At 57.5% G+C, this 111,068-nt stretch overlaps 2 protein-coding genes across 24 annotated transcripts; one reads left to right on the plus strand and one right to left on the minus strand.

Moving 5' to 3' along the window:
• The first annotated feature begins 3,316 nt into the window (after window positions 1-3,316).
• YKT6 (YKT6 v-SNARE homolog) lies at window positions 3,317-14,740 on the plus strand. Its single transcript, XM_001495859.6, has 7 exons — window positions 3,317-3,643; window positions 6,127-6,209; window positions 7,996-8,096; window positions 9,357-9,461; window positions 9,770-9,835; window positions 11,901-12,002; window positions 12,888-14,740. The coding sequence occupies exons 1-7, from the start codon at window positions 3,540-3,542 to the stop codon at window positions 12,921-12,923; spliced, it is 597 nt and encodes a 198-aa protein (XP_001495909.1). The 5' UTR covers window positions 3,317-3,539; the 3' UTR covers window positions 12,924-14,740.
• A 2,439-nt stretch (window positions 14,741-17,179) lies between these two features.
• On the minus strand, window positions 17,180-110,847 carry CAMK2B (calcium/calmodulin dependent protein kinase II beta). Of its 23 annotated transcripts, none has more exons than XM_023638996.2 (24): window positions 110,237-110,507; window positions 77,583-77,677; window positions 61,823-61,882; window positions 54,266-54,320; window positions 50,070-50,135; window positions 44,277-44,349; window positions 40,622-40,724; window positions 40,453-40,536; window positions 39,602-39,696; window positions 39,329-39,451; window positions 38,809-38,892; window positions 37,912-37,954; window positions 36,870-36,944; window positions 31,827-31,864; window positions 31,613-31,684; window positions 30,131-30,175; window positions 28,472-28,520; window positions 26,867-26,980; window positions 26,437-26,517; window positions 25,408-25,521; window positions 20,045-20,120; window positions 19,771-19,865; window positions 19,267-19,501; window positions 17,180-19,024 (listed from the first exon to the last, which is right to left on the minus strand). In XM_023638996.2, exons 1-23 carry the CDS (start codon window positions 110,299-110,301, stop codon window positions 19,269-19,271), a joined length of 1,938 nt encoding a protein of 645 aa, XP_023494764.1. In that variant the 5' UTR covers window positions 110,302-110,507; the 3' UTR covers window positions 17,180-19,024; window positions 19,267-19,268. The 23 variants fall into 23 exon arrangements, with proteins under 23 accessions (XP_023494764.1, XP_023494763.1, XP_023494766.1 ...); XM_023638995.2 differs by having other exon boundaries at window positions 31,827-31,867; window positions 110,237-110,488; XM_023638998.2 differs by lacking the exon at window positions 36,870-36,944 and having other exon boundaries at window positions 110,237-110,542.
• Window positions 110,848-111,068: the final 221 nt, after the last annotated feature.

Raw genomic sequence — 111,068 nt, forward strand, 5'->3', positions numbered from 1 at the left:
CTCCTCTGCCCTCTTTGGGTCTCTAGCTGGGCCTATGAATTAAACTGACATTAAAAGAAGAAAAGGATGCAAGTTTGATTAAAATTTTTACATGTACATAGAAGCCTTCACAAGAGAATGAAGACCCCAAGAAGTGACCAGAGCAGAAAGCTTTTAGACAAAGAAACAAATTTGTGAAGAATTGACAAGACAAAGGGGTTTGGGTTAGGGAGAGTAAATTGCTAAGAAGGGACTAGAAGATGAGGGTTGGTTTAACGAGGTTTATTTGTACCCATTCTTCTTGGCCTCCATTCATCTCTGGTGATGAGAAGTTTTCCTTCCTCCTGGTAGAGAGAGGGTACCCTTCACATGGGAGTTTAATCTCCTGCTTTCAGGAATAAAATGGAGGATCAGAGTTCCCTCTTGCACCTACTGTTTCTCAATTGCTTTAACTCAAAATAATCAATACATCAAAGAGACGTATTTAGGGGTGACATGCTTTGAACGCCTTTGGAGACCTGACCACATCACTGGCCCCTTTCCTGTGTCATCTGTGGAGACTCATGTTGCATTTACAGTGAAAACAGCCCTGCTGCCCTGGCCTTAGCTGACTGGACAAGGGGGCGTGAGGGGGAGGCTCCTGCGTGGCAAGGATGCCTCTGGGCTGGGCCTCCTCGGATATGCCCCTTGGCCAGCTTTTACTCAGCTTCCTGTGGGGTTCCGCTGTCCAGCCAAACCGACACCTCATGTGAGCTGAACATGGCCTCGAGGGTGGGTAGGCGCATGCGCAGGAGGGGTGAGCTTACAGGGCCTAGGCCTTTTCTCACGGGCCACGTTGCTCCAGTTCCATCAGCAGAAGAGCTTTTCTTCTTGGGCCCAACACACAAAGGGAAGCCTGGACTCCCAGAGCTGCACCCCCCACACTCCTGTGGATGCTGCCTGCGTAACATCGGTGCCTCTTCCCTGCAGCCTTTTCTATCCCCAAAATTTCGGACTGACAGAATAGTTCCAAGAACAGTACAAAGAACTCCTGGATACACTTCATCCTGACTCCTTAAATCTAGTTGCCATATTTGCTTTATCCTTCATCTATCTATAGATGTAGAGATAGAGAGATAAAGAGAAGTCTGAGCATTTAAGAGTAAGTTGCAGACGTGATGTCCCTTTACCCCTAAATACTTGTGTGTATTTCCTAAAAACAAAGAATTCTCTTCCATAACCACAAGGCAATGATCAAAATCCGGAAATTAAAACAGATACAATACGGTTCTCTAATCTGTAGACCTTATTCAGATTTCAGCCTACAGTCTGCAGAACGCCTTTAACCCACTACGATCTCCCTCCCTTTTTGTCACGAATGATAGCAATATACATAATCATCATTGTTGTTACTTATTAAACATCTCCTGTGACTAGAACTTGGAATAAAATGCCTTATCATTCCCAGCAATATGCCTATGGAAAGGGTCTTTTCTAGTTTTACAGAAGAGAGAGACTCAGAGAAGTTAACAGTTTGTTCGCTTTTGTGGTTTTGTGGTTTGTGGCAGTGCTGGGACTGAATCCAAGTTGGGTGGCAGCTGGGGTGATGGAGTGGAAGGTGGGTCTTGCTTTTCAGTAAGACGGATGGATGAGCTTGGGGAATTCGCAACCACATAGACCGAGCGTGGCTTCCTGGGGCAATGGAGACTGAGCAAGGCCAGAGAGGGGGAGAGCTGCCAGGAGTGGAGCTGGGCTGTGAGCGAGTTTGTTACGCGTTTTAGTGTGGACATGTGTACCTTATTAGTGATTTCCTTAACCTGAATCTCAGTTTCTATGTCCGTAAGGCGGTAATAATGTCTTCCTGTTTTTGTGAGGATTAAATGACGTAACACATGGAAAGTGCTTGGTGCAAGGGAAACTTCAGGACAACTACTATTATGTGTCAAGTGAATACATTTAAGTCTGTTCCAACTAGCACTGTCCTCCCCGTCCTTTTGTTACAACTTTCCAGTGACAAAGGAAAAGGACTCCTGGGATTTTCTTCAGAAACCGCTCTCGCCTGCCCCCTATAGGGCAACTGTGTCAGTGCAACCGAGACTGAGCTGCACTGACCGCTCCCAGGCATCTTGTGACACTGCCTGGCACACTAGTGTGCCCACATAGCTGGCCTGACATTGGCCAATGACTGTTCTTGAGGTTTAGTTCCAAAAAGGAGTGGATGTGGAAAAGCCCTTTCCACCGTCTGTGCTCAGATATACCCAGGGAAGAGAGTTGGTGAGGAAGGCGCTGAGTGAAAGGGCGGGTGGTGGGAACTTCCTTCAGCCACAGTAATACTTAGAGCGATGGTTCTCTAAACCGCTGCTCCCCAGGGCATATTGGCAATGACCAGAGATTTTTGGTTGGGTAGGGTGTTACTGACATCTAGTGGGTACAAGGCCTGAGATGCCGCCTACAATGCATGGTTAGCCCCCAGCAACAAAGAATTATCCCACCCAAAACATCAATAGTGCTGAGGTAGAGAAATTCTGATTTAGAGTAATATTTAGAGTGATCCTGTTGGTTTTTCAAATACACCATCCCTTTCCCATCATCTCAGATCTGTCTGCTTCTAGCGTGATAGTGTAACTTTACCGCCAACTTCCAAAGACAGAGGTCCTTATATGTGTGCGTCCTGCAAGATCCTGATTACGTGATGCCATTTAATAAACAAGAAACAAGCACGATGTGGTACCTGTAGAGAACCGTGCCTCATCCATCCCTATCCATTGATCAAGCATTATTTCAATCTCAAGCAAAATGAGGTTTTCCAAGTCACTGTGCATCAAGCTGCTCCCTCAGTGTGGAGCTGAAATTCTGCCCCTTCTGAGGTGAAGCGCCTCTGCTGCCACTCTGGGAGGTCAGCAGCTGGCCTCCTAAATCAGTGCTTAGACAGTTGGTTTCACAGGGTGGGCAGGCCCGAGCCTTCACCCCTGTCGGCTTGTGCTGAGGGGTCCTGTGTGACCAGGAATTCGCTCCCACAGGGCAGGAGGAAGGCCTGAGACATCGATCATCCGAAAATGAGAGGCATGCCTTCACATCCCAAAGGAGCCTCTAGAAGAATAGGTCCCTGCCCTTCACTCAAAAGATCTGATTTACAAAACACTCGCCAAGAAGGCAGTTCGCCCATAAATCAAAGCCCCTCGTGTCGGGTTTTCAAAGCACTGGAGTGAGGGTGCTATTTGCGTCTCACTGCACGGAGCGAGGCCCCGGGAAAGAGCGGGACACCTCCACACGCCCCAGTAACCCTGGAGGATTCCCGACGGCCCAGAGGGGCGGGGCCGAGAGCACGCTCACGCTCAGCGCCCCGCCCCTCGCCTGCGTGTTTCCAGCCCCTCCTTTCTGCATCCGGGGCACGAAAACCCTCTGTTAAGCTCTCAGGAGGCGGCCCTGGCCGGAACCGGAAGTAGACCCCGAGCCGGGAGGAGGGAGCCGGGAGGAGGAAGCCGGCGTCCGACCCGTCAGCAGCCGGCGGCGGTCCGAGGGGCGGCGGCCGCGCTGCTCCTTGCGAGCCGGTCCGGCGGCCGGCCCGAAGGCGCGGCGCCATGAAGCTCTACAGCCTGAGCGTCCTCTACAAAGGCGAGCCGAAGGCGGTGCTGCTCAAAGCCGCGTACGACGTGTCCTCCTTCAGCTTCTTCCAGAGGTCCAGGTGAGTGGGCCCGGGCAAGCGGCGCCGTGGCGCCCGGGCGCGGAGGCCTCAGGGTCAGGATCCTGTCGGGTCGGGTCGGGTCGGTCGGGTCGGGGGAGGCCCGGGATCAGAGGAGAGTCCAGTTCGAGGGGGGCCCGGGATCACAGGAGGGTCGGGGTTGGGTCCGGGGAGGCCCGGGCTCGGCCTCCACCCTGGCGGTGGCCTCGTCCTCGGTGTGCGCGCGGTACCTCTGAGGAATTATTCTCCTTTCGCTCGAAAAAAGGTTTACACCATTCTAGAACATACTCCCGTACTCACCGTTTTTCAAATTTATGTGGTATAAAAATTATAAGAGGACTTGGAAAAAGTGCACATTTCGCAGGTTCACGCCCGTAAGTTCTAAACTAGTAGGTTAAGGCCCGGAAGTCTTTGTTTTAAACCAACGCCTCCCACCTAGTGATTCTGCCCCAGGCAGCTTAGGTGCAACACCTCGAGAGCCCTGTATGTATTATCTGGTCGGGCTTTCCAGCAATTCGGTGTGAGAGATGTGGATAGACTCTCCGTTTGATGGATGAAGTCACTGAGGCCCCCCAAAATTATGCTACAACTAGCCAGGACTCGAACCCAAATTGTGTGCTTTTTATGTTTGGGCTCTAGTGATACAAAAGAATTCTATCCTGAAGATTTAGAAGGAAGCATGGGATTTGCAGGGCTTACGTGCTTTTAAACATTTCTGGGGCACTATAATTTCAGGAAAGTGTGTGTTAGAAGTACCACAGATGCTTCCAGCCCATTCGTGGGGGTCTGGGGGCCAGGGTGGCTCAGGCACAAAGAAGGACCCTACAGAGTCAGTGTCTGGTCACCCAGTCTCCAGGTCTGGGGTGATCTGGATTCTGTTCATTGCTTCAATGCAGTGATTTTGTTCTTGATGAACAAAACAAAGTGGTTTGCTGGCAGGATCTAAAAGAATTCCTGTTGTTATTTTGTTGAAATTTTCTGCTTCTTTTGGGTCTTTTTTGATACTTAGCATTCTTTACCATCGCCTCTAGTTTCTGCTCTGTGTTGCTGCTTTCCTGTGATGGAACTTTTGGTGCCACCTTGGCTGACTCTGATTCTTTTCTTTTTCACTGCCCATGTATACCAAAGATCCCCAGAGATTTCACTGTCGGACTTGCACCTCCCTAGTTTGGGACACTCATGCCAGTTTCTGATGATTAACACGACTGCAATACTATAGGGAAATCTCTACTTGCCTCTCTTAAAACAATGTGTCTTCCAGCTGAGCTTATTGTTTTCCTCATAAGGCCTCCTCACTTCCAACCTTCCTGCCTCGTGATTACAAGACCCCGAGCTTGAAACCTTCGAATGGTTTCCCAGCTTTTCTGGCCCTTGTTTGCAGCCTCTCACATGAATCGATCTTTCCTTTGTCTAATTACAGTCCTACTCTAAGCTCTGTTTCTTTTTCGTTTTACTACATGGGTTTCCTTATTCGGAGTCTTTTTCTCTAAGGGATTATTCTGACCATAATCACACTATCAAGATAATGGTAGCTAGTAATACTGTGCACCGGGCATGTGCTAAGTGCTTTACACAAAGTAAGTCATTTAACCATCACAAGGAATCTTGGTTTAAAAGAGGAGGCCCAGTGCAGTAAGGAACTTGCCTGAGTCACACATCTCTTAAGTGGTGGAGCTAGGATCCTAGCCGGGGGCAGTCCACTCCAGAGTCGGGTCTTCACTCGTCTTCTCTGGCTCTCAGCGCAGTGTCAGAAGTTTACAGATCTGCAGGACCCCAGCTCTGGACTCCGAGTCAGGATCCTGCCCTGATGGCTCTGTGGCATTCCCAGTCGGAAGCTTCTTTGTCAGCCCCTGGCTGAACCGGTGTCACCTGTGACTATTCCTTCTGGCCAGGTCTCTCTGTTGAGCCCATGAATCTCTTCCTCCCTCTCAGTCTTTGTACAAGCCGTCCGCCATTTCCTTGTCTTGGCTGAGCTGTTGCCCTCCATTCCTTCCCGAGTGCCCTGGGCGCGTACCATGGAAGAGGCCCAGCATTCACTGCGAATTTGTGTCGCATTGCAGTGTTCAGCCTGTGGCTCAGCCATCACTGGCTGTTCATCTGCCCCTTGTGTTTTTCCAGTGTAGTTTTTATTTGCCCTGCATCTTGGACTTTGAGAACAGGAGCTGGCTTCTACTTTTCCATTGTGTCCCAAATCATAGTCTGACCAAAATGTTAAGTTGACTGTAGCTGTAGAAAACTCCCCAGAAGTCTGGAAGTGGGCCGTGGGTGAGCTAGGTAGCAAACAGATGTGGTTGGAATGGTCGTGGTGATTTGTAATTGTCTGTATTTGTGTTCATTTGCAAAGCGTTTCTTATTTGTTACTAAGGTTGGGAGGGAAAGGAATGAAGCCAGTAAGCAATTTCTCCTTAGTGTATAAGCTCAGAGGTCATTTTGCATTGTTTGGGGACAAGGTGACGGGAACAGGTAATGTGTGTTGTGTTTCTTAGTGTTCAGGAATTCATGACCTTCACAAGTCAACTGATTGTGGAGCGCTCAGCGAAAGGCAGCAGAGCTTCTGTCAAAGAACAAGGTAAGTGGACCTGCCAACTTGGGAGTTGTGTCCTGGCCCTGCTGCCACACCTCAGGCAGCTGGCAGCTTTCTCAACTCGGGCTGTCGCCTGTGATGGAAAGGGCTCCCAGGACTCCACTCCTGTGCTCCCTTGTTCTCTCCTCCCTCCGCCTCCTCCTCTTTATGCAAAATTCTGTGCCCCGTGCGCTCTAAGCTGCCTACTGAAGATGGCCCCCGCAGCTTGGACTCACTTAAGATTACGGTCTGACTCTCCTGGAGCGATGAGCAGCCTCTCTTCTGTCCCTCTCTTCCTCTCCAGAGCTGTAGACATCTCAGAAAAGGATTTCCAGCTGGCCCTGCTGAGGCAACACTGCATTCTGTGCTACTTTGATTTTTGACTAGGAATCTAAAAGCTCATTTTTTACTCTTGAGCATTATTTTTTCTTCATAATTCAGCTTTCCTGTCAGAATTTTTAGGCATTTATTTTATAGAGGCCGGTGTTACACAGACAGATCAGGGAAGGTGCATGTGAGCTTCTTCAGGCAGAAAGAAGGACCGTCACACGTGGCGCTGACATTGGGTCGCGCAGTGTGGGGGTACCGTGTCGATGGTGCAGGCAGGATCCAGTGTATGTGTTCTGGGTGGGATCCCTGTGTTGTTCACATCCGGAAGTCAGATTGGATTGTGAACATTTCAGTATTTTCAGTTCTCAGGTTGTGTCTGCCTTCCCAACTTTGTTACTTAAAAGACGTTTCCTCAGACACTGACCGCTTCTCAGGTTGTGTACAGTGTGTACTTTGACTCCATGTTTGAATCTTATTTGGGAACGTAGACAAAGTGGAGGGTGTCAGTGATGATCCCCCGTCCCTCTCCTCGTCCCTGCTCTCATTTATCTCTGCCCTTTTCTGATTTCAGGGGCTCACGGTCTCTCTCCGCTTTAATTTGTTTTTCCTTGTTTAGCGTTGGAATCTTCTGGGTGAGAGTCTTAAGGATAAGAAGGTTCTTATTCGTCAGCTGTAGTCCTTACATTCCGTTTACCTCAGGGATATGGTTAGCGACATCATTTCTGAATGCTTTCAGAGTGATGAAAACTAACCCCATGGATTGTGACTGTTTTGCAGAAGCCCTTGTACAGTGTGTACCTTTTGATAGTTTGATGGCTCCAGCATAGTAATACTGGAGACCTCAGCCAGCAGTGGCTAATTTTTTTCTAGATGGGCCTTCTCTCTCCTCCCCGCCGACCCCCATGGCACCCCACAGAACGCAGCAGGCCAGGCAGGTTTGCTGTAATAAGGAAGCCTGAGGCCCAGAGAAGTAATTTCCTCACTTGGGGCCACGCTTGCGGGTTTTTTAAGAAAGTGGAGGCTGCTTGGCTTGTCCAGGGTTCCCTCAGTCTGGGAATAGAGCAGAGCTTCAGAGGGCTGCCGAGACTGTCCCTGAGCCACAGTTAAGCCTCACCTGGAGCTCAAGGATATGACTTGGAAAGGCACCTGGGGCTTGTTTCCTGGGAGGTGTTCTGCACCACAGGCGGCTCCTCTAGACCCTGGCTTGCACACTGGGCCTCTGGGTGTGTACCCGTCCTGGAGCAGGTGTTGGGCATGTTGACGGCAAAGCTCCCATGGCCACTGTCCTCTGTGAGTTCCGTTGAGCTGTGCTGCAGAGCCCCTCCACAAACCTTGCTCAGGCTGGCTTCGTTGACCCAAAAGACAGGAGCCCAGCATTGGGATGCTTTGACTGAGCTGGGGAGTGAAAAAGTCTTAAAGTCCTCATGTCACTGTCCGTGTGTCTGACCTCTTATCTCCTTAGAATATCTGTGCCATGTTTACGTGCGAAACGACAGTCTTGCAGGAGTGGTCATTGCTGACAGTGAATATCCATCCCGGGTGGCTTTTACCTTGCTGGAGAAGGTGAGTTTGCAGTTTGTCTGGACCAGACTTGGGTGGATGAGTGTGGACTGGGGCCAGGGATGGTGACAGTGCCTGAGGTATCAGGGATGGAATAGTGTGTCCAAAATCAACTCGTTTTCAGCTCTTCTCCTTATCCTACCAAGAGACAGTCTGGCATTCCTCCCAGGTTCCCTCCCTGATGCTGATTTCTGCCCCTTGTCCCACCTGTGTCCAGGCTAGTGTCCCTGATGCCACCTTGACTCTCCCCGTCTGCCACAGAATCACAGCATCTCTCCTCCTGGGATAGGGCCCTCAGGTCAGCTCTGGCTGTGTTGCTGCCCCAGGGCTCCCCTCCAGCTGCCTCTCTTCCTGCCTCCACCCTCAATAGCCATGACTTTCGGTTCCTTCTCAGCCACACCAGACTCCATGTTCTGCCCTGTGACCCACCTCCCCTCCGCAAGGCCATCTCTGCAGACACTTCTGTGCTTCTGCTCACAGAGTCCGCTTCCTGACCCATCCGTTGGTTGTAGTAGCTCCCTCCCCTGATGGAGCTGGCACCACCACAGGGCTTAGCACCTCTACCTCCATGTTCTTCAGGTTCTTTGAGAGGTGCTAATTACAAATTCCTGGAAGACATTGGCTTCATCTTGTCCCCCAAAACACTAACATACTTATAAGCACATGAAATCTGTTGGTTGCTTAAATTTGAAGGACCTAATTCTTCCCTACCTTTTTTTTTTTTTTTTTTTTGGTAAGGAAGATTGTCACTGAGCTGTGCCAGTGTGTCACAACATCTATGCCAGTATTCCTCTATTTTGTGTGTGGTACACTGCCACACCATGGCTTGATGAGCTGTGTATAGGTCTGTGCCTAGGATCCAAACCAATGAACCCCAGGCCACTGAAGCAGAGCACATGAATTTAACCACTGACCACCAGGCAAGGGCCTAATTCCCTTTCTGAAGAATTGTTTTGGAAAATTAGAGGGCCAGTACTCTTTTTCCTGGAAATTCATAACCTGATAAAGGTGGAAATCTAGTTTATAATCCTAATACTTTTATCATTAGCCAGATGAGGTTCATCTCAGGCTGGGCATACTTCATGTTTAAATCCCAGAATATTTAGGAAGGAGGAACTTGAGCCTAGATTTTCCCCTTGCCATTAGCCTCCGTCCTCTTCCCTCCTCCCTGGGCCCCTCTTTTGGGTAAGGCCTTGGGTCACACCCTGTTGCAGTGGGCGCCAGTGAGGGCGATGGCAGGTATTGAGCTCCCTTGTCTTGCAGGTTCTGGACGAATTCTCCAAGCAGGTCGACAAGGTAGAGTGGCCAGTTGGATCCCCTGCTACTATCCACTATGCAGCCCTGGATGGTCACCTCAGTAGATACCAGGTAGGGAGCCTTGTGTACAGACCACGTGGCCCAGAACCGTGTGAAATGGAAAAGCCAGTAGTTGTGGTAGTTGTGGTTCTGGGTGACTTCCTGACAGCCTTGAGGTCAACATGCGTTTGGAAAATACAGGGACCCACATTAAGGCCAGGAACCTGAGCTCCTAGGCAGGCTTTCGTTTCTCTGGTGCATGTTTGAACAGCCCATAGTTTTTAACTTGGAAAGGTGTGTTTGGCTCACTCAGGTTTGAGCTTTGTTTCTAGGTGGTCACTCTAGTCTTGACATTGTTCTTATTTTTGGCTTTTTCCTAGAACCCCCGAGAAGCTGACCCCATGAGTAAAGTACAGGCTGAACTGGATGAGACCAAGATCATTCTGGTAAGCAAGAAGGTGGGAGGGCAAGGCCGCAAGCTGAGGGCAGAAAGATTGGCCAGCGATCACGCACGCAGTCCATACTTGTTTTAATCATAGCTGAAACACTTTGCTGAAAGTGGTAGTTGCCCACCCCTCCCCATGCATCAGAGGCTTCAAAGCCAGACTCACTGAGACAGCTCCCTGTCTGTCCTGCACCGCATCTTGGGTAATGGCCCCCATTCTACTAGGGGCTCAGCTGGGAACCAGCGTGGCCCTTGTTCCCCACTCCACTCCCTGTCTGGGCAGTTCCTCGGTTCAGACGGTCTGAGCTCTGGTACTGCCTCCTCACCACCAGCGCCTGCCTTAGCTTGTCTCAGAGCCCAGTAGGTGCCTCACTTGCAGGGTCTGGGTCACAGCGGGCGGACTGAAACGCAGGCCCCTTCTGGAAGAGCGAGACCCGTGCATTTTTGTCTGAGATCTCCTGGTTTGTAACTGCTACTTCAACTTTTTTTTTTAACTAAGCTACCTTTGGCACCCGAGCAGCATCTGTTTTCACCTCAGGTTTGGCCTCTGCCTAACTTCTGCCCACTCCAGTCTGTCCACCAGACAGTAGCCATTGATCCGTTACTCTTCTGCTTCAGGTCTTTCAGCAGCTCTCACATGAGGTTCAAGATCAAGAGCAGACTCCCTGACAGTCTCAGGACTGGGCCCTGTCCCTGCCCAGACCTGCCCAGCTCCCACGCTAGCATCCCCCGCTCAGGCCTCCCACGTACTTGGAGGCTACACCAGGCCCTTTCTGAATGTCACTGTATTGTCACTACTTGTTTGTCTGTCTTCCTGACACGTTTATATGAGCTCCCAGGACTGGGAGCTTGTCTTATCTCTACATCCCTGCTCACAGTACAACAGCTAGCTTATACCACTGCCCAGCGATTAATGGGCCCTATGTGAGAGCATATAAAGCCCAGAAAAGATGCCCAGAAAAAAACCCTGCCCCAAATATGAAACTCTTGTCAACACTGGCTCAGTTTTCACGCACATTGGTGTCTCCTGGAGTTGAACTCTGGTCTGGGGCGGGACCCAGGAGGCTGTGTCTATAAAGAGCATCCCAGGGGCTCCAGACATAGGTCTTCTGGCCCATGCTTTGAGTACTGTGGTGTTGGGGCTTTGGGATGACAGTCAGCTGTCGAAGTCTCAGGTGTCTCTCTGTCTCTCACGTTTCCCCACGCTTTCTAACCAAGCCCCATCTCTTCCTCTGCTGTGTCAGCATCTGAGGCTGTGAGCACACAGTGGGGGGACCCCCATGCGCTATCCTAGCTTCTCTTTCCACTGCAGAGAGCAGACGGGTCACGTCCCCCAGCCCTGTTCTGGCTGCATCTGGATTACTGGTCACACTACTTCTCATCCCATCTTAATCCAGTTAACTTTTATGGTGGAAATCTGAGTTGCTCTGCTGTGTGTGGAGATAAAGGAGACTCTTGTTCATTGCTCATTCTGTGCCATCTCAGGCGCACATTTAGGTTCATGCTCCTTGCTCTGAAGAAGCCTCTGGGGGCCCTGCAGCTTCTGCAGCAGTGGCCGTCTAGGGTGGAAGCCAGCCAGCCACTTCCTGATGACCTTGGCAGTGGGGCCGCGGGGTCTTCTGAGGGCTTCCATCCCGTCTCACCCCTTCACAAGGGTCTGCGTGCATGCTCCTCCTCTCTAAGCACATAGATGCTCCTGCAGGTTTGGTAGTGACGGCGTTTCAGCTCAGTGCCCCGTTTCAGCTCTAGGGATGGGGAGAGGTTCTGGCCGATGGGAATATATGTGTACAAACGCAGATAGAAGTATTCTCTTCTAGAACGTGGTTATCTACGCCTGTGCAGTGGAGAAGTCTTTGGGAAGTGCTCTGTCCCAGTTAGAACCTTCTAGATTCCACAGGAAGGTCACTAGGTCCTGTTGCATCCACAAGTCTGGGACACTGTGTCTTGATGCTCACGTATGGGGGAGGAGCCCAAAGGAAGTGCTGTCTGTGATTGAACTTCGCAAGGGGCTCATGTCAGCTCACTTTGTGAACAAAGCGTTCTTTTTCCTTTTACCTTTTCCCCAGCACAACACCATGGAGTCTTTGTTAGAGCGAGGCGAGAAGCTAGATGACCTGGTGTCCAAATCGGAAGTGCTGGGAACACAGTCTAAAGCCTTCTATAAAACGGTGAGTACCGGCCGGCTGCTCCGGGCACCCCTCCAGAGAGCTGTAGAGCCTGCTCGTCCCCTGTGCCCTCTCCACTGAACAGTCTGCGAACCGTCGGTGACAAGCGGTGAGAGCAGAAGAGGGGGCTCGGGCCCTGCTGGAGGGAAAGCAAGCAGAGGCTTTGTGCCCCCTGCTGCTAGGCTCCCCCCAGGGGACAGAAGCTTGGTTCAGGTTCTGGTCCCTGGGACTTCACCTCATTCCTGCCGTCTGCTCAGAAAGATTCCTAGAGAGGTTCTTGTGCCTCTGGTTCATTTCCCTGTGACAGAAGCATTGTGCCTTTTGGACAGTGGTGGGCTGAGTTTACTTGGTCTGTCCACACGTTTGCTTTCCTGTGGGCCTTGGAGGGAGATGGCCAGTGGGGTTAGGGGTATCTGAACAGGTAGTGAGAGAGAAGGTAATGGGCCCCACGAGCCAAGTGGGAACCTCTCTGTTCTCTAAAGACATACTCAATAAGAAACACCCACCCTGGGGTCAGCATCATGGGGAGACAAGGGCAGAGCAAAGTCAGGCACTCAGCCAGTCCGCCTTACACTGCATTCTCTTTGTACCTGGCTTAACAGCGGCGATTTTACTCGCTCTTGACAGTGTTAATGGGGTATGGACAAAATGATCTTGGGGGTGTGAACTGATTCAAGACAGCTTCCCTCGAGGCGTTGAGGACAAGTGAGTTGTTTCTCTGTCTCTCCTTCATGGTTCCAGTTCTTCTGTCCAACTCAGTGGTCTGGTTCCTGAAGACCCTAGTAAAGCCACCCCCGTTCCCGTGGAGCGCCCTCTGCTGTGCGTGCTGAGGTTGGGGCTGCTGGCCTTCTCAGCCTCTCTCTTCAGCTTCTCTTTGTTTCTTTCAAGGCCCGGAAACAAAACTCGTGCTGTGCAATCATGTGAGGGCAACCATCGGAGGCCCCTGCCCTGGAACGTCACCGTCATTCACATCAGAACTGCAGCCCCTGGAGACAGAGCTGCCATGGAAAGATCCTCAGTGGGGACAGACTCTCATTTTTCACTTTGGAGCTCCTGGGAGGAGCCGAGGGGTGGTGGAAGGGACCTGGGGGTGGGGAACGTTCAAATTCACATGTCTGGTAATTTTTGAAAAGATAATTTGAGGCCCCCAAAGGTGTATTTTTGGGCCAAATGAAATCATAAACTCTCAGTGACTCCTGTAGATGCTGAAGGGCTCGTCTCGAACACCCTGGGAAGGCCCTGGGCCCCTGACTTTGTGCGAGGACCCCGGGGAGGTCAGAGCCAGCTCTCTGTTGATCCCTCAGTATGCCTTTGGGTTTTATTTGTACATTAACTGTATTAACACTCCAGTAAGTGGGTGTGCACCCTGATAACACACCTGGGACAGCACAGAGCTTGGGCGTGGCTCTCGGGAAAGAGCTGGGGGCTGAGCAGGGCATGGGCCAGTGCTTCAGGGCCAAGGACTTGACCGAGGAGGAGACAGTCATCGGGCTTCACAAATTCTGAGCTGTCGTTTGCATTTCTGCTGAGATTGGCTTCTTCTTGAGGGCAGAGCTCATCTGGCAAGTTCCACAAAGATGTCTGGTGGGTGTTTGAAGGGGGAGGCGGGGAGGCACCTGCCCTGACTTGGAGTTCGGCTTTCAACATCTGGATCACAGCAGTGTGTGCTGCAGTCTCACGATCAGTTTTCATTTGTCTCTGGTGACAAGACTGTCTTGGCAACCACTTGGGGCCTGCGTGTCTTAGCAAGTGGCCACCGTTACTGGGCACCAAGAGAAGGTGCCAGCTGGCCCGAGGACTCCCAACACCATGCTTGTGGTCTGAACCAGCAGCCCCCCAGCCCAACTCCAGTAGGAGCACTGCTGAGCCCCCCAAGCAGCACGAGGCCTATGGCTCTGAGGCCCAGCCCTGGAAACAGGCACGCAGAGCAACCCAGGTGTTGGCCCAGGAGGTTCCGGGCCCCTCTCTGTCTGCCCGGTCCCTCAGGTCTTCCTGCCATGTTCCACAGTGCCTCCTCGTGCCCTGCTGTGCATTCTGAGGACACAAGCTCAAGATGTGCCCTTGGGACCCTGTCCCCACAGAAGCTCCTGCTAGGCTGGCGTCAACTAGTGCAGTCTTGTCCTTGGGGAGCCTTCCTTGAGCATGCTGGTTCTTGCCCTACCCAGGAGGTCCCACTGCCCCAACAGAAGTGCCAGCAGCCCTGAATTCCCTTGCTGGAGCCTGAAGGTGAGATCTGTGTGGCTTCTCAGGATCCCACATCTAACAGGTTTACCTGCCCACTGCCCTTGTGTTCTGGGCACTGCTGGTCAGGATTTGGCCACCCCTAAAGTAGCCTGCCATGTGATTCTTCTACTGCCGTAGAAGCCCCTGGGAGGCACAGAGCTGGCCTGCCCATGGGTGCCTGAGATGGCTGTGGCCTCCCCAACCTCCCCTTGGGAGTGATTGGGCTGCCTCCGACCATCTGACTCTCTTGCCTTGGAGGACGCAAGGGAAGGGGTGGATGTGTGGACTGCGGGGAGGAGGAAGCAGGACCTCAGCACAGTGCGTGTCTGGCTGCCCTTCCAGCTGGGCGGCGAGGGTGGGCCTGGCTCACGCCGTCTGCCTGGCATTTTCCCTCTCCTGTTGTATTCAGATGTTAAATCATTTGGCAAAGAGTGTATTTTAATAACTGCTGCCTAACTTTTCTCTGTGTTCTGTTTGAGAGGTTTCTGTCTGGATAAAGTTGTTTGAAATTCCAGAAATGGTTCTGTGCTTTGTTTCAGCCTCAGGGCCCATTTCATCGGGATCCCTGCCCCTCCCTGCTGTGTACCTGCAGTGCAGGCTCCACGGCACCCTGGGGCAATTCTTGTCCAGGGGAGGCAGCATCTACCTTTTCCCTGTAGGTCCAAACTGGAACCTTCTTTCTTTCAGACCTTTCTAGCAGGATCCAGATGAGGGAGCCCCTGAGTAGAGAGAAGCCCTGCCTGTCCCTGAGTCCTGGGCCCTGGTTCTCACTACAGCCGGGAAACCTGCCTGGGAAGCTGCCTTGCAGCCACAGAGCTGGGCCACACAGATGGAAGCTCCTCAGGAGCCGGGGCCAGGCTCTGCAGGTGTGTGGGAGCATCCTGTGGTCCTCTGGATCCTTGCAGACCGGGGAGGCTCAAGTCTGGTCCTAGTTTAGGAATGACCTCGGTGGCTGGTCAGTAGAAGCTCTGTGAAGACCTCACAGCCTGTTTCATTGCTGGCCCCAGGCCTTGCTTTGAGCTTCCTTGTGACCAGTGAAATCAGAAGCAGCCTTGGGATTTCTGGCTGGACCAAGTGCACCAGGTCACAGGTACCTGAGGCCCAGGGATGTTTGTCAGAGCAGTTGCTATTTCAAAGTGACGAATGAATTAAAAGTCACTGACCTCCCTCTGTCTGTAGCCCTGCATGCTGTCCCACCCCACATGCACCAGGATGGTAATGGCAACATCTCACTGCTGGGCTCAGGATCTGCAGTGGCATGGGGTGGGGTAGCTGTGTCTGCCCAGAGGGAGGCCTGGCCTGGAATGGCTCCTCAGATTACAACCCCAGATACCAGGCAGGACAGACTCCGCACTGGCAGACTGTCCTAGATTCTCTGCCTCAGCTCTGGGATCCGCCGTGGTGCACCCTGGGTCTGGCCCTCCCTCCCACTTGCTGGTCTGAGAGCACATGCCAGGTGCAGCCCATGGACTGAGAAGCTGACGTCAAGGTCCTCCTGGCCTGTGCAGAGGTGTCTGCAACCAGATGCTGAGGCTGGAGGAGGAAGCTGCCCTGTCCTAGTGGACAAGACAGAAGGCCCGAGGTGGCCCCCGGGGAACCATCTTACCTGACGTCATTTGGACCCATGGGGTGGGCGTGTTCGGTGTCTAGGATTGTCTTGAAGCCCAAGTTTCTGTCCTAGCAAAGCACCAGGCATAATGTCCACACAGGCAGTGGCAGGGCCTGGAGGTCAGGCCTGGAGGGGAGGCCATCCATCTCCACATGAGGTTGCATCCAGTGTCCCAGCAGGGCCGCCCAGGCTCTGGGAGGGAGAAGGGCCAAGAGGCCTACAAAAGGGCCAGCGGAGCACAGGTAGGCCCCAGCAGCCCTTGCCCAGCTGGGCCTGAGTGTCTGCGGCCGTGCAGTCAGGCGGCCTTAGGGCCAGACAGCCGTGCAGCCATGTCGGTCAAGTGATCAGGTAGGTCAGATGGCCATGTGGTCAGGGGGCCATGCAGATACGTGGTCATGCAGCCACGCAGTCATCGCTAATAGATTGAGGGTGGGTGTTCCCGCGGGAGGCCTCCGCAGGCTTTGTGTCCCCATGGTATAGGGGTACAGTGGGCACCTGGTTGATGCATCCCTCCTGAGGGACAGGCCAGGGGCACGGAGGGTGGGGCAGAGCCTGAGGACCCTGGGCCGGGGGGGTGGGGGTCACAGGGCAAAGGTTTGCTCCCGTGCTGGGGCTGAGCTGACCCTGGGCCTTGAGCCCTCCCTTCCTTTAGTCCTAGCCATTGCGGGGCCTTTGTACCTGGTGTCCCTCTGTCTCCCAGATCTCTGCTCTGGGCTCCTGTTTGGGCCTCCTTGGGGAGCCTCTTTGGGCCCCTGTTGTCATTGCCTGCCACATCATCTTTGCATCCCAGCAGCCACCACTCTGCTGTGCCTGACGTCAGTGTCTGACATCCGTGCTGGCTTGTGTGCTGTCTGTCTGTACAACCTAGAGTGTGGGCCCATGGAGCAGTCCTGGTGGCCAAGGGTACTGCATGCCACAAGAATCTGTGGCCACATGGTGAGCACAACACTCACATGGAATGGATGGGTGGAGGGAGAGACTCAACAGGACGTGGAGGCTCAGTCCTGGGGCTCTTCCCACCTAGAACTGCCCACCTGGCTTTGTCTTTAGAGGCCACGTGGGTAGCTGGAGAGCTGGCGGTGTTGGGGCTCAGGGGCTGGTTTCACTTCCAGCATTCAGTGCCAACAGAGGACTTGAGGGGACCAGAGGTGGGGGTGGGGGCGGCTGGTGGAGTTGTGGCCTGGGAGCAGTCAGGCCCTACCTGGGCATGCTGTTCACCACAGCCAAGCTCAGGAAGGTCTGGTCTGGGGCTTCTGCAGCCCAGGCTGGCTCAGGGCCCACGTGGTGGAGGAAGTCCAGGTTGTGGGGTTGGCAGGGTCCTGGCATAAAGTACCAGCTGCATCTGAAGCCGTTTGTCCTGGTTTTCTTTTATTTGCAGTTTCCCGAGACAGAACAAAATAATTTTTGTACACTTACAAGGCTCAGAAAGAAAAGACAATGAAACTCAGCAAAAAGAGAGAAGAGGAAAGGCCGGCCAGCACCGCGGGCAGCCGACCCTGCAGGGCGGGCCGCCGCCGCCGCCACACGCGGACATCTAGCTAGAAGAGCGGGTGTGGCTTGCGTGTGAGGGGTCATGCAAAAGAACTATCCCCCAGAAAAAAATCCCCAAATTATCCCAGACAGGCAGCTTCGTGGAGATACCAGGTGGGGGAGAGGAGGGGAGGAGGCCCCAGGAGGGGAGGGTGGCCAGGCCACACGCTGTCCACGGTGAGCCCTGCCGCTGCCCAAGGCCCAGGGAGCCTGGCGGATGTTTACCCTGTGTCCATGGGTGGGGACAGCTGTCCTGAGCACAGCTGTGAACGGGCAGGTGAGTGTCTGTCGAGGAACAGTCCCCTTGGAGATCAGCATCCTGTGTCCTGCTCCCCACTCTGTGCCCTCCCTTGGCTTGATTTGTGGGAGAAGATAAAGAAAATCCTTGTTGAAAACAATATGAATTGAAGAGGGACAGGTGTTGGGAGAGGGCCCCCACATTGTGGTTGCAGTCCCTGGCAACCCCCAACCATAACGCAGCAGGCCAGGCCAGACCCACCCCACCCCGGCCGATGGCCCTCGGCTCTCTCTGCCACCATCTGACCATGCAGCCTGTCCCCGAGCGTGGCCATCGTGTCCACCACCAGCACGCAGGGGGACCCCGAGGTGAGCCCAGCCCGCCGTCTCCACATCTCGGGGTCGCCGTCACACACTGCAGCCTCCTCGAGCCCAGTGCGGCCCTCCTTCCCTTCTGCTCCAGGCCCAGACTCTGAAAGCAAACACCTGCCTGGACCCCCACCTCAGCCGGGAGCCAGGGAGCCACCTGTCCGCCTTCTGCCTCCTCTCTCCTTTCTGCGTCATGACCAAGCCCAGAGCCCTGGGGACTCGAGGCCCAGGCCGCTCTGTGGCCTCACAGGCGGGGGGAAGGCGGGCAGAGAGGGAGAGGCACCCTGAACGGGAGGGAGGCCAGCCCAGGGTCCCCTCCCCACGGGCTGCAGCCAAAGGTGTCTCCTCAGCACGTCTCTTGCCAGGTGTGAGGTCTGAGAGGATGTGTCCTCTCTGCACCTCCCTGACCCCGGAAGGACCAGAGCTGGAGCCCTGGGCCCACGGAGGCTTCTCGGAGGGCTCGCCGTCCTCCTCACACTGCTCCTCCATGCTGGGGGCGCCAGAACCCCAGCGCCAGAGGAACGCACGCCTCCGCCCTCCTGGAGGAAAGGAAGGGAAGCAGGGGAGACGACAGCGACTCAGGCCCCCTGCGGCCCCACAGCCTCCCCAGAGGACACCTGACGCTGCTGACAGCGAGCCACGCACGCAGGGCAGGGAGGATGCGATGCCTCGGGGGCAACGCCACCAACAAACAGTGTTCCACGGGCGACAGGCCGCTGTGGACAAGTTCACTGCCCCGGCCAGTCCCGGGGCCAGGAGCAGGCAGACACGCGGAGCTTGGGCAGGGAGCGGCCGGTCGGTTTGAAGCCCCACAAATGCCAGTGATTTTTACACCTTTTTCCTTTGTTTTTTTTTCTGTTTCATCCAACATCAATTTTTTGTGTGTGGTTGTCGTTGTCGTCTTGTTTTTAAAAAGAAATCACATCTGGTCTTGGTTTTCTGCAGACACAGGCACCAGGGGAGGAACGAGGCAGACACAAACATGCGACAGGCAGGCCGTGCGCCCGAGGGCAGCTGGGCTCCAAACATCGAGTCTGTCCCGCGAAACCGGCAGCAGCTGTGAAACGGGGCGGGCACAAGCGTGGAATCAGCTGCCCGTGCAGCTGCTCCCTCAGACCCCAGGTTTGTCATCTGCAAGGTGGGCCCCCGGGCAGCTGGGAGAGGGGCCTGGTCCTGCAATGCTGCCACAAGAGGCCTCCCTTTCTGCTCAGGAGCCAGCGCTGCCACAGTCCCCACCGCTCCCCGCTGCTTCCCAGGTGCAGCTGCCCAGGCCGCGGGGCCCCTCCCGTGGGTGCTCACCTTCACTGCAGCGGGGCCACGGGTGCACCCGAGCAGTGGAAGTGCACGTTCTGCCACTTGCCGTCGCGGCGGTGCCACACGCGGGTCTCCTCGGACTGGCTGGTGCGGGGCCGGCCCTGCCCGTCGATGTACTGCGTGAGGCGGATGTAGGCGATGCACGCGGCGTCCTCGCCGATGACGTGCACGTGCGGGTTTAGGATGGTCGTGTGGATTGGCTTGCTGTTCTTGGCGAGCACTGCAGGCGAGCAGGCACTCGGCATTGGGCATCACAGCAGCTCCCACGCCCCACCCTGGCCAGCCTGGCCCCCTCCGCGAGCCCAGCACCCCCTCCAGGAGGCCGGTTCCATGGCTGGTATGGCCTGGGGACCTCTGCCACAGGAGGTGGAGCCGGGCTGGCCAACCCTGCGCACGGGTGAGACAGGGCTTCCCTGAGCCTCTGACTGAGAGGCCCGGGGGCTCTCTGGGGGGTGCCGCCCTCCTCCCCACCCCAGCTCCCTCACTCACAGTTCTCGAAGTAGAATCTGTGGAAGTCCATGCCTTCCACCAGGTTGCCCAGAGCTTCAGGCTCAAACGAGGTCAGGCCTGGGTCGCAGATTTTCCTGGGGGGCAGACCCAGGTGAGGAGGGGCCCCTCAGAACCCGCCTGGAGTGGGCCCCCGCCATGTGCAGCCCCTTCCATTCACCCCCTCCCTGTGGGGAAGCCGGCAACACAGCCAAGGGGAGGTCCCCACAGCCCACCCCGGGCTGCCCAAGGACCCAGCCCAGGGGCCCCGACTCACGCGTAGGCCTCGAAGTCACCGTTGTTGACAGCCTCAATGAGCTGCTCCGTGATCTTGATGATCTCCTGCTTCCGCGCTGCAAGGAGACACAGCCGCCCAGTGACCCACAGGCCACCCCCAGCAGCCCTGGTGAGGGGCCTGGGGCAGAGAGCCCCAAGCCCCTCGCCCTCCTGCCTCTCCTCTCCAGGAGACCCTGGGGCCCTGGCCCCGGCACCCAGACTGTCCAGCTCAGAATGCTCCCTCCAAGGCCACCAACAGCTCCCACAGGTCCAAGTCCAACAAGCTTCTGTCTTATCAGTCTTAAATAACACGTCTTTACATGATAGAAATACTCCATCCACAGTACAAAATGTCTGGAAAACACAGAAAGAGGAGGCAAAGCCTGCCACAACCCACCTGCGCCCCCAAGTCCTGGGGCCGTGTCCCAGGCCCTCTACAGCTGCGACACTGTGACAAGCCTCCCTGGCACCTGTGCACCTGGCTCTGCTCCCGTAGCCTTCGCACACCCAACAGCTCTCCAGGGAGAGGGCTACTAAGGGCTGCTCTCAAAGCAGAGGGGGATCAGGGCTGCAGGTGCGGCCTCTGCGCGAGGGCCGAGGGCCGGGGAGCAGGGAGTGCAACAGTCTTGAGCCTCACCCCTCTCTCCCTGGACGCCCGCAGCCTGCTGGCCTCCCGCTCCCTCTGGTCTCCACCTGTCTGCAGTCCTGGCCCCCATGCTGGCCCTCCAGCATCACTGCCCATCCCGCACCCTCCGCCCCAGCCTCCTCTGGGCTCCTGCCGACTTGGCCTCTGCGCCTAGACAGGCTGGCCCCAGGGTGTTTGCCCGGGGGCCCCCTCTGTCTCTTTAACTACAATTTATTTTCACGCGAAATATCTGAAACCTATGGAAGAAGTAGAGAGAATAATACAGCCCACACCCTGCTGGTGGAAATCGGTATGATTTTCATCTTTGCTGTAGATGTTTTTCAAAGAAATAAAAGCTCACTTATAGTTGCAGATGCGTGTCCCCCTAAATCTGTTCTCATTTACTCTCCCCAGAGAAGGGCTGTCCTGAGTTACGTGCTTAACTGCTTCCGTGCAGAAATATACACACCCGAGCGCGCACACACACACATATCACGGTGATTTCTTAAAGCAATAATGTGCCTGTGGCAAAACTGAGACCCAAGAAATACACTGAAAGCAGGAGCCCAGTGCAGCTGGGGCCCTGGGGGTTACTGTAGACACTGGAGAAGAACTTTTGACCTTGTTCCCAGCACAGACATAGAGGAATCTTGTCAATTTGCTGTTTTCTTATTTAACTTGAGGGGTGATTCCGGTCTGAGGATTTGTGAGTTTGTTTTGCAGAAGAAAGAGAAAGAGAATGCCGGGGAGGCTGGATTCGGACTGCCCAGGGGCTTGTGGGAGTGACCCTTTGTTTCTCTGAAGCTCCTCCTGCCAAGCCCCTTAGCTCTATGAAACCCCCTGATTTTTGCTCTGGTTAAGGCGCACTTGAGTGAATCCATGCTCCCACCTTCTCGTCTCGGCCAACTTGAATGGGGCCTTTCTCCAACTCCAAGCACCCATGTCTCAGTGTTTGGCTTGCTGTGCATCAGGCACATGAACTTGAGATTAAGAGGTTCAGTACTGCCAGGAGCTGTCCCCCACAGGTTCCTGCCCCGGTCACAGCTACACCAGCTGTGCATGCCTGTGCCCACGGGCGTTAATCCATGGGCTAAATTCCAAGCGCTCGGATTGCTGGCTCTAACGGATACACTTAGCCTTCTGCGACCTGTGCCCGCAGCCCCGGGGGTGGGGGTGGTGCACCCACTCGCCCGCCACCACCTCCTGTAGCTGTCTGGGTGCTTCCTCTCCCTGGGATGGGGACCGAATCCACAGCAGAAGATGCTGTGTGCTCTCGCGTGAGCCCAGGCGTGCGCGTGCGTGTGCTGGGAGCCTGGGCTGTGCTGCACGGGCTCTGGACTCTGGACAGTGATGGCAGGTGGAACGCCATGACACCCGAGGAGTTGAGTGCAAGCATGCGTGTGTGTGCACATTGGGGCACTTGTGTGCTTGTGTCACGTGGGAGTGTGGGTACACGTGCACACATGTGCATTCTGTGTGTGCATGTGCGCTGACTGACCTGAAAGTGGGAGCGGGTTTCTCTATCTTGAGAAGGCCCTCTCTGACCCAGCTGCACTTCTGCTACCGTCCTGTTTCTGTTTCTCACTCAACTTTGTGTCTGGACCACTCAGGCTCTGCATCTGCAGAAACGTGGGCCCCACTGCCTGGCGGGCCCTGGAAGCTGCGAGCTCCCGTTCCCCTAAGGCCTCACGTCCCCCTGCAGAGCTTGGGCCAGCACCAGAGCTCTGTCCCCACACACGGTGCCATTCTTGTCCTCACCCTCTGAGTCCCACCTCCTCCTGCACCACCCAGGCACAGTGTGCCTCCCCTCTCAGTGGCTTTCCCCGCAGCCCACCCACCTCTCCGCGCTCTGCCTGGGTGTTTCCCACTTAGCAGTGTCTCTCTCTCTCCTCCGGGACCTTATCCACCCCCTCCCCAGTTCACTTGTCACCTTCGTGGAGGTGGTCTCAAGCTTCAGGCTCTGCTCTCCTCCCACTGCAGCCCAGCTTCCCCAACCAGATGCCTCCACCCCGGGGCCAGGCCCCACTGGGCTTGTCGAGGGACCCTGGGCGCCTGCCCCACCCTGCCACTTCCCTGCCAATCTCATCAAGGGGAAGTCTGAGCCATGTCTACACATCCTGACCCCTGACTCTTGTTGATCTCCCTCCTCCAGAGACAGCGAGCGCTGCCCCGCCCAGCAGTGCAACTGGAGTTGAGGGACATCTTCCTGTTTTGCTTCCAGTGCTCTTAGATTTTGCAGTCACCCTATACTATGGTAAGTGAAACCAATCTTTCACTTAATGAAGTAACATGAGTGTTTTTAAAGGAACTGAAATTTTAAATGGGCCTCAGTGTAAAGAGAAAGTATGTAAAGAGAAGAGATCTGCCGTCACAGCACAAATCTTGAAGCCTGACGTCTGGGAAAAGATGTTGTGCCCACTCTGCAGATAGGGAAACTGAGGCCACACAGCCCCCGTCACAGCCCAGGAGTGGGCCGGACGCTCCTGACCTGCAGAAGGCTGCTGCCCAGACCCAGCCCTGCCCTGCCGTGCCATCCTGCCTCCCCAAGTTTGACAGAGCGAGGGGACTCCCGGGTGATGAAGTCTGTTAGCTGAGGGCAAGCTGCCCCCCACCAGGCAACTTGGGGGAAAGAGCTGAGGTGTGTGGGCTTAGGAAGGGTCCCAGAGGTGAACTGGGGCCCCCATGCTCCCTCTGGCTCTCTCGGGGTGAGTTAACAGCACAGAAGCCCAGCCCCTGGCAAAGGGTCCAGGGGACCCCAGGGACCCCAGGCTGGCCCCAAGCCACTTCCCTCAGTTGTTGAAGGGGCAACGGGAGCCCCCCAACCACCCCATTCAGACAGCTGCAGAGGATCAGCCTGGATTGTGCGTAATCCCTGATTATGGAGAACACAGCCTGGGCCAGTGGGCACCGACCCCATTTACACACTAAGACAGCTGGCGGGCGCATTCCCGAGAAAGGAGGGGACCCACAACCCTCTCCAGGGATGGCCCTCTGCAGCTGGAGGCCTCACTGCTGGGAGAGAGGGACCCTGGTCCCAGAATTGGTGGGGGGCACCCTGGCTCTGGCACTCACCCACTCAGACCAGTTAAGAGTGATCTCAACCCTGGATGGCCCTTCGGAAGTCCCTTCTCCAGCTGACGCTACCCCATCCTTTCACCGCAGACCCCCCAACACTCAAACAGCTGGGACACTGGCTATTTGGGGGCACACCCAGGAGTGAGGACCCTGCTCCCTGAGGGAGCCGGGTGGGGCCGCCCCCTGCTGTTGGTCCCCCCAGTGCTCCAAGTCTGCCCTCGGCCACCTCCAGGTGCCCCCATCCCCACAGGCCCAGCCACACCTGCCAGCTCCAGGCCCCCATCCCCCTCCATTCGATCCTGCTCACAGTCCCTTCTGTGGTCCTCACCTCCCCTACCCAACCTCGGCGCAGACCCCTAAAGGGGCAGGCCTGTGTCACGGCCCCCCAAGGTCAGCCTGGGGTGCTCAGCGCCCACGGCAGGCCTGTTCTCAGAGGCCCCTACCCAGGCTGCTGTGCCGCTTGGGCACACTCCTCCATGTCTCCACACCTCAGCAGCCTCACCTGTGAGACCAGGGGCCATGATAAGATGCGGCACAAATTGGGGGTTCTGACCACTCCCACAGGCTCCCCTGTGTGCCCACCACAGTGTCCTCCCATCTCCATCACCAGCAAGACTCTAGTCTCTCACCTCTGACTCGCCTCCAATCCCCTCAGCCAGGCCCGGGGGGCCCAGCGGTCCCCACGCTCGCCCTTGCCCCTTGTCCCTCCTTGTCCCTCGTCTCTCATCCCTGAGGCCAAGCACAACACTCCTGACGGGTCACTGCTCACCCAGAGGCTGCCCCATGCCCATGCCGCCAGCCACCAAGGAGAATTCAGGGCGCCTTTAGCTGGCCGGCTTCAGTCCCCCTCCACCCACCACCACTCCCACGGCTTCCATCCCCTCCTGGCCCCCAGCCCGGGCCTGCCAGGGGTGGGCAGGGGTCGGCACCCTCCCTGGCCCCAAGCACTCACCCAGCCACTCCCCAGCCATGCCGGGCCCCCGGCCCCGGAGCCTCTCCTCTGAGAGCGTCAGCACCACCCCCAGCCGGGTGTCTCCCCAGAGGTGGGGGTGGCTGCAGCCCTGGGGTGTCATCCATCCCTGTAAGCGATACTGGCCAGCAGTCGGCAGACGGGCTGGAGCGCTGGCTCCTCCCTGCCGGGCCCAGCGCCTGCTCCACGTCCCTGCCCCCCGCCCACCCCCCGCCCGCCAGACGACTCCACGCAGCAGCGGAGACTGCGCCTCTCCTCCTTGCCCTCCCGCCAGCATCACTGTCCAAGAAACTGCCCTCCCACCCTCGACCCCAGCCAGGGCATGACCCCAGACATGACCCCACGGCCCACGACAGTGTCCGCTGTCCCGCAGCTCGGGTCCTCTCAGCTTGCTTGTGCCTCATCGTCGCTGTAGAAGAAACCTGCAGAGCGCAGGAGTGTGAGGCTCTGGCTCGCCCAAACCCGGATTCTGGGTCCTTTCCTACAACAGGCCTTCACACATGCATGTCTTGAGCCATGAACTCTGTTTTCTGAGACTAAACGGCGCCTTCACATGAAATGCCCTGTGCCCTCCTTTCTGCCCGCACAAGCTGGCCCGTTCCCAGAGCAAAGGGCAGCACACCACAGCCAGGGGTTGCGACACCCCTGTGAGCCCCCAGGAGCAGCCAGCAGGGCCACTCAAGGTGCTACTTACACGGGGTGGGTGGGGGGCCAGGGAGAGCCGGAGACAGGCAGGGCTGGGGGCCCTCAGCTTCTGGGGTCCCCGAGCCCCTCCTCACTGTGTTCAGGATGTCAGAGATCCTGGGGGCTGGGGCGGAACAGATGAGACGTGAACACAAGGTAGGAAGTGGGGGGGGGCAGCACACAGGAGAGAAAACCTATGGGCTACTGAGCCAAGCCAGAGAGAGTGAGGGCACTTGGGGAGAAGTGGGAGGACAGAGGGGAACAGAAGGGGTCATGGGGGGACGTGGGGGAACAGAGGAGTATGTGGAGGATGAAGGGAGGCTCCAAGAATGTTGGTGCATCTGCACCTGTCCGTTCAGGTAGGGGCAAGGAAAGCTGCTGTGGGCAGAGGGTGCCTCCAAGGAGAGGCAGCCTGGCCCACTTGAGGACAGAGGATGATGCCCAGCGTGTGACAGGACCTTGTAAGCATGTGACAGGTGCAGAAAGGAATGAGTGGGTGAAGGAGCGTCCAGAGGACCATGCCAGCCCCGCTGCGGGGAACCCAGTTCGGCAGGAAGGCCAGGCCCTTTCTTCTCCCTCTAAGCCACAGGCCTGTGGCCAGAAGGGATTTCCATAAGAACTCCTGTCCTGGGCTCCCTGGGGCCCCGGCTGGGCGCTCAGGGCAGGGAGCACCATGAAGCCAGCGTGACTGGAAAGGTCACAGCAGACAGCCTGAGGGAGGCAGGCAGCATGAGTGGGCGGCCTCAGAGGGGCCCTGCAGCTGCCCTGGGCCTGCGAGACCACCTTGGGGAGAGGCCTGGGGCTGGACAGCAGCACAGGTGGGAGGTGGGGGGAGCTATGGGGGGAGCTGGGCCTGCAGGGAGCGAGGGAAAGGCGGAGCTGCCCCGCGGAGTTAGCGCACGTGCCTGCCCAGACGCCCAGCCAGGCCAGATGGTTAGTCAGGCCTCAGGCTGCCCGGCCTGGGGGCAGTGAGGCCGTGCATGGCAGGACGCAAGGAGCCGCTCAGCAGCAGAGGCAGCAGGCCTGGGGCACTACTTACACGGGGCGGGCAGGGGGCCCTCGGCTTCCGGGGTCCCCGAGCCCCTCCTCACGGAGCTCAGGATATCAGAGATCCTGGGGGCTGGGATGGACAGGAGGCAGACATAAGAGGAGGCAACGAGGCAGAGGCCAGAGAAGAGGAAGCAGTTGCGCCCCTCCGCCCGCCCCACCAGTGCCCCCTCTGCAGAAAGAAGCTCCCAGTCCCGAGACTGGAACAAGGCCCGTGTCTGTGGCTTGCAGAAGATGGTTGCCAGTCGGCCCCCACAGGCCAATGGAGAAGACCCACAGGGGGAGCGCCAGGGACAGAGGCAGCCAGAGAACCTCAACAGGGGGCTCTGGAGGGCCGGCCCCTGGCTCTCGAGCAGCCTCTCAGAGAGGGGCTGCAAGCCCTTCAAGGAGACCCCCACAGCAGCAGGGGCCCAGCTACTTACATGGGGTGGGCAGGGGGCTAATGGGAGCTGGAGACAGGCAGGGCGGGGGGCCCTCGGCTTCTGGGGTCCCTGAACCCCTTCTCACGGAGCTCAGGATGTCAGGGACCCTGGGGACTGGGGTGGACAGACAAGACGTGAGCAGGAGGCAGGCAGGGGTGTGCCGGAGAGAAGAGAACAGGGGATGGACGAGGGTGTTAAGCTGGAGAACCTCAGCTCATGGCCACCCCAAGACCAAACAGTGGGGTCCAGGGCTCCCAGGGACAGCATCAACCCCGTACATGCCCAGGGCTGTGGATCACAGCAGGTGTGTGAGGCAGACACAGGACCACGTGCAGGGCTGAACACAGGGCCTTCCTGGGCTGGCCACTGAGGCGGGAAGGCTGCAGGCAGCACCGGCTGGAGCCAGTAGAGGCCAGGCCTGGGCCCACCAGGGCTTCTCTGCATCTGATGGACAATGCAGCTGAGGCAAGAAGCCCGGGGCCTGCCCTCCAGCGCATGGGCTGTCTGCTCTGCCTTGAGAGGCCATTCGGTATCTTCCCACCCGCTCCAGCCAGAGAAGGGGTGGCGTCATGGTCAGTGTCGGGACGAGGCTAGCCAAGCCACTCTTCTCCCCCACCATCCTGCAGAGTCCGACCATCTCAGGCCCCCACATGGCCAGGGTCGGGGCAGAACCTCGAGAACAGGGCATTAGGAGGTCTGGGCGGCCTCCATGCTGATGGCTCGGGGCCTGTTTCAGTCTGTTTGGAGACCATGTGGAGGTCCACTCTGGCGTGCCGGGGCCAAAGCCCTGTGCTCACCTCTGCTCTGGGATGCGGGGGACACTCAGGACAGAGTTGCCACATCCCCCAAACTGGCAGAGTGGCCAGCTACTGGGCCCAGGGCAGCAATGAGGGCGCTTGGGCCTTATCCTGCGAGTGTGTGGCCAAGACGTCAGGAGGCCCCACATAGGGGCAGATGGCCTGGGCTGGGTGGAGCGGGGCACCAGATCCCCTCCCTGGGGGGCTGAGAAAGCCGAGAGCAGAACGGGGGTGCCTGGGGTCTTCGGGGCCACAGGCAAGCCCACTGGCCAGCTCAGCGTGGGAGTCCTGAGTGTGGAGCGAATGTGATTGTCTGAACCTGCCCTCCCCAACAAGCCCACGGACACGCCCAGAACCCAGGAAACAACTGCCTTGCTGCGGGTCCACTTAACAACTGCCAGCCAGGCAGAGTCACAAGTTTAAGGAACTTGGAGCGAAGAAACTGAGCATTCAATCACGAACTCCTTCCTCCATGGGAACCGGGCACCTGGCCCTGGAGTGAATAGGGGGACCGTGCGGAGAACCGGCCCAACGCAGGGCGGCGGGTCCTCACTGGTCAGGGCACACGGCCCAGCCAGGCTCCACTTAGACACTGTGCCTGAGCCTGCTCAGCACTTGTCTGTCCGCACACACTGTGCAGGCCCAGCGCCCGGGCTCGGTGGGACCGCAGCCGTGGAGCAGGGTTAGCTCCAGAAGACACGCCCAAGTCACAGAGCCCCAGCCTCCTCCCGTCCCAGCTCCTGGACACAGGACCCCGCCCGCTGACGGCCCATCTGCCGCCCGCTGCAGGTGGGGAGCACCGAGGTACCTTTTGTGTCCTCGTCCTCTATGGTGGTGTGGGTGCTGTCAGATGACTCCTGGGGAGACATGGGAAGACAGCGGATCAGGAAGTGGCCTCTGCCCCGAGCCTGCTCCGACGGGCTGCTGGAGGTCTCCTCCCGAGGCCACAGGGTCCCAGCCTCAGAAACCCCAGTGATCACCCATCCCCAGGGCTTGGCCGCCCATGTCCCCAGCAGCAGAGGGCGAGAGCTTCACCTTCTCCCAACTAGACCTGCCCAGGGTAAAGACTCCGTATGTGCAGACAACTCTCTTTAACAAGAGAGGAACAGTTTTTGAAATTCCAAGACTCTGGGTGAAGCGAAAGGCACCCACTTTCCATTTCTGCAGACAGGGCAGGAAGTGTCCAGTAGGTCCCCAGAACCTCGGCCAGGCACCGGCAGAGGACAGCTGCACCCACTCCTCCTTCCCTAGAAGGGGGCCATCTGCCCTCCCAGGCCTGGACCATCCAGCCTGGACCATCCAGCCAGGCCCAGCTTCACCTCTCAGGGCTGGCCTGAGACGGGTAAGAGGCGGTACCAGCACCTGCAGCCCCATGCTTGGCTTGCCTTTCAGATAAAAAAAACCAGGTGCCATCCACCTGTCATAGAGTTCTCAGGAGGCTTGCTTGCTCCTCAGAAGGTATACCTTAACAGGGTCCCCGAGGGACCCCCTCCAGCCCCCTGAATGGACACACTGCTCTGGGCCCTGGGCCAGAGATGGGGGCTCTGCACGTTATCAGGGCTCACACCACGGCCCCGGAAGATTGTGCAGAGGCCCCTCACAGGGAAAACAGGACCCTCACTCCAGACACAGGATCTAAGGAACACCCATCCCTGGCCACAAGGTGGAGGGGATGCCCAGGCCCTTCCTTGCACCTTGAGTCTGGGTGGACTGAGAGGCACTGGCCGGCGGTGCCCCTGGTTCCAGCCCATGGCTAGGTTGTGTGAGGTCCAGGCCCAGGTGGGAGTCTGGCTGCAGGCCTGGGAGTGGGTGGGGCGGTGCTGGTCCTAGAAACACAGCTTGGTCCCTGCCTCTCCCCTCCAAACTTTCAGAGAGCCAGCCCCTTCCCTGGCCCCAGGGTGAAGATGCCAATGTGATGGGAGCTGACGCCAGAGCAGAGAAGAGCAGCAGAGGAGCAGGAAGCGCTGGGGGCCGGGTGGCTGGCAGAGGTGAGCAACAGATGAGGTCACGAGGTCTGTGCTGCTCCCCTCCTCCCCGCCCACACTCAGGGGTGTGCTGGGCAGCCCATACCAGCCCTTCACCCCTGGGACCCTCTGAAGTGGGCCCTGCACTCAGCTACTCCTGGCTATCCTGGGCCTGGCCAATGCCAGGGCATGATGGAGAGGGCAGAGGACAACTAGGAGGGTCCTGAGAAGTGGACCCTGCTCCAGACATCAAGGAGCCCCAGCTTCCGTGTCCCACAGTGGACTTGGTACAACCATGCTTCCGAGGGCAGCGCCTGGGGCCTTTCCCTAAGGGAGCAGCCCCTGGACCTGTGGGGCCCTGCCCTGCCTTGGGAGAGGTCACTGCCCCCCACTCTTGGCACAAATGCTTCCCAAGGGTCTACGTCCCAGACCCTCCCCAGGCCGGGGGTCTGCCTTCTGCCTGAGCAGAAGCTCCCGGGAGGGGGATGAGGAGAGGGCAGTACCTTTATCCCGTCCACTGGGTTATGAATGACGGTGCTTTGAGGCTCCTACAGAAGAAGGAAGCAGAGGACGAAAGAGGGAAGTGAGAAGAGCAGAGCAGAGGCCCCTCAGCAGGAGCCAGGGAGAGGGAAGAGGGTGGGAGCAGAGCGGGATGCAGGGAGCAGATGACCAGCAGGGAGCAGAGCAGCTGGGACAGCAACCTGGGTAGGGACCATGTGGTTGGAACAAGCAGATCTGCCCAGGCCGCGGGCACCTGCCAAGAAAGGGTGATGGAGAGCCCAGGGCCAAGGGCGGCTGTGAGAAGCAGCACGCCGGGAGCCCTGCCTCGTGCTCTCCCCACCCACGGCTGCCTGGACCCTCTGCCCCAGCACGGTGGGGGCACAGGATTGAAGATGTCATGGGAGTGGGGTGGCACATGGGATGGATGGGGTCCAAGACAGGGCTGGCTGCAGGCCGGCATGTGGGACCCTCCCATCCTGGGGCAAGGCTGCCCCCACGTGCTGGATGGCCATTTGGCAAGGCCAGCCTCCCCATGGACAGTCTGGGACTGGTTCCAGAAGTGGGGCCTGGGGCCCATGGAGACACCAAACACGCCTCCAGCAAACTCAGAACCTATGGACCAGCAAACCCCAACCTCTGGGGATGGCTTGCTCTACATGGGCCACCCTGGGCACACAGCAACCCGGGCAGGAGGACCTGTGCCCACCAGCCACAACTCTGAACCAGCAGCTGTGGGATTCCCCTGGACAGGACCCCTCAAGCAAGGGTCAGAGCCAGCGGGTCTCTCTGAACTCGAGTCTGCCCACCCCACCCCAGTGGGAACCCCTGAGCCCCTCCCTCTGGGCACCACAGGCCAGCACAGCCATGGAGGTGCATCTTCCCACACCCGCCTCGGGGCCTGCAGGACATGGACTCTGACAGGAAACCGCCCTGGCTGCTGCTGAGCAGTCACCAGGGAAACCAACAAGGAGCCTCTGCCTCCCTTCAGATCACTGGGTGGGCTCAGAAGCTAAGCCCAGGCCCTGGGGAGAAACGAAAGCCCCCACCTCCAGAGGGCGTGTCCCTGCAGCACCCAGGAGGGGCTCCCCCAGCCTGCTCCCCCTGCACTGCCGGCCTGGCCTGGGCTCTGCGTCTGCCTGCTGAGGGTGGAGGAGCTGAGGGTGGCGCCCTGGGTCCTGGGTCTTGGCCTCACGGGCCCCATGAAGGCCTCTCACTGCTGGCCCACAAGTCAGCATGGGCAGGGTGGGGGTGGTGGGCCTGTCCCCTGCACCCAGGGGCTCCCCGGTGCAGCCCCACACCTGCCTGAACAGGGGTCGGCCCTCACCCCACACCTGAGGGGCAGAGGGACTGGAGGGGCCAAGCATCATCCATCAAAGACAGGCTTGGGGCCGGACCCCACCTTCACCCCAGGCCTCGAGACAGGCGGCCCCCCCACAGCCAGGGTGCAGGAGGGCCAGGAAGCAGGGCACTGAGGGGCTCAGTACCAGGGCGGCCGGGGGAAGCGTCCCCTTTGGGCTGGTGGCAGCTGCACTGTTTTTGGTGCTATTCGTCTGGGGCTGCGGAGAGAAGAAGGGGAGCCATTAGGAGGAGAATGGGGGGACTACACCCCTTCCTGGGCCCCAGTGTTGGGGAGGGGCCAGCAGGAGCTCGGGGATGGGGCAAAGCTGCAGGCTCCAGACCCCAGGCCCCCAGCCTCACCTTGACTCCGTCTGCTTTCTTGTTGAGTAGACTCTTGGCTGCTGCAGTGGGAGGAAACAGGCATTATGAGTGAGGGGCTCTGGCCGCTGCAGCCCATGCCCCTAGGCATGAGGCAGCCCGAGCTTCAAGGCGCTGGGGCTGTGACCTCTATCCCAAGAGCGAGCCAGCAGGCAGCCCAAGGTCCTGAGGCAGAGGTGGCTCTTCTGCCTAGCAGGGGACAGAGTGAGTCTGTGCCCAGTTCTGAGCAGGGCCATCCTGGGAGAAGCCTGTGGGGGAGGCCCAGCCAGGGCTACCCGAGGACCCTTGTTCCCAGGACAGGCCCTTTCCCCAACCGTCCTCCACGACTCCGGAGGACACTAAGATTTCTCCTCCCACCTGGGACCCTTGGCTTCCGGGAAGCATGCAAGCTCTGCTAAGAGGAAAGCAGGGCACTGCCCCACCCTCCATGGGAACACAGGACAGATGGGGCACCAGGTTGGGTGGTGGGCAGCCCTCCATAATTCTCCATGTGCTCAGGCAAGGGTGGGTGGGCCGCAGCTGGCCACCAATATAGGGAGGAGCTTGTCCCAGTCTCAGGTGCCTGCTCTTGGCCTCCTAGTCCCCTTCCTTGGCCAACAGGACTCAGAGCTCTGCCCCCATGGCCAAGCCCTGGGCTGTGCCTCTTGACTCAGAGCACCCAAGGGGCAGCCTCTCTCTCCCTCCTGAACCGCCAGGCAGCCCTGGCCTTCAGGTCACTTCTTGGCCTTGCTCTGGCATGCTGGCTGGGGCCAACACAGGCCTCTGCCCACAAGCCCCAGAGGACCCTGGGCTCTGAGTATAGTCAGCAGAATGACACATGTGAGGGAGGGTACAAAGGGTCACCCACATCCGAGCCTCCCATCGTCCCTCCGCCCAGGCCCAGCAGACACCCGTCTCACCCCAGCACTCCCTGCATGAGGTCAGGGTGGGCCTGGCTCTGCCTCCCCCTCGACTGCCAACCTGCCTGCCTTTCCGTTGGAGGCCCTGACCTGCCACCCCCCCAGAGTCCCTCGGCACCCCAGAACCTGTGCCCTCCATAGCAGTTAGATTTAATCACAGAACTGCAAAAAGAAAAAAAGAAAGAAAGAAAGAAAAACGAAGTCAGCTTACCTTACAGAAAAGGAAAGGTGAGGAGGGGAGGAGAGAGAGTGAGGAAGGAAGAGAGAGAAAACAAGATTTGTGTGGGTTCAGGCAGCTCCAGTCTGCAGCCCAGGACTCACAGCCAGTCCTGCCTGGCGGCCCGCCCGCACCCTTGAGCCAAGCAGTGCCCCAGGGGGCCTGGTACAGTTAGAGAAGCAGGGAGGGGTGGGGTCCCTCACCCCAGGCCCAAGGCCGGGAAGGCTCGGGGCACAGCCCCGACTGCTGGCTCCAAAGGCTCCCACTGGCCAGCCCTGAAGCCGAGTCCGCCTGCTCGGAGAGACCAAGCTGGGACCCTTTCCTGCCAGGAACATCCCCGGAGGCTGCTGACTCGGGCCGGCACAGGGGCCAGACAGCACACTTAGACCCAGCAAGACCCAGTGGTTCTCAAAGTGGGGTCCCCCATCAGCAGCATCAGCATCAGCCGGCCCGCCCCAGACCTCCTGAGGAAGAAACTTGGGGGTGGCCTTGGCATTTGTTCACCAAGCCCTCCAGGGGATCCCAACGCTGCTTCAGTTTGAGAACCACTGGTGAGAGTCCCCAGTGCAGGACCAAGCTGGGTCCCAGGCTGCTGGGCGGCTGCCTGCTGCCCACCTTCCACCGTGCCCTCCAGCTTCTGCGTGGGGACATGGGTGGCTGCACTCAGCATAGGGCCCTGCGGGGCTGTCCAAGCGCTGCCACACTGGGCTTGGTTTCGGTTCCCAGCCTTCCTTCCACACAGACCCATCAATTCTCTCAAAAGTTTCCCTCCCAGGTTCCACGGGGCAGAGTTCAACCAGAAGCCTGACTCCCGGCCCATCCCTCTCGACCAGTGGGCCTCACCCCATGAGAAGCATCTAGGATCCCAGCGAGCGTAGGCCATCCCTTCCCTCGCTCCCCAGGCCTGCCCCCCCTGCATTTCATCCTCCCAAGGGCGAGGCCCCGCCTGGTGAGGCCGGACACAGGACCATGCCCTGACGCCCTGGCAGCCCTCCCGCAAGGGTATCCCAGGACCAGAAATGCCATCTTCTTGTCCCAGTTCTCACTGCAGAGTCTGTGAAAAATCTCCCCTGGTGGCAGCTACATTGTCCTTCCCTGTAACTCACCACAGAGGGACAGGCCAACCTGCAGCCTCGCTCCTGATCAGCAGGGCCCCTCACCTCTTGGCTCCTGTCCCCACCTCTGGCACACAGGGAGAGCCCCACCTCCCCCACAGTGGGAGTTGTGCTGAGTGAGGTCTCTAGGGACCCTGCCAGTGCTGGCCGGCCAGCTGGCGACACAGCCAGGAGACGGGTTCCGCCCAGGGGCCTGGAGAAAAGAAGGATCCAGCCCATCTTGAAGGCGCTTGAGCAGGAGCTGAGTAGGCAGCACACTGACCCCCATCCCCCAATTTAGGACTGGCGGTTTGGGGAGAGTCAACCCCACAGCCCTGCAGCCTTGGCCAGCACTGCCCTCAGCTGGCCCTGAGGCAGAACCAACGCAAGCCAGTGCTGGTCTGAAGGGTCTGGCCGGGGCCGCCCGGCACCCTCAGCGGAGATGCAGTCGGCTCTGCCCAGTCTTCCGCTGGGTCAGGCCCTGGGCGGAGGCGGACGGAGACCCAGGGACAGTCCTGGGTCTTAAGAAGGTCCCCTTCAGTCCCTGAGTCTACCAAAACTGCATTCCAGACCGTGCTACTTGAAGCAGGAACAGTTCTGCTCGCTGACAAAGGTCCCTCTGGGGACTCAGATGGCCACCACGGTGGCTCAGGCTCCAGGCAGCCCTGCTGCAGACACTTGTCCTTTTAGTCAATTCCCAAACACTCCTCCTCAGGAACCTCTTTTAACCAAACCCTGCGCATGTCTGGGCGCAGCACGGACGCATGGCCAGACCCCTCCTGAGCACAGCTCCTGGCTGCCGCGTTTCCTGGAAATTCCCATCTCTGTCCTGGACCAACTCCAGAATCCCGTCCATACTGGGGAGCCTCCTTTGGGTTTTCTTAAGTGAAACGTATTAATACACAGCAGGAGCCAAGGTGGACCGAGTAGGCACAGGTGCCCCAGACCCTTGGGAGACAAGCAGAGACCCTCTGCCCCCGCTTCACCAGGCATCATCAGGGCCCGGCCATCGTTGCTACCCAACAGCTCGCCCTGAGTCTCCTCTCGATGAAGGCCAAGTGGGACCTGATCAGGGTGCTTTGGTGAACTGCAACATCTCTACAAGGACCCCCGGTCTTCTGCTAGCTGAGGGGTGCTCACCCCAGAGGCCGTCATCCATGGAGCAGTGATGGCCTTGGAACTGAGACCCCCATCTGCTATGCCTGTTGGGTCTGGCGCGGCCAGCTGAGGTGGGCTCACCTAGCAGGGGGGTCCCTCAGCCCATAGGGCCCAGCCTTTGCCTCATCCCCTAGCTGGTCACCCAGGGACAGCCATGCTGGGCTCTGTCCACATGCACTGACCACCCCCCAGAACAGAGTGGCTCTTGGCTCCCAGGGCGGAGCCGCACATGCACGTGGCCTCATGCACCGTCGCCCCACATCCACTTGCAGGCAGGCGGGCATTGCAGGCAGGAGCCCCGGGCAGAGAGCGGCTCAGAGGTGCCTGCCTCACTCACTGTCCCTGGGCAAGAGGGTTCGCCAGGAGCCCCTAGTCTCACCATTCCCTGACCCCCTGCCCCTCCTTGCCCTCAGGTGCTCCAGAAAGCCCTGGAATGTGAAGCTGATTCAGGACGACCCTTGGGGTCTGCCTGCTGGACATGTCCACTGGACTCACAGGAGGGGCACAGACCCTCCTCCCTGAGGACGGTCCTGCCCTGACACCCCAGGAGGAGGAGGCCAGGAACGCTGAGGTTCTCTGGTTGGGTGGGCAGAGCTGTGCACCCTGTGCGGTCTACGGTGGACGTGCAGGAAAAAAAGGGTCTGGGCTTGGGAGGGTCTGGGCCGTGCCCTGTCCCAAGCTGATGCTTGAGGCACCAGCAGGAAATGCAGGGTTTCGCTGAGGCCCTGCAGCTCTGGGGAGCACCAGGGTCGGCCCTCAGCTGCGGCTGGCTCTGCCCACCTAAAGTTGCATTGCCCTTGGCTCAAGCTGGGGCCTTGGGCCCACTAGGAGGTCTTGGGGTCTGCTAGCCGTCACGGGGTCTGACCGAGGTCAGAGGTGGGAGTGAGGGAGCTGGCCTGGGCCTCCGGGGAGGTCTGCCCCTCACCGCCCACAGGAGCAGGTTGGCAGAACCAGCCTCTCCACTCACAGGTTTAGGATGAGGTGAAGGGGGCCTTGTCAAAGAACCAAGAGGAGGCCTTAAGTCATTCTCAGGGCGGCTGAGGCCCCGGTCCTGTGGCTCGCAGGGTAGACATGCACGTGTGGGACTCAGCACAGACCACTGGCTCTGTGCCAGCGACGGGGAGCACCAAGCGGGTCCCTGGGGTGGGTGTGGGCCAGGCCACGAGTGGATGGGGGTGGCGAGTAGGCTCTCTCGGTGCAGAGTCTCTGCCTCCATGCCCTTCTCCCCAGGATCCCCCACTCAGGATTGGGACCCCAGAAGCAGCTCCAAAGCTTCCTATGAGTGGTCAAGGTCATTGTAAACAGGGGTCATGATGGACAAGTGGGGAGAAAGCCTCAGAGAGCAAAGGACTCTGACCAGAGGGGTCTCCTGATCCCAGACTCAGGGACTAGGAATGGAGGGGTTCAGTCAAACGCATGTGGGCAAGGTGCAGCTTAGGGGTCACCTACCCAGCCCCTCCTTTACTAGGTGGGGCCTGAGGCCAATAGTACAGTGGGGGCTGCCTCCCTGCCCTTGGGGTGGGCCCTGCGGGGCACGTCCTCGGCGGGAGCGGGGGCTCCCGGGGCCTCTAGGGCAGCTCTCGAGGCCCGGCCGGCGGCCACGTGCAGCGAGGGGAGCCGCATGCCGACAGGCGGGACCTTGGTCAACAACAGCTACCTTGTTCCACCAGCCCCATGGTGGTGCCGGAGGCCGCGGCGGACACTGTGGCCGGAGCGGTGGTCTGTCTGCCCACTGTTAGCACCGGGTTAGAGACGAGGGAGGGGCGGACACAGACGCGGGGTGGGCGAGGTAAGGGAAGAGAAGAGACAAAGGAAGCAGAAGAAGATTAGAGTCAAGGTTTAGGTGACGGATGGTTCCAGAACCCCTTTCACAGGAGAGTGAAAACAAGATGGAGACCGATTGACAATTGAAAGCATTCGCCTCCTTTCTCCTTAGAAAACCCCAGCGGGGCTTCTCAGCGCCCAGCCAGGCGTGCAGACAGGACAGGTCCTATTAGCATTGGTGTGACAGCATGCCCCCTATCCCGGCAGCACAGTATCACAGCAAGAGTAACAGGATGGGGGTGCCGGATGCAAACGAACAAGAGGATGGACCACAGACGCTCCCGCACCAGTGTCGCAGGCGACAGACAAGCCACAGGACAGCAAGTGGGCGGCCAGCCCCACTCGGGTGACGCTGTCCCCGGTAGGCCTGCCAGGGCTGCTGGCTTCGGGGCTGCTGACAGACCCCCCTGGAGCGGCCGCAAGCCCCCAGCCCTGCCCACCCTCAGTGACGGGGCGGGCGGCCGCCAGCATGTCCGGAGCGCAGCAGAGAGGTCCTGGGGCCTCGCACCTCCACACAAAGTGGGGGCTCAGAGGATTCAGGACAACGGGGCCACAGAGGTGCTGACCACACCTGACAGACACACGGAGCAGGGGCCGGGCGGGCAGCACGGACACTGGGGCATCAGGCGAGGACACAGAGATCCAACACGCAGGGACAGGGGCTAGTGCCGGGGGCCCTCCCGGAGCCAGTGGGGGCGGACTCTGGGTGTTGCCCTCAGAGGGGGCCCGGCCAGGTAGCCCAGGCCTTCTCTGTGGCCCAGGGTCTCGGAGGGCAGGAGAGGGGCCAGGGGGTGAGAAAGGGCGGGCGCTGGCGGCAGGTTCTTCGGGAGCCTTTCCGCCGCAGGCCTGCTCTTCCTGGAGAAGGCTGTTCTCACCTGAGAAATTTCGCGTGGCCAGCATGGTGGTGAGGATGGCGCCCTGGGGAGAAAACGCACAGCTGAGGCCAGGACCATCGGCCAGCCAGGAGACCCACCCGGCCCTCAGCTTGTGGGCGCCTGGCACAGCTCAGGTCACGGCCTTGCAGAGAGGTGAGAATTCTGCAAACTCACGAGCTGCACGAGACAAGCCACTACTTCCAGAATTAAAACAGTGACACGTCCTGGGCTCTAAAGTGCCAACCAACCACGCCAGTCCCCATGGCTCCTTAGGGGGTCTGCCTCTCCCCACGGCCCCTCCTCTCCTTGACCAGGACGTCCACTTGAGCCCTTGGCCCAGAGCACTGAGGGGGCCTGCACCACGGATGCACTTTGGGGAGACCAGCAGGGGGCCCCGGGCCAGGCCTGGGCACTTGCCCTCAGCTCAGACCAGCCTTTAGGGAAAATGGGCCTGGCGCCAGATGGCTTCTGTCGGGTGCGCCTCCCTGACCAGGGCCCACCTCCCTCCCACAGTCCCTCTGCCCACCTCCCTCGCACTAAGGCTGCTGTCCTTACCAAACCTGCCCAGCTCAGAAGCTTCCCAACTCGCTCACACTAAAGAGAGCGTGACCAACCAGAGGGCGCCCCAGGTATGGAGTCCCGGGCATGGGTAGCTGAGGAGGGGCCCGCTCTGCACCTGGAGACCAGGCCCATGTCTGGGGCCCCGTTGGTGGTGTTCCCAAGCTGGGGCTAAGTCCACCTGACTTGTCTGGTCTGGGATGGTGCCTGGTTCCCCTACAGCCTCCGGTCCCCAGGCCTGCCGGACCCCTCCAGCCGCTCGCAGGGAGGGGCCCTCCAGGGGACAGGCAGCTCGGTGCGCTGTGAGGCCCAAGGGGCTGGGCGCCGGGGGCATCTCACCTTGAGCTTCCTCCGGGCGTTGAACTTTTTCAGGCACTCCACAGTCTCCTGTCTGTGCATCATGGAGGCCACTGTGGAGCGTTGCTGTGGGGAGAGGGGCTGTCACTCGCTGTGAGGAGCCCGAGAGGCGTCAGCTTTGACCCCGAGGGGCTCGAGAGAGAGGGTCAAGGGGAGGCTCAGGAAGCAGGGCTCAGGCAGCCGGGGCCCTCATGTCAAGAGCCACCCGCCACCCACTGCAGGGTGAGGCCACTTGTCCCCTGTGCCTGCCTGTCCCCCAAGCCTTCCACCCCCGTCCTTCCCCCCACCACTCATGCTCCCTGCCCGCCTGTCCCTTCACACACAGGACTGGGTGTCCTCTACCCAAGGAGCGCCTCTCCTCCCAGGGACTGAACCTTGCAAACCCACCAGCGTGTCCCAAGCCACAGCCCAAGCAGCACCCAGGAAACCAGGGGACCAGTTGGGAGCGAGGACAAGACCCCAGGATCAACCCGCGGGGTGGTCCACGGCCGAGGCAACTTACGCAGACCCACGGGTGCTTCAGCGCCTCGTGCGCTGTGATGCGCTTGGCAGGGTTGATGGTCAACATCTGGTTGATGAGGTTTTTGGCTTCAGGAGTGACCGTGTCCCACTCAGGGGATGGGAACTAGAAGAGGAAACAACACACAGCAGAGCCTGAAGCCCCCTCCTCAGGCAGGAGCCGGACTTCCCAAGGGGTCTCATCCCAGCCAGACTCTGAGACGCAGGTGGTGTCACCCATTCCCTGTCTCAGGGTCAGGAGGGGTCCCTCACTCACGTCGTAGGCGCCGGCCTTGATCTGCTGGTACAGCTTGTGCTGGTCCTCGTCCCAGAAGGGCGGGTAGCCCACAAGCAGGATGTACAGGATCACCCCTGGGGAGGGCCAAGGGCATGGGCTCATGTTGCCACCCCCATCCCACAGCCTGTGCCCAGGCCGCCACTCCCTGCACTGCCCCCACCCCACAGCCCCCGCAGCCCAGCCCAAGCCAGTCCCTGCGTCCCATGGATCGCACAAGCACAGCCACACATCAGTGGGTGGACACTGCCACATGATGTCAACTGTGTGATCCCAGGGGGTCAGCTGCCTCACTCTGGCACTTAATAGCTATGGGACCCTCAGCCAGTTCCTTGGCCTCGGCTAAGATGGGGGTTCCTCCTGAAGCCAGTGAACCCCACGAGGACACTGGGGTCCTCAAGCGTCCCCTTGCAGCCAGCGTCAATGTGTCAATATTTGGACACCCTCATGTTAGCAGAATGGCATAAACAATGCCCTCATCTCTGCCACACCCTCACCCCACTTCACAGGGGAGGCCCGAAGCCAGCACCCGCCACTGCGAAAGCCCCCTGCCAAAGGAAGCAGCCCTGCCAGGGTGGTCTGCGTGGCCCCCACCCCTCCATCTGGGCACCTGCTGCTCCTTCTGGCCCAGACCTCTCTGCTGAGCACAGGGCGGGCACTGGGGTGGTGGGCATCTCAGCAACAGCCAGGGACAGGTTAGCAATTCTAGTCTGGGCTGGGAGGGGGCTCCTGGCTGGGGGGCAGCCCAGGGGTGGGTCTGACACAGGGCAAGTGCAGTGGGGCTCCCTCCACCGCTCCCCTCGGCGTCCCCCTGCCCTGCACACTGTCCTCACCACATGCCCAGATGTCCACCGGCTTGCCATATGCCTCCTTACGCAGGACCTCTGGGGACAGGTAGCCCGGTGTGCCAGCGAACCCTAGTGAGAGGAAAAAGGGGGGTATGAGGGGCGGGGGGGGGGGCGCGGCTGACACCTCCCACCGTCCTGCCAGTCAGACACTCACCAAACCAGGCCTGCTGGTCCCCCTGCACCTCGATAGCCAGGCCGAAGTCTGCCAGCTTCACCGCGGCCCCTTTGCACTTGCTGGCCAGGAGCAGGTTCTCGGGCTGCAGGTAAGGCAACCGGCTGAGGGCGAGTGGTTTACATCCAGGGGTGTCACGGGAGGGAGGGGGGCAAAACTGAGGCTCATAGATCTGAGCTCCCACCACGTGGGTGTTCCTCCAGCACGCCAACACCCTGTGGGCCCCCTCGTCTTTGGCACACCCTAGAGTCCTGGGACCCTGGGCCTGCACCCCACAGCCCATCCCCCCTCCTAGGGCAAGGACAGGAGCCCTAGCCTTGAAGAGGGAAGCTGGCTCTCAAAGTGCAAGCTCGGATCCCTCACACCCATCAATAATGAACCTGGGGGCGTTGGGACCCAAACTGAGCGCACCCTACAAGCCCTGGCAGGCCACGCAGGAGGGAAGGAGAGGAGGGAAGCCCCCCACCTCCCCCTGTCTGGTTGCTCAGAGACATGGTGGAGGGGCTGCCTGCTGGGGGGCTCAGACATTTCCTGCTGAATGGCAACCCCTAAAGGGCAAAGAGGGACGACCAAGGGCCCCCACAGCATGGGCATTGCAGGACACCCACCTACCAAGTCCCAAGAGCTGGGTGCAAGGCGCCTGCTCTGACCACACACCCGTCCAGCACCCACAGCTGGGAAAGGGGCCCCCCCCACGCCTCCCTACCTTAGGGAGCAGTGCCCTTGCTCAAGTTGGAAGGACATTCGCCCCCTGTCCTGCTGGAGCACCAAGAAGGCTGCTGTCCCCTGACTGGAGACATTTGGCCCTGAGGGCCTATGGGTACAGTCCCTGTACACTGGGCCCCTACCATCCCAGCCTGTCCCACCGGCCTCATCACCTCCCAGCGGTCAGCACTCAGAGCTCGCAGGTGCTGGACTTCCTCGTCCCTGACTGCCAGGGGACTCCCCCCACCCTCGGCTCCCTCACCAGGCTGCCCTCTTGACAGGCAGGCTGGCTAAGACCACACTGCCACTTTAGTGCCACCAGGAAAGACAAACGCCACCAGCAAACCGTGTTAACACTGCTGGCAAACCTGCGGTGCCAGAATGCAGCGAGCGGCCCTTAGAGGCGATGAAGTATGCCAGGCCCACGTGGCAGAAACCAGAGATGCTCCCAGCCCACACCACTGGCCGATGAGGCCCCGCCCCCCAGGTGACGCACGCTGGGGACGCGACCCTGCCCACCCAGCATGGCCTGGAGGGCCCTGAACATCTTGATTTTGCCAAAGTGAGTGGGACGGGGGACCCCAACCTCCCCGGTGCACCCCACATCACCAAGTCTGACATGGTATGGGCGGGGACAGCAACTGGGGGCAGGACCTGATCTCTGCAGACCAGAGGCCCCGCCCCAGAGGAGACGAGCCCTTACTCCAGCCCCAGAGGAGGAGCTCAGGAGCAGTGGGGAGCTGGGTGGGAGGGCTGGGCTCCACCCTGGGATGGCGCCACCCCCCCAACCTTGGCCGACAGCAAACCCACCACGGGACGCTCCCAGGGGCTGTCTCAGTCATGACGATGGGTCCTTTCTAGAGTGCGGCCCCCCACACCGTTGGGGTGGGGGCGGGGGGGGGGAGGGAGGACAGACTCCTTTTTTCTTTTTGTCTTTTTCAACTAGGATTCTGACCCCCCTCATCATACTTATGAATCTTGGGGTCCAGGAACAAGGTGGAGACATGTACCCATTCCTCTGTGGCCCCTCCTCCCAAAGGCCCCTGAGTGAAGCCATTCAGACAAGACACGGTGACATAGGGCAGGACCTATGGGACAGGTGGACAGAGGAGGCAGGCCTGGCTGGCAGGTAAAAGGACAAGGACCACACAGGATGTGCAGAGAAAGCGGGAACACGTGAAGGACACAGGAGAGGGTTCTGTGTGATACCATCCCAGAGCAGCCCCACAAAGATCAGCTCACACACACCCCTCCATGGCCCAGGGAAGGCGTGACCCCACTCAGCATGAGCACCCATGGGAAGAAATGGTCTCAAAGGCCACCAAAGGATCTCGCAGCAGGGATGAAAGGCCCAGGGTTCCCTCTCCAGAGAAGAAACTGACCCAAACCCAGCCTTGGAGAAAGCTGGCATCAAAGAAAGGAGGAGATTAGGAGGAAGGAAAGAAGGAGAGAGGGGGAGAGAGAGAAGGAGAGAGGAGGAGGGGGAGAAGGGGGAGGAGAAGAGGGGAGGAGGAAGAGGAGGAGGGGAGGAGGAGGGAAGGGGAGGAGGAGGAGATGGTGGAGGGAGGAGGGAAGGGGAGGAGGAGGAGATGAAGGAGGGAGGAGGGAAGGGGAGGAGGAGGAGGTGGTGGAGGGAGGAGGGAAGGGGAGCAGGAGGAGATGAAGGAGGGAGGAGGGAAGGGGAGGAGGAGGAGATGAAGGAGGGAGGAGGGAAGGGGAGGAGGAGGAGGTGGTGGAGGGAGGAGGGAAGGGGAGCAGGAGGAGATGAAGGAGGGAGGAGGGAAGGGGAGGAGGAGGAGGTGGTGGAGGGAGGAGGGAAGGGGAGGAGGAGGAGATGAAGGAGGGAGGAGGGAAGGGGAGGAGGAGGAGGTGGTGGAGGGAGGAGGGAAGGGGAGCAGGAGGAGATGAAGGAGGGAGGAGGGAAGGGGAGGAGGAGGAGGTGGTGGAGGGAGGAGGGAAGGGGAGGAGGAGGAGATGAAGGAGGGAGGAGGGAAGGGGAGGAGGAGGAGGTGGTGGAGGGAGGAGGGAAGGGGAGGAGGAGGAGGTGGTGGAGGGAGGAGGGAAGGGGAGGAGGAGGAGGTGGTGGAGGGAGGAGGGAAGGGGAGGAGGAGGAGGTGGTGGAGGGAGGAGGGAAGGGGAGGAGGAGGAGATGAAGGAGGGAGGAGGGAAGGGGAGGAGGAGGAGGTGGTGGAGGGAGGAGGGAAGGGGAGGAGGAGGAGATGAAGGAGGGAGGAGGGAAGGGGAGGAGGAGGAGGTGGTGGAGGGAGGAGGGAAGGGGAGGAGGAGGAGATGAAGGAGGGAGGAGGGAAGGGGAGGAGGAGGTGGTGGAGGGAGGAGGAGTGAGCGTTGCTGCTCCTCCTGAGGGCCCTCCCTCCACACTGCGCCCTAGGGGTGACAAAGCTTCTTTTGAATAGTCTGCAGCCACTTTACCCAGAGCAGAGCCAAGGGCCACAGAGACTTGGAGAAAGGGCTGGAAGTTTTCAAAAGCCACTGAGCCTGGCCCCTCTCCCCCTGTTCCCAAGGCATCAGCCCCACCTACACACACATCACCTGTGTCCCGCCTGCCAGGTCTGCATCTCAACCAGAGCCCAGAAAGTGAGACCACAAGTGGACATGTGCTAATAGGCTAATTTTTGACAACTGCCCCCTCTCAGCCGTGGAGCCTAGAGGCGTTGGGAGGATGCGCGCACACACACATCCATGCGTGCACGCACGCACACACACACACACACACACACAGGCTTTCATGTGCACACACGTGCAGGCTCTCACACGTGCTCACACATGCATGCACACACATACACACATGCACATGTCCCCCCATGTATACAGCATCTCCTGGTGCTTGCACTGCCCCCCTCAGGGCCCCCTTTTACATGACATGCAGGTACAGACAACAGAGACCTGGCACAGAGCAGGGTAGGGGACTCACCTTGAGGTCCCTGTGGACGACCCCCATTTGGTGGCAATGGAGAACCGCCTCCAGGATCTGCTGGATGCAGTGACTGCGGCAAACAGCAGGCGCATTAGTGCGAGTGGCCCTGAGGAGTGGGCGGAGGTGCAGGAGTGGGGTGCTATGTGGTACTGGGGTGGGGTCCCCAGCCTGGCAGGGGCCACAGAGAAGCAGGGAATCAAGGTGCTGCCTGTCACCCCAGAGAGGAGATGCTGGCCAGAGGGGCACCTCTGGGGCCCCTTTCTCACCCCCACAGGTCAGCACAAGGCACGGCCAGGCCCCTCTGCACCCCCAGCCCCACCCACCCCTCTGGTCAGGCCCGTGGAAGTGACACTCAGAAGAAACATCCCTGTTCTGGTGCGTCCCTCCCCAGGCTCATGCTGGTCAAGCCTGACCCTAAGCCAGGTGCCCTGGGAGGGAGGCCAGGGCTGAGCTCAAACCCTGCAAGGCTGGCTGGGAAGAGGGGGCAGGCAGGGAAAGGATAGAGGTGAAATGGCAAGGGGGAGAGGGCAGTCGGGTGCTGCGGTGTGGGGGTGATGCCCCGGGCACTGGGGCCTTGCTCTGTTCTGGGGCATTGCTGATGCTTCAGCCACCAGTCCCTTCTGACTGGAGCATGTGTTATTTAATTCTAACAAACTTAAACGTCCACACTGGCTGCTGGCTGCAACGCTGGACAGCTCAGCTCCATAGCACCCTGGGGGCCCGGGAGCTCTCCTGGCGAGCGGGCAACCTGGCACTGCCTAGGACCCGGAGCCAGAGGCTTCTTTGCAGGTCAAGAAGTCCCAGGTCTTCCAGGGTATGACTTACTGGAGGGAAGGTCCGGGCTGCCCCCAGGCACCTCCAACCCCTCTGCTTCAGCAAGGTCCCCTGCACATCAGACCCAGATGCCCCTAGTCCCGGCGCACATGAGACCTTGTGGCCCCAGGTGTCCAGTTTCCAGCTGTCCCCAGAGCCAGGCACAGGCCCCTTGGGATCCTACACCACCCCTGCAGCCGTGGCAGCTGCAGGAGACCAGAGGCCACAGGCCACCTGGAGCCCACCACCTAGGATCTTGGTCACGGCCCTTCTGGGCTGGGGCGAGGGAGAGACAGGCAGGTTCCTTCAGATCTCCTGCCACAGCTGGACCCTGTGGGGTGACTGAGGGTCAGCTGGAGGGGGCCCCTGCTTTCCTAATGGTAAACTCAGAGAGGGGGTGATGAACCAGCCCTCTTCCTTAAATAGCTCTGGCCACGTCTGGAGACCATCACCCACTGCAACAACAGTAAACTAAGCATACCCTGCGGACCTAGACCTCAGCACATCCTAACAATCTTGGATTCCCAAGGTCTGCGGGGGTCAGAGGAGCCTGGCCCAATCCTTCGTGAGATAGCCCCTCCCAGTCCCTCCCCTCCCATGCCACCAAGGGCTGGAACCACAGCCCTCACGACGAGCTGGGCTCTCCTGTCCCCTGTCCTGGGCTTTCCTGTCCTGTGCCCTGGGCTCTTCTGCCTGACCCGCTCCAGGCGCCTCCCTCCCTACCTCTGCCCCTCCCATAACACCCTCATCTTTCTGGAACCATCCTTCTTGATCCTCATCCCTGCCCCAACCCCACGTCCAGCCACTGCCAGCCCCCGTTCCTGCAGACACGGGCTCAGTCCCCACCACGGGCTGACCCACCAGAAGCAGCTCGTCTAGGGGCCTTATACCAGTGGGCAGAGCTCAGCTGTGGGGTCTGGGAAGCTCTCGAGGGCCCCTCTTCTGAGGTGAGGACAGCTGGGCAGAGGCGGAGGCCACACATTAGGGATGTTGGTCTCCCATCTCCACTCACAGACCCAGAGCCCTGGAGAGGAGTGCTGGATCTGTCAGCGCTCACTCATGCAGTGATGCCCGCACACAACAGCACCCTACATGGGGGCCTGCCTGACCCTCCAGCGGACCAGCCCCTGCATGCACTGCTGCAGCCAGACCCTGATTCTGCCCTGGGGGTCTGCGTCCATGTGCCCAACTGGGGGCTCTGCCACCCCCACGGAACCCCTGCCCCTTGCCCAGGGCATCAGCGGCCTTAACAGCCCACAAGCTGGCATTTCCTGTGCCTCCAGCTGCTCTTGGCCAGCCCCAGAGTGACCTGGCTCCAACCTTGACCTGCTGAGACTGCTGCCAATCTGGGTTGAGCTTAGGGTCAAGCCCGACTTCTATCTTCCCCTGGAGGACGCCTTCTGGAGTCTGTGTTGGGCATGCCCAGTGGCCACATCCTCCATGTGGGTGTGTGGGCAGCTTCCGTCTCTGCACTGGACTGTGGCCTCTGTGACCACAGGCACATGTCAGTTCTTTCCTCTCCATGTGTCCTCAACCCTTGCCATGCAGGGAGATGTTCCCCAAACGTTTGGTGGACCCACAAATCCATCTGCCGTGGCACCGATGGATCCATCGGCTTGGATGGGGGTGGGCTGCGCCCCCTGCCCTCCTCCATGTCCCCTCCTGGGGCTGCAGGGCCCAATCAGCACCAGAGATGCAGCGACTGCACCTGCGGAGTCAGCAGCTGGCCTACATCTCTCCACAGCATCTTGGGACTTGGCCTGCATGGCTGAAACGAAGCTCTACAACTCTGCAGACAGACCCTGTCCCCTCGTCCCACAGGCCCTGCTCAAGGCACTCATGGTCACCCAGATGGAGAAGTGTGTTGGCAGGACACAGACTTTTGCTGGCTCTGCCCCCAGTGCTCACAAACGAGCTGCCAAGCAAACCAGTTTCCCCAGTAGAAAAGTGCTGGTCTGTTTCTCGGCCCCATTCTTCACAGCGTCGCAGGTCGACATGGGAGTGGCCTCTGCAGGCTGCAGACCAGGTGGACGCGACACCCTGTCTGGAAAGCAGCCCATCGGGGACCTCTGGAGACCCCTCCCAGGCCCTTCCTGGTCTCCATCTGAGACCTCGGCCTGGAGGACATGAGGCCAGGTCCTGCCTGCCCTTTGCCCTCTGTTCGCATGGTACCATTCTCCTTGTGAGGCTTTTTTTCATGCTCTCAACAATTTAGAAAGTCACTTTTGTGGTCAGAATTGCTCCCAAGGGGCATTCCAGTTGCAGGCCGGCTCTTGCACGTTATTCTCACGGTCTGGGCTCTGACGCCACCTCAGGTGTGCTCCTCCCCTCCTCCGCCACCTCCGCCCTGGCACGCCAGCATTCTTACGGGCCCCTTTAACCATCTCTCATGAACCATATTGCTCTTTAGGATTTTGAAAAATGGATTCTAAGTATTTTGAACTTTGCTTTCCCAGGTTTGAAAAAAGACCCCTCAGTTTCCCCACAAACTCTAAAATAAAGATCCCACTCCCTCTGAAGAGGAATCTCAGCCTTCTCGGTTAGAAAGGAATTCGGAAAAGCAACCCCCGCCTGGCTTCCTCTTGCTCCAGAGACACAGTTCGCCAGACTCCCAGCTCTGAGCAGTGCGGCCCCGGGCAGCCCCGGGAACGGTCGCTGATGCACTTGGCGAGGGCGGCGCCCACCTCCCTGGGTCTAGCCGATGGTCTTGGGCTCCTGCCTCAGCACCGCTGACCCCTGCCAGCAGGGGTCCCCCCGCAGAAACGTGGTTGACTCCACTGCTCTCCCAGGAGGGGCTTTCTTGCCCCTGCCTTCACCTGGTCCGCCACAGTTCCAGACGATGCCAGTGGGTGACCGCCCACGTGGGCATCCACATGGGACTCAGGCTCTCTTGCCCAAAGATGAAGCACCAGCACAACGGTCAAATACAAGATGTCTCCAACTCCATCCAGGGACCAGGACTCCGGGGAAAAGAGGCAGCCTGGGGCACGGGTTTTACCAGTGGGGCCAGGTAGAGGGGGCTCCCCAAGACCGCCCCTCATTCCCTCTCTCCTCCTCACAGTCTATGAGCAAGGCAGAGTTTGTGAGTGGATCTAGACGTTTGTGGGTAGGGCCCCGGCTCAGAGTCCCCATCTCTTCTGGGCCAGTTCCAAGGGGCCCCAAACTCCAGGGGAGCCCTCCTCAACAGGTCTCCAGGAGGGGGTCAGGACGCCTGCCGTCCGAGGAGGGCAGGAGGGATCCCCAGGAGTGGAGAGGTGGGGCCAGGGGCAGGAGGAAGCGTCGGAGAAGAGGAGGCCAGGAGGCAGGCAGGAGGGGCAGGTGGGCAAGGCAGGAGCTCCAAGGCCGCAGGAGTTGGGGGCTGTGGTTGGATGTGGGCACACAGGCACAGCAGAAAGGCACTGTGGGGAGGCAGAGGGGCCCAGGGGCTCCAAGCCAAGGGGGAGCTGCTGAGGACCAAGGAGCCTGGGCAGGATGTTCCAGGCAGGGAAACAGAGAACAGTGAACGCAAAGAACCTCCCTGGGGTGCCCAGGTGGTGCTGGAGGCAGGTATGGAAGGCAGCCCTTCACGTCCTGAGCGAGAGTCCAGTCCAGGCGCTGTCCTGACTGTGGGCCATGGGCTTGGATCTGGGGCAGCCCCCCAGGACCCTTCCCTCCTGGCCTGGCTTGCATCTGTGAGCCCCAGAGTGCCCCCTGCCCTGGCAGGTGCCATGACGCTTGGCCTTCCCAGCAGGCAGGCACCACGCTCAGGACACTCCCACCAGAGCACTGCAGAGCGGAAGGGGTGGCTGCCTTTCACTTTCTACTTTCCTTGTAAGTGAAATTAAAAGGGCATCTTCCCGCTTGTGAAGGGGACAGGCCACTCCCAGTTTGTTGTGCAAAATCAGTCCTTCCTCAAGGACCCTCAGAAAATCAGCTGTGGCCCTGCGCCATCCCGTGATCTCCAGAGGGGCAGCCACGGCCCCGCCCCCCTCCAGCCCACCCAGCTCGAAGGCCAGGCCCCACCCCGCCTCCAGCTGCCCCACCCTGGGGGGGGGTCCAGGTGGCACCAGGACCCACTCACACCTTTTCACAGGGACTCAGGCAGTCACTGACAGGTAAGGTTGCCTGTGGGTGCAGAAGCAAGTCACAAAAAGCTACTTTAAAAAGTAATATTCATTTTCCTTGATTAGAAAAGTAATACATATTCATTAAAGGAAAGTTTAAAAATAGACAAAGAAGATAAAAAAGTTAAAAGGCATCTAAGACTCCACCGCCTAGAGAGGGCCACTGTCAGTCTTTCTCTTTTTCAAATGTGTGTCTCCTTGTGCTGGGCGGGCAGGGAGTCACCACCCTCAGCGCTCTCCGAGCTGAGATGTACTGTCAGGGGTGACATTCCTGTCACGGATCAGGGTGGCATCTGGTCTACGAGCATGGACCACAGCAGGCCATGGGTGGCCTACCTTTCCAGGGAGGGGGCCTCTGCCATCTCCCAGCAGCCACGAAGCAGAGGGCATTTCTGAGGCCATTGGTCCCCTTCATCCCCCAGCGAGGACTGACCCCAGCAGGAAGGGCTGCCCAGGGGTGCCCATTGTGGGCTATAGTCAGTCATCCAAGGGAGGGGCAGGAAGAGGCCCACGACCACACTCTGCTCTCCCTACCAGCCATGCAAGGAGAGCACCCCTCCGTGGGCCAGTTCCCACTCCAGGGGAGACCGAGCAGGCCTGGCCCCTCCCTGACCTGGGCCACACCTCCGTGCTGTGCTAGTTAAGGACAAAAAATTGCCTCCTGCTCCTTCGATCTGCTCAGAGAGCTCCCAGCAGGGCTGGGTGGGGCCGGAGGCTGGGCTGACACCTCCACCCAGCTGACCATCTGCCCGGGCCACTTTAAGGACAATGCACACAGGAGCAGACGTGGGCCAGAGGGGCAGGAGTGGGGCTGAGTGAGGGAAGGGTGGGCAGGAGAAGTTGGGGCAGGATGGCATGAGGGCTCCACACCCACCTGGCATCCGCTTCACTGTAGTACTCTCTCGCCACAATGTCCTCAAAGAGTTCCCCACCAGTGACCCTGTGGGAAAAGCACACAGAGTTCATGGATTCTGGAGACCGCTGTCACCTCCATCTCCACCACCGCCATCACCCCCGTCTCCACCACCTCCTGCATGTCATCACCATCACCACCATCTGCACCTCCACAACCATCAACACCACCACCACCATCACCATTTCAACAACCATCCCCACCACCACCATCTCCATCTTAATCACCTCCTGCTTGTCATCACCATCACTTCCACCATTTCCACCTCCACAACCATCAACACTACCATCTCCATCTCTGCCACCTCCTACATATCACCGCCACCTCCATCTCCACCACCACCACCTCTGCCCTATCGCCATTGTCACCTAGGACCGACAGCTTACCAAGTGCTTACTCACATATGGCAGCATTCAACATTTTAGTCCACACCCGCTCCGTGATGTTGGCACTCTTATGCTCATAAAACTGAGCTGCAATGATCTCAGTGACCTGCCCAGAGTGGGCAGCACAAGACTTTGACCCAGGCCTCAGCAGTGTTACCCAGGCCTGTGCCTCTAATTCTAGGCCTGAGAAGATCTGGTTTCCCCTCCTCAAATCTGCCAGGACCAGAGATGCGGCACCCACACAGAGTAGAGGGGACAGAAGAGATGATGCCCGGATCTGGCCTTCCTGGTGGGTGATATTGCGAAGTGTCGGAACTCCCATTTCCAGGAGAAAAGTGGGATCTCTGTCTACACACTGTCTTGCCAGGTCTTCCTGCCCAGTGAGTGGCCTTCGGGCCCTACGGTCAGGATAGACCCTCAGGGCAGGAGCCACTGCCTGGAGGGCCTCTGGGAACCCAGAAAGGATTGGGGCTGCCCAGGGTTCCCCGGCTGGGAAATGTGGATGTGGACAAGAAGATGAAGGAAACAGGGTGAGGGGCAGATGCACAGGGCAGCAGGGAGGTGCCCCACTTCACACGCTCTGGGTCCGCTGGAAGCCTCCATCTAGAGCTTTCCCACCCCTGCTGTGGTCCAGAGTCTCCTCATGTCTTGGGGGACCACATCTCCTTTCAGCACCCTAGCCCCATGTGCGGTGGTCTCTCCATTTGCATTTCAGTTCCCATTAGCTCTCGAAGGTGGGGCTTAGGTTGGCCTCATTTTTGTGCCCAGAACCCAGGGCTGAGCTGGCACATGGCAGGGGTGACCAAAGGCATGGGCACTGCTCAACTGGTGGCCCTGGTGTAGGCAGGCTCTCTCTTAGTGTTGGAGAAAAACAAAAACGAGGAAGTGTTTTGTGTTAACACACCCCACACTCCAGGGTAGATGCTTGCCATGCCACTGGACCTTCCAACAACTCCAGAAGTGAGGAGCTTTTAGGGTCCCACTTTGCCATGAGAGGAGGCTGAGGCTCACAGTAGGTGACTGCCCAAGGGAGGCAGTGGCTCATGTGCATGTGTGCACATGTGTGCCTGTGTATGCACACATGCCTATGTGCACACCTGTGTGTGTGTGTGTGTGTGTGTAGCATGATGAAATTCTAGGTGCCTATGTGCACATCTGTGCATGTGTGTGTGTGTGTGTGTAGCATGATGAAATTCTAGGTGCCTATGTGCACATCTGTGCGTGTGTGTGTGTGTGTGTGTGTGTAGCAGGATGAAATTCTAGGTGCCTATGTGCACATCTGTGCGTGTGTGTGTGTGTGCGTGTGCGTGTGTGTGTGTGTTTGCGCGCGTGTGCGTAGCAGGAGGATGGAGTTCTAGGTCCAGCCCAGGAAAGGGGGACTCACTGTTTATCTCGGCACACACAGCTCACAGGTCAGGTTCTGCAGACCCCGAGTGCAGGCACAGGGCAGAGGCAAAAAGGCTGCCAGGTCTTGGCCAGGGCCACAGCAGGAATGCAGGGAGCCCCCCAGGAGGCCTTGCTTGGGGCTGGGGACAGACCCTCTGGGTCCTGTATCCACAGGAGGCTCCAGTCTGTGCTGATGGCGTCTGGGGCCACTTGGTCCAGAGCTGCAGGGTGGGGAATTGGTAGCTGGGGAGTTTGGTGCTGGCCACGAAGCGCCTGGTCAGGAGACCAGCATCTGCCCCCGTCTCCCTCTCCTCAGGCCCCGGCCAGACAATATGGCTGATTCTGGGCTGGCGCCACGGCCCACGGGGGAGCGCCTTCCTCTGTTCCCTGGGCTGGTCCCCAAGTCCCTGTGATTCCCAGGTGTGGGGAGTGGGGAAACCTGTCAACCCTCGAATCCACAGAGTCTGCAAACTGCCAAGGGGACCTGGGGCCTCGTAAAGGCGATGTCAACCCCGGCCAGAAACAGTTTCCCCAATTCCGGGGCCACAGAGTTGCAGAGGCCTCCACCCTTCCCCTCTCCCTCCACAGCCCCCTTGCAGGCCCTCCCCTCACCCCAAAACCTGCCTGAGGCCCAGGGGTGTCCTGGATCTCCCAGAGTGGGGGCCTCTGCAGGGTTGGGGCCACTGAAGGCTTGGGGCCCACAGAGGTCTGGGGGAACAATGTGCAGGGCCCAGGCCCTCCCCTCCAGAAACACAAGCCAATTTCCTCTTGCCAGCCCCTCAGAGCCTCTCCCCACACCCACTGTCATGTGGACCAGGAGGGAGAAGAACCTCTCACACGCGTGCACACACGTGCACACGCACACACATGCACACCCCTCCCAATTCTCTCCCCGCTTGTCTGCACCTGTTGGCCCCAGGGGCCCCAGGCACAGCCACCCTCCAGCCCAGTGGCCTCTACATTTCCTGGGAAAGAGGCTGGTGGAGCTTGGTGGGTCTGGGGGCACACAAGGGTGGCAGCAAGCCTGCCACTTCCACAGGGGTCATGAGACAGACATTTCCGGCCACAGCCTAGGCCCAGCGGTGGCAGTGGTGTCCCAGGTCAGCCTTGGCCACCCGGCTGGTGACTTGAAGTAGTGTTTTATGCGACAACAAGAGGTGGCCAAGCCCCTGCAGGGACAATCCCAGCCTCTCTTGACCAGAGGACCTAAGTGGGCTGAGGGCTCCTCAGGCCTCTGCACCCCATTGCCCAGGCACCTCTCACTTGAGGGAGGAAGAGCTCCCACTTGTGGGCAGGCTTCTCTCATCACCGTGGCAACAGCATCCTGGCTGGGCTTCCCTGGCCACGCAGCTGCCCAGAGGCCAAATGGGGCCGCCCAAAGCCTACAGCCCCTGCCCACTCCAAGGTCCTGAGCGGCAGACACAGGGACAGCCAAATGTAGCACTGCTGAGCAGGGCTGTCAGGAGCACGGGCACGAGCTTGCCACTTCCACAGCCAGCAGGAAGGGACAGGCAGCCCAGGCCTCACGCCTCCTCACTCAGCCGCTGCACATGTGTACACACACACACACGGACACACCCCCAAATCACACACGTACACACATGCATGTGCACACATGCATACCCCCCAAATCACCCACGTGTGTATACACATGCACGCACCTCACAAATCACAAATATGCGCACACATATGCACACCCACCCACAAATCACACACATGCACACCCACCCACAGATCACACGTGCACACACGTGCACACCCACCCACAGATCACACATTCATGCAATCACACACACATGCACATACTCCCTCACACATGCTGAAACCCACACATGCATGCTCATAAACACACACAAATGCTCAGTCATATGCACACATGTATACACCCCCACAAATCATACATGCACATTCGTGCAATCACACTCAAACTCTCATATGCTGACACCTACATATGCATGCTCATCAACATACACAGATGCACACACACAATCACACACACATGCACTCTTACACACGCACGCACACACACACTCATGCCAGCCAGTGGTGCCCCCGTTCAGCTGTGAGGAGGACCCCAAGGGAAGGAAGGTGAAGGAAGGCCACTGACTCTCCCTCTGGGGGTCTGCCCCTTCCTCTCTCGCCTCAGCCCCTGCCAGCCTCCAGCGGGCCCTGTTCTGCGTGGAGAGGGCCCAGCAGGGCAGGCCCATCCCTGTGGGTCTCCATACCCCAGTGCAAAGCAAACGAGGAGAGGCCAGGGAGGCTGGGCCCGGCACAGCTGGGAGCCAGGTGACCCGGGGGTGGACGGACTGTCCGCCAGGGCCTAGGGAGGCGGTGGGCCCGATGCTGGGGGCAGACGAGGGCGAGGCCCTGCGCCCCGGCACTTACAGATCGAAGACCAGGTAGTGGAACCCTTCCTCGGAGATGCTGTCGTGGAGGCGCACTGTGGGGACAGGAGAGGCTGTGAGGGGCTGGCAGCAGCCCGGGACCCACCCGCACCAGGAAGGCTGCCTCCACACCTGTCCAGGTCCCCAGCCACTGTGTAAACTCTCCAAAGAGGGAACCCACCCCCTGCCAAGGGCCAGCCCGGGGCTTCCCACAGCACGGGCCTCCGAAGGGTCCAGCCAGGCCGGCGGCAGGGCAGAGCTGAGGGGAGAGCTGTGGGCCCTGCAGGCCGGCCAGCCCCAGGCGAGCATCCAGGGAGCCTCTGACTGTCTGGTCTCTCCTTTCCTCTGCCAGAGGGAGACCCAGGACTCTCTCAGCCTCCAGCTGGGGCGTCCACTGCTCCTAAACACTACAGAGAGGGGCAGGAGGGGCGGGGGCCGTGGGATACAAGGGCTCACACACTAGGCCCTAAAAGGAGCCACTGAGGGGCTTCACAGGAGAGGAGCACAGCGAGGCTCCACTGCCAGCCTCTTGCGACAGGCTGAGGCAGGGACGCCCGGGCAGAGGACCACTCGCCTAGTGAGGCATCACTTCCAAAGGTTCAGACCTGACCTCCGATTCCAGAACCAGCGGGGCTGATGGCACCACAGCCACGTCCTCCCGCATCATGGTTTAGTCTGTTTACTTTGTGCCCCTCAGCCTGGAACAAGGCCAGCACAGAGTCGGTGCTGGTTAGGATTTGATGAACGAATGAATGAGTGAGTGAGTGAACATCAAAGTGGATTTCAGCACAAAGAACACAACCCCACTGCCTCCTTTCCCTTGAGCTGGAGATGCACGTGGCACTAAACCGCAAACAGTTCTAGCAACAGCTCATTTTGGACGCTCACCCCATATGCTGGATTCTGCCCTTTGCATCAGGAGCTGCCGATGCAGACACAGCTCTAAGCGCTTTGTGTGCTCATCCATAACAGTCCCAACCATCCCAAGAGGCAGCAGATGAGGAAGCTGGTGCACAGAGAGGCTGAGTGACCAACTGAGGATCACACAGCTCCCAAAAGATAGAGGAGTAGTGTGAACAGGGGCTCAGAACCCCACAGCGCTGCTGCTCCACTAGCCTCTCCTGGTGGGAAAGGGCTGCCAGCGTCTTCCCTCCTCCAGCTCTGGTCCTCCCAGTGGCCCGGCCAGCAGTGTCCTCATGCCAGGAACCCAATCTGGCTACAGCAGCCCCTGACCTCCAGCAAAGCCTAGCACCTGAGGGCGAGCCCTGCCGGAGCAGCCAGGGTGCCTGGTCACCGAGGAGGAGCCCGCACCAGCTCTGGGGTCTCCTGTCTCGCAGGCCTGCCCCTCTCACAGTCTCCCCCTCCCACTTCTGGCTCTGTGTCTCTGCTCAAGGGCCCACCGTCCAGCCTTCTGTCCTCTACCCCTCACCCCCACCCTGGCTACATCCTCACACAGCAAGGTCTTCCAGGGCCCATGTCCTCCACCAGCTGCCTGGGCCGTGGTCACCTCTCCCCCACTGGCATATCCAGCAAGCCTCCAGCCACGCAGAGCCCACACTCACCTTCCTCTGGCCTGTGCACGCCTGGGACCAACGTCCGGCACCTCCCACCAATGCCACCCACACTGACCTGCGTCTCCCTAACACACAGTGGACCCGGCTCCCAGGCAACCTCCCTCTGGGACTCTCCTGCGAAATCAAGGAGTGAACAGAAGCTCACATCCTCCTCTCTCCTTTCTGGTGGGGCTCAGAAGGTCGGCTCCTCTGGTTAGCCTCCCCACCCCCAGCTGCCTCCACCTGAGCTCCAAGCAGAGAAAGACCCGGGGGCCCACCCCCCGCCACTGGCGAGTCCCTGCAGGCAGCACCCACCGAGGACACTCCTGGGGCCTGTCTCTCCTCCTGTGCAGGGGAATTCAACTTCCTCGGGGGGGCCCCAGGGGTCCATACAGCTGGGGTGCTGCAGGGCCTTCCTCCCAGTAGAGGCCATCCCTACCCCCAGGCCGCTGCCCCCCAGGACAGGTGAGAGGGGTCGGCTTCAGGTCCTGCTGGCTGTGTGGCAGTAGAAGCCATGTGTACATGGACATTCCTGGTTTTTTTTTTTTTTACATTTGAAAAATAGTTGCATATTATTTTTATGGTTTAGAGAAAGACCTCTAAATCATCAGACTGATGATTTCACAAGACAGGGTTAAGTAAAAAAGTGAGTTGTCATAGAATCGATTTAAACAAAAAACAGTAAGTAACTGCGGGTGACATGAGGTGGCGGCAAAAAAATAAATCCCCAGCGGCACCCAGGAGAGTCGCATCTGGAAGCCCTGGGTGAGGACGGTGACAGGGGACCAGGCTGTCCAGGGACACGCCCCACTGCTGGGGCCACAGCTCCTCCAGGGCCTGCACCCCAAGTCCCAGGCTGAAGGCCTCTCATGGGGGGCGCCTCTGCCCCTCCCAAGCAGCTTCTCGGACCCTTCCTGGACCCCTGTGCTGTCTGTGTCAAAAAATATGATCAGTTGTAGGATGGCAGCATGGGCCCTGAGCATCTGGAGACTGGAAACCTTTCCCCTTTCCCCTCCTGCACTGGCCTCATCTTGGCAGGACACCATCCCACACCCATCGTCCTCCATGATGCCCACCTGCTCAGCTCATGGGTGAACACCCAGTGAAGGAGGGCGCTTCCAGCCCCAGAAACCAGGAGGTGGGGATTTGCCATCACTGAGCCAAGCCGAGGGGAGAGAGGGGTGGTGTGCAGAGGGGAGGCTGGAGAGAGGCTGGGGGGAGGTTGAGGGGAGATTAAGGAGAGGCTGGAGGGGAGGATAAGGGGAGGCTGAAGAAGACTGAGTGGAGGCAGGAACAGAGGCTGGGGATGCTGAGGGGCGGCTAGGAGGAGGCTGAGCAAAGGCTGAGTGGGGGCTGGTGGGAGGCTGAGGGGAGGCTGGAGGGAGGCTATGGGGAACTTGGAAGGAGGCTGAGGGTGCTCCTCTGAGTTAAGGCTGACAGGCTCTGCTCAATCCCCGACAGGGTGCTGGGCCCAGCTTAACAAGCTGTGGAAGATTCTACCTGCCATAGGTTCTGCTGAATCTCTGTCACTCCAGGGCCCCTGGGGGCAGCAAGAGGTTTGGGACCTGCTTGCCTGCTGAACAGCAACCTCTTGAGCTCCTGGCCAAGGCCTACCAGTGAGGTGAGGGCAGAGGCCACCCTGCCCACGGTCACGTCTCCATTCTGGGGACCTCCCTGGCAAGGGGTAGATGTCCATAAATACGCGCTGAACAGCAAATTCCTGAGACCCGGGTGGAGGGTGTCAACTCGAGGTAACACATACACAAGCCCGTTTGTGTGGAGGGCCCAGGGCCAGGCCCTCACGGGTCATGCTGGTTCCTGACGCCCAGGCCTGCTCCTGGGAAAAACCCCACTGTGTCCCCACACCAAGCGCTGCCATGGCCGGGCCACGACTGTCTCCCCTGCCCGGGTCCCCCCTTGTCTCTGAAGAGAAACCAAACCCCCGGGGTTGGGGGGGCTCTGCCTTGCAGCTGCTGCTCGGGGCTAGTTCCGTGCACCCGACTCCCAGCGTGCGGGCTCAGCCCAGCAGACATTCCACGTGTTCATCGTGGCGGTTGTGAAACGCATCCAAGGTCTCTGATGCTCCTCATTTAAGAGGGGAGCTTGGCTCCCTCGCCCTCGTGTGTGGTCACCAAATAAACAGAATAAGGCATGGTGACAGTGTGACACCTCCTAGACTAGATCATAAAAAGGCACGGCGGTGCCTCCAAAAGGTAAACAGAGAATGACCAGGTGGTCCAGCAATCCTGCTGAGGAGTATACACCCAGAGAGTTGAAAGCAGGGGCTCAGACGGATATTTGCACACCCATGTTCATGGCAGCATTAGTCACAGTAGCCGACATGCAGAAAAAAGCCAGATGTCCATGAACAGATAAATGGATAAGCAAACTGCGGTCTATACACACAATGGAATATTATTCAGCCTTGAAAAGGAAGGAACTTCCGCAATATGCTACAACATGGGTGAACCTTGAGGACATTATGCTGAGTGAAATAAGCCAGTCTCAAAAGGACAAATGTTGTATGGTCCTCCATCTGTGAGGTTCCTAGAGTGTCAAATTCATAGAAACAGAACGAACGATGGTTTCAGGGACTGAGGGGAGGGGACAAGGGGGAGTTAGTGTTTAATGGGTGCAGAGTTTCCACTGAGGTGATGAAAAAGGTTTGGGTGCAGGTGGTGGTGATGGTTACACAATATTGTGAATGTACTTAATGCCACTAACCTGTACACTTAAACATGGTTAATATGACAAATATTATGCTATGTATATTTTACCAAAATTTGAGTTAAAAAAGCACTGTGTTCCTTGTTCTCCTTCCCCTCCCTCTCTCTCTCATTGTCTGTCTTTGGCTTTCTCTGTCTCTTTCTGTCTGTCTCTCTTTGTTTTCCTGTCTCTCTCTCTCTCTCTGTCATCACGCACTCTGGGGAGCCCGTGGCCATGTCCTGAAGATACTCACACGGCCCTGAGGAGATGTCTACATGGGGAGGGATTCAGGCCTCCCACCGACAGCCAGGTGAGTGAGCCACCTTGCAAGCAAATCCTAAAGCTCCAGTCAAACCTTCAGAAGATGCAGCCCTGGCCAGTGTCTACACCACATTGGAGCCCCAAAGCAGGCCCAGCTCGCGGGCATGCACCTGTGCAGCCACCCCAGGCCACAGACTCAGGAGGGCCCTGCTCTGCTGTTGCTGTCTTGAAATTCTTAACTTTTAAACAAAGGGCCCACGTTTTCATTTTGCACTGATCCCACAAGTTATGTAGCAGCCCTGATCAGCCAGCTGAACTGCTCTTGAATCCACAGAAACTGAGAAAACCAACGCTTGCTGGTTGAGCTTTGGGGTAATTTGTTACACAGCATGGATGACTAACACACTCGTGATACAGCTCCACAGAGTGGGTGGCACTTACACCCCCATGCCACACACAAGGAGACCATGTCTCAGAGAGTTCAGCAGCGGCTGCAGCCTGTGAGTGGTAAGGCTGGGCCCGAATCCAGGTCTCTGCACTCTGAACCTCAGCTGTCACTTCAGAAGAGACGGAGTCTTACAGCTTACACCCTGCTCTCCATGTGAATCATCTCGGGTCCTCCTACGAGGTCCCTGCGAGGGAGGCAGGAGCATCTCTACTTCATGGATGGGGAAACTGAGGCTCCTTCCCTCCTGCCCACACCCTGAGCACAGATGCTTCCTGAGTAAGCCAGGACCGGAAGGGGAAGCCCTCCCAGAGCCCCTGCCCCACACCTGGCTGCGTGTGATCCCGCTTCCTCTCCCAGGGGTCCTGGGAGCATTTTTGTTCAGTGGTGGGGCTGGGAGGACATGGGCCATGGAGCCAAGGGATCCCCTCAAGTCTTATCCACTACCTACCCCTCAGAGAGCCCCTCCTGAATCTACAGAAAACTTTCTGTCTGAACCCCACAGTCTCAGTTCTGCCTCTCCTGTGTTCTGGAATGTTCCGTCTGAACCCCACAGTCTCAGTTCTGCCTCTCCTGTGTTCTGCAATGTTCTGTCTGAACCCCACAGTCTGAGTTCTGCCTCTCCTGTGTTCTGGAATGTTCCACCAGAACTCTACAGCCTCAGTTCTGCCTCCCCTGTGTTCCAGACTGTTCCATCTGAACCCCACAGTCTCAGTTCTGCCTTCCCTGTGCTCTGGAATGTTCTGTCTGAACGCTACAACCTCCGCTCTGCCTTCCCTGTGTTCTGGAATGAAGCCACTAGAGGGACTTGAGGGACTGCTCAGAACTGACCCAGAACCTCACTGGCCATCCAGGCAGGGCAGGAAGACATCTAGAAGAATTGTCCAAAAACACCAAGCCAAAGAACACTTGGGTCTGCTCCCCTAAGGACATTGCTGAAAATCGCTCAGAATGGGGGACTTGTCCTTGGTTGGTGCTCAGTGGATGCAGGAGTGGGGCCTGGTGAGGGAAGGGGTGTGGGCACAGCTGGCAGAGAGTGGCGTCTGCCTGGTGGCTGGACCTGGACACCCTGATGGGCAACAGCCTGGAGGGTGAGTTCAGACTGGAGCCCGCTGTTTGCCAAAATGTGTCCCAGCCATTAAGGAGTGGACTGGGGTCTCTGTGGACACCTGCATCAGAATCCCCTGGCATGCTCTTGGAGATTCAGATTCCCGGGCCCAGCCCACGCCTCTAAGTCAGGCCTTCTGGGGGCAGGTCAAGAATCCGAATGCCAGTGATTCCGAGAGACTCAGCCTTGATAGTCCGTGATTGAAAAGCACGTGGCCGAAGTCTGCAGGCTGGAGCAGCGCTGAGGCCCCCACCCAGGGCCTGCCTAAGAAATCAGAGGTTTGCCTTCCCCCACACCTCCCATTTGGGCCAGGACAGCTGGAGAAGACCCAGCACCCTGGGGGGCCACAGCCAGAGGGGCAAGGGCTCCCAGGACCAGCTCTGAGGACCAGCCGAGCCCTCCTGGGGCCCTCTTGGTCCCGCTGGGCCCCCCATGTGGCCAAGGCCCAGGTCTAGGATGCACCAGGCCAGGGACTCTCAAACTGGCTGCTCAGCACAACCTAATATTCCTTTTAAAGACAGAGTCCTGGACCCCGGCCTGGCACAACTGAGTCAGAATTTTGGCAAGAGAGGCCCAGGAATCCATTGTGACCAGCTCCCGGGTGCTTCTGAGGCAGAGGGCCCACTGTCCCCTTGGTGTCTCCTGGCTGCTTCCCAAAGAGGGCAGGGCCTGGGTCCTGGGCTCCTCACTGCCCTAAAGGGACCAGAGGTGGAGAAGGACAGACAGCTGGACACACATGCTTGCTCCATAAGGCGACCAGCAGGGCCCACCCTGGAGCCTCAGGGGCAAGGGGTGGGCCCACAGCTGAGCGGGGCAGGCCAAGTAGCCCCTGGAGATCCAAGCCAACTTCCAGGGTCAGCATGGCCTGGGGTCCAAGCATCTTCTACAGTGGTAGCATCCACATGGACTTGGTCTGGGGCTTCAGAAAGAATGGACCTTCTGGCGGGCAGGGTGGCCTCACTCCCTGAGACCAGGGCCTGGGCTCCCAGGGCTGCACATGCCCCTGAGGGGCAGCTGACAGGCTGGGATCTTGGATCCAGACTGCCGTTCCAGGGGCCCTGGGCTGGCAGGGACAGCAGAGGCCCCCAGAAACAGATCTCAGACCTCAGGCCTCAGACCTCAGGCCAGGGCTGCACCTGGTGTGGTCTTGGGTGGGTCTCTGGTTTCAGACTTTTTTCTCTATAATCCAGCTGTCCTGTGGTTTTTCCGAAGCCACAGAACATTCAGGCTCCTGTATGTTTTTAGGAGAATCACAGCTCGGCGTGATGGAACAGCGGGCAGAGACCCATCCAGGCAGAGCCTGGCCTTGACCTCCCCCAGAGGGCTGCCCCAAACCCCAGGAATCCCCCAGGTCAGGAAGAGGAGACGCTTCCAGGGGACCGAGGGTGCCACACTTCAGCGGAGAAGGGGTCTCTCTGAAAGGCTGGTCCTTGGAAGGGAAGGGCTGCTTGCGACCCGCCCCCACCCCCACAGAGGGCTGCTCACCAATGTTGGAATGCTTCAGAAGGCGGCAGATTCGTGCCTCTCTCTCCAGCTTCTGGTGGTCTGGGGACAGAAAAGGACATGGCATCACCTTCGCTCCAGCAGCCCGTGACCTCCCATGCCCGGCACCGCCCAGAGCACCACGTGCCGGACAGGCAGCCAACCACGAGACCCACAGCCAGGGGGATGCACCTGCCGCCTCTCTCAGTGTCAGCTGACTGCAGACGGGACATGACACATGGTGACCCTGACACCTGGACCCCTAGCCAGCAGTCCTGGGGCAGGAAGAAGCTGCCAAGCGTTTGGAGTGAGAGGCCCACGAGAGGTGGGAAGTGGTGCGAACTCAGGGCCACAAGTCCCCAGGTGAGTCGGGAAGAGAAAATGCTGGATATTAGCAGCAGAACTGACAGCACCAATTTAATCCTCCACTTGTTTGCCCTAATTCCATACTCTTTGGAGCTTTCTGCTGAAGCTGAATTTGTTCTTCAGAGGCGGCTGTGGGGCTGGCACAGCAAAGCTGTCTGCCACGTGGCAGCCGTCCAACGGGCATGCAGGGTCAGCATGGGCCTCAGCCGGACCCCAGCTGGACATCCAGGGAAAGCGTGCACGACCTACCCCCAACCCCACACACAAACCCACGACACACTGCGCTTTGACGGGCCGCGCTCTGCAGTGTCAGCAGGAGGGAGAGTCAGGGCTCAGAGGGAACTGGCCCTGGGCAAGAGACGCCAATGGTGCCGGAGCCGAAACAGCCCCGTGGAGCCCTGCGCCGGGCCCCCTCCCCGCGAGGCGCAGGACCTCGACTCCAGAGGCCCCTCCATGGACCAAGGACTTGTCAGGCAGAAATTCTGTACTTCAAACAAACAGAGGGGCCAGGAGGATTTTAAAAGCTGATGGAGATTGTGATAGCAAAAACCTGAAGAAGCCCACGTTTCCATTGACCGGAGCGTGTACACAACAGAACACCCCCCAATGTATGCACGTCACCCCAACACCCAACATCAGGCTGCGTGAAAAAGCCACTCACAGATGAAGACCTAACTGTGCCTCATTCACATAAAGGTCAAAACACACGTCACTGGGCACACGTGTGGCCAGACCGTAAAGAAAGGTGAGGGCTTCCGAGTTCAGGATGGTGGCTGCCCCAGGGTGGGACATGACTCAGAGGGGCACCCAGGGCCTGGGACCCCCACCACCCCTGCGTGCACTGAGCCCCTCACGGGGAGCACATAATCACCCCAGACAAGACGGCCGGGCTGCCTGATTCACCATGGAACCTAAGAGCACCACCACAGGACACAACTAATGTGCTGGTGACAAAGGGTCCTCAGAAGCAGGAGAGCCACTCCACAGGCTCCCCAGACGCAGGCCTGCCTGTGCCTGGGGAGAAAGACCCAGCCACCGGAATGTCAACTGCAGGAAGGGAGCTGCTGACACCCGTGGGGTCAGCTCTCCCTGGGCTGTGTGACGGTGGCAGGCTGGGTGGAGCAGGACAGCTGACATACCTGCAAACACGCGTGTGCCTTTCCTGAGTGGAAAGTTATGCCTGCAGGCAGGAACCTCTCTGGGAACACCTTGGGCATCCAGCTGGCTCTCCCTCCTCCAGGAAGGGCACTTGAGCCTCCTGGAAATGCTGACAGGCCCCTGAGCTGCCCAGCTGTCTCCCATCTGTTACACCAGGCACCAGGAGGGCTCTGCAGAACCGCAGGGCGGGGCTGGCCTTCGGGACAGACCCTCACCCCCTCCCTGGCGCCCTCATCAACACATCCACGCAGGAAGCACCGGTGTGGGGTGGTCCCCATCCTGCTGTGGTGGGAGCTAAGGCGTCAGCAGACAAGATGCAGCGGTATTTGTCGGGGCTGACACTGGAAGCGGCCCAAGCATCACTGTTAGAAGGTGAACACAATCGCACCACAACACACACAGCGTGGGTTCCAGTTCTCCACCCGCATGAAACTCAAAAACTGGCCACAGTAGACACACTGCTACAGGGTCGGGGGTGGTCCATATACATGAGGCCAGCTCCAGAGGAAAGCAGGGGAGTGGGGCCCCAACACCCAGGAGCTGCTCCCTCTCAGGACAGGAGTTCATGGGCTGTTTTTTCTCTCATAGTGTTTATTTTAAACTTACTATTCTGGACATTTCTCAAACGTACAGAAAAGTTGCAAGAACAGTACACAGTAGTCACAGCATTTTTGTATAATCTCTCACAGATACTTGTTCTGAGCATTTGGACGTAAGCCCCATACTTCATGTCCTGCTACCAGGAAATACCTCGCTGCGTATTTGCAAGAACAGGACATTCTCCTGCAGAATCTCAGGGCAGTCATCCCACGCAGTAAATCGAACACAGATACCGTACCCAAATCTAACCTACAGTTCATGTTCCAATTTTGTCAGGTGTCCCAATAATGTCATAGCTGATTCCCCCCAGATGTGGATGGCAACCGAGAAGCCTGTCTGCGTGGGGTCAGGGCTAGAGTGAGGCTGAGGTCAGGGAGAGCCCAGGAGGAGTAAGCTGGTGGGAGCAGGGGTAATTCATTTTCTTTGGAAAAATTACCTGATTTTGGTCATAGATAAAAATCAGAAGAAAAATGCATGTGGGAACCCATTTTTGGGAAGCAGATAACTTAACTATATTTTATTGCTGAAATCTATCACCGAGGGCAGAGCCCCACCCAAAAGATCTCGACCTACTTCTGAGCATGTTTGGGGAGAGAAGTTATTTGCATGGGGCCAACAAAGGGCACCTGGCTGTCCAGCCCTGGCGCCAGTGTCTATCCCATGGCCACAGCAGGTCACTGAGCCTCCCGGCCATCCTCCTTCTGGATCAGGCACAGCAGCACTGGGCTGGGAGCAGCTCTGAACCGCTGCCTCACGACTTGTGCCCTAAGCTGCTAAGACCCCACGTGGGTAACATCGCACCAAGATGGCGACAGCACTTCGCTCTGGGAGGCAGAACTTTATTTTATGTTTTACATTTTCCCCCAACTTTGACAACGACCTTGTATTACTTTAATAATTAGGCAAAATATTGTTGCTTTCAAAAAAGAGTTTGACCCTATCTCCAGGGAGCATGAAGCCACAAATTAAATATGACGAAGGTGTGTTATAAAACCTGCTATGGTAACATTTGCCCCGAAATTAAAAACCTAAGCCAATTAAAAACTAGGTGACCTCGGATGATAACAAGAAGCCACAGGAGAGGGGCGGGAGGAGGAGCCATCCCTGTCTGGCCGGAAGGCCCATCGTGTGTGGCCATGGGAGGAAGAGCTTCCTGACTCTGCCGACATCCCATCATTTTCTTTCTATAAAGTCGGGAGGGTTATTTCTTAACTTCCAAATTAACATCGTAAACCCCACCCTGGACACAGTTAAGTCAGTCAAATTTAACCCAGTCCAGTTGACGAGAAGTATGTCCTGGTCCTAAATCGCCAGCTGAAACCTGGGAGGACCCCTCCACGTCACCCTGTTCCCTGGTGGGCAGCAGGAGGTGGTTTGGGCCGGTGACCCTGAACAAGCCCTGAGACGTCTCAGAGCTGTCACACCTGCTCATCCCCGCCCGCCTGCCACCTTCCAGAGGCTCTGGCCCCAGGGACCTGCCTAGACTCAGGAGACCACAGCAGTGACCACTGAGCAGGCCCGTGGACAGAAGGCAGCCAGAACGTTGCTCACCCTGCGGAGGGCCCATCTCTACCCCGGGGACCCCAGCCTGGTAGCCCCTCCTGAGGGAGGTCCCAAGAGTCTTCCTGAGCAGCCAGATCCCACCATACCCACTACAGATGCAGAGGGAGAGAGGGTGGGGTTCTGGAGGAATCTGCCATTCACGGAGGGAAAGACAGTTCTCACATCCGCTCTGATGTGAAACTCAGGAGGGAGCTCCCAAGTTCAGCCATCTCTTAACTGCTCAGGCGTCGTAGGAATCCGCACCCCACATGGAGACGAGCCTCGGTGCATGTGGCCCAGACTTAAGCCACAGGTGCCTGGCTCCTCAGTCTGGAGGCAATCTTACACACACGCACGCGACACACTTACACATCTGCCCCTGCGAGGGGGCCAGAGACACGCGGCAAAGGCATAGAACAAGCTATTATTTCTCCTACCAGAGAAACGCCCCCCAGATAAAACACAGCCTTCATTTACACCCCATAAAAGCACTTATCAAACAAAACAGAGCCAAAACAACTCGACTCTAAGACATCAGCTAAACCGAACGGCAATGAGCCGCCTGCCGCCCGCCTGTCTGAGCTCCACCGACAGTGCATGAGGGGCCACCCGCAGCTCCACGCCTGCTCAGCCAGGGCGATGTAGACGCCTGCAAGCTTTTCTGGGTGATTCTGACGGGATCTCTGTGCCAGGCACGCCCTGCACTCTGGTGTCCCCAAGGGGTGGATAGGGCCCTGCCAGGCGTGGGGATCCCCAGGGACCCAGGAAGAGAAGTGTCCCTGTGGAGTCCTGCACACCCCACGCTGGGTGCACACCCCACACGGGGATGGCAGTTTCCAGACCCCAGGAGGCAGGGAGGGGGTAGAGGCTGCTTGGGGCTGTTACTGTGCCGTGGCCAGTACCTACCACCGTGAGGGTGACGGGCAGGGGCCCTCAAGGGTCAGGAAGAGACAGGCACCCACCACATGATGTCCTGGAGTGCCCGCCACACACGGGCACACATGGGCAACAGCCGTTCTATGCATGTTGTGGGCGTTAACTGTTTAACTCCAATGACACCCTGAGGAGTTGCAGCAAGGAGACTGAAACCAGCGCCTCACCACACCACACTGCCCTCGTCAACGGTGGGAGCCCCCCAAAGATAGGGTCCCCTCAGGTGGGGGCGCCCTGAGCTGAACAAAGAGAAGGCTGCCGAGGGTGGCAGGAGAGGCGCAGCCCAGAGGTGGGAGAGGACACCCGTGGACCCCGCTGCACCCTGTAGTGTGGGGCACAGTCACAGTCGAGGACACTGAGGCACAGGGAGGAGCTCAGAGTCCCCAAGGCCAGGACTTGACCTGAGGCTGGTGGCCTCCTTCCTGGCCTCCCCAGCCCCAACCTGCCCTCTGGCTACGGGTGACTCACAGCAGAGCCGGGGAGGGGGGGGCGAGAGGAGCAGGGAGAAGAGGGACAGGAGGGACGTGGGTGGGCGCCTGGACCCTTGCCAGCTGCCAGTCACTGGCAGAAGGACACCAGAGAGGCACCAAGCGGGGGTGGAGGAGGGACAGGAGGGGGAAGATACAAGGCCCACCCATGAGGAGGAGCTCCAACCTCTCCCCCAGGCTCAGCCTGGGTCAAGCGGGGTCACCTCTCGGGAAGTCGGGAATAGTGACAGGTTGTGCTGAACCGAAGGTGAAGCCCTCCCCGGAAAGTCCACAGTGTCCAGCAGGCAGCGGGGGCTCAGGAATGCTCTCTCTCCTCCCCGAGTAGCCGCTGGACCCCTGTGGACCCCTGGGGCTAGGCAGGCGGGCTAGGCACACAAGGGTCTCCATCTGCTTCCTCAGGTCCCCCACCCTGCTCAGAGGATGACCTGGCCTGGGATAGGGAGGCTGGACACATGAGGGCACCAGCTGAGGTCACAGTCAGGCGCCACGGTGGTCGCTGCCGAGGACATCCTGCCAAACCTGGCAGCTCCTGGACACAGAGCTGGGGGGATTTGAGTGTCAGGTCAGGGTCAGCCTTCTGCCCCGGGGTGACTGTCCACGTCTGCCCTGAAGCACGGACACCCGCCGCTCGTGGTCAAGGCCCCAGGGGAGAAAGACGCCCATGGGGAAGGGGTACGCAGGGCTGGCCGGCCCTCAGGCTGTGAGCTGTGGGAGTGCGCGTGCGGCTGGGCCCCAGAGAACGACATGTCCGTAGAACAGCCCTCCTGAACATGTGGTGAGAGCCCTGGCTGCAGCCCCGCCCTCGCCTGCCTCGCTTCTCCTTGCCTGGGTCATTGTGACCAGAGCCTGGGGGCCATGCACCAGGCAGAGAAAAAGCCCCCGTGGGCAAGAGAGGTCAGATGCCAATGCTGACCCCCTTGGGGGATGTGAGGGGAGCCATAGCCTTTGCGGGGAGCCAGCTCCCATGTCCTACACCATATGTCCAGCTGTTGGCTCCACAGAGCCGGGGGCTACGCAGGCTCCCACTCCCTCCAGACCAAGCCAGCAATAAACCCAAACCAACATCATCAAGGTGGGGGATGGTGGGCTCGCCTGCACCCCATCCTCGGGTGGCCATGGGGACACTGGAGGTGGGGTAAAGCCTCACTTGGAGTCTCAGGTCCCCACATGTGAAAAGAGTGGGGGTTCCCCAGAGAGAGGCAGCCACCCCTACCCGCGCTGGCCCCTCTCCAGCCTGTTTTGTAGAGCTGGGCACCTGAACTGCCATCCTCCATGTTTTTCCTGCTTCCCTTCTCCAGCCTCTCTCTGACATGACACTCTGGACTCTGCCAGGTGTCCCACTCCCCTTGCCAGGGGGCCCTGTTCTTCCAAAGGGATGTGGGCATTGCCAGCGGTATACGTGGACAAGGACCTACTGTCCCCAGGTGACCCACTGCACTGGGCCCTAGGACATTTCATTCTGGGATCCCTCCCCTCCTTCTCACCTGCCTCCACTGCCTGCACCACTGGATGGCACAAGAGAGCTTTCTAGGGCCAGCCCTGGTGGCCTAGTGGTTAAATTTGGTGTGCTCCCCTTTGGCAGCCCAGGTTCAGTTCCCAGGCGCAGACCTATACTGCCGTCTGTCAGCGGCCACGCTGTAGAGGCCGCTCACGTAAAAAAGAGGAAGATTGGCAGCAGATGTGAGCTCAGGGCGAATCTTCCTCAGCAAAAAAAACAAAGAAAAAGAGAGCTTTCTAGAACCTTAAGAGGCTCATGGATTTCCACATCACAGATCATTCTGGGTGCATGTTAAGCACTGTCCAGCATCAATGCCTTAATTCACATGTCTGAAAGTTCTCAAAGTCCCGGGGGCCGAGTGCAGGAACCCCAGCCAGCAGCCCTTTGCAGCTCCAAGCAGCCGGGTTAGAATCTGACAGAATATTCTGGACCTTCACACCAGGCCAGCAGAGTCCATTGTGGAGCCCAGCCTGGGCACCCGCCCTGCCGCAAGACAGATGGGCTGCCGAGGAGGACACGGCTTTCAGGAAGGATGTCGCCAAGCCAAGGTTTCCACAGCCCTGGCCTCCTGATGGGGCTCACAGGGTGGGAAATGCAAGACAAGCCAGCCGAACCCCAGGGGCAGCATAGGGTCCTGCGGCAGGGCCTGACCATCCGGTCACTGTCATAGGGTGCAGGCCAATTCAGGGGTCACAAGAAGGTCACAGGGAAGTGTTGCCCTAAGATCCTGGTGGCTCCTCTGCTTGAGAGCACAAGAGTGCACGTGGGTCCACCCAGGATTAGTGCCTGCTGTTTACAGACCTGGCTCTGCACAGGCCCCACCAGCTGCCAAGGGCTCCTCATGAGGTAGGGCTGTTATTACCATCACCTGCAACTTGCAGACGGGGCACACAGTGCAGAGAGGCTGGGGGAAGTGGAGCTGGGCCACCACCCAGGGAGGCTGGTGCCACGTATAGGCAGCAAGTAGGCTCCAGCCATCCCCTGGTCTTTCCCGTGGGGCTTCTCGAGCCTTCAATGGGCTGAGCTGCTTGACCCCAGGCTGCTCTCCCAGGGAGCATCTCAAGCCGTGGGGGTCCCTGGCCTGCTCTGCATCTAGCACCAGGATCCCAGAGAATGTCCAGTCACACCACAGCCCCTGGGTGGGCACCAGCAGAGAGACAAAGATGAAAGGGGTGGCTCCACTGTGGCTTGGGGTATGTGTTTTAAAAAGTCAACTCAGCAACCACGGTCACCTGGCAGCTCCAGCACCTGGCCAGGGCATCCTGCAGCTGCCGCGGCCTCACTGGAACAAAGAAAGGGGTGCAAGGTGCACACATGAGCACAGCAGGCACCCCGCCCTCACCCCCACCCAGGGTGCCGAGGCCTCTGAGCTGTTCGTGGCCATGTGGGGACCAGCCTGGCCTTCGGAGCCGCATGGCAGCTAGGTCCCCAGAGCCCTCATTCCATGGGGTCCATGTAGCCTTTCAGCTGGTCCTCCATGTGGACAGAAGCATCTCCAGCTCCCTCTTCAGTCTCAGAGCCATCACCCAACACCAGCAGAGCTCAGCTTTGAAACAGATGTGGCATCTCGTGATGCAAAGCCTAAAATTGAGGCCCCATGTGATGTGCTGCCCTGAAGTCCAGTGAAACCAGGAGGGTCTGGAATGGCCTAGCTGTAGGCTCCCCACCCAACTCTGCTCTAGGATAAGATGCCCCAGCCAAACGGCCCTCCTCCCCAGGCAGGGCCTGCCTATCGCCAAGGAGCAGCCTTGGTTCCCTGCTAGCGAGGAATTGTTCAAACGAGCTGACCACATCCCCCTGTGGGGACCAGGGCCACCACACCCTCTTGCCACTCAAAGCCAGCCTCCCACAGCCCCAGGTGCTCACTCTGCTCCCCAGTGCACCCTGCCTGGCCTGTGGGCCGTGCTCTGAGCCTGTGAGATACAGACTCTGCCCATCTCAGCTGTCCAGGGTCCTTGTCCTGCGTTTGGTCAGCCCCATGGCCCCAGGGCAGGACTCCCACTCTCACCCACAGATGGAAAGGAGGTGATTTAAACAAAAGTGCCTATCATCTCGAGGCCTCAGTTTTGTCACCTGTAAAGTGGGACAGTATCACCCTCCAGAGCAGTAGGGCATGGTGACAGTAGGAGCCTGACAGTGGCCGCCTCCTTCCCGGCTTCATTCCCCTGCCCCAGTGCAACAGGTCCTACACCTGGGGTGGGGTCTCATCACAGCCACCCCAAGACAGCACCCGTGACGGCGCCTCGGCACCAGGCCCAGGCATGCTCAGGTGGGGAACAGAGACCTCTCACACCTGGTGTGCTTTCCTGGCACCGGCACGACCGCCGAAGGTGCAGGGCTCTCTGTCCTTCTCAAAGAGGAGGCCCAGGCTCCACAAGGCCTCCAGGACCTGTGTGCCCTCCTCCTCCACTGGGCTCCTCCCGCCCTCTGTAGTCACTGCCGCCCAGACCACTGCCTCCCGCCATCTGGACCAGCCCCCACCCCTCTCCGTTCTTGAGCTCAATCTTCAAAAATGCTCTGCTCCCCTCATCCCTTCACGTGCTCATTAGGGATCTTCTGTGTGCACAGCACTGCCCAGGCTCTGGGAATAAGAGATCCCATCCACTGGGCCCCAAGTCAGGCGAAGAGACAACACATGCACTGGGGACACAGAGCTGGCCTGCAGGGAGCCAGGGCTGCAGCCACACTGGCCAGAACCCGGGTCCTCAAACCTGCGACCCACCCCGACCCTGCACTCACTGCCAGGGGGGCTCCTGGCATGTGTAGGGGCAGGGAGGGGTGGTGATAAGGGCCCCTCCAGATTTGGGGAGTAACAGGAACAGCTGATAAAACAACCCCATGAGGCCAGGAGTTCATGGATGTCTTCTCCCAACAGCCCCGGACCATTCCACCTTTTGAGATGGCCCCCTCCTCGCCTTCTCCCCACCCTCCACGACTCAGTGGGGTGGGCACAGCTGCCGCCTGAGTTCACGGAGCATTGGTGTCACCCAGGCCACCACACCCCAAAGCCCTTGGGACTCATCATCCACAGAGACAGCCACGGCCAAGAACCGGAGAGCAGGAGGGCCACGGAGCTGCCCACCTGAGCTCTCCACCTCACAGGGGAGGCCACCAGGACGCCTGCCTGCACAGCCTGGCCTCCACTCCTTTCCCGCTCCTCCCCTGGGCCCCATTTTCAGAAGCTTCCATTTAGTCTATTTGGTTGTTGAAGTAATTACAAAAACCCATTCTCACAACAGCTCTCTTTGGCACTGCCTGAGAAAACACAAAATGTCCAGTCAAATTTGAATTTCAGATAAGCAACAAGAATTTTCTAGTATAAGTATGTCCCAACTTCAGATGAACAACAAGAACTTTCTAGTGGAAGGATGTTCCAGGCAGTTTGGGACATGCTTGTATCCATATTTTTTCGTTTTCCACGTCAAATTCAAATTTACCTTCCAAATCTGGCACCCTCAGCCTGGTTCCCTCATTGCTCCCCCTCCTTCCCCTGGGACAGGAATGGAGGGGTTCCCTCTTCCCCCCCCCCCCCCCCCCCCCCGCATGCAGTGTGCCCCCAACTCCGCCGAAACTCAAGTCCTGGCAACAGAAACTGGGAGGGAGGGATCCAGTTAAAGGTTGACCCTGGGGCTGGGGAAGGGGGTGCCCAGAGGGAGGGGCCCCCATGCCCATCCACCCTCCAGTCCCTAGGGAGGCTCCTCCCTCCTCCCAGGGTCCCCTGGAGGCCTGACTTGAGGATAGGGTCCACCCAAAGCTGGTTGAGGGTTTGGGATGTACTTACTCTAAAGAATTATTGTTTATGTGAAATGGGGACATTGTTATTCTGTGAGGCCCTGGCTCCGCCCCTGGGGCGCTGGAAGCTGCCAGGGAGGGGTCGGGGGAGGGGCTGCGGCTGCGTGGAGCGGGGCGGGGAATTCCCGAGCCGGGGAGGGAAGAAGAGGGCAGGGGTCCCGAGCCAGGGAGGGCAGCGGCGGGGAGGGGCGCGCGCCCGCGCATGCTCAGCCGCCCCTGCAATGCGGCGCCGCGTCCTCGGTTAACCCAGTTCGGCGGATGCCGGCGCTGGCTGTCGCCGAGTGGGGGTCGCCCGTCTCCCCGGCTGTGGGTCGTGCGGCCCACAGGACAGCCGCAGTGCCCGCTGCCTGACGGGCCGGGGCAGGTTTGGGCCGCGGGTGCGGGCTCAGCCCTAGAGCCCTCAAGACAGCTCCTCCCATCACCTTCCGCAGGGGTGCCCCCGAGGCAGAGGGGCCCCACAGACCTGGGGAGGGGGTGGCCCCAAGTGACCCAGGAAGGGAGCTGGGGGTGAGAGGAGACGAGCCCCGATCTCCCCACCTGTCACCCAGGCCCCCCGCCCGTGAGCTCGGCCCCCACCTGATCAGCCCTCAGCCCAGCCCAGCTGGGTGAAGTCAGAGCCGCGGTGCCCCAGCCGGCTCCGCATCTGTGCCACTCGGCTTCCTCGTCTGTGAAAGGGGCGGCACACCACCGGCCTCAGAGGGCTGGGGTCACTGAGAAGCCAGGTGAGGGAACAGTGAATGCCCAGGCCCTGTTCCCGTGCAGGGTCCTCCCCCACGTTCGGCCACCACCAGGCTCATTTCTGGGACACCTGCATCCTGCGCACTCGGCCCGGGAGTGCCCCGCGGGCTCAGCTCCACAGATGTCCCCAAAGGCAACAAGCTGCCCAAAGACAGGCCCGCAGCACCCACTGAGGGGCAACAGCCAGAAGTGCCAAGCCTGGGCCTGCCATCTCGGTCCCCCAGCCCACTGACTTCTCTCCAACCGCTTTGGTTAACAAGAGTTTAATAATCTCTAGTTACTCAGTACATTCACAGACTCTGAAGGTCTCCCATCTTCTATTTAACTGAGTATTAAATTTCAAGACTCTAACTACCAGAGCCTCTGGCACACGCTGGGTGCAACCTGCCTCGGCCTCCTGGCCGAGAACTGTCAGTTACTGGGAGGGCAGTGTCCAGCGCCAGTGTCCTCCTCCTGGCCGCCATGTGCACCCAGCCACTTCTTTATCCTCAGAAGCCTGGAAGGACCAAGGTTGTCCCCTCAGCCTGGGAGTGGGACACCTCTGCTCCCTGCAGGGGTGAGTAAGGCCCCACCCCACTGCATTGGACTCAACGGATGAAAGTGAAGGCAGGTGGGCCTCCACTTCCCCACTCTCCCTCTTTCTGGGCATTTCCCCTGGCATCCTCCTCCCCACCTCTGGGCCCCCTCTCACCCCCCCCCCACCCCCCAGAAGAGCTGGGGCGGCCAGGCTGGGCGCTCAGGACACTTTCTCTGCTGGAGCATGTCTGACCCTGCAGGACCCAGGTGCAAGCTGCAGGGTGACCATCAGGCCTCCCCTCCCTGCTTCCCGACAACCCTCAGGCTTCACCACGAAAATGCTCCTGAACTCGGACCCCACCAAATGCTTAGGTGTCCAGTGACCAGCGGCTTCCTCTGCAAACCCAACCCTGCAGCAAACCCTCTTCTAGATCCCTCTCTACCTAGTCCTCGCCCCAGCCTCACACCTGGGAGACTAACCCGACTCCAGCACAGCCCACATCCACTCCTTCAAAATCCACTCACTCAAAGCATTCATTCATTCATTCAAAAACATTTATGGAGAGCTCACCACCTACCAGGGCCTGGGCGGGGTGTGTCAGATACAGTGGCCTGGTAGTCTGGTGGGAGAGAGAGCCATAAAATAAAAACAGGGTGCTTGGCTCCCAGATTCCCACTGGCGGCTCAGGGGAGACCCCTCTGAGGAACTGTCATCAACAGGAGTTAAGCAGGTATAAAGTTCGGGAAAAGCATTCCCAGAGACAATGCACGTGCAAAGGCCCTGCGGTGCGAAGAACTGGAAGAGGCCAAGTGCCTGAGCAAAGCTACTGGGAGGGAGGGAGAAGGCAGACAGACAGGGAGAGTCTCAGGCCAGGGGGAACTTCAGGTTTTATTGCGGCCAGCCCCCCAAGGGTTTAAGGAGGGGGTGGCATGTTCCTAGGCATGCTTTCACAGGCTCTGGGCTGGGAGCTGGGAAGGCTCAGGGATGAACCAGCTGCACTTGCCCTCAGGGAGCAACTGATCAATCAAGAAACGCCTGCAGGTGCCTGCCTTGGGGCGTGGGACTTTCCAAACTGGGTGGGAAGACCCAGGGCAGCTTCATGGAGGAGGGGTCCTGGGGCCTACAGGCTGGACAAGGCTGTCTGGCCAAGAAAAGGGAGTGAGGTGGAGAGGGGCGGTCTCAGGCAGCACTGGCACAGCCGGCTCCTTCCGAGCACCTCACCCCTCCTCCATCCCCGACAAAGCCCGGCTGAAGTAGATCCTGGTTCTATCCCAATTTTACAGCTGGGGAAACTGAGGTACAGGGTAGCTAAGGAACAACGTGGCCAGGGTCATACAGTGGGGCAGCGTCAGGCTGTGGTGACGAGAACAAACCCACTAGGCTGGCTGCCCCATGGCTGGCCCGCCCTGAGTGCGGAGTTGAGAGTGTGGGTCCCAAGACCCTCTCCCCTCAGCCCTCCCACTGCTGCCTCAGCTAGGACGGTCCCGAAGGGGCTGGGGAGGGTCGGAAGATGCCCAGGCCCCTGTATGCGGGAGGTGGCGGCCGTTCTTAGAACCCGTTTCCTTTAGAGAAACGTGCTGAACACCAAGGGCGAAATGACAGGTGGTCTGGGACCCGAGTCAAGATACTGGGGGGGGGGGGGGGGGGGGAGGTACAGATGGAGCAAAATCGGCCAAGTGCTGATGACTGTTCAGGTTGGGGGCTCATTCTATCATTTTCTCTATATTTGGGGACGTTTGAAATTTTCCATAATAAAGAGTTAAACAGGAAAAAAAAATGCCCAGGAACTGCACAGGGCTGGGCCGTGCAGGGGCCGGAGAGTGGTCCGGCAGCAGGACAACCACGGGCGAGGGCCACTGCTTCGATTCCAGACCGGCCCTGGCTGGCTGCCGTGCCTCCCACCACCCAAAAAGGCTGGCCCAGCGAGGAAATTGAGGCCGGAGCAGGGCTGACGGGAGCCCCAGGGTCTGCACAGCTCTGCAGCTGCGCCTTCAGCGGGGGTCTCCAGGCACCTGGCTGCAAGGACTCAGAGGCAGAAAACAGGCTGCTGGTCAGGAAGCGGGCAGCAGGCTTGCTACTGCAGGGGCAGAAGAAAGAGCAGATGTGATCATGGAACACGCCTGGAATTTCAGACTTCCGCACTCTTGATCCTCCACATATGTAGAACACTTGGAGGGTAGAAATGGGGAGTGTGAGTTCACATCAGAGGAGCTGCATGATTCCCAGGAAACATACTCAGGTGGTTTTCTGCTTGAGCCTCACAAACTCCTATTCATCCTTCAATACGCGTCCAACCACCCTGTGCCCTTCTCTGTGCTCCCACCCCGCACATGGGGTTGTAGTGGCTGATTTGGATGTGTTTGCTCATCACCATGTCCACATACCACGCACATGGGGGGTGCTAAGTAAACCTGGTGGATGAGTGAGGGTCTCCCTCATTAGTCAAGGGACATCTCAGGGCTCTCTCCTCCTCCTGTGGCCTGGCACAAGCCTATGGAATGAGATGGAATGTTCCTCCTGCCTCAGGGACTCCAAGTGTGCAGACACATGCCCCCGAGAATATTTAACATTGGCAACCCACTGGTGCCACCCAACGTGCTCTAGCGGCACAGTACACACAGCAAGTGCTCAGTGCTGGCTTTAGTGTTCTTATCACTTATCTTTCTCAGCACACATGCCCCAGGCTGCTCTGGCTGAAGATCTCTCTCCGTGGTGCCCAGGCCTCAGGGAGTCTGGAGATCATCCGGCCAGGCACGGGAGACCAGCAGAGCCCGCCACTGTCCCTGAAGTAGCTCGCACACGCCCTCACTGTCCTGAGGGACAGTCAGGAGCTTGTGCTGGGGGATCTGCCCAGAGCCTCGCTCCTCACACCCCGCCTGGCCCTCGGGCCTTATGTGGCCCCCCCCGGCCTCTCCCAACACAGGCAGCAAAGACTGAGGACGTTTGGGACTGACCCCGCCCGCCCAGCACCGCCGGCCCCTCCGCATGACACTGGCCTTCAGGAGTGCCCGCCCCCGGACACACTCAGCCCTGAGGCCCGGTACACAGCAGGTGCCCAAACACAGCCTACACACAGCTCCATGAATTGCACAGGGTGGGCTCAGCTGCTTGCCGCCAAGGCCGCTGGGCTGTAAGACCCCGCAGACAGGAGGGGTCCCAGCACCAGCCACAGGGAGGGCTTCAGGCCCCAGCAGGAGCCTCTGGGTGAGCTCGGATTTGCGTCTGGATGCTGACGGGGCAGCCGGCAGCCCTGGGAGGCGGGAGAGCACAGGCCAGGGCACAGCTCGGCCCTCTCAGCCCAGGGGTCACCTGGCCCCTCCTGTCTGGCCCTGCGGTCAGAAGACCCGTGGGACCCCCCCAGCACTCGGGGGCAGCAATGGCGCTGCCACCTCGCTGAGATGATCCACCCTCCTCACCCACCTCGGGAACCCTGCTGGACCCCCTCCCTGGGTCCTGGCCCCTCAGCCTCCTCGTGTCTGTACTCCAGCAACACCTGCTCAGGGCAGCACCTCCACCACGTCCCCCTCCCCGCCCCCCCACATGGAACACTGTGGGACCCCACGAGGTACAGGGCCTGTCTGTCTCCCCAGGATACGCCATCACCCAGCAGGAGCTCCAGAGACATGGATGGGATGAGGCCAGTGCCCAGGGCCAGCTCCGGACCCACCCCACACTCACCCCCCACGGGCCCACCCAGCCCTCCCCTGCACAGGCAAACGTCCCCCTCCTGCAGGAGATGGGGAGGGGCTGGGTTAGGAAACATGCAGCCTACGCAGCATTGCCCGGTCACCCAAAGTCTTCAGGTCACCAAGTCCTACTCCAGCCCACAGTTCACAGGCAGACCACATTACCTGACCACCACAGCGGCCTGGCCACCGAGTGCCTCTCCCCCTTCAGCCCTAAGGAGGCCAAGTGGGGCATCCATGAGCCCCTAAACCAGAGCGAAGGTGTGATCTCTGATCTGAGGGTGTGGGCCCCTCTCGCGCTCAGCCCCATTTGGCCGGAGGCACTGTTCAAGTCCCATCACAAACTCCACTCCACCTGTGCCCATGTGAGCCACAGGCCGAGCCCCATGTGCAGCACGGGCTCCCACCCCTGCGCCCGGCCCGTGCCGCCACAGCCCATCCCTACCTCTGGCCGACAGCTTCTTGGTGTTGATGATCTTGGCTGCGTACTCATGGCCAGTGCAGAGCTTGACGCAGCGTCGGACCACAGAGAAAGCCCCCCTGGGGAGGAAAATGGGGGACAGAGACAGAGACAGACAGACAGACAGAGAGAGAGCCGATTAATCTCCCCAGGAACACACAGCACCCAGCCACAAGGCCGGGCCCTGGGCAGAGATCTGTGCAAGGAAGGGGTGCCCCTCCCCAAAAGGCCCCCAGCCCAACCCCTCAGCGCCAGCCCGACAGAGGCCCCTTCCCCGGTCCTGGCAGAGCCCGGCGGGCCAGCACACCCGGCTCCTTCGAGACCCCCAGCCTCAGGTCCTCGTGAGTCGGCTGGACCGAGGGCCTGCCCCAGGCCACTAGGCGCGCATCCCCTGGCGCTCTCTGCCAAGCCCATGAGACCCAGCAAGTCCTCCCCAGAGCAATAAACGCTGGCCCGGCTGGCTCCAGAGGGCACATGTAGATTGGTGCAGCCACCACGGGACTCACTGAAGGTGCTGGAGGGAAGCCAAACGCCGCGTCATTAAGCTGCAGAGCTGGAGGACACGGCCCCCTCCTCCGCACCCCCACCTCCACTGTCCCGTGTTACGGCAGAGGCTGCAAGTCCCACAGCGAGAAGACTTCTGCAGGCCCACAGCATTAGTGCCTCCGAGAGAGCAGCAAGAGGGGGGCCAGCCCCGAGGGCCAAGAGAAAGAAACCCGGGGGAGTGGGGTGGTACACAAACACGGCCCCTCGAGAGGAGGTGGGGTTGGCAGGAGGCGGCAGAGCCAGCCAGAGGCCAGAGCCCGGAGCCCAGGCCCCTGTGGGTCCCAGGTAGGTCAGAGGCACAGGCGGGAGGGAGCCTGGGGCCCATCAGAAGTCCTCCTCAGTATTTGACTTGTCACCACCGTTGGTTTAATTTGATTTCAGATCATTTTCTAAGAACATTAGACCCGGCACATATGAAACATGGCTGGAACAGGAAATGTCTCAGGAAGGGTCAGTCCAGACAGGAGGCTGCCAGGGACGGGTGGGCGCAGGGGCCTCGTCTGGCCGAGCTGGGGGTCAGTGGGGCTGGGGGCACCCCCCGACTGCACCTCCTCTGTCTTCCCTCCCCAGAGCCCTGGCAGGCACAGGCCCCACCAGAACACAGCCTCCCGCCACCAGGGCACAGCCTGCGAGACGCGCATGCCACCCAGGCCCTCGGCTCTGGAGGACGGAAAAGCAGCGTCTTAAACAGGGAACATTTTTATCCTCCATATATCCTCTTTGAGATAAAACTTCATTAAAATGTACTATTCAACTCCTTGGAAAAAACAAATATTACACTAAATCTAACTGAACATGTTCTTAACGACCAGGTCACTATGATCAATGGTTGTGCTCAGAGCCGCGTCTTCGCTTTTTCTAAGTCAGCGGAGAACCTGGCAGTGTCTGCCTCTGGGGGGCGGGGCGGGGGGCACCCCACGTGCTCTGCATCTTCTGTCCCTGTGATTTTCTCACTATGGGCACAGGTGACATTCTCAAAATATGCTCTTTTATTTTAAGAAAAATACGTAAAGAAAGGATGATCTTTTTGACCCGTGAAGCTAGCTTTGAGACACTGTGGTGAGAGAGGGGGCCGCAGGCTTCACGCAGGTCTGGGTTCAAATCCTGCTCTGTCGCCTCCTGGCTACATGGAGTTGCACTCTGAGCCTCAGTTTCCCCATCCTTCTCAGGAGGAGGAAAGGCTCCCAGGGCCACTGTGAGGGCTGAGCGAGGCCCCGTGCAGCCGTCTGCCTGCGCCTACTTTGGTCTCATGCTCCCCAACTTCACCCACTGCTGTCTTTGCTTCCACTTCCGGCTCAGGAGAGCTGAGCATCATCTTTACGGGCCTGAGCTGCCATCGGTCGTGTTCCAGCCCCCAAAGGGCACAGACACCCAAGCACGGGCTCCACAAGCCTCCAAGGGATAGTCAGGGCTTCCTGTGCCAGAATCCGACTCACGGTGCAGGCCTGACCCCAGCGGGAAGTTCCCAACAGCCAGACGGCAAGTTCATGGCGCAGTTATGGCAGGCATGGGGGTGTCAAGAGGCCCCCAGAGGTGCACTCATCCCTGGAGCGGGGAGGGTCCCCCACGGCCCTCCCACCAGCTGCTGTCCATACAGGGTAAAGACAAGAGTAAATGACAGTGAGCCAGCACCCTCCCCGCACAAGGCAGGATGCAAGTAAATAAAATGAGCGTCCTGGGGGCCTGCTCACCCCTACCCAGCTCAGACCCTGGTTTTTCCTCTGCAGAAGGCTATGTGTCTGGGATGGGGAGGGTGCGTGATGAGGGCAGGGCCAGGTGGGCAGGGGCCAGATGCTGGAGGGCACCTGGCATCCAACAGGTGCTCAATAATGGAGGTCACAGGAAGCACCCAGGTGGAGAAGACCCTGCTCTTAGACACGGCCTTCCTCTCCTGGAGTCCTGCCTGCCAAGTCGGGGGAGGGCACCTCTGGAAACCCCCATGGGGTAGAGTTCATCCTACCCCTGCCACTCAGCCTGATGGGAAGCTCTAGAAAGAGATGTCTTCGCCTGCTGCCTCTGCCAACAGGCACCCGCACCCCAATGCCAACGCCCATCGAGGGAAAACCCCGGCCAGGGATGAGGGGCTGGACCTGGAGCTGGGTCAGCTCCGGGAGATGGGAGGGAGGAAGTCTCAGAGCTGTCTGCCAACTGAAGAAGCTGGAAGTTGCCGGGACAGGTTGGCCGGGTGCCTGGGCCTGCTCACAATTAGATTCCCTCCCAGTGACTTAACTACCCGGAGGGAGAAGCTGGCTGGCAGGCGGCGGATTCGGCCCCAGATGACCACCGCTCCTCAGGCCCAGCCCCTTGGCTCCCCTCTTCCATCCCTCTGAAGCTGACCACTCCCCAGTCTCTCTCTGCTCCCACCCAGGGTATGTGCCTCGAGCCTCCACCCCAGGCATCCATCCGCCCCCTTCACCTCCGCCTTCCTGGAAGGACCACCCAGGAATAGTTCCTCCCATATCGGACATGTCTTCTCTTCATCCATCTCTGCCTGGCGCTCGGGCTGGTGGCCTCAGTACTACCTCTGCCTCTTCCTCTCCCAGTGGCTCTGCCAGCTGCCCGATGCCAATCTAAAACAAGGAAGCCCCCCAGGAGTGTCAGCAGACCGAGAAGCATGTGCCGTCCCAGCCACAGGCCCTGAACATCCCGGACATCGCAAACAACAGTGAGATGGGCACCAGCACCATCCTCTCTTGGAACTCACAGCATCTGCCCGCCAGAAGTTTATAATCGAGAGACAACAATGGGGAACAAAGGGCTCTGGTGTGTATTCTAAGCACAGCACACACCCAATTGCCACTTGGCAAACTCCTATACATTCTTCAAGGCCCAATTCAAATACCTCCTCCTGGAAACCTTTCCCAGCTCCCACAGGAAATCAGCTCAGTCTCCTCTGGACATTGTACCCTGCGTGTGTCTCACGTCATTTTGCCCACTTTATTATAATTATTTATCCGTCTGTTTCTACCCTTCCACTGTGGCTCTCCATGACCAATCAGGATGCTGGTGTCAGACACAGCATCTGGCCTGTGATACAGAAATAAGGACTGACCTAAAGCACCACAGGTCACCTGTGGAGAGTGGAGGCGCTGAGCCTCAGTGCACGTCAGGCCAGTGGGACAGGAAGGGGCAGCCGCTGGAAAAATGGGCAGAGATCGGGATGGGGCCAGACTCCAGAGAGCTGGCCAGCAGGCTTCCCTGGATGGGGGCATCTGCAGGAGGGTGGGGGTGTCTGGGGAGGTGAGGACATCTATGGGGTTTGGGGGCTTCTGTGGGGGATCTGGGGGGCTTCTGAGGGAGGTGGGGGAATCTGTGGGGATGGGGTGTCTGAGGGTGGAGGGTGTCTCCTGTGGGGCTGAGGCTGTGGGGCCCCTGATCAGAGCAGGAGGGCCTGGCAGATCTCCCACCCCAAAGCATACGTGTAGGCTGGGACGCCCGATCTGCGATGGAGAAGCAGAGAGCAGGGCCGGCGATGGGGCTGTGGGCCCTGGACTGCATCCAGGTGAGGCCAGCCCTGCGCTGCCTGAAGCTCCGATGGTTCATGGTCAGTTGGGCAGGGGCTGGCCAGCTGGAGGGTCAGGAATGCCAGCTGGAGTGAGGTCGCCCAGCGCAGCTTGTGGGGCAGCAGGGGAGGTGGGGCCTGTGTGGGGGTGAAGGGTCCAGAGGGGGCCGGGCCTGGCAGGGGAACCGCTCTGAACCGCAAGGTCACCAAGCAATGCCCTGTGCCTGGTGCCTGCTGCTGAACTCCTGCTTAAAGTGACTTGAAGAACAGTTCAGATCATGGGGCCCCAGGCAACAAGCACATTATGGGGCTTTAAAAACTCAAGTAAAGTTAATTAAAATAAGAAGACACTCTTTGAGTCCTCCCTGGCTGAAGGCTCAGAGAACCACCTGGGTGAGTGTGGGGCCACGACCCCAGGGAAGCGGGCCTGAAGGAGGGGGTTAACTCTGGAGCTGCCGGGACGCTACCTGGGCTGGGGGCGCTCAGGGCTCAGTCTCTCGCTGGGAAGGGGGACCGCCCACGTGCAGGCCTGTGCACTGTGCCTCCCGCCACCACCGGCCACGGCACAGCCAAGCCCGCCCCAGCCGCCTCTGACGGCCGCCTGCCCGATGACACACAGCCTGCAGCCCTCGGAGGCAGGGTCTGGCCTGGGCTTTCCACGAGCTGCCCCCATAGCCCACCCGCCCATGGCCACCTGGAGCCCACCCCTGACGCTGGTTCCCTGTGGCTCCCAGAGCCCCCCGCTGCCCCCTCCCCACTCTGCTGGCTGTGAGCTGGGCTGGCACTTGTGGGACAAGCGGGCGAGGTGGAGGCTGAGTCTCGCCCTGTCCCCAACCCCTCCCGGACCCTCTCAGGTCCCCACCCTCACATGGTGAGTCTGAGGGGCACAGTGAGTGCCTGCTAGGGCTCCACAGTGACACCACGGGAAGATGGTCAGACCCCTCCGTCCCCGAAAGCCCTGTCCCCCCACGGCCAGATGCCCCCCAGGCACCTCCTGCGCTGTGGCACCTCGAGCAGCATCCGTGAGGATTAGCTGAGGCGGCAGGAAGGAGCTGCCGGCGGTGCGACATCGTGCTGGGGCTGGGGCCCTGTGGCCTCTGGCCACCCGCGGGCCCCCAGGCTGGCAGCTGCCCCCGGGCCCGCGGCCCTTAGCACAGCTCGGGGGCTGACACGCCCGGTCGCTGAACACCTCGGAGGTCCAGGAGGTCTGGTGGTCACCCTCCCGGGCGCCCTGCTGCTTGGGACCCAGCTCGGGGCGCCTGGGCCTGAGAGCCTAAAAGAGCCAGAAGCCCACGTGCCAGGACCAAAGCCTTGTTTCTCGGGTTTGTAAAGGCTCCCCCACGGCTCCAACACAGAATCCCCTCTGGGGACCCCGGCCCCCTGCAGGTCTGCCCGAGATCTTTCTGGAAGACGCTGAGCAGGCAGCAGAAGCCCTTGGCTGGTCCAACAGTTTTATTTCCCACTGTGAATGAATAAATGGGGCTCTGAAACCCGGGGGCCGGGAGGCCATAGGGTCCCCTCTCCCCGGCCTAAGGGGCTCAGCCAGGAGGGACCCCGGGCACGCAGACACAGCCCGCTCACCGCCCCCGCCTCGCCTGTGCGGCTTTACCAATTTAAACGCAGTCAAGCTGCTATTTACTTGCGTGTTACCTTAAAATTTTTTCTACCTTTGATTAAAATGAGCTCTTGGGAGCGAAGGAGAGGAGGTTCCCTTTATATTTTTAATCTTGACTTAAGCAATTTGGTGGAAAACAGTAACTTCTCCCTGAAAAGGCAGGCTGAGGGTGTCGTGGGCTTTTTTTTTCTTTTATGTATTTTCCTGCTTATAATAATAATAATAATAAACATAATCCATGCCCACGGCAGGAAATGGAGTAATAAGATAGTATAAAGAATAAGCTGAGGCCGCCTCCAGCTTCACAGCCTGTTGGGCGAGTCCCACCGCGCCTGACGCGTCTGCTGCGAGGTCTACGCCGCAGGAAGGCTTTCTCCTTCAGCCTTCAGGAGCCTCTTGCTGTTTACATTCTGCTTTTTCCTGTCTCTTTCCCCGCGCTGTGAACAGCTCTTCCACAGCACGATTTGGCAGGTGCACATGCTCCACCGGGACGCCTGTCCCGGGGACACAGCAGGGTGTGCCCTCCTCGCCCCCTTGGCCCGGGGGCCGGAGCCAGTGAGGAGAGCGTGCTGGCCCCTGAGGGATGCGGGCATGTGTGTGCCACCCAGGGCAGGAACCAGAGGTCCCGTGCGGGAGTGACATCCAGGGGGCAGGAGGGCCCGCGGAGCTGGGGGGACCGTGTCCCACTCCATCCGGGGGCCCAGAACATTCTGAGTTCCAGAAACGGAGCCTGAAGTAGCCCGACTACTTCAGAGACCAATGCTGGAAAACACTGAATTCCACTTGTGAGCACCCGAATGCCTGTGGTCTCCGCCAGCATCCCAGCATGCCTCCATCAGAGCGTGAGCTCCTGCTTTGGGCTTCGCCTTTTATATTTAACATCACTTCACACACAATTCCCACTCTTTGACCTAGATCATACACTTGTCGTCTTCATAGTAGAGAACATCCCCTCCATGGATAGCTGAGCGCTTCCTCCATTGGCAGGCATTTGGGATGTTTCCAATTTCCCTTCTTATAAATGGCCTGCCGTGAACGTCTCGGTTATTTCTGTAGGGTTTATTTCCAAAGGCACAATCGCTGGTTGATTTACAACAACTTACGACGACACCAGCGATGCAAATGCCTGTTCTCACCACTGCCCCAACATCCAACTCTGGCCTTTCTGAGGTCCTTTCTTGGAATCCCAGCAGCTCCCTGGCCCCAACCTCTTAGCCTGGGCAAGAAGATAAAGTCGTAACTCATCCGAGCTGTGCTAGTGTCCTGGGGCCACCATAACAAAGTGCCACAGGCTGGTGGTCTAAACAACAGAGATATTCTCTCACAGCTCTGGAGGCCAGAAGTCCAAGATCAAGGTGTCAGCAGGGCTGGTTCCTTCTGAGGCTGTGCAGCAGGATCTGTTCCGGGCCCTCCTCCAGCTGCTGGGGGTTTGCTCACGATCCTTGGTGCTCCTTGGCTTGTAAGAAGCACCCCCTCGCCTCTGCCTTCATGTTCGCACAGCATTCTCCCTGTGCGTGTTTGTGTCCGTATCTCCTCCTTTTATAAGGACACCAGTCACACTGGATGAGGGCCACCCTGCACCAGGATGATCTCATCGTAACTCATTATGCCTGCAGCGACCCTACTTCAAAATAAGCTCACAGCCTAGGTACTGGGGTCAGGAGACCATTATACGAATTTTGAGGAGACACAATTCAACCCACAACACATGCTGACCCCCCATTCTGCCTTCCGAAGTCTGGCACCGTGTGTACCAGGCAAACGTTTTCCAAATGGTGGTCCTCAACTACGAGCTCACAGGATGTTGGCAGATGTCAGGTACAAAGGGGGATCTGTGGGCAAATAAGTTTGAGAACCAGTAAGTTAAACAGCGTCCTTCCTCCCTCCTTCCTTTCTTTTTTACTGCAGGACTTCTCAGGGCCTTTAATACGGTCATCTGCACTGTGAATTTCCAACTAGGGAGTATGAGGTGCAGCCTTTCCCTAATTTATCTGACGACAGAAACCTTTATTCAAAAAAGTCTCTTGAAGGCCAGGAGTGGGGACAGAGGGGCCTCTAGTCCAAGACCTCAATACCAACCCCTTTCTGAAACCCTCTGGGACCCACTGAAGCCAGCAACAGATGTCTTCTGAAGGCATGAAGCCATCAGACAGAAACAAACGGTGAGAGTGCAACAGAAACACCGGTGGCCAGCCCACTGGACGTCCCTAGGACCCCCTGAGGACACCCTCAAACCCGAGAACAGCAGTCATTGCCCATGGAGTCCTGTGGGCGCATTGTAGATGGAGAAAACCCCAGCGGAGTGGCCTCTTCTCTCTGCCTCTCGAACAGGGCCCCCGAGCCCCTCCCATCAGGAGCCCCCACAACCACACACACCGTGAGGTCCCCCACTGGCCCCTCAAGAACATAAACTCAGAGAGACATTTCCTTTACGTTTCTGACAATGCTGAGAGCAGATGGAGCACCACGTGAGCTGAGTGGGAGCTGTCTCCCGGCCAAACAAGGCTCATGATAACACACACTGTACACCCCAATGAGACTTAGATGTAAATAACCCAGATGGTAACCCTTCCACATTTCACACAAATTAATATAGTCACCCTCACTGTACACAGTCGCATCAAGTCTGTACAGCTCCATACTGATGAGGACAGCCTGACTTTGACACGTGTCTGCGGCACTGTGTCCGACTTAAACCTCACGGGCCTCACAGCTCACACTGTCACCCTCAGTGCTGTCCAGACCCACCACCCCTCCCCACCACAGCTGGGGTCCTCTGTGTCCCGGTTCCACCAGGCTAGATATCCTTGAGAAGTTTCCTGGAGGGCTCAAGGCAGCAAAGCTGAAGAAACAAGAGAGTAGGTGTCAGCCCAGGGGACACGGCGGTGTCTGAAGGAAGTGGGACACACTGAGATTACTTAGTGTGGACAGAGTGACTGGGAAGATGAAAGAGTTCTGGAAATGGATATTGGTGACGGCTACACAACACTGTGAATTGACTTAATGCCACTGACCTGTGTACTTAAAAATGGTTAAAATGGTAAATTTTATGTTATGTCTATTTTGCCACAATAAAAAAAAGCAGCAAAGGAAGTAGATGGATGGAGAAAGCTGCCAAGGCTCACACGAATCAAGAGAAAGCAGGAGAGAGCAGACATGAGCAAGGGAAGTTATCAGGGACAAGGAGGGACATCACATAATGATAAGGGGCCGTTTCTCCAGGAAGATTAACAACCCTTAACGTGCATACACCCAACAAGAGAGCGTCAAACCACACGAGGCAAAAACTGCTGGAAGTGCAAGGAGAAATAGATGGATCCACTATCACAGTTGGGGACATCCACAGCCCTTTCTCAGAAATGGACAGACCCAGCAGGCAGAAAGTCAGTAAAGACACAGGTGACGTCAACAAGTCATCAGTCAATCAGATATGATTGACATCTACAGACGACTTCATCCAACAAAAGGATAAGACACCTTCTTCTCCAGCTCACATGGAACACTCACCAGAACAGGGCACATTCTGGGCCATGAACACACCTCCACAAATTTAAAAGGATAGAAACCATACAAAGTATGTTCTCGGATTACAATGGAATTAAACTAGAAATGAAAAATGGGAAGATAGCTGGAAACCCCAAAATACATGAAGATTACACAACACACTTTCAAAGAACACATGGGTCAAAGAAGAAATCGCAAGAGAATTTTTAAATATTTTAACTAAATGAAAACAAAAATAAAACATCGAAACTTGTGGGATGCAGTAAAACAAGTGCTTAGAAGGAAGTTTATAGCATTGAATGCAGACGTCAGAAAAGATTTAAAATCAATAATATAAGCTCCTGCCTTAGGAAACTAGAAAAAGAAGAGCAAATTAAATTCAAAGTAAACAGAAGAAAAGACATAATAAAAGTTAGAGCAGAAGGGCTGGGCCAGTGGCACAGTGGTTAAGTTCGCACGCTCTGCTTCAGCAGCCTGGGATTTACGGGTTCAGATACTGGGCACAGATCTACATGCCACTCATCAAGCCATGCTGTGGCAGCATCCCGCATATAAAATAGAGGAAGACTGGTACAGGTTTTAGCTCAGGGACAATATTCTCCAAGCAAAAACAGGAAGATTGGCAACAGATGTTAGCTCAAGGCCAATCTTCCTCACCAAAAAAAAGAGCAGAAATCAATTAAATTGAAAATAGGAAATCAATAGAGAAAATCAATGAAACCAAAAGCCGGTTCTTTGAAAAGGTCAATAAAATGGATAAACCTTTTTAGCCAGGCTAAGAAAAAAAAGAGAGAACACAAATTACTAACATCAGAAATGAAAGAGGGGCCATCACTACTGATCTCATGGAAATTAAAAGGATAATAAAGGAAAACTATAAACAACTCTATGTCCACAAATTTGATAAACTAGATGAAATGGACCAATTGCCTGAAAGACAGTCTGTCAAATCTCACAGAAAAAGAAACAGACAATCTGAATAGGCTTATATCTATTAAAGAAATTGAATCAGTAATTAATAACCTTCCCAAACAGGAGAGCACCAGGCTCAGATGGATGCACTGGCAAATTCTATCAAACATTTAAGGAAGAAATTACACCAATTCTCTACAGTCTCTTCCAGAAAAAAGAAGCAGAGGAAATATTTCCTAGCTCATTCTATGAGGCCAGAATTACCCTAAAACCAAAACCAGACAAAGACATTACAAGAAAGAAAACTATAGACCAATATTTCTCATGAACACACATGCAAAAATCTTCAAGAAGTTATTAGCAAATCAAACCCAACAACGTATAAATGGAATTATACACCACAACCAAGTAGAATTTATCCCAGGTATGCAAAGCTGGCTGGTTCAACATTTAAAAACCAATTAATGTAACCCATCACATCTACTGACTTAAAAGGAAAATCACATGGTCATGTCAATAGACGCAGGAAAAGCATTTGACAAAATCCAACACCGATTCATGATGGAAACTCTCAGCAAACCAGGAATAGAGGGGAACTTCCTCAGTTTGATAAACAGCATTGTTTGAGGAAGCTCAGGCTGTCATAAGAAAATATCACAGACTGGGTGGTTTAAACGACAGAAATTAATTCTCACAGTTCTGGCTGCTGGCAGTGCAAGATCGAGGTCCGGCAGGGTTTGGTTTCTCACGTGAGCTCTCTTCTCTTGACTTGGAGTGGCCACCATCTCCCTGTGTGCGAACTCAGCCTTGCCTCAGTGGGTGCACGCGGAGAGACAGCAAGTGAACTCTCTGGTGTCTCTTCCCATACGGACACTGATCCCATCAGATCAGGGCTCCACCTCTATGACTCATTTAACCTTAATTACCGCCCAAAGACCCTATCTCCAAGTAAAGTCACATTGGAGGTTAGCGCCTCGACCTATGAATCTGGTGGGGGGCGGGGGGGGACACAATTCAGTCTATAGCGAGCATCTACAAAAATTCTACAACTAACATCATACTTTTGGTGAGAGTAGACGCTTTTCCTCTAAGATCAGGAACAAGACTGGGATGTTCCTTCTCACCACTCCTTTTCAACAAAATACTGGAAGTCTTAGCTAAGGCAATAAGACAAGAAAAGGAAAGGTATACTGATTGGGAAGAGAGAAACTGTCTTTCTTCACAGATGATATGATTATCTACATAGAAAGTCCCAAGAATCGACAAACAATTGGAACTAATAAGCAATTGTAGCAAGGCTGCAGGATACAAGATTAATATACAAAAGTTACTCACTTTCCTATATACCAGCAATGAACAAGTGGAATGTGAAATTAAAAACACAACCATTTACACTATCAACAAAAGATGAAATACTTAGGTATATCTCACAAAATATATACAAGATCTATATGAGGGAAACTACAAAAGAGTGATGAAAGAAATCAAAGAAAAACTAAATAAATGGAGAGATATCCCACATTCATGAATAGGAAGACTCGATATTGTCAAGATGTCAGTTCTTCTCAACTTGATCTATAGATTCAATGTCACCCTAATAAAAATCCCAGCAAGTTATTTTGTGGATATTGACAAATTGATTCTAAAGTTTATATGGAGAGGCAAAAGATCCAGAATAGCCAACACAATATTGGAGGAGAAGAACAAAGTTGAGGACTGACACTACCTGAATTCAAGACTTGAAGATACCACCCGACATCAAGAACAGATAATAGATCAATGGAACAGAACAGAGAGTCCAGAAGTCGGCTCATACAAATACAGTCAACTTATTTTTGACAAAGGAGTAAAGGCAATTTAATGGAGAGACAGTCTTTTCAACAAACGGTGCTTACTGTGTGGACTGAATGTTTGTGTCTCCCTAAAACTCATATATTGAAATCCTAACCCCCAAGATGATGGTATTAGGAGGTGGCACCTTTGGGAAATGGTTAGGTCCTGGGGGCGGAGCCCTCATTAGTGGGACTAGTGCCTTACAAAAGAGACTCCAAAGAGATCTCCCCAGCCCTCCCACCACGTGAGGACACAAGGAAAGACAGCCTGTCCGGGAAGCAGCTCTCACCACACACTGAAACTGCCAGAGCCGTGATCTTGGACTTCTAGCCTCCAAAACTGGGAAAGATAAACATTTGTTGTTTGTAAGCCACCCAGTTTATGGTATTTTGGTTACAGCAGCTTGAACAGACTAAGACAGTATTGGAACTACCAGACATCCAGAAGCAAAAAAATGAATCTAGACATAGACTTTACACCTTTCACAAAAATTAACTCAAAATGGATCATAGACCTAAACGTAAAACTATAAAAGTCCTAGAAGATATTGTAGGCGAAAATCTTGGTGACCTTGGTGTGGCAATGACTTTTTCAAATACAACACCAAAAGCACAATCCATGAAAGAAATCATTGGTAAGCCGGGTTTCATTAGAATAAAAAACTTCTGCTCTGGGAAAGACAGGTTAAGCAAATGAGAAGACAAGCCACAGATGGGAGAGAATATTTGCAAAACTTACATCTAATGAAGGATTTGTATCCAAAATATACAAGGAACTCTTCTTTTTTTTAATTTTTCTTTTCTTTCTGCTGGGAAAGATTCACCCTGAGCTAACACCTGTTGCCAATCTTCCTCTTTCCTGCCCGCCTCCCCAAAGCCCCAGTACATAGCTGTATATTCTTGTTGTAAGCCCTTTGAGTTCTTCTATGTGAGCCCCTGCCACAGCATGGCTACTCACGGACAAGTGGTGTGGTTCTGGGCCCAGGAACCAAACCCAGGCCGCCAAGGCAGAGCGCATCAAACTTTAACCGCTAGGCCATCAGGGCTGGCTCTACAAAGAACTCTTAAAACTCAACAATAAGAAAACAAACAATCCTATTAAAAATGGGCCAAAGGCTTTAACAGACACCTCACCAAAGAAGGTATACAGATGGCAAATAAACATGTGAAAATATTCTCCACATCATATGCCATCAGGGAAATGTAAATTAAAACGACGAGATACCACTACACACACGTTAGAATGGGCAAAATCTGGAACACTGACAACATCAAATGCTGGCGAGGATGTGGGACACAGGAACTCTCATTCGTTGCTGGTAGGAATACAAAATGGTACAGCACTTAGGAAGACATTTTGACAGTTTCTTACAAAACTAAACATACTCTTACCACACAATCCAGCAATTGTGCTCCTTAGTATTTACCCAAAGGAGCTGAAAACTTAGGTCCACAGAAAAATCTGCATACGAATTTTTAAAGCAGCTTTATAATAACTGCAAAAACTTTGAAGCAACCAGGGCGTCCTTCAGTAGGTGAGTGGGTAAATAAACTGTGGTCCATCCAGACAATGGAACGGTACTCAGCACTGAAAAGAACTGAGCTATCAAGCCACGAAACAGCATGGAAGGACCTAAAATGCATATTGCTAAGTGAAAGAGGCTAATCTGAAAAGGCTCCATACTGTATGATTCTAACTGCATGACATTCGGGAAAAGGCGAAACTATAGAGACAGTAAAAAGATCAGTGGCTGTCTGGGGGCTGAGGGGAGAGGAAGAGGGGAGCACAGGGGATCTGAAACAGTGCAACGACGGATGCATGACGTCATGACCCTTTGTCAAGCTGTAGAACTAGACAACACAACGTGTGAACCCCGTGGAAACTATGGACTTCAGTCAATACTAATGTAGCAACACTGGTCACTAACCGTAACAGGTGAACCACACCCGAACGCAGATTGTGACAGTGAAGAGATCTGGGGCCAGGTTGTGGACTATGGGAACTCTCTACTTTCCAATTTTTCTGTAAGCATAAAACTGCTCTAAAAATAAAGTCCATTAGTTTTTTAAGTTTAAAGAAGAAAGAAAGCATCTTTACAACGGTGCGGGGGCGTGGTGGGCATGGATTTTTTTAACCACATGCAGAAGAGCATACGCCATAAGGGAAATACTGACATATCAGATTCACATTGAAACCTTGGAACCTTGCAACTCCAGCGTGACTGAGGAGTGCTGTGGGGGTGGCACAGACGCCCCCTGAAGCCAGCAGCACCCCAGGACTACCCACGGCCCTCTGCAGTTTACAAAGTCTCCTCCCTGGGCGCCCGTGGAGGATGGAGCTAGGTGGGGCATGAAATGCCCTGCTGAGATCACAGCACTGTGGGTAGTGGAGCGGCAAGACCTAAAGGCAGAGACCCCACACTCCCAGCACATTCACCCACCAGGCGCTCTCTGTAGGCTCACAAAGGATCTCTGGGGGACGAACAGAATATTCCAGGCTGAGGGAGGGAGGAGCAAGAGAAGCTGAGTGTTGGAACCTGAGCCAAGCAGAGGCGGAGCAGCAGCATCCCGGCACAAGAGAAGAAGGAGCTCAGGTGCCTGGGGTCCATCAGGGTCTGGCTCACAGGCCAGGGAGAACCAAATTTTCTGGAACTTTACGAGCCAGTTGCCGTCACCCCGGTAGCTTGATGTTGGCCATCGTGGGTGTATTTACACCACAGCGATGGGCCAACACTATCAGTCAGGGCCCATCCCCTGAGTTGTTAACATTTACCAGGCATGTCCAGAGAGGAGACAACAGGACCCGGTGTGGCCTCCTTCTGCACACCCCAATGCCACCACTCCCCTCCTGCACTGTGGATGGGGCAGAAGGTCAGGAAGGGCCAGCATGGATGAGATCCTGACCAGGCCAGAGGCCTCCTGGGGGTGGACACTCCAGGCTCTCCCTGGGGGCAAGAGAGAGGAGAGGGCCCATGGGCGAGAGTGGGCCCCTGCTGAGAGCTCCAGAAGCCGCCATGGGCTCCAACTCCCCTCAAATCCAGCCTGTCCTGTGCAGCCTCCAGGGGCACACGCCATCCCCAGGCTCTTATGGAGTCAGGCTGGCCAGGCTTTGTGCTGCTCACTCGCTTGCTCCCCTCCCTCTCCGTTCCGCCTCGGTGTGTGCCTCTCTCCTTGTCCCCTTTTCTCTCCGGTAACCCATATTCTCCAGGAACCTTCAGCAACAACCACACCAGGCTCTGACCACCCCCACCCTCTGCCACCGCCACAAGCTATGGAGATGACCTGAGTGGTGGGTTTGCATTAAGCAAAGACCAAACTAAGGACAGAGGTGGGCAGGAGGGCAGGGATGCCCCAGCAACCCCCGGACCCCTCGGTGCCCCATGTTCTCCTCCCACCAGGCGGGTGTGCAGCCTGTGGTGGCCTCTGCAGATGCTGGATAGGGGCTAACGCCCCATCTAGCCCATGAGGGGACCTGCTGAGGACAGGAAAGGACCAAGAGGGAGCGTGTGAGCAGGCTTGGCCTCCTGCGGCTGGATGGCTCTGCCCGGAGGAGGCAGCTCCTGCATCTCTGGAATTCCGCTGCAGCCTACGGCCCACACAGAGAGGCCTAGCAGTCCAGGGCCCACCCACTCCCAGGGCCTCTGCTCATCGGCTGCAGGACAGCTGAGCCTGGAGACTGGCCAAGGTGACCTCATCAGCCGACGGGCCACCTGGAAGAACCATCCACGTATCGGAAGCCTGAGGTGAATTCAGGGACAAGCGAGTGCTGGCTCTGGTTTAATTTGTATTCTTCATGTTTTCACACGCTGAAAGAACTTCCACTGCTTTTTCTGTGAATTGCCTACTTACATCCTTCATCCATATTTCAGCTGAGATTCTGGCTGTTTTCTTACCGACCTGGAGGAGCTCCTTCTACGTGAGGGCAATCACCCTGTGCCCACCGCAGGAAGTGGAAGGCTCGCTACACGCTTGGGAGAGAGGCAGGAAGGCACGAATGGTTCTGTCCCTGAAAATGGACTCAGACGCTTCAAGGGCAACAGCTGCATCTGCTCATCTTTGCCCCTAGAATCCAGACAGCAAGAAATCTGGTGATTAGCTGGGGGTCAGGGGCTGCAACAACGATGTTGGGATAGACGGGAAGGCTCAGTCAGGCCTGGAGAGGCCCAGGGCCTCCACCACACCTGTGTGCAGGCAGCACCCAGCACAGTGCCCTCGTCCTGGATCTCTTGCCCCCCTCACCTTATCCCGGCCCCTCGCCCTGCCTGGGGGTGCCTGAACTTCTCCTTCAAATGCCCCCCATGTCCACTATGCCAGGACCAAGGCTGAAGGGAGACTGCAGCGAAAGGGGGATGCAGGCCCCAGACCCTGTCTGCATCCCGAGGGCGAGGCCGGCTGTGCTGGGGGAATGCAGGTGATCGTGGGCCCCAAGGCCAGCTGTGGGAGGCAGCTGGCGGCACAGAGAAGGTGCCCTTGGGCAGCAGGCCTCCCGCACAGCTCGTGCTGGCCCCTGTCCTCTCCCGGCGAGGCCACTGCCCCTTCAAGCACAACAGGATAATTAATGCCTTTGACACTGGACTAACCCTGCGCGGCCCACCAAGCAGAGGTCGACGTGTCCTGGATTACCAGAGACCAATGACCACAGAGCCTCCCAGAACCGTTACTGACTCTTCATCTGTTTTCCGCAAGGAAGAGTCAGCTCAGAGAGACGACCCTGGCCCTTCCTGGACACCCACACCACCCTCGCCTCGGCCATCTGGGGTGCTCTGTGCAAAGCTGAGTGTCACACAGTGGGCTATTTTACTTGACGCTCCGACAGAGAGCACCAAGCCTTTTCATCAACAAATAATTGTAAACACTTACACATTTTTAAAAACATGAATATATTACGTGAAGGAAGTAAAATTCACCTGGATTATGAAGGTGACAGAACTGCGTGGCTGCGGAGGCGAAACCTCGCCTGGGTCCTGGCGGGGCTCCCCTGGGAGACTTGGAGCTGCCACCCCAGCGACAAGCAGACACCGCTGCCTTTCCACAGGGGCTCAGGGGGAGTCTGAGAAGTTGTGCATGTGAACCCCGGGCGAAAGGCTCGCGCTCGGAACCCTGGTCCAAAGGCAAAGTGCAGCAGGCAGTGTCAGAGAGGACCCCAAGGCCAGGGGCCAAGGGCACAGGTCCCCTGGGGAATCTGCCCACGGTCAGCTGCCCTCCACCGCCCACCAGGCCAGGTGGGCCCGGGAGTGTCCAGCAAAGGCACTGAGGGAGCTGGTGCAGGCGGCCGGCTCGGCTCAGCCCCACCCGGGGCAGTTTGTTTCCTCCGCCCATAGGCCCCGGCACTGCCCACTTCCCCCAACAGGCTCACACTTCAAATGCTGGTTTTCCAATGTCCCCTCCGTGCCAGGGGCCAGCCCACGGGAGCAGCCACCAGGCCAGGCCCATGAGAGGAGGGTCTCACTGTGGCTAAGTTCTCCACGCAGCGGGAGGTTCCCACAAGGAGCCACTCACACCGCCCACCTGGGCCCAGGACCAGGGACCGGTCAGCCCACCCATCCACCTCGGGCTGAGCTGCCTGGCCTTGGGATACCAATGTCACTTCCAGGCCACTGTGCTCTCAAGATGGTCCCCAGAACCTGAGCCTCCAGACCCACCCTAGCTGCCCCCCTGTCTCCAGCCGGCACACTCAGGGCTGCCCCGGTGGCAACTGAGGGCTCCATGTCTCCACATCTGGGTGGGCCCAGCACAGGTGAAAGGGCTGATGCGCCCTGGTCCGTGTCCCTGCTCCATGAGTACGACCGTGGATGGATCCGAAAGACCGTTCGGAGGACATGTGACGTCTGGACTCACACACGCAGCCACAGGAGCGGCTCCACACAAAACAGCTGCGGTTCCCAGCGTGGGTCTGTGCACAGCGGGGCCCCACACAGCAGCCTTCAAAGGCAGCTCTTCAAAGCCACGGCCACCCCGCTCGTTGCAGTGCCAGGCAGTCACCGACAGGCACGAGAACTGAGTCAATCCGCCGGCTGGCCTGAAATTACTGCTGAGGACTCGCGGCTCACAGAGGACAAGAAGGAGCAGACGCCGGAGGAGGGACAGTGACTGGAACGTTCCGGCAGCCCTGAGGGAGGCGGGGGCGGCTCAGCCGGCCGTGGGTGCAGCACCGCCTGCCATACCCAGCTCTCCAGACTCAGAGCCTGCTCTCCACCACACGGCAGCCGAGACCAGGGGATTTGGAACTTACAACCATGGGCTTTTTCCCTGCAAAGTGTGTATCAATGAAGCTCCAGGGGTTTGCTTTTGTTGTATGTTTCAGATCAATCAGGCTTCATCCCTCTTATGTTTTATTCCCGGGGAATGCAAACTTCTGTGCGAGGGCCTATGGACACCTGAGCGTCTGACAGGTAACTTTGTGGCAAGTCTCAGAGGAAGGAAGTGGGGTTTCTGCAGAACCAATACACGGAGCCAGAAGGGACCCCAGAAAGTCACCTGACCCAACCCTCCTGGTTTATAGAAGGGGAAACTGAAACCAGAGAGGTTACATAGTGGCCCAAGGCCACACAGCCCAATGTTGAGAAGTCGTGGCCAGCGGGAGGAGACCATGAATTATGTCCTTTAAAAGTGTCCTTTGCACACCTGTGTTCATAGCAGCACTACTCCTAACGGCCAAAAGGTAGAAGGAACCCAGTGTCCATCCCCGAGTGAATGGATAAGCAGTGTGGTCTATCCATACAGCGAATTCTTATTCAGCCTTAAAAAGGAAGGAAAGTCTGATACATGCTTCAACATGGATGAACCTTGAGGACAGGACGCTCAGTGCAAGAAGCCAGACACAAAAAGACAAATACTGTACACGTCCACTTATATGAGGTCCCTGGAGCAGTCAAATTCAGAGGCAGAAAGTGGAACGGCGGGCGCCAGGGGCCGGGGGAGGGGGTTAGTGTGCAATGGGGCAGAGTGTCGGTTCTGCAGAGTTCTGGGGATGGTGAATGATGGCTACGCAACAACGTGAATGCACTTAATGCCACTGAACTGTACCCTTAAAATGATTAAGATGGTAAATTTTATATTACATATATTTTACCACAATAAAAAAAAAATGTCCTGGTAGGGTACGCAGCCCTGTCTCCGAAAAATCATCAAGAATGAAGGAAACTGGTACTTGTAATGCTATCTTTAAAATCAGATTTTTAAAAAGGACTTCTTTAGTACCACCTGACAAACCAAACCTTAACCTCTGCTGACAAACAAGAAAAATCTAGAGGAAAAAAATCCATAACAATCCCAGACAGAAAGCCATGAACTAAAAGGAAGGAGCAGCTGCCATGGGCTCAGCACAGCCAGGCACAGGCGAGGGGCCACTCTGTGGGTCGGCCCCACAGAGAACACGTCCCGCAGCCGGACGCCAGCCCGGCCCACTCGGCGCCCTCCCAGCCCCACGGGCCCCCAGGGCACAGAAAAGTGGGGGGTCCACAGTGCCCAGCACACAGCACTGGGCATCCTGGAGACACCTCATCTTCAACTCTGAGCTGTGTCCTCCTTAATGGTCACCCCCGCCCCTCCTCCCAGCCCCAGGCCTCAGTGACAGTGCAGGGAAAGCTGAAGCCACCAGAGACCTTTGGGGCACAGGGAAGAGGCTGTGCACAGGCTCTGCCTCCCCAACCCTGGACTGGGCAGGGCGGCCACATGGCCAGCTCCCCGCACGGTGTGACTGACTCTCACGATCACACTCCCCTTTCACAGACAAGGAGACTGAGGCTGTAAGAGGCGACCTTCCCCTGCTCAAGGTTGTGGTACTGACCCACCCTCATTGTCACGGCACACCCGCCAGACTGTTCCTCGCCGGCTGGGAAGGAGCCAGCTCAGTGCCCTGGCGAACTGAGGAGGAAACAGAGCCAGGGCCGCACAGTCTGCTCACGGCTGACAATGCCCGGGGGCTGAGGTCCTGGGCAGCCCCCCACAGCATGGCTGAGCAAAGCTGGGGCTGGACCAGATGCTCTGGGCCCGGGAGCCCCTGGCTGACTTCAGCACGGTAGAGCCTGGAGCCCATGCAGGGGCTTTGATGCAGATTGCACACCCAGTGGCAACTGAGGCCAAAGACCCCATGTGCCCCAAGATGTGACAGCACAGAATTCTGCAGCAAGGACAAGCCCCGGCCCACGACCCAGCACCTGCTCGGACCATCCCTCGGGGCTGGGAGACTCAGGAGGCTGGAAAACAGAGGAGACTGGAACTCAGAACCACACCTCAGCCCAGAGGGAGAAATAACCTGATTGCATTTCAGTGGAGGAACCGGACACCTGAGTGCCTGTGACTTCTCCATGAAGCTGCGGGCCTGCGGTCAGGATCTGCAAAGCCCTGAACGCTCCCTTCCAAGGGGGCCACTGAGGATGCAGAGGCAGGAAAAGGCGTGGTCCCCAAGATGGCATGAGGAGAGACCCCTAACGGCCCTTTAAGTGAGGCGAGAGGAGAGGAGGGAAGAGAGGGGAGAAGAGAAACAGAGGGACAAACCCAGCGCCCCAACCTCCCACCTGACAGGGTCCACCCAGCATAGTGAGGGGAATGCCCACCCGTCACCACACCGGGAAGAGCCTAGAGGAAAAAGGAGGAAAGAAAAGAAAAGTCTACACCTGAAAAAAAAAGAGAGATTAACACCCCCCACAAGATGGGGCTGTCCTGGGCAGTCTGTCACACGGGCAGTTGGTCAAGACAAGCATTTGTTTACTGATCAGAAAATAAAAATGCCCCAGGCTCAGGACTGCAGGGAGCTGTGCAAAGCTCCCTGAACGCAGGGAAACCACAGTCTGCGCCCCAGGAGTCTCAGCGCTGCCACAAGGCCCCACCCAGACTTGAGGGGCCGTAGACCCCCTGAGGAGGGAGAGAGCACAGAGGAGGGGACCCCGAGGCCCACCCCACACTGGGATAACAAAGGCGCCCAGTCCTGGTCTCAGCGCAAAGGCCTGGCCTGGCAGTCTCGGGTGGGATGGCCCCAAGGGCCACTCAGGACATAAGCAAGTGGAACCCCCAGCCCAAGGCCCTGCTCCTGAGGGGCTCACAGGCTCCTGGACCTTCCTCGACCTGGGGGGCGGGTGATGAGGTCAGCAGGGGTCACAGCCCACCCCAGAGGACGCAGGGAGCATGGGGAAGGGGCAGAGGAGAAAGAAGGGGAGAACCCCAACGGAGGACGTCAAAGGAGGTGCAGAGAGCAGGCAGGGAAGGAGGCGACCAGACGTTCCAGAATGACAGGGCCTGGGGTTGGGCTTCCGCTCCGGCCGCACTCCAGCCCTCCCTGCCACTGCCAACGGTCGTGTCCTCCTGCGCCCCGCCCCCCGCCTGTCACCACACCCACGGGGACCCACCCACCCTGTTCCCAGGGGAGCCTCCCCCTCCAGCACCCGGGCCCCAGGAGAGAAGGCCTCCTGTGTGAGGATGGGACCTTCCGGAACGATGCCCAGGCAACCATCTGGGTCGGGGCAGCGCCTTGTTCCCACCATGCCGCTCTGTCTGCTCTGAGACCACCCTGAACCCAAGGCCAGCCCCAGATTCGGGGGCAAGAGGCGGACTTGAGCCAGTGGGAGGAGGGGGCTGCGGATCCCGCCCTCCCGGCCTCTATACTCTCATCCCCGCCGTGGGTCCCACCCAGCCTCCACCCTCCAGCTCCCAGGTGGCTCTCAGCTGCTTCTGGGCACCGGGACAGGTGCCCGGTGTGGGACAGGGCATAGCTGGGGCGGCTCACTGCGGCTTGGCCATGGCACTTTGGACCCTGTCCCACAACACCGCAAGCCGTTATTCTGGTGACACGACTGCTTCTCTGTTTGACGATAAGCGGAGGCCGCGGCCGAGAGCTGGGTGACACTTTCACTGTTAAGCTCATTTCTCAGCAATTTGAACGTTGAGATGCAGATGTCAGAGCGGTTTTTTTCTACATAGGTTTTATTTGTTTTTAAACATCTTTATTGATATATAATTCACATATCAAACAATTCATCCATTTAAAGTTTATAAGTCAATGGTTTTTACTATATTCACAGAATCCTACATCCATTACCACAGTCTAAGTTTGCAACATTTTCATCACACCAAAAACACACCTCTACCCAACAGCGGTCACTCCCCAGCCTCTGTTCCCACTGAGCCCAGGCTCTACTCTCTGTCTCTACAGAGTGGCCTGTTCTGGACACTTCATGTAAATGAAGTCATATGACATGTGACCTCTGTAACTGGGTTCTGTCACTGAGCATCATGTTTTCAAAGTTCATCCACATGGTGGCATGTATCCATACTTCTTAGCACTTCATTTCTTTTTATGTCTAAATAATATTCCGTTGTATGGATATAACACATTTTCTGTATCCGTTCATCAGTGGATGCCTATTGTGAACAATGCTGCTATGAACAAGCTTTTGTGTGAACATATGTTTTCATATCTCTTGGGTACACGTCAAGGAATGGAACATTTGAGCAACTGTTAAACTGTTTTCCACAGTAGCTGCATCATTTTACATTCCCACCAGCTGTGTCTGCAGGTTCTGACTCCACATCCTCGCCAACACTTGTTATTGTCTGTCTTTTTGATTCTAGCCATCCTAGTGGGAGTGAGGTGGAATATCACTGTGGTTTTGATTTGCATTTCCCGAATGACTAATGATGTTGAGAGTCTTTTCATGTGCTTATTGTCCACTTGTATATCTTCTTTGGGGAAATGTCTATTCAAGTCCTTTGTTTTTCAACTGGGTCGTTTGTCTTTTTACTGTTAGGCAGTAAGTTCTTAAAATATTCTAAATACAGGTTCCTTATTAGATATATGATTTGCAAATATTTTCTCCCACTCTGTGGGTTGTGTTTTCACCTTCCTGTCCTTTGAAGCACACAAGTTTTTAATGTTGATGAAGTCCAATTTATCTATTTTTCTTTTGTTGCTTGTGCTTTTGGCGTCGTATCTAAGAAACCATTGCCAAATCCAAGGTCACAAAGATTTACTCCTACATTTTCTTCTAAGCATTTTATAGCTTTATCGCCTACAATTAGGTCTATGATCCATTTGGAGATAACTTTTGCATCTGGTGTCAGGTAGGGTTCAGCTTCCTTCTTTTGCACGCAGATGCCCAATTGTCCATTTGTTGAATGAACCATTATTCTTTCCTTATTGAATTGTCTTGTCAATCCTGGTCAAAAATCAACTGACCAGAGATGGATGGGTTTGTTCTAGACTCTGGATCCTATTCCACTGACCTGTGAGCTGATCTTTACGCCAGGCAGGACGCACACTGTCTTGCCTGCTGCAGCTGTATAGTCAGTTCCAGGATCGGCAAGTGCGAGTCCTTCAACTTTGTGTCTCTTTTCCAAGATTGTTCTGGCTCTTCTGGTCCCTTGCATTTCCATATGAATTTTAGGATCAGCTTGTCAATTTTTTTTTAAAAGGTAGGTGAAATTTAGATAGTTATTACATTGAATCTGCAGGTCAATTTGGAGTATACTGTCATCTTAGCAATATTAGTTTTCTGATCCACGAACATGAGATGTCTTTCCACTTATTTAAGCCTTCTTTAATTTCTTTCAACGGTAGTTTATAGTTTTCAATGTTCCAGTCTTGTACTACTTTTGTTAATTTATTATGTTATTCTTTATATACTGTTGTGAATGGAACTGTTTCTCCTAATTTTATTTTGGGATTGAACATTGTTAACATAATGAAACACAATGGATTTCTGCATCTTGATCTTTTATCTTGCAACTTTGCTGAATTCATTTTTTAGTTCTATTTTTTTTTAAGATTTTATTTTCCCTTTTTCTCCCCAAAGCCCCCTGGCACATAGTTGTATATTTTAGTTGTGAGTCCTTCTAGTTGTGGCATGTGGGACGCCGCCTCAACATGGCCTGACGAGCAGTGCCATGTCCGCACCCAGGATCTGAACCGGGGAAACCCTGGGCCGCTGCAGAGAAGCGCACGAATTTAACCACTTGGCCACGGGGCCGGCCCCTCATTTTTTAGTTCTAATTGCTTTTCAGAGGATTCTCTATACAAGATCATGTTATTTGCAAATAGAGGTAGTTTTACCTATTTCTTTCCAATCTGGGTGATTTTATTTCCTTTTCTTGCCTAACTTTCCCACCTGGAACCTCCTACAATACATTAGTAGAAGTGGAGAGAGCAGACAGCCTTGCCTTGTTCCGGATCTCAGGGAGAAAGCACTCAGTCTTTCACCATTAAAGATGTCAGCTGTGGGTTCTCATACATCCTTTATCCAGTTGAGGAAGTTTCCTTCTATTCCTAGCTGTTGACTCTTTTTATCAGGAAAGAGTATTAGATTTTGTTAAACGCTTTGTCTGCATCTGTTGAGATGATCATATAATTTCTTTATTTTATTAATATGGTGTAGTACACTGATTGAATTTTGTATGTTGAACCAACCTTTCATTCCTGGGATAAAGCTTACTTGTTCATAATATATAACCCTTTTTATATGTTGCTTGATTCATTTTGCTTGTATCTTGTTGAGGATGTTGCATCTATATTCATAAGGGACACTGGTCTGTAGTTTTCTAACATCTTTGTCTGGTTTTAGTATCAAGGTATTACTGGCTTCCTAGGATGGATTGGGAAGAATTCCCTCCTCTTCTATTTTCTGGAAGAGTTTGTCAAGGACTGGTATTAATTCTTCTTTAAATGGTTGATAGAATTCACCAGGGAAGTCATCTGGGCCTGGGCTTTTCTTTGTGGGGCACTGTTTAATTTTTAATTTACTAATCTCTTTAGTTGTTCTAAGTCTACAGATTTTCTGTTTCTTCCTGGGTCAACTTCAGTCATTTGTGTCTTTCTAGGAATTTGTCCATTCCTTCTAGGTTATCTAACTTATTGGCGCACAGTTGTTCAGAGAATTCCCTTATCATCCTTTTATTTCTGTAAGGTCAGTTGTAATGTCTCCTCTTCTGCTCCTGATTTTAGCAACCTGAGGCTTTCCTCCTTTCTCTTGGCCTGACCACACTTTCTATTACTGCAACTTGCCTCCTAACTGGCACTCCTGAGTTTCTGTCATTATTCCCAGAGCAGAAGCATTAACTGCCCTCTACTCCATCACATAATTTCCTTAGTGTTTCTGTTCATTATCTGCCTCCCCGACTAGGATAAGTTCCACAAGGACAGGCACTCTTGACTCTGTTCACTACCGTTTCGCCAGCACCTAGGAAGTGCCTGGCAAACAGACATGTGCACACAGACTTGCCAAGTGAATGAGTGAGCCTGCAGAGGAGCTGGAGAAACTGGAAAATCTGCAACAGTAATAATAATAGGAATAGGAATGACCTTGAAGCTCTAGACCAGCACTGTCCAACACGGTGACCACCGCCTCCCTGCATCCACGAGACTCGGAAATGTGGCTGGTCCAAACCGAGGGTGCCACAGTGTAAAACACACAACAGATTTCCAAGACGGTATTTTTAAAAATATAAAATAGCTTAACAATAACTTTTATATTGATCACATGTTGAAATAATATTTTAGATATACTGAGATAAAGACATATATTATTAAAGTTCCTCTCACCTGTTTCTTTTTACTTTTTTGTAAGCATTAGAAAATTTTGAATCACACATGTGGCTCACATGTGGCTCGAGTTTTGTTTCTTCTGGACAGCGCCGCTCCAGACGACTGGACAGGGTGGGGGGTAACGTCGTTTGAGTGCACAGGGAAAAGGAAGCAAATTCCAAACGCACAGTCAGGAGAGGCCCTGACAGAGACAAGGGGGTGAGAAGGAGTGTGGGCCTGGTCCAGGCGCACGCAGAGGCCCATGCTGGGTCTGTGTCTGCGCAGCCCATGGGACCACCCCTGAGGCCCGTGCCCCAGGCCTCATTCAGCTGGTCTGGAGTGAGGTCTCCAATGGGCAGCCGAGGCTGGAGCCACCGCCCTCGGCACCTCCTTCAGCGGTGCTGTTCCTAACTAGACTGGCGCTCTTTACCCAGAAAGCCCCTGACAGACGGCCTGGATCAAACCAACAACTCTGAGAGTCAGGCTGCCGCTCAACACCCAAGAACAGAAACCACGGGAAGAACGTCATTAAGACACGGGCAGGACGCTGCAGACCTCTTGGCATCAAGCTCCGTGGCAGGCACCTACAAGACGCCAGCCCTGCAGCAGCACTTCACCAGGCAACAAGACAGGCAGCCACTCAGGCCCGGCGTCTGAGGCCCCCGAGACCCCCTGCACCCCTCACTCCACCCGCCTGCAAGGCCCCCAACTTTTATGGGGTAATGGTACCAACGCTCTGGGAAGCAGCCACAGCCCGCAAGGCCAATCTGTTGGGCACCTACTGTGTGCCGGGAGTGGTTCTGAGCCCTGTAATTCAGTGTGGGCTGGGTGACAGGGAGGCGGGGCTGCCCCTCAGCTCCCCACTGGAAACGGGCACCAATGTGGACGTGCTCGACACTATGGAGGGCATTACATCAGAAGCCACGACGCCCTTCCTGTTTCATTGCAACCGCCACCTCCTTCTCCCCGTCCTCACTGGGTGCCCATAACATGGGGAAACGTGGTAGTTCTGAAATCAGGCCCTCACAGAACAATGTGGTTTATGCTTCCTCCATAACAGTTTCTTAAATCTTCGCCCAGCTATTGCCAATCTGTTCCAGAATTCAACAGAAGCTTGTATTTGGCTGAACAAAGAATCATAGCTATCTTAGGATCATTATGTCAATGCAAAAAGAACCGCGTCCACCAGGACCTGCAGCCCTGAGCAAGGCGGGGACCCTCTAACCTGGGAGACAGAGGCCCCCAGGACTGGGCAGCTAGTAACACCACTCTAACATAAAAGGATGTGTTTATTTTAAATAGATTCAGATCTTTATATGAATAAAATATACATTTCTACGTAATATGCCAATATGATAATTTTTGGAAAACCAAGTTGATACATAATGCATTTTTATGTTTTTGCACTAAAACACTGACTTGCAGCTGTGAAAGATGCTTTAAAAATAATCAAATCAGATTCCACTTTTGTGGGAGAGGGAGGGGGGATCAAAATTTGGGGAAATATATTTGAAATCTCCAGAAAGGCCACGTCTTGTCTTGGACCAGGTGGCCTCGGAGAGCAGAGGGAGGAGCGGGACGCGTCCAAGGGGCAGACGCTGTCCTCGTCACCTCCGCGTGGCCTTTCCTGTCGAAGGGTTTGTTATGTTCCAGGTGGCTCAATGTGGACTCTCCACAGGGAAGCACGTCTGTTGGGATTTCCTTTTAGGTAGAAGAAAGAAAATCCGGACACTGACTGGCTCTTGGGGGACTCCCCACATGAAAAAAAAAGAGGACTACATTCTCGGGCCTTTCGAAGGAGACCCCAGTGCCTCAGCCCAGGGCCCCAGCTAGAACCTTCCTTCCTCCCCGCGCTGCAATCTGCCCTTCTGATAACCCCAGGAGCCCCAATTTGAAACACAGCGTCCTCTCATCCCGCTGTCACGCTTGTCAGACAATGGGTCCCCATTTTTGGTTTTAAAAATATGGCCACCATATATACACATATCCCTCTGCTTCTAAGAGAACTGGCAGGCACTTGGCTGAAGAAAACTCTCTGACGTGGAGGGACCATCGCGAAAAAGTGTCGGGGTAAACCAACTGCAGAATCACTCTGTGGTGATTCCATCTGTATTTCTAAAATCATCTGTACGTGTGACACGCACGTGTGTATGTACACACCCATGTCTATGCACACACACATATATCCTTTTCACTGACAAGAAAACAGAACAGGCTCCTCCGGGGTGTGAGGAAGTTCAAGTGTAAAAGAGGCACATTTACTGTACATAATTGTGTATTGATCTTTCTTCACAAGACGCTATTGTCCTCAGAGTTTGTTTAATTAGCAAAATAAAATTTCAAGCCTTCCTGGTCCCAAATGGGGGCAGAATGTTGGTTGTCATGGAGAGACGGCGAAAGGAAATGACGTTTTTACAAAAAAGAACTCTGAGGCAGTGCCTTGTGCTGGAAGAACACAAAGACGGCATGGTGAGCAGCCGGCTAAGGACAGGAGAGGTCCCGAAAAGCTTAGGGTCAGAGTAGACCACAAGCAGGCCATGAGCCAGCCAGTGGAATAACAGCATTTTTAAAGCACAGACTAGAGTAGGATCATGAGCTTTGAGAGGAGAAGGTGGATTCCAGAGCCAACTGCCTGGATTAAAACCCGGCCCCCACATGGCTTCAACCCTGGGTGGAGCATCTCTGTGCCTCAGTCACCCCTTCATGAAATAATCACAGTACGTATTTCATAGACCAGGCACGTTAATGTAACAAGCACCATCTAACTGCTGGTGACTGTTACCAGGAGAGAAAGAGTGCAGGTAGCAAGCGCGAGATATATTCTTAGCTCTCAGCAAAGTAGGTTATGGTATAAAAATACCATTCAATAGTAACTAAACTAGCGTCACCTTCATGAGCATCTTGCGGCAACCTCAACATGTGCGTCTTCTTCTCTAAACACCCTACATTAAGGAACCAAGATTCCAGCTCTGGGGGTGCCGCCCAGCAGGCAGGGGCCCACCTGATTCACTCACCCCCTTCCTCAAATGTGTAGAAGCACACACGACAGCCAAGCTCTCGAGGAGACACAGCTCTGGGCAGGGGCCGAAGCCCACCTGTGCGTGGGGGGATGCCTAGCATGTCTGATGCCACATGTCAGGGGAGGACGAAGGTGGGGGAGAGGTGGGTAGGCAAGGGGCAGGGAGGGAGCACAGCATCTTCGCAGCTGAGGAACGACTGTGTGGCCATGGGGGAAGAGCGGCTGGCATAGGCAAAGGCCCTGAGGCAGGAAGTGCTCGAGGGCTAGAGAAAACAAACATGGTGGTTCCTCCTCCACCAAGTCCTCTCGACCCTGACAACGCAGCTTCAGAGCTCAGGAGACTCAACAAACGATTTGCTCTGAACTTCCTGAGTTTCTCTATTAACCACCTAGCAGCCCAGCTGCTCGTTGAGAGTATGCCGAGAAAGCATCAAAAAGCCGATTCCCCCAGCAAGGGGTCACGTCCCAGGACAGGGTCTGCTCTCTGCCAACAGGGGGACACTGGATGGAGTCAAGGACACAACAAGGTCAGCTCTGGGCCCACCAGGGTTCAGGGAAGCTGGGCGAGGCAGGGCGCCCTGGACTGGAGGTCAGGGCCTTCCCCACTGCTGGGCCTGGGCGAGTTACTGCGGTTCTGCGTCTATAAAATTGGGGGGGCTCCCACTCACCTCGAATCAAATAAAACCAAATGCTCAAACGATGTGCACCTTAGAGGCGGTTACAACGGGCCATGAGCTGCAAGGTGGGGGGCTGTGAACCCCTGAATTACACCCAAAACTTCAAGAGAGCTGCTTTCTTCTGGGAAGATCACCCAAATTTTAAAGGAGATGATTCCCAAAAGCGGAGGATTCGGGAGCCTTACCTCTTCCCACCCAGCAATCAAACATGTACAACCCCCAGTGCTGAGGGACGGCAAGCCCGGAGAGGGGGCTGGCGGGAATGGGCCCACAGGGAAACTGAGGCTCAGAGAGCGTGCGCACCCCGGCTGGCGACCCCACCACCAGGGGCCAACGGGGCGGGACTGGAGAGAGGGAACACCGGGAGCACCGAGGACTTCCATCAGAGGGGAGCAGCTACACGGCCGTCAGCATACAACGGTCACCACGCAGCAGCAGCAGCAAAAGGTCAAAACGTGTCCGCACACACAGACGCCAAGGAGACACAGCTGAGCGAAAAAGCAAGTTTCAGGATTCTCATGTAAACGTAAAAGAAAACACACCAAAGAACGCCATCCTGTATACTGGTCATGGATACTTAAATCTGTGTGTAAATGAACCAAAAAGAGTCTGGAAAGATAAATTCCAAATGCATGACAGTAGTTGGAGAAGAATGGTTACTTAACATTTATTTGTAACGCTTTATTTATTATAATTTTAAAAAACAACTTCAGGCCAAAATGACAAAAGAGTAACAGTTTCAGTCCTGGGCAGAAGAGATACAAGTGTTTACTACTGCTGGAAGTTTTCTCCCTTTTTAAAAGCTATCCAACAGAAAATAATTAAAACCGCATTGGTGGCCAGTCTGTATTGGGCCGAGCCCTGCCCTGTGCCTGTCTGGGGACCCCGGGGTAGCGGAAGCTCCTGACCCGGGACTTGGGCCTTCCGGCTGGGTTCTAACAGGCCAATCCAGCTGGCCAGGGGAGGGCAGAGCCCCCGAAAATAGTTCCTTTTGGCCCTCGAACCCCACTGCCCAGGACCCCAGGGGACGATCCCAAGTAGAGGCAGCCGTAGGACAGGCAGGGAGAGGACAGGCCCATGGCCACGTCACGCGGGCAGCTGTGGGCCTGTGACCCGGCCCTTCCTGGGCAGGGAGCTCAGCGTTGCCTGACTGGTGCCAGGGGCTGCAGCTTTAAATAAACTTGGACGCGCCCACCTGGGCCGGGAAGCAACAGCAACTGTGCCTGGGGCAGGCGCTGTCAACACCAGGGCCCAGGGACCCCGCCCTGGGCCAAGGCCGTGGCATGGGTGCCCGACCCAGACAGCTCACTCCTGTGCTCGCTTGGCCTCTGTCCCACCCAGGATGCCCCAGCAGGGCTGTGACAGGCCCCTCTGAGGCCCTCACTGGGCTTGGCGCCTGGGGGCCTCCACAAGGGGTGCTGGGCTGAGCCGAAGGCCTCCTGGCCCTGGAGGGCTGGCCCAGCACGCTGAGGTGCGGTCCCCCCCTCTCCTAGGCCCCTGGCACCCCCTCTGTGGCTAGGCTTCCTCACCCTCCCACGCCTGAAGCCCAGGCATGACAGCACCAGCGGCCCCCACGGTTCCCTCCGGGGCTGCTCTTGTGCTTGCTGATGGCAGAGGAGCCTGCCCTCCACCGCGGGGTCCGCCACCCCCTCTCGGCCTCTGGGAGGACAGCCCCAAAGACTTCCATTCCCCAGGGTGGGTGTGGGTGGGAGCAGCCGGGATAACAACTGCTGCTGGCATCAGAGGCCTGGGGTTGGGCTGGCCACCCTACCAGGCCACTGGGCCCAGGGAGGTTCCCACAAGAGTCCAGGAGGAGCCAGCGGAACAAGCCTCAGGTCGCGGGAACAGGTATAGCGAAGGGGCACTTCTTCAAAGAGCCGGGGGCACCTGGTGTGAGGGCCTGTGTGCTCCTGGGTTCCAGCAGACAGCAACAAGTTCCCCTAGAGATGAGTGACCTTCCTCCCACTGCTGCCCTGTGCCTGGAAGAACCACCTGTCCCATCCGAGGACCTCCAGCCCATTGCACCGTCCTCATAGGCCTGGTCCAGCTAGCCCCTGGAAGCTTCTTCAAGGCCTGTGTCCTGGGGCCTCAGGCGTGCACACAGGGGGTGTGTGCTGGGCCTCCCCTGCCCTCTGCTCTGCTCTCCAGGCCCCCCGACGTTGGGGCTGGGCACCTGGCCAGCTCCCACCCGAGGGAAGGGAGTTTCCGGGTCCACAGGCCCTGACCTTGCCCCTCAGCCTGCTACCCGGCTTCCTCCACTCCACCGGGCTGAGCCCCCAGGCCTGACCAGCATCCTTGCACACGTGCAGGGAGAACTGGGGAGTCAGCACACCCCCACACTCCTCCTAGCGCAGCGCCCACAATTATCAACGATCAGCATCCCTCCCAACACAAAGTATCACCACTGACATTTTTTTTAGAAAGGGAAAAAGGGATCTGCCACTGGATGTGTAAGAGGAAACCTCGCCAGCACCCCACCACACACGAGGGATGAAGGAGGATGGGGCTCTGGCTGTGCCAGGCTGGAGCCCGGGGTTCAGGAGCGCTGGAGCCGGCCCGAGGGATGCCAGGTGCAGCCACTCTGACTCACGGAGCCGAAAACCCCGAGACCGGCTTCACGGTCTCGGCCCGGGGCAAAACCTGGTCTAGGACCCCACACCGCTTACGTTGGTGAGCAGAGCCCAGGAGCCACCTGTTCCCCGAGCGAGGCCCTACCTGAAAGGAGCCTTCAAAGCTCTTCCCCAGTAGCCCCCATCCCCAACCAATAACTCTCCAAAATCTAGCCCCACCTATCTCGACAACTCTGACATCAGGAGCCCATCAGGCTCCCCACCTCACCCCCTCATCTCCAGCCCAGTGACCTGATCCAAGCTCCGTGGTCTCGGCCCCCAGCTCTCCAGACTCCTCTTTCCAGAAGAATCTGGGGGAAAATCCTCCAGAACCCAGAGTCCCCGGGGGACCCACGGCAGAGTCTGTTCCCACGCGGCGGGGAGCGCAGCGGGCACCCCCGGCGCGGATGGAGCCACGCGGAGGAGCAGGCGCCGAACAGGTCCCGCCGCCCCCGCTCCCGGCCACTCGGTGGGGGTGGGGACAGCGCGGCCCGCACCCGGACGACCCTCGGGACTGCTGCCATCCCTGCCCCCGCGCTCTAGGCCCCGCGGCCGCCCCCGCGCACCCCTCCTCGCTGACCTCCCGCCGCCAAATGCGTCACGTCTGCCGGGCGCTCTGGGGACACCTGCTGCCGCCCCCGCCACGCCGAGCCCCGCGCCCAGAGTCCGGGCCTCCGGCTGGGCGGCCGCGCTGGGCAGGGCCGGGTAGGGCCGCGCGCGCCGGGGCCGGGGGTCGGGGCCGCGCGGGACCGTGCGCACCGGGCCCGGAGCCGAGAGGAGCCGGGGACGCGCGGGGCCGCAGTGCGCTCGGAGCCAGCGGCGCGGAGGGTCGCGGTCTCCGGGGTCCTGGCCCTCCGAGCGCGGCGCCCCCCGGGGTCTCCGCGCGGCCCGCACGCGCCGCGGCTCTTACTTGCCAATATCCTCGTAGAGCTGGTACTCGTCGGTGAAGCGGGTGCAGGTCACCGTGGTGGCCATGGCGGCGACGGACGGGCTCGGCGTGCGCTCTGCTGCGCTCGGGCGGCGGCGACTCCGGCTCCCGCTCGCGGGCACGGCGGCGACACGGGCGCGGGCGCGGGCGACACCTCGGCTCGCGGCGCCGGGCGGGGGCCGGGCTGGGCTGCGCCGGGCGGCGAGCGCACGCGAGATCTGCGCGCTCCGTCCCCGCCAGGAGCGCGCCGCACACCTACGCGCGGGGAGCGCGGGCGCCGCTGTCACCGCCGCCGCGCCCGCCCCGCCTGCCGCCCCCTGCACGCGCCCTGCGCCCGCATCCGCACCCGTTCCCTGCACACGCACCCGCACCCGCTCTCCGCACACGCACCCGCTCCCTGCACACGCACCCGCACCTGCTCCCTGCACCTGTACCCGCACCGGCTCTCCACACCCGTACCCGCACCCACCCCCTGCACACGCACCCGCTCCCTGCACACGCACCTGCACCCGCTCTCCTCACAGGCACCCGCACCAGTCCCATGCACCCGCGCCCGCACACACGCCCTCGCCCTGTACTCGCACCCGCATCTTGCGTCTGTGCCCGCACCCGCTCCCTTCACATGTGCCTGCACCTGTTACCTTGCTCCCGCACTTGAACTCTGTACACATGCCTGCACATGCACCCGCTTCTGCATCCACATCTGCACCCATGCGCCCTAGGCCACGCACATGGGCACGCCCGGCCCACCTGAGCCGACTTCTCCATTCCCTGCTGGTGACACCCCCTGTACACACACCCAGAGGACTGCACA

Source organism: Equus caballus, chromosome 4 (genome assembly GCF_041296265.1).
Source record: "Equus caballus isolate H_3958 breed thoroughbred chromosome 4, TB-T2T, whole genome shotgun sequence".
Lineage (NCBI taxonomy): Eukaryota > Metazoa > Chordata > Mammalia > Perissodactyla > Equidae > Equus > Equus caballus.

What these genes read in the sequence shown, in the direction of transcription:
- CAMK2B (XM_023638995.2), bottom strand. Translation starts at nt 110,301, where the DNA reads ATGGCCACCACGGTGACCTGCACCCGCTTCACCGACGAGTACCAGCTC. An exon ending in CAAGAAGCTGTCGGCCAGAG is followed by an intron (nt 61,883 to 77,582) that starts GTAGGGATGGGC and finishes TTCTGTCCCCAG; the next exon opens with ACCACCAGAAGCTGGAGAGA. An exon ending in CACTACCTGGTCTTCGATCT is followed by an intron (nt 50,136 to 54,265) that starts GTAAGTGCCGGG and finishes CTTTTCCCACAG; the next exon opens with GGTCACTGGTGGGGAACTCT.
- YKT6 (XM_001495859.6), top strand. Translation starts at nt 3,540, where the DNA reads ATGAAGCTCTACAGCCTGAGCGTCCTCTACAAAGGCGAGCCGAAGGCG. An exon ending in AGCTTCTTCCAGAGGTCCAG is followed by an intron (nt 3,644 to 6,126) that starts GTGAGTGGGCCC and finishes TGTGTTTCTTAG; the next exon opens with TGTTCAGGAATTCATGACCT. An exon ending in CTAAAGCCTTCTATAAAACG is followed by an intron (nt 12,003 to 12,887) that starts GTGAGTACCGGC and finishes GTTTCTTTCAAG; the next exon opens with GCCCGGAAACAAAACTCGTG.